Below are 144,179 nucleotides of genomic sequence, written 5' to 3'. Positions count from 1 at the left end.
ACTCAGGAATTGCAGAGGCTGTCCTCTCCCTCTGAGTATCCTTTGCCTGTGACCGCCTCAACCTCATCCTTTGTCACCGCAGAGGGAGCAGTTGGCCCACAAGAGGACAGCCAAAGCAAGCCGGGGCCCCCAAGGCCTTGGATCTCTAGAGTACCCATGCCAAAGTCATCAGATGCAACAGGGCCAACCATTTCCCAGGCTGTCTCCACCCTTGCTGGGGATGTCAGGGCAGCACCTAGAAGAAGTAGTAGGCCGAGAAGAGTTAAGAATTTCTGATCACAATGCATGTGTGAACACATTTTGTCACTTTATAATCTGAAAATATATTCACTTTCACTGAAGAATGTGTAATGGTATCTTTCAGCTTCATTTACTGGCTTTGCCAGTCCTTCCCCTGCATACCCCCCCACCCCGGGCCCCCCACCACGCCCCAGCAGTTCAGCTGCACACAGCTGGCCCACGAGTGATTCTAGGGGGAAGTGTGGTGTGTGTGTGTGCAGGGCCTCGTGGAGCCTCATGCACTCTCCCACTCACGCAGATCCTTCCTCCATCACAATCAGCTCCGATGCCCCGAACATTTTCAAGGCTGTCCGTTAGGGTTCTCTTTCAGTTTTCCATCTGATCTCTGCCCACTCACTGACTGCACTTCCATGCAGCATCTGTTCCTAGCCAACACGAGGCTCCTTTCATTTTGGATTTTACAAGACGGTACTGATGAAGTATGCCTTTAGCTCCCCCATGCTTTCCCCACCCCCTGTCACCCATGTCCCTTCCCCCATCACTGCTGATCCCCCAGGCATCATCTTCTGCCTTCCCATCGTCACTTACCAACTAGACCCCTTTCCTTTCCAGGATGTCCAGGTGAACCTGCACGTTCCCTACCTTCCTGAGAATCCCATCCCCATCCACACTGACCTCTTCGACCTCGTCCTTCCCACCCCTGCCTCTGAGTCCCCACCAACAACCCTCACTGTCCCTTCTACCACCGCACCCTCACCCTCCCACCCTACCGGCTCACTCTCGCATTTTCACCATCCCCTCCTACCATGCCTACCCTCATTTCGCTCCCCAGGAGGCAGTCATCAACTCCACAGACCCCTCCCTTGCACATTCACTTGGACATCACTGCCACCCCCCGCTGTATTCCTTCCCACCCCACCCCCCTCCCCTCCATACACCTTCCTCCCCCTGCCTTGTACCACTTCCTCACTCTGGAAGTCCTGCCCTCCTCCAAACTCCTTCCTCCCTCCATAGTGCTTCCCCCCTCCGCACTCCTGCTCTTACACCTGTTATGACCGATGCAGTTGGTAAAGAGGAGTTATTTAAAAATCCCAGAGAGAAACTTTAAGCAACTGTCATAACCTATAATTTTCAGTGTTATGTTTGAAATGCAACTCTAAACTCAAGAATCAGAGTATCAGTTCTTGAGATTTTACATTAAACTAAAGGAAACATTTTATTAATTTACACAGGTTAAAATGTATGTACACATGGATACAAGTTACTATTATCATAACTTTTAACAAATTCACAATCTAATCTCCATTAAGGCAACAGCAACCCATAGACTTAACCAAACACCAGGCAAAGCATTTTCACCTTACAAATTCAAAATGAGGCTCTTTTCACTATGAAGCCAGTTGGACCAGTTGGAGGCTTACAACTGCCTTTTAATCTCACATTGCCTCTCCTCTGCACACCTGAAAACTGCTGAAGTTATATCTACCACCACTGATTGAATTCAAATTCTCGTTGTCTCACCAGCCTCTTTCAACTTCACCTTTTAACAATAAAACCCCTTTCATAGTACCAATTTTATTAGTAATATAAACATATGGCTTGGTATCTGCCAGATAGGCATCAAGTTTTCACCACGCTTCTTGAATGCTCTATTCAAAAAATGCAAATACATTCTATCTCTCTGTTTATATCTCAAACTAGTACATATCAAAGCACCCAGACCAGCTGACTTTAATCTAGTTAAGACACACCCGCAGACTAAACCTCTATTTTAAAAGAAAAATATTTTCCAAAATATTATATTCATTAATAGCTTCTTGCCACACCTTCCTCCCCCTACAACTTCCTCCCCAATTGCCACATTCTCCCCCGCTGCACCATCCAATACACATGATCCTCCAGGATCCGTTTGCTGTTGGGCTCCAGCATCTTCTGCTCCTCGGATGTCCGCTATGTAAGCAAGGCCATGACGGTAATTCCCGACTTCTGTGCGTCACACTTGTCAAGATGTGTTTTACGCCAGGGTGTTTTCCCGCCGACAGGGGTGGTAAATTTGGCATGGAGGGATGATTCTGGTGAGCAAGGCTTATAATGAAACGCAGATGTATTAAAATGTAGTTCCCAACGTCTGGCAGCGGGAAAGGCAGCAGACAATCGCCAACTGGTTTCACGATGGTGTGAAACTGATTTTTGGCCTTCTCGCCATATTGTCCACTCACACAAGCCATGATTCCTGACACCAACAGGCACGGAAAATTCCGTCCTAGGATTGGAGTGGCAATCCAACTCAGTTACGACTCCACCAGAATTTACTGGCCAACACCTCTATTTATGAAACCCAAGATCCCATATGTTTTGCTAATTTCTCTTTCATTATGTCCTGCTACCTTCAAAGATCTGAGCATCTCTCTATCAGATCCCTCTGACCATGCACATTCTATAGAGTTGTGCAATTGAGTCTATATTACCTGTCCCTATCTCTTCTGCCAAAATACGACACCCCACACTTCTCTGTATTAAATTCACTTGTCTGCCCATTCTGTTAGCCTACATCCTGATAAAAAGAAACACTTCCTTTTATAGTGCCTTTCATGACCCTCGGACATCTCAAAGAACTTTACAGTGTTTTTTGAAGGGTATAGTCACTGTTACAATGTAGGAAATATAGCAGCCAATTTTCACCCATCAAACTCCCAAAAACAGCAATGTTACAATGACCAGTTTTTATGAGGTTGACTGAGGGATAACTATTTTCCAATGCATCAGGAATAATTCCACTGCTGTTCTTTGAAATAGTGCCATGGGATCTTTTACATCCCACCGAGCAGGCAGATATGGGGCCATGGTTTAATGTTTTATCTTGAAAAATGGCGGTGCTGACAGTGCAATGCGCCCACAGTACAAACATACGAATTAGTAGCAAGGTTAAGCCACTCGGCCCCTCGAACCTGCTCCAGCTGATCTTATTGTAACCTCAACCCCACATTCCTGCCTACGCCTGATAACATTGCACCCCCTTGTTAATCTGTCTAAAAAATATTCAAAGAGTCTGCTCCCACAGCCTTTTGAGGAAGAGAGTTCCAAAAACTCATGATCCTCTGAGAGAAAAATTTCTCCTCATCTCTGTCTTAAATGAGCAACCCCTTATTTTTAAACAGTGACCCCTAGTTCTAGATTCTCCCACAAGAGGAAATATCCTCTCCACATCCACCCTGTCAAGACCCCCCAGGACCTTTAATCAAGGAGCCTCTTATTCTTCTAAACTCCAGTACTGCACTGGAGTGTCAGCTGTGATGTTAGCACTCAGGCCCTGGAGTAGGAATTGAACCCAGAACTTTGTGATTCACAGGTGAGTGAGCTACCAACTGAGCCATTGTTGGTGCAGCTCCAAGTTTGGTATCCTGACAAATTTTTAAATTTTGCACTGTATTCCAATATCCAAGTCATTTACATCTATTAAAAAAATCTCCATATATCACCATCCCAATATCCCTTGATTCCCTTAGTAATCCAAAAAAAATCTATCAAACTCTGTTTCGAATGCACTCAATGACAGCATCTACTGCTCTCTGGGGTAGAGAGTTCCAAATAATCATAACACTTTGAGTGAAGAAATTTCTCATCTCAGTTCTAAATGACCAACTCCTCATCCTGAGATGGTGATCCTATGTTCTAGATTCCCCAGCCAGGTGAAACATTTTCTTAGCATCTATCCTGTAAATCCTCTTAAGAATTTTATATGCTTCAATTATATCAGCTCTCATTCTTCTAAAATCCAGGAAATATTGGCCTAGTCTATACAAACTCACCTCGTAAGCCAATCCCCTCATACAAGAAACCAATCTAGTGAACTTTCTTTGCACTCCTCCAAAGCCAAATATGTCCTTACCTATTTAAGAAAATCAAATCTGTACACAGTACTCCAGATGTAGGTTCCCCAAGGCCCAATATAATTGTAATACATTTTTTTACTCATAACTGGAATCCCTTTGCATCAAAAGCTAACAAACCATTTTCCTTCATAATTGCTTGCTGCATCTGCATGTTAACCTTCGACCTTCATGTACAAGAATACCTGGAGTGGAATTGTCACAGATTTGCACTAAGTGAGGTAGTGGGTGGGTAAAAAGATTCCCAACCAACCTCCCAACCTCACCCTCCCCCTGACATCTCTTCCTCTCCCAGCCGATCCTAAACCTTCCTCTCCCACCCCTTCAACCATCATCCATTGTGAGCATTAATGGTGAATTTCCAACTTCCGTGGGCTGTTTTGCAGCAGAGCCATGTCCATGAGAATCCACCCAGCATGCCATGGACATCCCTCCAGTGTATCGTTGCTGTCGGGCTGCAGCATCTTACCTTGGATCTCCACAATGTGAGCAAGGCCCTGGCAGTAAGCTCTGACTTCTGCATGTCACACTTATCAAGAAGTTCCTACACTGGTGTGTTTTCCTGCTGACATGGGCAGATGATCCAGTGGGGGGGTTGAGTCTAGCAGGCTGGCCTTATAATGATATGCTGATGTATTACAATGAGGTTCCTGACGTCCGATGGCGAGAGACACGGCCCGCCATCCACAGGCTGAGCAGACGATTGCAAAATGGTTTCACGATAGCTGTTAGATCAAACCTGTTAATTTCCATGTCATTTGATCTCTCTTGGGAAACTGATTTATTGCTTTCTCACCATATTTTGCTCACGGTGCCAAACACATCTGACGCCAGCGGCCATGGACGATTCTGCCCAGAGTTAATGTTTTGAGTCCTATGACTCTTCTTTAAGGGCTGGTAAGTATGTATTTATTTTTTCTAATTGCTGGAGGCCATCTTTTCCGATGCTCATTGGAGGTTATAGCACATTATTACCAATCCCAGGAGTCATAATTTTATACAATGACCTCTTTGGTGACACCTTATCAAATGCTTTTTGAAAATCCAAATACAAGACATCTCTGGTTCCGTCCGATCCATCTTACTAGTTATATCCTCAAACACCTCTAACAGTTTTGCAAAACACTATTTCCCTTTCATGTATTCTGCTTAATCATATTATGATTTTCTAAGTGCCCTGGTACCATGTCCCTAATAATAGATTCTAGTATTTTGCCGATAACTGGCCTATCGTTCCCCCCTTTATTTCTCTCTTCCTCTTGCTTAAATAGCAGGGTTTATTTGCTACATTCTCATCCTTGGGAACTGTTTTAGAATCTAAGGAATCATTGAAGATCAAAATCAATGCATACACTATCTCTACAGCTATCTCTTTTAAAACCCTATGGTGCTGGTCACTTGTTGCCACAAAGCCCCATTAATTTCTCCAGCATTATTTCTTTACTAATAATGAGTTCTTTAAGTTCCTCATTCTCGCTTGACTCTTGTCTTCTACCTTGAAATATTTGTTTAAGATACAAAGTATTTGTTTAATGTCTCTGTCATTTCTTTATTGTCTATTATAATTTCACATATCTCTGCTTCTAATGGGCCCACTTTTACTTTCACTAATCTCTTCCTATTTAAATAGCTATAGAAACATTTACAATCTGTTTTTATTGTCTCTTGCCAATCTATTTTCATATTCTTTTTTCTCTTTATCAATTTCTTTATCCTCCTTTGCTGAATTCTAAAATCCTCCCAATCCTTTTTGGAAACATTTTAAGCCACTTCCTTTAACCTAATACTATCTTTAAACCCTCTAATTAGCCATGGTTGGACCACTTTTTCTGTGATGTTTTTGTATCTTAAAGGAATGTATATTTGTTGGAAATTATATATTAATTCTTTAAATGATAGCCATTGCTTGTTTACCATCATATTTTTTTAATGTAGCTTCCCAAACTCCATTGGCCAATTCGCCCTATGTAGTTTGCTTTGCTTAGATTTAAGACCCTAGATTTGGACAAAATCATATTCAAACTCAGTAAAAAATGTTTAGCTTATTATGGTCACTCTTCCCTAAAGGCTCCTTTACTACAAGGGGAGGTGATGGTGTTGTGGTATTGTTGCTGGGATAATAATCCAGATACCCAGGGTAATGTTCTGGGGACCTGGGTTTGAATCCCACCATGGTAGATGGTTGAATTTGAATTCAATAAAAACATGGAATTAAAAGTCTAATAATGATCATGAAACCACTGTCAATTTTTGTAAAAACCCATCTGATTCACTAATGTACTTTAGGGAAGGAAATCTGTTGCCCTTACCTGGCCTGGCTTACATGTGACTCTAGACCCACATCACTGTGGTTAGTTCTTAAATGTCCTCTGAACAAGGGCAATTAGGGATGGGAAATAAATGCTGGCCTAGCCAGTGATGTCCACATCCCATGAATAAAAAAAAAAATCCTCTTTCTTTGCACAATACTAGATCCACAACAGCCCGTTCTCTGGTTGGTCTTCAAAATACTAATCTAGAAAATATCTTGTATACATTCCATGAACTCTTCCTCCATACTCTTACTGAAAATTTGGTTTGTCCAATCTATATGAAGTTAAAGTCCCCTATGTTTACCGAATTACATCACATGTACCTCTCATTTCCTTATTTATACTTTGCCCTGCAGTACAACTACTGTTAGAGGGCCATAAACAACTCTTATCAATGTTTTCTGTCTTATGTTGTTTTTTAGCTCCACCAAAACTGATTCTCTTTCTTGATTTTGTAAGCTGAGACCCTTTTCTTTACTATCTTTATCCATCCTTCACTATTAGGGCCACTGTTCTCCTTTGTCATTCCCCCCATCACTTCTTAAAGTTAAGTATCCTGGAGTATTTAGCTCTTAGGTCACTTTGTAACCACATTTATGTAATGGCTGTTAGATCAAACCTTTAATTTCCATGTCATTTGATCTCTCCTGCCCTCCACCTTGTATGCTGACCTGCTGATAATTTCCGACAATTTCTGTTTTGTTTTGGATATACAGCATCTGTGGTATTTTGCTTTTCTGTTAATTTCTATCTATGCTATTAATTCATTTAATTTGTTGTGAATGCTTCATGCATCCAGATATAGTGTCTTTAGCTTTTATTTTTTTCTAATTTTCCCTGACGTGACCTTAGTTACTAATCTCAATTACCTTGGCTAATTTCACTGTCTTTCCCTGAACTACTCTGCTTATTTTTACCCAAAATGCTGCTCTGCACTACCGCCTTGATATTTCCCTTGCAGCTTTTGAACTTTACCCTTTCCTGAATCCTCACCCCTCTATTTGTTTGAAGCTCTGTCTACTGCCCTAGTTATTTGATTAACTGAGACACTAGGCTCAGCCCATTTTAAGTGGTGCAAGTCACAACAGAACAGCTCACTCTGTTTTCCAATACTGGTGCCAGTGCCCATTAAGTAAAACCCCTGTCTCTCACACCACTACTTCAGCCACACATTTAACCTTCTGATCTGTTTATTCCCATGGCAATTCATGTGTGACTCAGCTAACAATGCAGAGATTATTACTTTTGAGGTTCTGCTTCTTAAATTTAGACCCTAGCTCCTCAGACATCCTCAGCATCCTTAGTGCATCAATTCTGGTTCTACCTATGTCATTGGTTCTCAAATGGACCATAACAACTGGATCTTCCCCCTCCAAGCTCATCTCCATCTGCAAGGATATGTCTTTAATCCTGGCACAGGGCAGACAACACAATATTCAGAACTCCCAGTCACAGATGCAGAAAACAGCATATATTTCCCTGATAATTCTGTCCCCCATCACTACCGAATTCCTTTGCACTTACTCACATAAATGTCCTCCTGCATCAGGATGCTATGGTCATTTTGCCCATCCACCCTGCCGTCCTGTTCTCATCCACACAGGTGGCAAGTACCTTGTACCTGTTGGTTAAAGTCAAAGGCCGAGGCTGCTTCATTACTACATCCTGGATTCATAAGCCTGCCTGACTTTCAGTCACACCCTTCTGTACCTGAACAACTCAAACCTAAGGGGTATAACAGCCTCCTGGAACAAAGTGTCTGGGAAACTCACACAGTCCCTGATGCTCTTCAATGTCTGCAGCTCAGACTAGGGTCATGAGGACTCGAAACGTCAACTCTTTTCTTCTCCGCCGATGCTGCCAGACCTGCTGAGTTTTTCCAGGTAATTCTGTTTTTGTTACAGCTCAATACCTTCTGAGCCAAAGGTGCTTGAGCCACAGATAAGGTTGCCAGGATTACATTGGTCTCCACAATCTCGCACACATTGCAGTCCTAGCATTCCACCTGCCCAGCCATTTCTATGTTATTTATTTGATCATCAATTAGTTAATTATTTTTAACTGAATTGATTATTTTAGTTTCATTAATGAATTGATTTATCTAATTTAAGTTACTAATTTAGTTAAGTAATAATAAGTTACATTCTCCTTGCTTGGAGACGAAAGAAAAACACTCATTAACTGCTGAATGTAAAACTAAAATAAAAAGCAAAATCTCCTTCCCCCTCTGCTGTGAATTCCTACTTGCACCAAATTCCCAATTTGAGCACACAGCTAACGAAGCACTCTTTCACAACCATTCTGTGCTGCACACTTTATGTGTTAACAAATGCTATTTACTTACATAGAGCTTACAGCTCACATCCAAGTTACAACTGCTAAATTCAGCATCCTGCGACAGTAATTAACATCAATTCAGGGACCCATTTTCAGCTTATTGACAACTGCCACTGACAGGCAGTTTCTATTAACTAGATATCCTAACTAGCTTGTAGTTTTTAAGTCATATCCCCCATCATCAACATCCTAGGGTCACCATTGACCAAAAACCGAACTGGCCCGCCACATAAATATTTGGTTACAAAAGCATGTCAGACCCTGGGGGGGGGGGGGGGGGTGGATTTTCCACTCTGGAGACTGATTGGCATGCTGGGCGGGAAAAGCGGCACCTTTCCCACCAGCTGGAATGGCGGGTTTCTGCACCGGTACGTCTGATTTTCAGCTCATTAAATTACATGAACATGAAGCATGTTGGATCTCAAAGCAGGGCAGCCTGGGATTCATCTGCACTGCCGTGAACTCACTGGATCATCTTTCCAGGTGCCATATTTAAACTGCACACATCCTTCACTGTCTGTAGCAAAGGACTTATTGAAAATAGTGATGGTCCCAAAGGGAAGAAGCAGAGTGTCCCAGGTTCCGCGACAACGCACTGATATAACTTCTGGACATGGGGGAGGCACACCGGGGTATCCTTTACCCCAGTGATGAGAGAAAGAGGTCCACCAACTTCACCACTCCCGTTTGGATGGGTGTGGTCAGCGCAGTCAGCGCCAACTCAGCACAGAAGAGGTCCGCCATCCAGTGCAGAGAAAGGATGAATGATCTCATCCGCACAGCCAGGGTAAGTTAATCGTCTCCTCACTCTCAATTCTCACAAGCCAATCAGGCATTCGCAGGGTTACATTCCACAGGGATCTCAGACACTACCAGCACTAGGGACGTCAACCTGACCCACACACAAACTTTGACATCTTCATCCCTTCTCACATCCTGTGCAGCTGGCGCCCTCAGCCCTTACACAGGTCCACTCAGCACACACAGAGGACAGATATCCTTATCATCTGCCTTGGCATCCGTCCTGCTCACAGTCTGGACATTTGTCTATATGCAGGAGAAGCTCGCCCACAACAAAAGGGAGAGGTCCAAGACCAGAAGGGGGGTTTGCCTGAGCTCAGGCTCCTCACGCAGTATGAAGGGCGTGTGGCAGAGCTGGCCGGCGAGGGCCAGGACCATGCCTGCGCCAAGGATGAGACCAGCATCTCCCAAGCCATTGAGGATCCATCACCAGCTCATCATTCACCCAATGAAACTGTGAATGATTTGTAATGTTGGTTACTATGTAGCAAATCACTAACTATCTCTTCTCTCTGTTACAGATATCAGTTGGAAATGGAAGAGGCCCATTAGCAGCCAGCCCCTTAGCCCCAGCCCCAGCCCACTTTAGATGAGGATCCTGAGGACCCACTAGATGTACAGCCGTCACAGCATTCACCTGCATGCTCCACCAATGCTGGTGGAAACTAGCTCTAAAGCAGGCTTGGGGTCACAATCTGATGAGCACAGCACATATTCTAGTCCACAGCAAGAGGAGGCAGGGACATCCAAGGTCACCAACACTCAGAGGACTGCTGGAGGCCAGGATTCTGCCGGGAGTCCCAGTCAGATAACAAACCTCTGGACTTGGTCCTAACACAGATGTTGCAGCTGCAATGACAGACACCGAGATATCCAGGCAAGGTTGTCAAATGCAGTCAATAGATTGCAATGGGATGATATAGATTCCTGTCCTTGTCCTTTGACTTCAATTAAAGCTCTTCCTGTGACCTTTCTCCTTTTTCTTTAGGACGTGCTCCCTGCAGTTCTCTCTCCCAGTAAACTGCAGACAACTTGGTATCTCCCTTGAGAACCAGAACTCACTAAATATTCACTCTTACCTTAACTTTAGAGCAACTCACCTAAGATTCTTAGACTTATTTTCCTAAGCAATATGCTAGTATGTCCAGCTAGAGAGAGACTTAAACTGCTCCCATCACCTTAGAGCTTAATCACCAACTGAACTCAAACTACTTTCTGGTTCTCTGTCTCTGTGGGTCCCCTGCTGCTAGGCAACAGCACAATTTTCCCTACTTTGTTTTAACTTCCCGAAACAACTTCAAGGGTCATAAAACCTCCTTAAAATATAGGTATACAAACAAAACTACAGTCTTAAAGGCAACATTCTAAAGTGAAAACTAACACGCATGACACAAAATATAAGTTAAACTTAAACTTAAAGCTACAACTTAAATTAAAGCTATAGCTCATTCCTAACACACACAAATACACAAAAAACTTACTTAAAACTATCTCTCGTTCCTAACAATATATCAGACTGTTGAGTTGAAAATGTGTAGCCCTGAAATGGGAACAGAGCAAGGTTACAATGCATCTGATGTGTTCTCTTTACTTTCAACGATTTGGGTCCTTAAGGGCTAGATAGAGTGTCAGCATTTTTGGGAGCACAAATGCCATGGCTAGGCAACATGGGAGACTGCGAGACTCCTGGGAGGCAAGCTCATGAGTGGCAGGGAGATATCAGAATATGCTGCTCGTGAAATTTTCAAGGTCTATTGAAAGATTTTTGGGCGACTGTCAAATTTTTCCATCCTGCCTGCCATGATACCCATTGCTGGTGGGACTGGAATATCCCTCCCTAGGAATTTTGCAGTAACTCATTCCTGACTTCTCAAAGCCTGTCCCAATCCACAAGGCAGAAGTCAGTAGTGTAATAAAATACTCCCCACTCGCCTGGATGACAGCAGGTCCAATAACGTTCCAGAAACTGAACACCATCCAGGAAAAGCAGCACGCTTGATCAGAATCCCATCTGACATCTTAATCATTCACTCTCTCTACCACTGACGCACAGTGGCAGCTATACGTAACACCTACAAGATGCACTGCAGCAACTCGACAAAGCTCCTCTGACAGCAATGTTTAAACCTGCAACTTTTACCGGCTAAAAAAACAAGGGCAGCAAATGTAGGAGAACACCGCCACCTGCAAGCTCTCTTCCTAGTCACATACCATCCTGAGTTGGAAATATATTGTTGTTCCTTCACTGTTGTCAGTCAGATTCCTAGAACACCCTAGCAGCACTGTGTAAGTACTCCATATGAACTGCAGCAATTCAAGTAAGTGACTCACCACTACCTTCTCAAGGGCAATTAGATTGGGAAATAGATGCTGACATTTCCAGCAATGCTCACATCCCATGAATGAATAAAAAATGTTGTTTTGTATTGACAGGAAAATATAAATTAAACTGCATTCTCCAAATTATGGAGAAACCTGCAAACCCTAGATGTTGGCGTATAAGTTGACCTTTGAAGCCGTCAAAAATCATTCAAGAAATGAGGACCGACATATATGCCAAGTATAAAATGTGAATTGCTGGTGTGGGTGGTCACCATACTGAAATGTGAAAAATAATATAACACTGATAAATTCATATGAATTAATGTGGTATGGTTAATTGGATACATTAATTGTACAAAAATACATTTAATCACATTCCTACAAGAAAGAAAAATTCCAAGCGAGGACCTACCCATCCGTGGTTAACCAAAAGAGTTAAAGATAGTACCTAACTGAAAAAAACCATATAATTGCGCAAAGATGGGTGGCAGTTTAGGAGATTGGACAGAATTTCAAAAACAGCAAAGAATGCACATAAGACTGATAATGAAAGAAAAATTAGAGTGCAAAAGTAAGCTAGCTAGAAATATAAAGACAGAAAGAATTTCTATTTAAGAAAGAAAAGAGTTAATAAAGTGAGCATAGGTCCTACAGGGAATGAGTTTGGGGAATTATTAATGGAAAATAAGGAGATTGCAGATGGATTGAATGGGTATTTTGCATTGGTCTTCACTATAGAGTGTACAAGTAACATCCCAGAATAAACTATAAATCAGTACATGGAAGGGAGGGAGGAACCGAATAAAATTACAATCATCAGGGAAGTGGTGCAGAGCAAATTGTTGGAGCTGTGGGCTGACAAGTCCCAGGTCCTGATGGACTTCATACTAGGATCTTAAAAAAGTGGCTAGTGAGATAGCTGATGCATTGGCTTTAATTTTCTAAAATTCCGTTAGATTGGAAACTAGTGAATGAAACTCTTTTATTCAAAAAGAGAGGGAGACAGAAAGCAGGAAACTATAGGCCAGTTAGCTTTACATCTGTCACAGGAAAAATGTTAGAAGCTAGTCATAAAGACGTTATAGCAGGGCACTTGGAAAAATTCAAGTTAATCAGACAGAATCAACATGGTTTTGTGAAAGGGAACTTGTGTTTGACCAATTTATTGGTGCTCTTTGAAAAAGTAACGTGCCGTGGTTCAAGGGGAACTGGTGATTTCCAGAAGGTATTTGATAAGGGCCTTCCTGAAGGTTTATTGGAAAAAATAAAGGCTCATGGTATAGGGGGTAATATATTGGCATGGATAGAAGGTTGGCTAGCTGAAAGGAAAGAGAGAGCTGGCATAAATGGGTCATTTTCTGGTTTTCAAGATGTAACAAGTGGTGTGCCGCATGGATCAGTGCTGGAGCCTCAACACTTTACAATTTATATAACTGACTTGGATGAAGGGACCAAATGTATGGTTGCTAAATTTGCTGATGCCACAAATATACATAGGAAAGTAAGTTGTGAAGAGCAGACAAGGAGGCTTCCATAGATGCATAGAAAAGTTACGACACAGAAAGAGGCCATTCAGGCCAGCCAAAAAATAAAAAATAAAAAACTAGCTGCTTAATCTAATGCCACCTTCCAACGCCTGGTCTGTGACCTTTCAAGTTTCAGCATTTCAGGTGCAGATTCAGGTACTTTTTAAATGAGTTGAGGGTTTCTGCCTCCACCACCAAACCAGGCAGTGATTCCAGACAACCACCACCGATTGAAGAAGTTTTTCTTAATGTCACATCTATTCCTTCTACGGGAAATAGGCCTTTCCTGTCTAGTCTATCTAAGCCCTTCATAATCATGTACACTCTGTTCTAAGGAAAACAACCCTAGCCTATCCAATCTTTCCTCATAGCTGCAATTTTTAAGTCCTGGCAACATTCTTATAAATCTCTGTAGGCTATCCCCTTCCCTGGATCAGCTATTTAACTCTTGTGGTTTGGAGGTCTACTCTGTATATCAATGACTCAATGGACACATTATTTGCATTACAAGCAACACTTTTATTAACCTAAGTCCCTTAGCATATAAATCAATGTAAAAATACTGTTACAAATATTTACTAATGTATACTCATTATCCAGTTACTTGGTTTCTTGAGAGACAGACAAGATTGGGTGGTCGAACCATCCTGTTCTGTAACTCACATTGATCACTGACCAAGCTATCCTCTCTTCTGACTGCAGCCCCCTGCACATCTGCTTCTTATACCCTTCTGTTGGACTTCCATAACACATTTGCAGTGATTTCATTTTCATATTGGCACTGTGCTTTCAGCTTCAAGTCACCCTCCAATGAGATGATGGGTCCTTGAGGTCATCACAACTGCCCACATCCTGATTGTAGCATTCAAACCATGCTGGGCCTGTCCTTTGTTCCAGGGTTCTGCATGTATAGGCGCTGTTTGATTCATTTTTGCCTACATGTCTGGGCAAATTCTCTCTCTTCTGGTCGATGTCTGTCCACAACCTAAGCCTCTTCCTGTTAGCTCTCAGTCCATGAAGCAACCATTTTGTGTTATACTGAAAATACATTGTTCAGCCTCTAATACTACATTTGGTGTGACTTCTACAAGGAAAACCGTACATAAATTGTTTCAAAAATGCAGATCAAAGAAACAAACTACAAAAATATCAATAATAACATATCAATATCAAAATATCAACATCTGTAATAGCAAATGCTGGGCAAATTCCATTCTGACAATCCCATCGTGATCTTGTATTTTCTCTATATTGCAACAGTCAGTGATTAAGTTACAACACACTATCTGTTGTTTAACAACAATGTAAAGGCTGCTGTTGCCAGGCTTAGTAACACTTTCATGGCCCACATGTCCTCTGTACTCTCTCCAGGACAATTATGTCCTTCCTGTGATGTGGCAACCAGAAATTTACATAAGATTTCCGCTGTGGCCTAACCAGCGTTTTATACAGTTCTGGCATTACATCGCTGCATTTGTATTCTATACCTTGTCCAATAAAGGAAAATGTTCTATCTGCTTTCTTTACCACCATATCCATCTATTCTGCCACCTTCAGGGATCTGTGGACATGCACTCCAAGGTCTCTCATTTCCTCTACGCATCTCAATATCCTCTCATTCGTTGTGTATTCCCTAGCTTTGTTTGTCCTCACTAAATGCATTACCTCACACTTCTTTGGATTGAATTCCATTTGTCACTTTTCCACCCACTCAACCAAACCATTGATATAATTCTGGAGTTGACAGCTATCCTCTTCACAATAAACTAAATAGCCAATTTTTGTGTTATTTGCAAATTTCACAATCATGCCGCCCACATTTAAGACCAAATCAAAAATATACAACAAACAGCAAGGGACCCAACACTGAGCCCTGTGGAACACCACTGGAAACCATTTTCCATTGGCAAAAACATTCTTCGACTATTACCTTTTGTTTCCTGCCACTGAGCATATTTTAGATCCAACTCGCCACATTCTCCTGCACCCCATGGGCTTTTATCTTTCTGACCAGTCTGCCATGTAGGACCTTGTCAAATGCCTTACTAAAATCCATGTAGATAACATTCACTACACTACCCTCATCAATGCTCCTTGTTAATTCCTCAAAAAATTCAACTAAATTAGTAAGACACAACGTTCCCCTAATAAAACTATGCTGCCTATCCCCGATCAATCCATTCCTTTCTAAGTGACAGTTTATCCTGTCTCTCAGAATTGATTCTAGTAATATTCTCACCACCAAAGTCAGACTGGCTAGCCTATAATTTTCTGACCTATCTCTCACACTGTTTTAAATAATGATACAATGTTTGCAGACCTCCAATCCTCTGGTACCTCACCTGTATATAATGAGAATTGGAAAATGATCTCAGAGCATCCATTATTTCTTCCCTGGCTTCCTTTAACAGCCTGGGATACAATCCATCTGGCCTTGGTGATTTATCCACCTTCAAAGATTACCATCCCTCCAGTACTTCCTCTCTCATTGTGCTTTTTATACATAACATTTCACAATCCTGCTCTTTAACTAGAATGTCTGTATCATCCCTTTCTTTGTGAAGACAGAGACAAAGAACTCATTAAGAATCCTGCCCACATCTTCGGTATTCATGCATAAGTTATCAGGTACATCTCTGATAGGCCCTACCCTTTCCTCAATTATCCTCTTGCTCTTAAAGTACTGATAAAACACCTTTGGGTTTGCCTTGATTTAATCTGCCAATGTTTGATCATATCCTCTCTTTACTTTCCTAATTTCCTTTTTTACTTCACCCCAGTACTTTCTATACTCCTCCAGGCTTTCTACAGTATTAACTTTTTTGTGACTGTCATAAGCTTTCTTTTTCTGCTCTATCTTACCCTGTATGCTTCTGGATAACCAGGGGGCTCTAGATTTGGCAATACCACCATTTTTCTTTGTGGGGACATGTCTACAGTATGCCAGTAAAATCTCACTTTTGAATACCTCCCATTGATTTGTCACTGATTTCCCTTCAAGTAACTATCCAGTCCACTTTCGCCGATTCAGCTTTCAGCTTCGTAAAATCTATTTTCACCAGTTTAGAACTTTTACTCCAGTTCTATCTTTATCCCTTTCCATAATTATGCTAAATCTAATCGTATTATGGTTGCTTTCTCCAAAATGGGCCCCCACTACTACTTCGTCCACTTGCCCAGCTTCGTTTCCTAAGACTAAATTTAGAATTGCACCCCATCTCATTGGTTTTTTATGTTCTGGCTAAAAAAGTTATCTTGAATGCAGTTCAAAAATTTTTTGCCCTCTTGTGCCTTTCACACTGTTCATAGCCCAGCTGATATTAGGGATGTTGAAGTCCCCAACTATTACTACTCAGAAATTTGCCTACATATTTGCTACTCTAGCTCCCTTTCAATATTTGGAGGCCTATTGTATACTCCTAGTAGTGTGGTTACCCCCTTTCTTATCCCTGAGCTCAACCCATATGTCCTCATTTGATGATTCATTTAATATATCATCCTTCCTCACAGGTGTAATTGATGCTTTAACCAATAATGCTACACCCCCACCCTTTTTATCCTCCTCTCTATCCTGCCTGAAAACTCTATATCCAGTGCCGTTGAGCTGCCATTTTTGCCCCTCTATAAGCCAAGTTTCCAATACAGCAATGATATCATGTTGCCATGTGTCTATCTGTGCCCTCAGCTCATTGCCTTTATTTGCAATACTCTTTGCATTTACATATATACCTTTTAGTACTGCTAAATTCCTGTGCTATACACTTTTAACATTGGTTTCTTGCGTGTTTCAGAGTCACTCATTAATTTTCCATCTCCCATTCTTTGTCCTGAATTTGTCCTATGTGAATCAGCTCTCATTTTCCCATTCCCCTGCCAATCTGGTTTAAACCATCCCCATCAGCACCAGCAAACCTCCCTGTGAGGATATTTATCCTGGTCCTGTTCAGGTGCAGGCTGTCTGGCTTGTACAGATCCCACCTTCCCCAGAACTGGTCCTAATGCCTTAGAAATCTGATGCTCTCCTTCCTACACCAGCTTTCCAGCCATGTGTTCAATTGCTCAGCTCTCCTATTTCTATGTACACTAGCACGTGGGAGTAATCCTGAAATTACTGCTTTTGGGGTCGTGCTTTTCAATCTCCTTCCTAGCTCCATAAAACCTGTTTTTGGATCTCATCCCTCTTCCTACCTAAGTCATTGGTACTAATGTGGACCATGACCTCTGGCTGTTCACCCTCCCCCAGAAGAATGTCCTGCAGCTGCTCCGTGACATCCTTGACCCTGGTACCAGGAATGCAACATACCATTCTGGAGTCATATCTAGAGCCATGGCCTGTCTGAACCCTTAACTAACGATACCCCTATCACTACTGTTCTTTGTTTCTTCTTCCTCCCCTCCTGTACAGCTGAGCTGACCGCTGTGCTAAGATATTGGCTCTGATTGCACTCCTCCAAGAAATCAATGCCCTCACCAGTATCCAAAATGGAAAACCAATTAGCAAGCAGGACCCCAGGGGACTCCTGCACTACCTGCCAGGTTCTCTTGGATGGCTTCGCAATCACCCATTCCCTTTCTGCCTCCATGCTCCTAAGTGCGGTGTGACCACCTCTCTGAACGTGCTATCCACATAGCTCTTAGCCTCGCAGATGCGCCATAGTGACTCCAGCCACCGTTCGAGCTCCAAAACACAGAGCTCAAATTTCTGCAGCTGGTGACACTTCATACACATGTGGTCTTCTAGGTCACCAGTAGCATCCACGACTTCCCAAATATTACAGGATGTGCATTCCGCATGACCAAGCTGCCTTGTCATGCCTAAACTTTACATCACTTATGTTAACTTAATTTTACTTTGGTTTACTTATATTACTTTATTTTACTTGGCCTTGACTTTACTTCCTTCTTGCCTATGTTTCTTACATAAATCTAAGTAGCTACATCTTTAAAAATAATATGATTTTCTAATTTTCAGCTATTTAAAGACATTCCCTGACAGCAATTTCACACTAACCAATGAGCTTACAGTTTTCCTGTGATGTCACTTTGATTTTTTTTTTGAAACTGAGCCAGCACTCAAGCAGATCAAGTTCGGTTCTCTCTGCTCCCCAAAGGTAAGTGAAGGCCCCGAGCCTCGCCCTCTCCTTTATCCGCTCCCAAGGAGAAGGGTCTCCTGCAAGTCCAGTTTTCTCTGCTCCCCAAAAGTGAGTCAAAGGATGAGTTTTAAGGATAAATGGGCAAAATATCCACCAAACAACCACTTATCCACTTTACGCTGATGTCACACTTTGACTTCTGTCAGAAGGCAGCTGCTCTGTCAGGACACAGACTGGACAGATCTTCTAACTGATGCTGACTGCCTCTGGGTCTTCCTTTCCACCGCTACAAAGGGATATAGATAAGTTAAGTGAGTGGGCAAAGATCTGGCAAATGGAGTATAATTTGGGAAAAAAGGAAATTGTCCATTTTGGCAGAAAGAATAGAAAAGAAGCATATTATCTAAATTGTAGGAGATTGCAGAGGGATCTGGGTGTCCTGGTGCATAAATCGCAAAAGGGTAATATGCAGGTTCAGCACTTAATTAGGAAAGCCAATAGAATATTATCATTTATTGTGAGCGGAATTGAATACAAAAGTAGGGAGGTTACGTTTCAGTTGTACAGGGCATTAGTGAGTTTACATCTGGAGTACTGTATAGAATATTGGCCTTCTTATTTAAGGAAGGGTGTAAATGTATTGAAAGCAGTTCAAATAAGGTTTACTAGACTAATACCTGGAATGAGTGGGTTGTCTTATGAGGAAAGATTGGACAAGCAAGGCTTGTAATCACTGGAGTTTGGAAGAGTAAGAGACAACTTAATTGAAGCATATAAGATCCTGAGGTGTCTTGACAGTGTGGATGCGCAAAGGATTTCTTGTGGGAAAATCTAGCACTAGGGGTCATTGTTTAAAAATAAGGTTTTGCCCATTTCAGACAGAGATGAAGAGAATTTTTTTTCTCTTAGAAGTTCCTGAATCTTTAGAACTCTCTTCCTCAAAAGGTGGTGGAAGCAAAATCTTTGAATATTTTTAAGGCTTTGGTAGTTAGATTCTTTATAATCAAGGTGGTGAAAGGTTATTGGGAGTAGGCAGGAATGTGGAGTCGAGGTTACAATCAAATTGGCCATGATCTTATTGAATGGCGAAACAGGCTTGAGGGGCCAAATGGCCTAGTCCTGCTCCTAATTCATATGCATGGTCGTATGAAAGCATTTTAACACCTGTCAAATTTCGGATATGACACAAAGAGTTCATCAAATTCATTCTGAATCACTTTGGCTATGGCATCATTGTAAGGATCCCACTCTGGATCAGATGTGGCGCTTTTGGTTTCATCCCTCCACAACAAATCATCTTCCTCGCCATCTGTTGAATTGGATATTCCACACCTTTTAAATGATCAGATAACAGTTTGTGCACTAACAGCAGCCCATGATTTGATGATGAAACCACACAAAACCTCAAGTAGGGCAGCAAGTATATTTCCACTCTTTGCAAAGGTTTTTTTCTCCGCCAACCATCCACCTATTCCATTCAGTACAAACATGATTCTTGAATGGCTTATTGAGGCACACCTCCAAAGGTTGAACTAAGACATAGACCTCCTAGTATAATTGCAATGTGGGTATTATTTATTTGCAGGCACATAGACTACTGGGACACCTATTCCACACATTATCAATCCATAATTTCACTCCAACCTCATCCACCTTGTCGTGGACATGCATAAAAACCCCTGCAGGGAACTTGATGTTCAGCTTAGTTTTATGTTTGAAAATTACCTTTGACTTTAATTTTGTTCTATTGGCCATGTAGGCTAGAACCAACGTGAATTTTATCTTCTTTTGTCCTATGATTTCCACTAGAACTACTTTCAAACCTGTCCACTTCACAGCTCGGATGTTGAAATTCATGGGTGTTTCATCCATGTTGCTGATGTGGCATAACGACTACTTGTGCTTTTGCTGCTGTCCGATAATGAATCACTGGAAACTGATCATTGTGGTGTTGAGGTCTTTTGATAGTCTCAAAATGATCTTGGTCTTTTGCCATGACACTAAATATTTTCATTACATATAGCAACTTCACCATCTAACTGCTGCCCTAAAATCTTTGCTGAACTCAGGGTTTAATTTGGCTCACTAAACTGCATATACACATTGCATTTCTGGTGACGATGAAACCATTCTGATGATTTTCGAGGACCCATTCTGATACATGCTTATCAGGTCAGTGGCTTATCCCTGTTCTCATTGCATATCTTCTTCAGGGTGGATTCCTTCTTTATCTATTCTCGCACCAGTTTTTCACTGACACCAAATTCCCTCACTGCAGCACAGGTATTTGATGTGTTAGCAAATGTTATGACTTTTAGATCGAAACCAGGTTCATATTTCATTAATTTAGCTGGATGACTCAGTTTTCTTTATCGTTCACCATGTGCAGTGTGCTCAACATGAATGTGTCTTACACTCCTGTGCGTCTTCACAACACAGCTCTTATTGCCTGCTCATTCCCTTGCATCCAGTTATAGGGTAAGTAAAACAAGCACTTGTAGGAAGAAAAATTGAGGCTGATTACTATTTCGAGTAAAGCATGAAAAGGCGGGGTTAACATATAGGCGGAGTATATGCAAAAACATTTTGGGGATGGAAAAATGGGGTTGTCTTTTATGCCGAGTTGAGTTATATGCCATGATCTATTGTAAGTATTTTCTGTTTGTGCAATATGGGGTATGCAGGCTCTGTATAGGATCACACTACACTACAGTTTTCTCTTTTACACCTTGGTGGTGTCCGACACTGCAATCCTTGACTTTAGTTTCTGCAGGAACAGACTTAACATTTAGAACCGTGATTCTTTGTATTCGACTTAAGAATCCCAATACCAAAATTGGCAAGAGGCTTAGGAATCACAAAAATGCACAGGGAATTGCCAAACATCAGCTATTCAGCAGCTTTTGGGGACGTTGGGGTCCTAGTCCAGTGCATGTATAATATAACATCAACCTATATTTACATAGCACCTTTAACAGTGAAAACCAGGACATTTCACGAGAGCATTACAAAGTATGACACTAAGCCACATATGGAAATATTAGCTCAGATGGCCAAACGCTTGGGCAAAGTTTTAAGGAGTGTCTTCAAAGAGGAAAGCAAGAGAGAGAGGTGGAGAGATGTAGGGGGCCTTCCCCGAGCTTGGGGCCTAGGCAACTGCAGGCATGGTCACCAATGACGGAGCAATTCAAATTGGAGATGCACAAGAGGCCAGAATTAGAGCAGCAGTTATCTCAGAGGGTTGTGGGATTGAAGGAGATTACAGAGGCAGGGAAGGGTGAGATCATAGGTGCTTTCCCTTCAGGATCACTCTTAACTGGTCTGGCAGGTTGTGGATAAGATTTGTCATTAGAGCAGGAATTCCAATCTGCAGTACAGAGAGGCCATTATACTTGCAGCAGCTCAGGTTGCAGTGGCTCTAAGAGTGAAGTGGGATAGGGTAAGGGGAATTAGTGCAATGGAGTAGAGGGAGAAATGCCTGGCAATGAAAGTGGAGTAGGTTAGGAAAAATAGAGAAGTGAGGAAGGGGCGATGAAAGGGGAAGAGCAGAAGATGAGAGTGGAGAGCAAAAACAAAAATACCTGGAAAAACTCAGCAGGTCTGACAGCATCTGCGGAGAGGGATACAGTTAACATTTTCAGTCCAGATGACTCTTTATCAGAACTAAGGAAAAATAGAAAAGAGGTGAAATATAAGCTGGTTTAAGGTGGGGGGTGGGATAGGTAGAGCTGGGTAGAGGGCCAGTGATAGGTAGAGATAACCAAAAGATGTCATAGACAAAAGGACAAAGAGGTGTCGACGGTGGTGATATTAGCTAAGTAATGTGCTAATGGGGACATTAAGGGTAGAAAGCAGGACGAGCAGGGGACAGATAGCCCTAGTGGGGGTGATTGAAATAGGCTAAAAGGTAGAGATAAAACAATGGATGGAAATACATTTAAAAATAATGGAAATAGGTGGGAAAAGAGAAATATATATAAATTATTGGAAAAAGGGGGATTGGAAAGGGGGTAGGGATGGAGGAGAGAGTTCATGATCTAAAGTTGTTGAACTCAATATTCAGTCGGGAAGGCTATAAAGTATCTAGTCGGAAGATGAGGTGCTGTTCCTCCAGTTTGCGTTGAGCTTGACTGGAACATTGCAGCAGGCCAAGGATGGACATGTAGGCATGAGAGCAGGGTGGAGTGTTGAAATGGAGAGCAGCTGAGAATACTGCTTTGGATTGAGAAAGAAAATTGCTATGTTAATTCAGGAGGAGAAAATAGTGGCAACTTGAATGGGAGAGTAAGAAAAAAAGCACCAATTTAACCTAGGTTGGATGCAGGGATGAGTGCCGGTCTAAATTTTGTTACATCAGAAGAGGTGATGAAGTAGTGGTATTGTCACTGGACGAGTAATCCAAAGACCAGGGAGATACTCTAGGGACCTGGATTCAAATCCCATCCACAGCAGATGGTGGAATTTGAATTCAAGCAATAAAAAAAATCTGGAATTAAAAGTCTAACAATGACCATGAATCAATTGTCCATCTGGTGCCCTTTAGGGAAGGAAATCAGAGCAATGTGATAAAGGCAAAATACTGCAGATGCTGGAAAATCTCAGCAGGTCTGGCAGCATCTGTGAAGAGAAAGACAGAGTTAATGTTTTGAGTCTGTATGACTCTTCTTTCCTCCTCTGTCAGACCTGCTGAGTTTTTCCAGCAATTTTTGTTTTTGTCCCAGAGCAATGTAGTTGACTCTTAAATGCCCTTTGAAATGGTCTAGTCATTGAGCAAGCCACTCAGTTGTATCCCCATCACTAGAAATTCTGTAAGGAATGGAACCACATTGACCTAGGCATAGGAAATTACAAAGGCAAACTCAGCCTCGCAAATCCTCCTTACTAACATCTGGGGGCTTGTGCCAAAGTTGGGAGAGCTGCCTTACAGGTTAGTCAAGCAACAGCCTGACGTAGTCATACTCATGGAATCAGACCTTACAGATCATGCCCCAGACACCACATTCACCATCCCTGGGTGTGTCCTGTCCCACTGGTAAAGCACAGTGATATACAGTTTCCCTGGGAGGGCAACATTGGTTCTGGACCCCATGAAGTCTCATGTCATCAGGTCAAACATGGGCAAGAAAAGCTCCTGCTGAGTATTATGTACCACCCTCTCTCAACTGATGAATCAATACTCCTTCTTGTTGAACACCACTTAGAGGAAGCACTTGAGGGTGGCAAAAGTGTAGAATGTACTCTGGATGGGGGACTTCAATGTCCGTTAACAAGAGTGGCTCGGTAGCACCACTACAGAGTGTGCTGGTCGAGTCCTAAAGGACGTAGCTGCTATGTCTGTGGCAGGTGGTGAGGGAAACAAGATGGAAAAACGTACTCGACCTCATCCTCTCCAATCTGTTTGTTGCAGATACATCTGTCCATGCAAGTATTGATAGGAGTAACCATGCACAGTCCTGTGAAGACAAAGTTTCGTCTTCACATTGAGGATACCCGTGCTAAATGGGATAGATTTTGAACAAATCTAACAACTCAACACTGGGCATCCATAAGGCACTGTGGACTTTCAGCAGCAGTAGAATTGTATTTGAATGCAACCTGTAACCCCATGGCCTGGCATATCCCCCGCTCTACCATTACCACGAAGCCAGGGGATCAACCCTAGTTCAATGAAGAGTGCAGGAGGGCATGCCATGAAAAGCACCAGGCATACCTAAAAATGAGTTGCTAACCTGGTGAAGCTGCATCACAGGAATAATTGCACACTAAACAATGTAAGGAGCTTGAGATAGACAGACCTAAGCGATCCCGCAACCAATGGATCAGACCTAAGTTCTGCAGTCCTGCCACATCCAGCCATGAATGGTGGTGGACAATTAAACAACTCACTGGAGGAGGAGCATCCAAAATTATCCCTCTCCTCAATGATGGAGGAGCCCAGCACATTAGTGCAAAAGACAAGGTTGAAAGGTTTACAATAATCTTCAGCCAAAAGTGCCCAGATGATCCATCTCAGCCTCCTCCGGAAGTTCCCAGCATCACAGATGTCAGTCTTCAGCCAAATTGATTCACTCCATGTGATATTAAGAAATGGCTGAAGGCACTGGATACTGAGAAAGCTATGGGCCCTGACAATATTCCAGCAATATTACTGAAGACTTGTGCTCCAGAACTTGCCACGCCCTAGCCAAGCTGTTCCAGTATAGCTACAACACTGGCTTCCACCTGGCTACGTGGAAAATTGCACAGGTATGTCCTGTACACAAAAACTCGAACAAAACCAACCCAGCCAATTCTCGTCCCATCAGTCTACTCTCCATTATCAATAAAGTGATGGAACGAGTCGTCAACAGTGTTATCAAGCGGCACTTACTTAGTAATAACTTGCTCACTGATGCTCAGTTTGGGTTCTGCCAGGGTTGCTCAGTCCCTGACCTCATTGGAGCCTTGATTCAAACATGGGCAAAAGAGCTAAACTCCAGAGGTGAGGCGAGAGTGACTGCCCTTGACATCGTGGCAATACTTGACCGAGCTTGGCATCAAGGAGTCCTCACAGAACTGGAGCCAATGGGAATCTGGGAAGACTCTCTGCTGGTTGAAGTAAAACATAGCACAAAGCAAGATGGTTGTGATTGTTGTAGGTCAATCATCTTAGTTCCAGGACATCACTGCAGGAGATCCTCAGGGTAGTGTCCTAATCCTAACCACCTTCAGCTGCTTCATTAATGACTCTCCTTCCATCAAAAAGTCAGAAGTGGAGATGTTCACTGATGATTGCATAAGATTCAGCATGATTCATGACTCCTCAGATACTGAAGCTGTCCCTGTCCAAATGCAGCAAGACCTGGACAATATCCAGGCTTGGGCTGACAAGTGACAAGCAACATTCACACCACACAAGTGTCAGGCAATGACCATCTACAACAAGTGAAATCTAACCATCACCCCTTGACATTCAATGGCATTAACATCACTGAATCCTCAACTATCAACATGCCATTGACCAGAAACAAAACTGGACTAGCCATATAAATACTGTGGCTACAAGGGCAGGCCAGAGGCTAGGAATCCTGTGCTGAGTAACTCACCTCCTGACTCCCCAGAGCCTGTCCACCATCCACAAGGCACAAGTCCGGAGTGTGATGGAATACTCCCCACTTGCCTGGATGACTGCTGTTCCAATGACACTCTAGAAGTTTGACACCATCCCAAACAAAGCAGCCCACTTGATTGGCACCCCATCCACAAACATTCACTCTCTCTACCATCGACGCACAGTGGCAGCAGTGTGTACCCTCTACAAGATGCACTGCAGGAACTCACCAACACTCCTCGGACCTCCAATTTCATGACTACTACTATCTAGAAGAACAAGGTCAGCAGATACATGGGAACACAACCACCTGGAAGTTCCCCTCCAAGCCACTCACCATCCTGACTTGGAAATATATCGCCGTTCCTTCACTGTCGCTGAGTCAAAATCCTGGAACTCCTTTCCTAACAGCACTGTGGGTGTACCTACACTCCATGGACTGCAGCAGTTCAATAAGGCAGTTCACCACCACCTTCTCAAGGGCAATTAGGGATGGCCAATAAATGGTGGCCTAGTCAGTGATATCCACATCGCAAAATGAATGAGAGGCTGCATTAAAAGGTAAGGTGTTGGATAGGATCAGAGAAGGGTAGGAAAGGGGCTTAGGAGTAAACAGTTGTGTGAACTGGTTGAGGAATAATTTAGAGAAGTGACTGTTAAAAATGTTATACCAGTTTTTCCCCTTCAACATTTACATCTGTCCCTTCAAACTCACATGTTTCTGTTTCTCCCTTTAGTACAAGTTATCGACATTTGCTTAAGATACAAAACCAGTGTAACTTATTCTTAAATATCATAAAAGCTGTTCACACATTGAGCTTTTTTGAACCTATTGGCTAAGTTGTTAATGTTGGGGGGCTCTACAGCCAGGCAAAACTACAATTTAACAGCATGGTAAACATTCCATAGATTCACTCTATCATTATTTGGAGCAGAAATCACAGACAATAATATGTCTATCCCTGCCTTGATGTAAAGTGAAGGGCCAAGGCCCACAGTGCAGCGCATACCTAAGGGTTGTAGGGTAACACTCTATATGCATAGTGGGAATAGACCAAAAACAGGAATTGATCTTTTCTATTCATCTCCATAGTTAAAAGACCAAAAAGCTCTCAAAAATGTTTTTATACTTAAAAGTAAAGCAACTGAAAAATTCTTAATGTTGAACACATTACAATAAATACATTAAGGGACTTACTCCTGGACAGAAATTTATTGCAAGCAGCAGCCTGTCCTATCCCATCCTCTCTGCTGAACAGAAATTATAAAATCATACAATGGTTACACCACAGAAGGAGGCCATTTGGCCCATCATTCTAATGATCTGCTGAGAGAAGAACTTCTCCCTCATCTCCATCTTAAATGGTAGACCCCTTAATTTTAAACTAGGTTTGCTTGTTCTACATTCCCTCACAATGGGAAATATCCTCTCAGTATCCACCCTGTTAAGCCCCCTCAGAACCTTAAGTTTCAATGAGATGACCTCTCATTCTTTTGAACTCCAATGAGCATATGCCCAACCTGCTCAGCCTTTATTCATAAGTTAACCTCTTCATCCCAAGAATCAGCCTAGTGAATCTTCCTGAACTGCTTCCAATGAACGTATATCCATCCTGAAGTAAGGAGATCCAAACTATACTCAGTACTTTAGCTGTGGTCTCACCAATGCCCTGTACAGTTGCAGCTAGACTCCCTGACTTTTGTACTCCATCTCCATTGCCAATATTCCATTTGCCTTCCTAATTACTTGCTGTACCTGCAGACTAACTTTCTGTGATTCATGTACCAGGATACCCAGATTCCTCTGTACTGCAGAATTCTGTAGTCTTTCTTCATTTAAATAATATTCTGCTTTTCTATTCTTCCCGCCAAAGTGGACAACCTCACATTTTCCCACATTATAATGCATCTGCTAAATTTTTGCCCACTCACTTAACCTATCTATATCCCTTTGCAGACTCTTTGTATCCTCCTCCCAACGTGCTTCCTGTGTATTTTTGTATTGTCGGAAATTTGGCTAAAATACAGTTGGTTCCTTCATCCAAGACATTAATATAGATTGTAAATAGTTGAGGCCCCAGATCCATGTGGCACTTCACTAGTTACAGTTGCCAACCTGAAAATAACCCATTTATCCTGACTCTCTATTTTCTGTTCATTAACCAAACTACTGGCACCCCTTTATCCACCCTGCTTGTTACAACCTCAAAGAACTCTAATAAATTTGTCAAATACGATTTCCTTTTCGCAAAACCCTGTTGACTCTGCCTGATTGTACCAGGATTTTAGAAGTGTCCCGCCACTACCTCCTTCATAATGGATACTAATATTTTCCCAATGACAGGTGTTAGACTAACTGACCCAGAGTTTCCTGTTTTGTCCTTCTTTTCTTGAACAGTTGTGCTACATCTGCAGTTTTCAATCCACTGGGACATTTCCAGGCATTAGGGGAGTTGGGAGATTACGACCAATGCATCTACTGTCTCTTCAGCCACTTCTTTTAAGACCATAGGGATGCAGGCCATCAGGTCCAGGGGCCATTAGGCCCATTAGTTTTCCTAGTACTTTTTCTCTCATGATCGCAATTGTTTTAAGTTGCTCTCTCCCTTTTGCCCCTTGCTTTTCTACTATTTTTGGGATCCTTTTTGTGTCCTCTACTGCAAAGACAGATAGAAAATACTTGTTCAAAGTCTCTCCATCTCTTGTTTCCCATTATTAATTCCTCAGTTTCACCTTCTAAGAGACGAACACTCACTTTAGCTTCTCATTTCCTTTTGTGTACTTATAGAAGCTTTTAGTCTAGTTTTATATTTCTTGCCTGTTTTCCCTACAATTTCTTGCTCTTTATTCTTTTAGTCATCCTTTGCTGATTTCTAAAGTTTCCCAATCTTGCGGGTTAGCACTAAGCTTTGCAGCATTGCGAGTCTTTTCTTTCACTTCAAAAGAATCCTTTAACCTTCTTAGTTATCCATGAATGATGCACACATCTTGTAGACTCTTTCTTTTTGAATGGAATATACCTTTGTTGAGACCTGCCACTACTTAGCTACCACCTTCCCTTTCAAGTATTTTCCCATTCCACTTTAACCAACTTTTCTTCATGTATTCACTGCTCCCGATGCAGTCTCCTCTACACTGCGGAGACTAAATGCAGACTGGGCAACCGCTTTGCGGAACACCTTTGCTCAGTCCGCAGTCATGACCTGGACCTTCCTATTGCTTGCCATTTTAACACACTGTTTTGCTCTCATGCCCACATGTCCATCCTTGGTCTGCTGCAATGTTCCAGTGAAGTCCAATGCAAACTGGAGGGACAGCACTTCATCTTCCGATTAGGCATTTTACAGCCATCCGGACTTAACATTGAGTTCAACAACTTTCAGACCATGATCTCTTTTCTCCATCTTTACCCCTTTTTTAATCCAATTTGTTTTTATTTTCAAATTTTTATTTTTATTTATGTATTCATTTTTTTATCCTACTCCCCACCCCCCTCCCTCACCACAAACCCTACATAGGGCCATCTGTCACTGGTTTCTATCTTGTGCGGTTCCAGAGTGCTGACTATTATTCTGCTATTATCACATTCTGTCCTTATCTTTATGCCACTAGCAGCACCTTATTTTGTCTTTACTACTACTGTTAACACTCCCTTTGTCTTGTCCATGACATATTTGTCAATCTCTCCTTAGCTCCCACCTATCCCTGACCCTTCTTGCTCCATTTGCTCTGCCCCCTCTTAAACAATATAAAATCCATCATATTCTACTTCTCTTTAGTTCTGAAGAAGTCATACAGACTCAAAACATTAACTCTGTTTCTCTCTCCACAGATGCTGCGAGACCTGCTGAGTTTTCCAGAATTATTTGTTCTTATTTCTGTCTTTATACCCTTGTAATTGCCTTTATTTAAGACACTAGTTTCAGACCCACATTTCTCACTCTCAAACTGAATGTGAAATTATTTCATGTTATGATCACTTTTACCTAGAGGATTCTCCACTATGAGATTGTTAGTTAATCCTTTCTCATTACACATTACTAGGTCTAAAATAGCCCATTCCCTGGTTAGTTCCAGAATATTATTCCAAAAAACGGTCTCGAATACACTCTAAGAACTCATCCTCCAGGCTACCCTTGCCAATTTGATTTGTCAAAGCTATATGAAAATTAAAATAGATTATTGGAGCACCTTTCTGACAAACACTGATTGTTTTTGGTTTGTATTCTGATTAACAGTGTAGCCACTGTTAGGGGCCAATAAACTACTCCCGCCAGTGACTTATTTCCTTTGCTATTTCTTATCCCTCTCAAACTGATACCATGTTTTGAGCTCCTGAACCAAGATCATTTCTCATTACTGTACTGATTTTATCCCTAATTAACAGAGTTACCCCACCTCCCTTTCCTTTCTTCCCCTCCTTTTGAAATGTCAAATGCCCTTGAATATTCATGTCCGAGCCATGGTCACTTTGCAACCACATTCTGTAATGGCTATAATATCATACACATTTACTTCCAGTTGTACTGTCAATTCATTTCTCTTGTTACAAATGCGGCATGCATTCAGAAAAAGACCATAAATTCTGTCTTTTTAGCATTTTCCCTCCTTTGACCTTATTCTCTGGTGCACTGTAACATTTGTATGCTCTGTCCATTCCTGTCATGCTCTGGTTATGATCACCTGTATTGTTACCCTGCACTTTCCAACTCTCCCCTCACATGAACCCTCCCCCTTCCCCACTATTTAGTTTAAAACCCTCTCTATGGCCCTAGATTTATGATTTGCCAAGACACTGGTCCCAGCACAGATCAGCGGAAGGCTGTCTCAATGGCACAGCTCCCTATTTCACCAGTACTGGTGCCAGTTCCCCATGAATCAAAGCCCATTTCTCCCAAAACAATTTCTGAACTATACATTTAACTCTCTGATCTTACTTACCTTGTGCTAGTTTTCTCATGGTTCAGGTAGTAATCCAGAGATTATTACTTTTGTGGTTCTGCTTTTTAATTTAGCCCTGGCTGCTCATACACCCTCAGCAAAACCTCTTTCTTATTCCTACCTATGTCATTGTTACCCATGTGGACAAGTGGATTGACCCCCTCCCAATCCAAGTTCCTCTCCAGCCCTGAAGAGATGTCCTTAACGGTGGCCTTCAGGACTCACACTCTTGGCTACAGAGAGCCATATCTTTTTTTAATTAATTCACGGTATGTGGGCTTCGCTGGATGGGCCAGCATTTATTGCGTATCCCTAGTTGCCATTTAAGAGTCAACCACATTACTGTGGGTCTGGAGTCACGTGTAGGCCAGACCAGGTAAGGACAGCAGATTTCCTTCCCTAAAGGACATTAGTGAACCAGATGGATTTTTACAATAATCGACAATGGTTTCATGGTCATCGTTAGACTTTTAATTCCAGATTTTTATTAAAATCAAATTCCACCCTGTGCTATGTCAGGAGTCTGAGAGAATCATGGGTAGCAGGTTTAGCGAGGTGGTCACACCACAGCTGAAGGGACTTGAGAAAGGAAGGGAATGGGTGACCACCAGGCAGTCCAAGAGAAACAGGCAGATAGTTCAGGAGTCCCCTGGGGTCCCGCTCGCAAATTGGTATTGTATTTTGGTGGCTGATGAGGGTGCTGGTTCCTCCAGGGAATGCAGAAAGAACCAAGCTTCTGGCACCACAAGCAGCCTGTCTGTACATGATGGGAGGAAGAGAGGAAGAGCAATAGTAATAGGGGATTCTAGAGTCAGGGGAACAGATAGCTGCTACTGTGGCCATCAATATGACTCCAGGATGGTCTGTTGCCAGGGTCCGGGATGTCACTGAACGGCTGCAGGGCATCTTGAAGGGGGAAGCTGATTTGGCAGAGGTCATGGTACATGTTAGTACCAATGGCATGGGGAGAAAAAGGGATGAGTTCTTCCATCAAGAATTCAGGGAGTTAGACAGTAGACTAAAAAGCAGGACCTCTCGGGTTGTAATCTCTGGATTACTCCCAATGCCACGTGCTAGCAAGCACGGAAATAGGAGAATAGCACAGCTGAATACGTGGCTTAGCAGTTGGTGCAGGAGGCAGGGTTTTAGATTCCTGGATCATTGGGACCGTTTGTGGGGAAGGTGGGACCTGTACAAGTGGGACGGTCCACATCTGAACCAGAATGGGACAAACATCCTTGCAGGCGGGTTTGCTAGTGCTGTTGGGAGGAGTATAAACTAATTCAGCAGGGGGAGGGGACACAGAATGTTAGCAGAATAGAGACAGGTCATAATACAGTGAATCAAGTCAGAGGGAGTACAGCTGCATTAAGTTTCAAGGGAGTAAGGCAAGGCTGCATGGTCCCTACTTTAATGCCAGGAGTATTACAGGTAAAACGGTTGAGTTAAGGGTGAGGATTGACACACTTATTGTGGAATTGTGATATAGTAGCCATCACAGAGATGTGGTTGAGGGAGGGGCAGAATTGGCAGTTCAACATTCCGGAATATATAATCTTCAGGTGAGACAGGGAAGGGGGTAAAAGAGGAAGCAATGCATTATTAGTTAAGGAGTCAGTTACTGCAGTAAGGAGAGATGATATCTTGGAAGGGGCATCGAATGAAGCTTTGTGGGTAGAGCTTAGGAATAAAAAAGGGGCAGCCACATTGTTAGGTGTTTATTATAGAGCCCCAGATAGTCAGCAGGAAATTGAGGAGCAAATATGTGCACAATTTGCAGAAGTGTGTAAAAACAATAACAATAGGGTAATTATATTAGGTGATTCCAACTTTCACAACATTAAGTGGGATAGACATAATTTTAAGGGCTTGGATGGAGTGGATTTATTGAAATGTGTACAGGAGAACTTTTTAGGTAAATATGTAGAGGGTCCAATAAGGGATGGTACAGTGCTGGACCTAATTCTGGGGAATGAAGCCGGACAGATGGCTGAGGTGGTGGGGGAGGGGGAGCATTTTAGCACAACATGGTACAATTTAAGCTTGTTATGGGCAAAGAATTAGACAGGTTGCAAAAAAATGTTTTGGATTGGGGGTGAGCGGATTTTAGTAAAATAAGGCAGGATCTGGCTAAGGTAGACTGGGAACAGCTACTTGTGGGGAAATCTACAGAAGTGCAGTGGGGAGCGTTCAAAAAGGAAATGCAGAGGGTACAAGCTCAACATGTTCCCTCTAGGCTGATAGGAAGGATAACAAGCCCAGAGAACCATGGATGACCAGAGATATTCAGGATACGATGAGAAGGAAAAGAGAGACTTTTAATAGGGAGCAAATCAGCGGAGGCATTAGTGGAGTACAGAAAGTGCGGGGTGGAGCTTAAGAAAGCAATTAGGACATCAAAGAGGGGATATGAGAAAGCTCTGGCTGGTAAAAGTAGGGAAAATCCCAAGATATTCTATAAGTATATCAATGGGAAGAGGATAACCAGGGAAAGAGTAGGGCCCATTAGGGACCAAGGGGGCAATCTATGGTTGGAGGCAGAGGACATCGGTAGAGTGTTGAACGAATACTTCACATCCGTCTTCACCCAAGAGAATGAGGATGAAGGTATCGAACTTGGGGAGAGAGACTGCGAGGTTCTTAAGCGCATTGATATAGGGAGTGACAAGGTATTGGTGCTGTTGGCAGGCTTAAACGTGGACAAATCTCTAGGTCCAGATGATTTGTGCCCCAGACTGCTGAGGGAGGCAAGGGAGGAGATCGCAGGGGCTCTGACCCAAATTTTTATTTCCTCTCTGGCCACAGGGAAGGTGCCAGAGGACCGGAGAACAGATAATGTGGTTCTGCTATTTAAGAAGGGTTGTAGAGATAAGCCAGGGAACTACAGACCAGTGAGTCTCTCGTTAGTGGTAGGGAGACTATTGGAGAAAATTCTGAAGGAGAGAATCTATCTCCACTTGGAGAGACAAGGTTTGATCAAGGATAGTCAGCATGACTTTGTCAGAGGGAGGTCATGCCAAGCAAATTTGATTGAATTTTTTGAGGAGGTGACCAGATGTTTAGATGAGGGTAGTGTAGTTGATGTAGTTTATATGGATTTCAGCAAAGCCTTGGACAAGGAGCCACATGGGAGAATTATAAAGAAGACAAATGCACATGGGATACAGGGTAATTTGATAAGGTGGATTCAAAATTGGCTTAGTTGTAGGAGACAGAGGATGATGACAGAAAGCTGCTTTAGTGACTGGAAACCAGTATCCAGTGGCGTACCACAGGGATCTGTGCTGGGTCCCCTATTATTCGTCATTTATAAAAACATAGATGACTATGTGGCGGGTAGGATTAGTAAGTTTGCGGATGACACAAAGATTGGCCGGGTGGTTAACAGTGAGGCTGAGTATCTTGGGCTACAGGAAGATATAAACGGGATGGTCAAATGGACAGATAAGTCGCAGATGGAATTTAAACCTGAAAAGTGTGAGGTGATACATTTTGGAAGGAGTAATTTGACAACGAAGTATTCAATGAACAGCATGACACTAGGAAATTCTGAGGAACAAAGGGACCTTGGCGTGTGTGTCCACAGATCTCTGAAGGCGGAGGGGCATGTTTGTGGGGTGGTGAAAAAGGCATATGGGACACATGCCTTTATCAATCGAGGCTTAGTTGAAAGGTCAGTCATGAGGAGACTCAAGTTCAAGGTGAGGCGCAGGAGGTTTAGGGGGATGTGAGGGAAAACTTTTTTACCCTAGGGCTGGTGACGGTCTGGAATGCGCTGCCTGGGAGAGTGGTGGAGGCGGGTTGCCGGCAATCCTTTAAAAAGTACCTGGATGAGCACTCGGCATGTCATAACATTCAAGGCTATGGGCCAAGTGCTGGTAAATGGGATTAGGTAGGTAGGTCAGGTGTTTCTCATGTGTCGGTGTAGGCTCGATGGGTCGAAGGGCATCTTCTGCACTGTGTGATTTTGTGATTCAAACCCAGGTCCCCAGAGCATTACCGAGTCTCTGGATTACTAGTCCAGTGACAATAGCTCTACGCCATCGCCTTCCCTAATGAGCTGTCCCCTACTGTAACTTCATTTCTTTTTATTCATTCCTGCTTGAATGTTTCCCTGCACTATGGTGCTGTGGTCAGTTTGGTCTTCTTCCCTGCGGTTCCTGCTCACATCCACACAAGCTGGAAGAACATCGACCCTGTTGGTCAATTGTACAGGCTGAGGCTCCTCCATTGCTACCTACTGGACCCCCATACCAGCCTCTCTTACAGTCACACCCTCTGTTCCAGATCACGAACCAAGTGTGAAGAACCTAGACTAAAGGGTATGACTGCCCCCTGGTATTCCTTAATTAACCCACATTTGCCCAAGTGACTAATCATTTTTGTCTTGATTCACTGCTTTTAAAAGCTTCTCCACCACTGGGATTAAATTGAGTGGCCTGTTGTTGCTGGCCTTAGTTTTACATCCATTTTTGAACAAGTGTGTGACAATTCTCCAGTCCTCTGACACCACCTCCATATCTAAAGAGGATGAAAAATCATGGCCAGTGCTTCTACAATTTCCATCCTCAATTCCCTCAATATCCTTGCAATACAGCAGTCTGTCCTGTCCTCTCTCCTGGACAGGGATGTATTGCAGTACAGGAGCTTGCCCTGTGCTCTCTACTGGGCAGGGGTGTATTGCAGAACAGCAGCCTGCCCTGTGCTCTCTCCCGGACAGGGGTGTACTGCAGTACAGCAGCCTGCCCTGTGCTCTCTCCTGGGCAGGGATGTATTGCAGTACAGCAGCCTGCCCTGTGCTCTCTCCTGGACAGGGGTGTATTGCAGTACAGCAGTCTGCCCTGTGCTCTCTCCTAGACACGGATGTGTTGCAGAACAGCAGCCTTCTCTTTATTCATTCACAGGATATGGGCTTCGCTGGCTGGGCCAGCATTTATTGCCCATCCCTAGTTGCCCTTGAGAAGGTGGTGGTGAGCTGCCTTCTTCAACCGTTGCAGTTCATGTGGTATAGGTACACCCACAGCACTGTTAGGAAAGGAGTCCAGGATTTTGACCCAGCGACAGTGAAGGAGTGGCAACATATTTCCAAGTCAGGATGGTGAGTGAATTGGAGAGGAACTTGGCGGTGGTGTTCCCATCTATCTGCTGCCCTTGTTCTTATAGATGGTAGTGGGTTTGGAATGTGCTGTCTAAGGATCCTAGGTGAATTCCTGCAGTGCATCTTGTAGATCGTACACACTGCTGTTACTGTGCATTGGTGGCGGAGGGAGTGAACATTTGTGGATGGGGTGCCAATCAAGTGGGCTGCTTTGTCCTGGATGGTGTCGAGCTTTCTGAATGTTGTTGGAGCCGCATTCATCTAGACAAGTGGGGAGTATTCCATCAAACTCCTGACTTGTGCCTTGTAGATGGTGGACAGACTTTGGGGAGTCAGGAGATGAGTTATCCATCGCAGGATTCCTAGCTGCTGAGCTGCTTTTATAGCCACTGTATGGCTAGTATAGTTCAGTTTCTGGTCATTGGTAACGCCTAGGATGTTGATAGTGGGGAATTCAGTGATGGCAATGCCATTGAACATCAAGGGGCAATGGTTATATGCTCACTTGTTGGAGATGGCACTTGTGTGGTGTGAATGTCACTTGCCACTTGTCAGCCCAAGCCTGGATATTGTCCAGGTCTTGCTGCATTTGGACATGGACTGCTTCAGTATCTAAAGAGTTACAAATGGTGCTGAATATTGTATAATCATCAGCGAACATCCCCACTTTTGACCTTATGATGGAAAGAATATCATTGATGAAGCAGCTGAAGAAGGTTGGGCCAAGAACACTCCCCTGAGCAACTCCTGCAGTGATGTCCTGGAGCTGGCTAACCTCCAACAGTCAAAGCCTCCTTCCTTTGTGCTAGGTATGACTCCAACCAGCGGAGAGTTTTCCCCCTGATTCCCATTGATTCCAGTTTTGCTAGGACTCCTTGATACCACACTCTGTTAATTGCAGCTTTGATGTCAAGGGCAGCCACTCTCACCTCACCTCGGGAGTTCAGCTCTTTTGTCCATGTTTGAACCAAGGCTGTAATGAGATCAGGAGCTGAGTGGCCCTGGTGGAACCCAAATTAGGCATCAGTGAGGAGGTTATTGCTAAGCAAGTGCCGCTTGATAGCACTGTCGATGACCACTTCCATTACTTTACTGATGTTTGAGGGTGGACTGATGGGACTGTAATTGGCTGGATTAGATTTGTCCTGCTTTTTGTGTACAGGACATGCCTGAGCAATTTTCCACATAACCAGATAGATGTGTTTTGGTTGTACTGGAACAGCTTGGCTAGAGGTACAGCAAGTCTTCAATATTATTGCTGGAATATTGTCAGGGGCCATAGCCTTTGCACCATCATTGAGGATGGGGACATTTGTGGAGCTTCCTCCTCCAGTGAGTTGTTTAATTGTCCACCACCATTCACAACTGGATGTGCAGAACTGCTGAGCTTAGATCTGATCCATTGGTTATAGGATCGCTTAGCTCTGTCTATCACTTGGTGCTTAGGATATGACGGGCCGTGAGGTTACAGATTGTGTTTCAGTGCAATTCTTTTGCTGCTGATGGCCCACAGCACCTCATGGATGCCCAGTCTTGTGCTGCTAGATCTGTTTGAAATCTATCCCATTTAGCAAGGCGGTAGTGCCACATACCACAGTAGAGGGTATCCTCAATGTGAAGGTGGGGTTTCATCTCCACAGCAACTGTGTAGTGGTCACTACTACCGATACTGTCATGGGCAGATGCATTTTCAGCAGGCAGGTTGAGGATGAGGTCAAGAATGTTTTTCGCTTTTGTTGGTTGCCTCACCACCTGCCGCAGATCCAGTTTAGCAGCTATGTCATTTAGCACTTAGCCAACACGGTCAGGCACGGTGATGGACATTGAATCCCCCACCCAGAGTACATTCTTCATCCTTGCCACCCTCAGTGCTTCCTCCAAGTGATGTTCAACATTGAACAGTACTGATTCATCAGCTGACGGAGGGCGGTACATAGTAATCAGCAGGAGGTTTCCTTGCCCATGTTTAACCCGATGCCATGAGACTTCATGGGGTCCAGTCTCGATGTTGAGGACTCCCAGGGCAACTCCCTCCCAACTGTACACCACTGTGCTGCCACCTCTGCTGGGTCTGTCCTGGTGGGACAGGACGTGCCCAGGGATGGTGATGGTGGCGTCTGGGACACTATCTGTAAGGTATAATTCTGTGAGGCTGACTATGTCAGGCTGTTGCTTGACTAGTCTGTGAGATAGCTCTCCCAATTTTGGCACTAGCCCCCAGATATTAGTAAGGAGGAGTTTGCAGGATCATCAGGACAGAGTTGGCGTAGTTGTTTCTGGTGCTGAGGTCGATACTTGGTGGTCCATCTGATTTAATTACTTTTTTGAACTTTGTAGCAGTTTGGTACAACTGAGTGGATCGCTAGGCCATTTCAGAGGGCGTGTAAGAGTCAACTGCATTGCTGTGTCCTGTCCTCTCTCCCAGACGGGGATGTGTTGAGATACAGCGGCCCGCCCCGTACTCTCTCCGGGACGGGGACGTGTTGAGGTGGGTAGGTGGGCGGGCGGCCCGCCCCGTGCTCCCTCCATGTGTCGAATTCTCAGGTGAAACAAACAATCGGCGCCAGTTCCGGGTTCGCTGACGTCACCGCTCGCTCGCGCCCGCCCATTAACGGTGGGAGGCCGAGGCTTTAGTCGGAGACGCGGTGGAAGGCCGGCTTCACACTGAGTTTTTGGCCGTCATTCTGTTATGTGTCGGAGGCTGTGCGGGCCTCGGCTGCTTTGGCTCTGGCTTCTGATGTGGGCTGGACATGCGGTGCTGGGTACGCGGGTGTCCATGAAGCAGCAAGAAAACAGGACCGGCACCCTCCTGGTCCAGGGTCACCAAGCCAACAGCAGTAGCAACAGCACCGGGCAGGAGGCGAGAGTGGAGACCAAGGGTGGCAAGTACCATGAGACCTCTGCAGAACAGACCATGATGATCCAGCGGGCCCTGTATGTGCTGGTCGTTGTCACCGCCCTGGTCGTCATCTACTTCGTGGTGAGAACCATCAGGTGAGGGGGAGCGGTTCCCAGGTGGAGCAGTGACCCTGTTTAATGTTAGTACTTCGATGACAGCTCAGTGTGAGAGGAGAAGCAGTAGCCTACCATAATAAGAAATCACAGAATTGTTATAGCACAAAAGGAGGTCATTCAGTCCATCCTATTTGTGCCAGCTCTCCAAATGAGCAATTCACCTAGTACCATTCTCCCACCCTGCACATTATTTCTTCCAATCTCCATTTGAATGCCTTGGTTGAACCTGCCTCCACCACAGTCTCAAGGCAGCACATTCCAGATCTTCACTTGCTGCAAGAAAATGTTTCTTCTCATGTGTCCATTGCTCCTTATGCCAATTGTCTTAATTCTGCGCCCTCTGCTTCTTGATCCTTCCACCAGTGGGAACAGTTTTTTCCTATCCCTTTGTACAGACCCCTCACACTATCAAATCTCCTATCAACCTTCTCCTCCAAGGAAAACAGTCCCAACTTCTCCAGTCTATCTACATAACTTCCGCATCCCTGCAGCCATTCTTGAGTCTCTTTTGCATTCTCACCAGTGCCTTCATATCATTCCTAAAGTAATGTGCCAAAAACTGGACACTACACTCCAGTTGAGGCCAAACCAGCATTATGTATAAGTTTAAAATAACCTCCTTTCTCTTGTACTCTATGCCGTTATTAATAAAGCCTGGGATACTGTATACTTTATTAACCATGCTCTCAACCTCTCCTGCTATCTTCAATGACTTATGACATATACATCCAGGTCCCTTTGCCCCTCCATCCCATTTAGACTTACCTTTATATTGTTTTTCTGTGTTTTTCCTACCAAAATGAATTACTTCATATTTCTCTTCATTTAATTTCATCTGCCACTTGTCCACTCCATCCATTCTACCAACTTCACTATGTCCTTTTGAAGTTCTACACTATCCTCACACTTTACGATGCTTTCAAATTTTGTACCATCTGAAATTTTTGAAATTGTGCCCTGTACATAAAATCATTAAAATATATTCGGAAGAGCAAGGGTCCCAACACTGAACCCTGGGGAACGCCACTACAAATCCTCCTGCAGAGCAAAAACATCCATTAACCACTACTTTGTTTCTTGTCATTTAGCTAATCTTGTATGTATGTTGCTACTGTCCCTTTTATTTCATGAGCTATAACTTTGCTTATAAGTCTGTTGTGCAGCACTTTATCAAATGTCTTCTGTACTATTGCCAAGTTTGCAGATGACAGAAAAATAAGTGGGAAAGCAGGTGGTGAGGGTGACACAAGGAGTCTACAGAGGGGATATAGGAAGGTTGAGTGAGTGGGCATAAACTTGGCAGGTGGAATATAATGTGGGAAAATGTGAGGTTATGCACTTTGACAGGAAGAATAGAGAAGCTGAATATTATTTAAATGGAGAAAGGCTTCAGCACAGAGGAATTTGGGAGTCATTGTTCATGAATCCCAATAAGCTAGCATACTAGTTCAACAGGTAAGGCAAATAGAATGTTGGCCTTTAATTCAAAGGAAATGGAATATAAAAATGGGGAAGTCTTGCTAAAACTATATAAGGCACTAGTTACACCATACCTAGGATACTGTGAACAGTTTTGGTCCCCTTATTTAAGGAAAGCTATACTGGCATTGGAGGCAGTCCAGAGAAGGTTCGCTAGGTTGATCTTGGGTATGGAGGGAATTTCTTATGAGGAGAGGTTGAGTAGGTTGGGCCTGTACTCATTGGAGTTTAGAAGAATGAGAGGCGACATTATTGAAACATGAGATTCTTGGGGGGCTTGACATGGTAGATGCTGAAAGATTGTTTTCCCCTTGTGGGAGAGTCTAGGACCAGTGGGCATAATCTCAGAGTAAGTGGGTGCCCATTTAAAACAGAGATGTGGAGGAATTTCTTCTGAGGGTAGTCAATCTGTGGAATTCTTTACCACAGAGGGCTGTAGAGGCTGGTCATTAAGTATATTCAAGACTGAGATAGACTGATTTTTAATCAGGAAGGGAATCAAGGGTTATGGAGTTAGGGCAGGAAAGTGAAGATGAGGATTGTCAGATCAGCCATGGTCTCATTAAATGGTGGAGCAAACTTAATGGGCTGAATGGCCTCCTTCTGCTCCTATGACTTATGGTCTTCTGGAAGTCCACGTGCACCACGTCAACAGCATCACTCTCATTAACCCTTTCTGTTATCTCTTTAAAAAAACTGCAGCAAGTTAGTTAAACACGATTTACCCTTAACAACTCCATGCTGGCTTTCCTGAATTAATCCATACTTGTCCTTGTGACTATTAATTTGTTTCCAGAAGTTCCTCACCTGCGAAGTTAAACTGACTGGCCTGTAGTTGCTGGGCTTTTCTTTACACCCTTTTTTGAACAAGGCTGTTATGTTTGCAATTCTCCAGTCCTCTGGCACCACCCCTGGGTCTAAGTAAGACTGAAAAATTGTAGCTAGTGTCTCTGCACACTGTTTCTTCCATATCCTTGGACGCATCTCATCTGGTCATGGTGACTTATCATTTAGTACCTCAGCTATTTCCCTGCCTTTTTTTTTTACTTATTCTTTCATGGGATGTGGGTGTCACTGGCAAGACCAGCATTTGTTGCCCATCCCTAATTGCCCTTGAATTGAGTAGCTTGCTGGGCCATTTCAGAGGGCAGTTAAGAATCAACCACATTGCTGTGGATCTGGGGTCACATGTAGGCCAGACCAGGTAAGGATGGCAGATTTCTTTCCCTAAAGGACATTAATGATCCATCTGGGTTTTTACGACAACTGATGATAGTTTCATGGTCACCATCACTGAGACTAGCTTTGTATTCCAGATTTATTAACTGAATTCAAATTCTACCAGCTGCTGTGGTGGGATTTGAATCCATGTCCTCAGCACGTTAGCCTGGGCTTCTGGATTATTTGTCCAGCGGCATTACCACTATGTCACTGTCTCCCTAAATTCCTCCATGTGTAAATTCCCTTCTTGACCCCTAATTGGCCCTACTCCACCTTTTAGCACCTATTTATTATTTATATGTCTATAGAATACTTTGGGTCTCTGAAATGTTGGAAGCATAGCAGGTCCACCAGTAACTTGGATGGTAACAGGCTTTATGTTGAGATTTAGGATCAGAACTTAATTGCAATGATGGATATGGGAAGAGGCAAAATGGCACAAGCAGTTTCTCCAATCACCAGTTATATACACAGTCATCCACCCTTTAAGTGGAATAATTTTATTGAGAGCTGCCAACATTAGACATTGCACGCTCGAGATCTTTCTTGAGTAAAGCTAAGAATATACAAACCACAAGAATGACCCATAAGCAATGATATCTGCTGTTGGTAATAATAAGAAAAATAGTACCAACAATAACCACTAACCCTTCCCTAACACAGACACTAACCACTAGTCTTGAAACTTGCTTTCCCTGAATTATATGGTGTCATTAGGGTGATGCAGGCTAGCTGCGGTGTCAGTAGTTGTAAATTGTCATTGTGCCCATATCAATGAGGAAGGTCAGCTGCGTTGTTGACAGCCACTTCAAAATAATATACTATTCTGATGTTACAGCTCAGGATCATTCAGGACAGCCATTGCTCAGTTGGTAGCACTAGTGGGTTCTCAAGTCCCACTCCATAACTTGAGCACAATCTAAGCTGACACTTCATTGTAGTACTGAGGGAGTGCTATCTTTCGGATGAAACATTAAACCAAGGCCCTGTCAATCCTTTCAGGTGGGTGCAGAAGATTCCAGGGCACAATTTTGAAGAAGGGCAAGGGAGTTATCTCTGGTGTCCTGGCCAATATTTATTCCTCAGTCAACATCTCAAAAACAGATAATCCGTCATTATCACCTTGCTGTTTGTGGGAGCTTCTTGTATGCAAATTGGCTGCTACATTTCCTACATTACAACAGTGACTACACTTCAAAAGTAATTCATCGGCTGTAAAGCGCTGTCCCGTTGCTGTGAACGACACTATATAAACTATATGAGTCTTTTCTCCTTTTTGTAAGGAATAGGAAAGAGTAGGCCATTCTTCCCCTTGAGCTATTCACTGAGATCATGGCTGATCTGCACCTAAACTCCATTTACCTGTTTAATCCACATCCTTTGATACCCTTGCCTAACAAAAATTTCTCTCTCTTGAAAGCACTAATTGCCTTAGTATTCACTCTCTTTTCGTGGTGAGAGTTTTGCCAATAAGTGCGAAAACTACATTGTCATTAAGATTAAGGCTATTAGTCAACTTCCTCCTTCCCCTATTTCATCAGGCCAAATTTCCCCTACGGTTGTCCCCTGTCCTATCTGAGCTCTAATTGTTTTTTTTCTATTTTCTCTTCTATCTCCCTTTTCTGAGTTCATCTCGTCCATTAGACTGACATTTTGTTCCCTTGGCACTATTTCCACCAAACTGCTGATCACAGAAATTGCCTCTTTGGCCCTCAAGTTAACTGATATTGTCAATGATTCTTTTGCCTCAGATACTGTCCGACTCACATTGAAATCTGCCATAATCACCCATCTGAAAAAACCTTACCCTTGACCCCCTGCCTTTGCATACTACTGTCCCATCGTAAAATTTCCTTTACTCTCAGTCCTTAAAATTGTTGTCACCTCTCAAATCTATGGCATCTTTCCTGGAACTCTCTTTTTTAATCCCCCCAATCAGGTTGCTGTCCCTGGCACAATACTGAAATAGCCCTTGTCAAAGTCACAAATAACATCCTTTGTGACTGTGATCATGGTAAACTATCCCTTGTCCTGTCAACCTGCTTGCATTTGCACTGCTCCGCTGTTAGTTTGCGAACCAGTGTACTTGCTCTTTGCTTTTCCGCTGCCGAATACGCCTGCCCTGCATGGGAAATATCTACTCATGCTAAGAAGATGGATGCTGTTCTGAATGCAAGCTGCCGACTTATCACAAGTTGTTTGAAACCAACAAACACCAACGGCCGATATATCTTGGCGGGTATCGCTCCCCCTGATATAAGAAGAATGATAGCCAGCAAGAAAGAGCAACTCCGTCAAACATCAGATGAGAGGCACCCTCTCCATTGTCATACACCTACACCCAGCCACCTAAAGTCAAGGAAGAGCTTCATGAACAGGGTTGTTCCGTTACAATCAATCCCATCTGAAGCCCGCATTGCCTTGTGGAAAGACCGGCTCACCAGTCTCGAACAACCCCCAGCGATGGAAATTCTACCGGATGAAAGCCTTCCCCCAGGAGCTAATTGCAACTGGGCAACCTGGAAGTGCCTTAACAGATTAGGACTGGTGTAGGTCATTCAAAGGTGTCACTAAGCAAATGGGGATATAGAACCAGCCTGACAACTTGTGAACGTGGAACTGAGCCACAGACTATGCAAAATCTCCTGCAATGCTTATTGCTAGAGGAACCCTGCACTGTTGCAGATCTTGCCGAATTCAACAACAAGGCGCAAAAATGTGTCCATTTCTGGCTGGGCCGTGTATAGACTGTCCGTGGACACGATAAGAAGAAGCTGTTTCATGAGATCTGCATCTCGTCCTTCCCTGTGATTTTTGATGAAGTTGTTGTATTTGCACACTAATTGCCCATTAAAAATGCCATAAAGTTAATTCCTATAATTAATAGCGTACCTTATTATTAGTACCCTCTTAATGACAATTATTAATGACTGATTTTCAACCTTTCTTGCTCTGAAAGTGAACAATTAAAAGTATGGGGTCTTATTGCTTCAGGTTATAATTATTTGGAGATTTTAAAAATGAAATTTACTTTTTTTAAATTTTCCTTTGTCTCTTTTTTTCATTCTGTTAATCCTATCTTTCTTTCCTTCTCTTTATTTCTCTATCTGATTTGACATTGAATTCACCCACTCAAATTCATCCTCCTCCTCGGTCCTTGCCCTGTTTATTTCTAATCTTATAATTTCATTGGTTATGGAGATCCACGGGTTTATCCTTTGTTCACCAAGGTCCCAGATGCACCAACTTAAACCAACTTATATTTCACCTCTTTTCTATTTTTACTTAGTTCTGTTGGAGGGTCATTCGGAAACGAAACGTTAACTGTGTTCCTCTCCACAGATGCTGCCAGACCTGCTGAGTTTTTCCAGGTATTTTTGTTTTTGTCCCAGATGCACTGTTGCCCTCACTGCAAAGTTACAAGCTTGCACTTCCAGCAACTTCTGTGAGTAAAAAATTTTAGGGGAGGTGGCATAGTGGTGTTGTCACTGGACCAGTAATCCAGAGACCCAGGGGTAATGCTCTGGGGGACCTGGGTTTGAATCCCACTATGGCAGATGGTGGAATTTGAATTAAATAAATATCTGGAATTAGTCTAAAGATGACCATGAAACCATTGTTGATTGTCATGAAAACCCATCAGTTTCCTTGAATCTGCTGGTAGTTTAAAGGTTAAAACGCCACATTTGATTTGCTGAAGCAACTGTTAATTTTATTAAAGAATGGGGGAATAGGAGAAATTAAAGGCAGTAATCTTGTCAAGTATGAAATGATGTATAAACATGACAAAGCTTAAACAGTTAAAGTTCAACCTGTCCCTTTCATACATGGGTGACGTAGCTCTTAATTTTGAATCACAATTACGGTAATTTATTGTCGGGGGTGGGGGGGAAAGGATGTGGAACAGAATGTTTGGCATACATCCCAAAACCTAATATAATTGTATTCAGGGCTAAAATTTGGCATGTTTGACATAGTGAGTGGCTGTATTTTTTTTTAGAAAAATTAAACTGTTTCCTTGTGCAGCACTTTTAATTTGCATATTTACATTTTTTTGTGTGTATACTTTTTATATCTTGGTAGGTTGAATTTCCAGTAAAGATATAATATATCTCATGACCTAAATGTGGGTTGTTCCATGAGTCAGCTGTCTACTCTGCCTCACTTTTGCTCATCTCAGGGATTCCCATCGAATATCATAGTTACTGCTTTACTTCTGTGATACTCATACAACAGTTGGATTATCTAATGTGATCATATCAGGAAATTCCAAACCAGGATGTCAGGTATCTAAGATTGGGAGGGATTTTTCCACCTGGACAAATTCTTTACTGGAAGAATGGAGGAAGTTCCGAGCTTGGGGGATAAGTGAAGGGGGTTTTGTAGATTACATCGGGGGAGGTTTTGCTAAGGTGACATGTAAAAAGAGGTAGTGTGAGGAGGTGGGTAGGCTTTAGACGTGCAAGAATTTTGAAGATGTAGCTAGGATGCAAGAAAACTTGAAGCTAATAAGAGTGCAAATGCTATTTGATTTATAAGACAGTGCCCTGGGCCAACTGCCTCATACTCTCATTCTTGCTTTCGTTTGCCTCCTCAGACCCACTGCTTCATGTGGTTTGTGAGAAAATGGTGGGTTGTCCTATCAGTCGATGACTGGATATGTAATGTGAGATTTGCGCTACTATGTTATGTTTCTATTAGCCTGGCTTAAGCCGCATTACTGTGTCGGAACTAGGCAGATTTCTACTGACAACATCAGATCTTGCCATTAAGATTGTTAAATCCAAGAGTTTGTTATAAGCCATGTTTAAATTGTGAATCTATACCATACTGTGTCCACTTCCAGTTGTGTGGAGCTCAGCAATTCAATCTTGAGTGCTTGAGTCCCACAAATTTTCTCCTAGGCGTTTTTCTGTACATTAGAACGCATGGTTGGTCCAGCAAATACATTAATCTTATGTCCTGCTAACTTAAAAATAAAAAGCATCATATTCAGTTTTTCATTTCTATGCTTAGCAGTAAATTAAGAGAAAATTGTGAGGGAAAAGCAACTGAAGCCCCCCACCCCCCCGCCCCACCATCACCACCAAAAGCCTAAATTGAGAGAAATCTGTAAATGTCAGTTTTTATTTTGAATATTACTAAAGCTCAGGAAAGTAAGCAAGGGACTAAGACAGACAATTAAGGTAAATGGCAGCCCTGAATTACTTATACGGTTCCTGGATAACGCTCTTCTAGACTTCAGTGGCAGTTCCACTTGTCAGAACCTTTGTATGTTTGCAGAAGTTGCATTATATATACTTATTGAAAATCAGACAATCAATCTTGTGAGGTCTTTCTGGAAAAATGTTATTTACATAGAGATATTACATTACTACAATGTTTAGTGCAATTTTACTAACAAAGGAGCAAAATACCAGACATTTAGATTGAGCCTAAACTGAGCTGAGTTGCATGTCTGAATTGCTCCCAAAGTACATTGTGTCATTTGTTGCCTGGCTCTTGGTGATGCCATAGCAGCACAGGGAGCTTGCTGTCAAATATCCAAATGCTCTGCAGAATTGAAAGAGCTATCACTGATGAATGTCCTGTATTATGACATCTATTTGACGCTAACAATATAGCCAAAATTAACTGCTGCTATTTTGTGATCTATATGAGATGTTTACAATAATTTCTCATTTTAATTTAGGATGAGAAGGATTAACAGAAAAAACCGCAAGTATGGTATACTGAACACAAATCTAGAAAACATGGAAATGAGGCCTTTAGATCAAGACGATGATGATGAGGATGATACATTATTTGATGTACATCATTCAAGAAGGTGAGCGATTAATCAAATATATGCTCTATTTAATGAAAAAAAAAACAATCTATGAAGTTAGTAAATTAGTTGGCTCTCTTAGTTTAGTGTCCAAAATCATATTGTAACCATATGCAAGACTCCGATTAATGGAAAAAGAAAAACTGATCACTTATCATTGTTTTTGATAAAAGCGTTATCCAAGAACCGTATAAGTAATTCAGGGCTGCCATTTACCTTAATTGTCTGTCTTAGTCCCTTGCTTACTTTCTTGAGCTTTAGTGATATTCAAAATAAAAACTGACATTTACAGATTTCTCTCAATTTAGGCTTTTGGTGGTGATGGCGGGGCGGGGTGGGTGGGGGCTTCAGTTGCCGTTCCCTCACAATTTTCTCTTAATTTACTGCTAAGCATAGAAATGAAAAACTGAATATGATGCTTTTTATTTTTAAGTTAGCAGGATATAAGATTAACGTATTTTCCCACATAAGAGGTTAGTGTGCAAAATTAAAGCACGTGGGATTGGGCTTAATATATTGACTTGGATTGAGAATTGGTTAGCAGGCTGGAAACAGAGTAGGAAGAAATGGGTATTTTTTGGAATGCCAGGCCGTGACTAGTGGGGCACCACAAGGATTGGCGCTTGGGCCCCAGCTATTCACATATATCAATGATTTGGATGAGAGAACCAAATTCAATATTTCCAAGCTTGCTGATGACACAAAACATGGTGCGAATGTGAATGGTGAGGAGGTTAAGAGCCTTCAAGGTGATTTAGACAAGTTGAGTGAATGGGAAAATACATGGCAGATGCAGTACAATGTGGATAAGTGTGAAGTTATCCACCTTGGTAGGAAAAACAATAGCTGAGTATTTATTTAAATGGTGATAGATTGCGAAATGTTGATGTACAAAGGGACCCGGGTGTCCTTTAACACCAATCACTGAAAGCAAGCATGCAGATGCAGCAAGCAGTTAAGAAGGCAAATAGTATCTTGGCCTTCATTGCCAGAGGACTTGAGTACAGGAGCAAGGATGTCTTATTGTAGCTGTACAGGGCCTTGGTGAGACCACACCTGGAGTATTGTGTACAGTTTTGGTCTCCTTACCTAAGAAAGGATATACTTCCTATAGAGGGAGTGCAGCGACTGTTCACCGGACTGATTCCTGGGATGACAGGATTATCATATGAGGAGAAATTGGGCTGACTAGTCCTGTAATCACTGGATTTTAGAAGAATAAGAGGGCGCCTCATTGAAACATATAAAATTCTGACAGGGCTGGACAGACTAGATGCAGGGATGATGTTTCCTCTGGCTGGGAGATCTAGAACTAGGGGTCATAGTCTCAGGATGCAGGATAGACCATTTAGAACTGAGATGAGAATGAACTTCTTCATTCAGAGCATGGTGAATCTGGAATTCTCTACCACAAAGGCTGTGGAAGCCAAGTCACTGAATATGTTTCAGGAGGAAATAGATTGCTGGACTCTAAAGGCATCGAGAGTAATGGGGAGAGAGCGGGAGTATGGTGTTGTTAGAGGATCAACCATGATCATATTTAATGGCGGAGCAGGCTCAAAGGGCTGAATGATCTACTCCTGCTCCTATTTTCTGTTTCTATGTTTTGCTTAATCAAACAGATGTACATAAAATTGTACTTCAAATTGTATAAATTAAAAAATGCTTCAGCACATACATGAAAGACATGGAGCAATCAAGTGCCAATACTTCAATAGATCTGTTCAGTTGAAAACTCCATTCTGGCACTCTAGCATTATGAAATTGTTTGTGAAGTGCACCAGTGAAATTGTGCAGTAATTTACTAATAGTGTGAAACACTAAGTAGTCAAGTGGAATAGCTCACTTAACTTGATTGAATAACTAAGTGAGTGCTCCAGTTGACTGACCAGAAATTGAAATTCCCAAGCTATTTCCTATGAACACTTACTCCATCCTTTTCCAGGAAATGGAAGAGAATTTCAAAGAAGTTCCTTTTTATGTCTTGATATTTAAAAAAAAAAGCTTATGGGAAATCCACTTCTAGAACTCTGTCTGAAACCCCAGATGAATGTAGAATTTCAAGAAAGGTAATTCTGACATGGAGCAACAGTCTGGAGCTGAACTAAATTGTTCACAACCTTGGTGCAGTGTTTGACCCCGAGATGGGCCACATATCCATTCCATTACTAAAACTGCCCATTCCCACCTCCAAAGCGTTGCCTCTGTTTATCTGCTGCTAAAACCCTCTTCCATGTATTTGTTACCTGTAGACTTAACTATCCCAACATACTCCTACCCTCAAACTTAAGGCCATCCAAAATTCTGCTGCCCATGTCCTAACTCACATCAAGTCCCATTCGCTTTGTGCTTACAGACCTGCATTCACTCCCAGTTAAACACCCCTATTTGTAAAATTTTCCACCTCATTTTGAAATCTCTCCATGCCTTTCCCCTTCTTACCTCCTTCTGCCCTTCAACCCAGATATTGTGCTTCTCCAATTCTGGCCTCTTGCATATCCCCGATTTTAATTGCTCCACCATTGGCAGCTGTTCTTTCAGCTATCAAGGCCTTAAGCTCTGATCTTCCCTCACTAAACCTCTCCACCTCCACATCTTGTTTTCCTCTTTTAAAGACGTTCCTTAAAACCTATCTCCTTGACCAGGCTTTTTGTTATCTTCATTTGTATCTTTTTACATGGCTCAGTGTTGAATTTTGTTTGATGATGCTCCTGTGAAACGTTGGGATGCCATATACATGTACACAAGCTGCTCTTAGTCTGTTGGCATCAACTCTCTGGCACAGTTGGAAAGTGAGGAATGCATTTGTTTCATTCTCCCAAAACGTAGAATCATAGAATGTAATAGGATTTAAATGAGCTATTTGACCTATTACATTGGTGACAGTATTTTTCTCCACATGTGCTTCATCATCTATCCTGTTCTCCTCCTACTTGTCCCCTAATAGCATTCTTTAATAGTTCAGGATTAGCAGGTGGTACCATTTGAATTAAGTTTTGATAATGCGCTGCAAATTGTAGAACACAATGTGACACGTTGTATACTTTCACTTAAAGTCCTCTTCCTGTTTCATGATTCAGCGGGATTAATAATTTTCCCTCTATCATGCTGGGCGTAAAACCTGTTTTTTTAAACCAACCTTGAATCAAAATATAAAAGCAAGGTTATTTGTTCAATCAGGGTTGTCTGTTTATGGTAATTCATAACCACTATTACATGCTGCTTATCAGAAAATTGGGTAGAATTCAGATTTTCTACCAATTCATCGTTGAAAGTACTTTCACGTTTTTGTCTATGAGCAACACAATAGGTGATCAACAATTTTTCCCGTGAAACTTAATGTATTTGAATATATAAGTTGGATATCCAGCAATAAACTGAGAATAATGCATTTATTACATCAGGGTATGGGCTGTGTCCCAAACTGAGTAAAATACTCCAAATGAGATCTGATTGGTAGTCTGTGTAACTGAATTTATACTCTTGATTTTAGCTGAGAACTAGCTTTTACTGACTTGGGTACCTAAATCCCCCTATTCATCCACACCCTAGTGCTTTGCCATCTGCTTTTCTTTATATCCAAAGTAGATTACCTTACATTACATGACTGCATCTGGTGTTATTCCACGCACTCAATCTATCTGCCCTTTTCACTTTTGTTTTCTTCACTGTACTTTTCTGGCATCTGTAGCCTTGGATATATTCCCTTCTGCTTTCAAACCAGGTCACTTATTTATGAGAACAATGCTGAGGCCATGGAATATTGAAACTGAGTGTGAATAATAACCCTGTATCTGAACCAGGCAGGCCACAGATCTCCACAACATAGGTAATTGAGCATTCTACCTGCCTCACTAGAGGGGCTTGAAGAGATAGACCTACTGTAGACTGATATTCCTTCCACTCCGATTCAGGTAAGTCAGCACACCGTTATCTTAATATGGGTGGGTTTGACTTGACAAATGTTTGAATGCTGGCTACTAATTTGTATCAGTAAACTCTTGTGGTTTTAGCTGGTTAAAGCTGCTGCAGTTCTATTGCACACACTTAAATCTTGCCGCTTGCTAACTTACACCTGAGCTCTCTGGACCTAGCTAAGTGGGGTTTCTCTCTATAGGATGAAAATGTATATTTCATATTGGGCAAAAAAAATTTCTGTAGCTTGGTTCCCAGTAGTTTGGTTTGTAGATTTTAAAATACGATGAATTTCCAATCAATTGTGATCCTTCACTTTCATAATCTACAACTACATCCCACATACCTCATCTGACTTTATACAGTTTCAACACATCATGAAGATTATGTCGATTGTCTTTAAAGTAGTCTAAACAAATCCATAGGAACATAGAAAATAGGAGCAGGAGTAGGCCATTCGGCCCTTGGAGCCTGCTCCGCCATTCATTTATGATTATGGTTGATCATCCAACTCAATAGCCTGTTCCTGTTTTCTCCCCATATCCTTTGATCACTTTCGCCCCAAGAGCTATATCTAACTCCTTCTTGAAAACAAACAATGTTTTGGCCTCAACTACTTTCTGTGGTAGCAAATTCCATAGGCTCATCACTCTCTGGGTAGAGAAATTTCTCATCTCAGTCCTAAATCGTCTACCCCGTATCCTTAGAATCTGACCCCTGGTTCTGGACTCCCCCGCCACCGGGAACATCCTTCCTGCATCTACCCTGTCTAGTCCTGTTAGAATTTTATAGGTTTCTATGAGATCCCCCCACCCTCATTCTTCTGAACTCTAGTGAATATAATCCTAACCAACTCAATCTCTTCTCATATGTCAGTCCCGCCATCCCAGGAATCAGTCTGGTAAACCTTCACTGCACTTCCTCTATAGCAAGAACATCTGTCCTCAGATAAGAAGACAAAAACTGCACACATTACTCCAGGTGTGGCATTACAAAGGCCCTGTACAATTGCAGCAATATATCCCTGCTCCTGTACTCGAATCCTCTCACTACTAAAGCCAACATACCATTTGCCTTCATTACCGCCTGCTGCACTTGCAAGCTTACCTTCAGCGACTGGTGTACGAGGATACCCAGGTTTTGCACATTCCCCTCTCTCAATTTATAGCCTTCCTGTTTTTGCTACCAAATTGTATAACCTCACATTTATCCACTTTATACTGCATCTGCCATGCATTTTCGCACTCACTCAACTTGTCCAAATCACACTGAAGCATCTCTGCATCTTCCTCACAGCTCACCCTCCCACCCAGCTTTGTGTCATCTGCAAATTTGGAGATATTATATTTAGTTCCCTCATCTAAATCATTAATATATATTGTGAATAGCTGGGGTCCCCAGCACCGATCCCTGTGGTACCCCACTAGTCACTGCCTGCCATCGGAAAAAGACCCGTTTATTCCTTCTCTGTTTCTTGTCTGCCGACCAATTTTCTATCCCTCTCAATACACTACTCCCAATCCCATGCGCTTTAATTTTACATGCTAATCTCTTATGTGGGACTTTGTCGAAAGTCTTCTGAAAGTCCAAATAAACCACACCCACTGGGTCTCCCTCATCAACTCTACCAGTTACATCCTCAAAAATTTCCAGTAGATTTGTCAAGCGTGATTTCCCTTTTGTAAATCCATGCTGACTTTATCTGATTCTGCCACTATTTTCCAAGTGTTCAGCTATTAAATCTTTTATAATGGACTCTAGAATTTCCCCCACTACTGACACCAGGCTGACTGATCTATAATTCCCAATTTTCTCTCTACCTACCTTTTTAAATAGTGGGGTTACATTAGCTACCCTCCAATCTATAGGAATGTTACAGAGTCTAAAGAATCTCAGAAGATGACTGCCAATGTATCCACTCTTTCTAGGGCCACTTCCTTAAGGACTCCGCGGTGTAGATTATCAGGCCCTGGGGATTTATCGGCCTTCAATCCCATCAATTTCCCTAACACCATTTCCCTACTAATACTGATTTCTTTTCAGTTCCTCCCTTTCACTAAACCCTGTGTGCCCCAACGTATGGTATGTTATTAGTGTCCTCCTTTTGTGAAGACAGAACCAAAGTATATATTTAGTTGGTCAGCCATTTCTTGGTTCCCCATTATAAATTCCCCTGTTTCTGACTGTAAGGGACCTACATTTGTCTTCACCAATCTTTTTCTCTTCACATACCTATAGAAACTTTTACAATCAGTTTTTAGTTCCTTGGAAGCTTACTCTCGTACTCTATTTTCCCCTTCTTTATCAATCCCTTGGTCCTCATTTGCTGAATTCTAAACTGCTCCCAATCCTCAGGTCTGTTGTTTTTTCTGGTCAATTTGTATGTCTCTTCCTTGGATCTAATACTATCTCTAATTTCCCTTGTAAGCCATGATTTGGCCACCTTTCCTGTTTTACTTGTGCGCTAGACAGGAATAAACAATTGTTGCAGTTCACCCATGCACTCTTTGAATGTTTGCCATTGCCTATCCACCATCATCCCTTTAAGTAACGTTTCCCAATCCATCATAGCCAACTCATGCCTCATACCATCTTAGTTTCCTTTATTAAGATTCAGGACCCTAGCCTCAGAATCAACCACATCACTCTCCATCTTGATGAAGGATCCTATCATATTATGGTCACTCCTCCCCAAGGGGTCTCGCACAACTAGATTGCCAATTAGTCCTTTCTCATTACACAATACCCAATCTAGGATAGCCTGTTCTCTAGTTGGCCCCTCCACGTATTGGTCCAGAAAACCATCCGGAATACACTCCAGGAATTCTTCCTCTACGGTATTGTTACTAATTTGATTTTCCCAATCTATATGCAGATTAAAGCCACCCAGAATTACAGATGTTCCTTTATTGCATGTATCTCTAATTTCCTGTTTAATGCCATTCCCAACATCACCACTACAGTTTGGGAGTCTATATACAACCCCCAATAACATTTTTTGTCCCTTAGTATTTCTCAGCTCTACCCATACAGATTCCACATCGTCGAAGCTAATATCTTTCCTCTCTATTGCATTAATTTCCTCTTTAACCAGCAGTGCAACTCCACCACCTTTTCCTTTTTGTCTGCCCTTCCTAAATACTGAATACCCCCGGATGTTCAGTTCCCACCCCTGGTCACCCTGCAGCCATGTCTCGGTAATCCCGACTATATCATACATGTTTATGTCTATTTGCACAGTTAATTCATCAATTTATTGCGATTGTTCCTCGCGTTAAGGCACAAAGCCTTAAGGCTTGTCTTTTTAACATAACTTGTCCCGTTCCCACTAATTTTCACTGAGGCCCTGTTTGATTCTTGCCCTTGATTTCTCTGCCTATCACTTTTCTTATTCCTTTTTCTGTCTTTTGTTCTTGTCCTTGATTCCCCTTCCTCTGACTCCTTGCATAGGTTCCCATCCCCCTGCCATTTTAGTTTATACCTCTCCAACCACTCTAGCAAATATTCCCCCTGGAACATCAGTCCCAGTCCTGCCCAGGGGTAACACGTCCAGTTTGTACTGGTCCCACCTCCCCCAGAACCGTCCCAATGTCCCAGGAATCTGAAAAGCCTCCCCCTCACACCGTCTCTTCAGTCACGTATTTATCCGATATATCTTGCTATTTCTACTCTGACTAGCACATGGCACTGGTTGGAAACCTGAGATCACTACCTTTTGAGGTCCTACTTTTCATCTTGCTTCCTAACTCCCTATATTCTATTTTTAGGACCTCATCCCTTTTTTTACCTGCGTCGTTTGTACCAATGTGTACCACGAACACTGGCTGTTCACCCTCCCCCTTCAGAATGTCCTGTAGCCGCTCTGAGACATGCTTGACCCTCGCACCAGGAAGGCAACATACCATCCTGGAGCCTCGTTTCCGGCCACAGAAATGCCTATCTATTCACCTTACAATTGAATCCCTTATAACTATTGCATTCCCACTCTTTTTACTCCTCCCCTGTGCAGCAGAGCCAACTGTGGTGCAACAAATTTGGCTGTTGCTGCTTTCCCCTGAGAAGCCATTCTGCTCAACAGTATCCAAAGTGATATATCTGTTTTGCAGGGGAATAGCCATGGGAGATTCCTGCACTGCCTGCCTAGTCCTCTTGCTCTGCCTGGTGGTCACCCATTCCCTTCCTGCCTGTGGAGTCAGCCTGCGGTGTGACCACCTCTCTATACGTGCTATCCACGATACTCTCCACCTCGCAGATGCTCCACAGTGTCCCCAGCCGCCGCTTCAGTTCTGAAACCCGGGCTTCCAGGAGCTGCAGCTGGAGACACTTCCCGCACACATACTGGCCCCGGGACCTGGAAATGTTCCCAGCTTCCCACATAGAGCAGGAAGAGCACACCACGGCTTTGAGCTCTCCTGCCATGACTTAGCCCTTTAAATTAAATTAAACCTTTTGGAAAATACTTAACATCAAATAATTTCAATTACTCTAGGGCCTTTCTTCCCTGCTCCTCATTGTTACAGAATATAGCCCTTACAAATGATGAACCACAAAATAAGACCTTAAAAACTATAAGTGATAAAATTAGTAAATACGTACCCAACCGTACTCACGGTACACAAAGGATCACCTTGTTCCCTCCTCATGGACTCCTTCAGTCACCAAACTCCAACTTAAGCACTCTACTGCAGCCCAAAGTGGCACACCAGTGCAGACAAGGTCAGAACTGTATGATGGCCTGTTTTTATAATCTCTGAACCTAGCCTCTGAAAACCTGTTTAAGCTAGTTATCTAATTAACTAGTTGTAGCTGCAGGAAGAGCCTGTATAAATCCTGTTTTAAAGCCGGAGTAAAACCCACCTTCTTCCACCCCAAACAGCAACTTAAAGTTAATTGCTAAATTAAAGAAAAACTAGACTTTAGATAGAAATTAACCCTTAAATTCCCTCAGTCACCAAACTCCAACTTAAGCACTCTACTGCAGCCCAAAGCAGCACTCCAGTGCATAATTGGAATGTTCACAGGGATAGTCCTTGTACCTCTGCTAAACAACTTTTTCTACAGAGCTAGTTTTTAAATTCTACCTCGGATTTCCTGGCATGTTTAATATTACAATAGGAAGACAATATTTAGTTTTCAGTTTCTATTGGTCTTTTATGTTGTAGGTTTCGTAACTGTTCTTCTTGACCTGTTACAAGTAATTTTGGATTTCAGTTTAATCCTATTTTAAAGCATTGCTTTCAGCTAGGCAAAGCCCAAATGCATAAACTGGGGGCAGGATCTTCCAGTCGGCGAGCGGGGGCATGCCCGCTTGCCGACGTGTAAAATGACATGTGATGACGTTAGATGGAACTCCTGGCATCACCCCGCATTATTTCAATTTTCTGGTCGGTGGGGACGCAACTGAGTCAGCTGCGCAGCCGCCTACCTGTCAACGGCCTATTGAAGCCATTTAAAAACGAATTAAGATCGTTAATGGACCTGCCCGTCCAAGCTTAAGTTGACGGGCAGGCTGGGAGCCCTGGCGGGCTTCGGATAAAGTATGAAACCTCATCCACAGGTGGGCTGAGGTTTCATGAGGGTATTTAAATCTTTATGAAAGGTTTCAATAAAACTTGTTGACATGTCCCAACTCATGTGACAGTGTCACATGAGGGGACGTGGCAAGGAAAAGTTTTTAAATGTGTTTTGTAGAAGTTTTAAATCAGAGCTGATCTCCCTGAGGCAGCACTTAGCCTCAGGGAGATCAGTGCACTCTTTTGTGCACATGCGTGAAAGAGTGCTCTCCTGGCTGAGGGAATCCCCCTGCCCGCACAGGGAGCACATAGCGCTCCCTGGCAGATGTCACACTGAGCGGGCCTTAATTGGCCCGCCCATGTAAAATGGCGGTGCGCCCCTGATCAGGGGCCCCGATCGGAGGTGCGCCTGCTCCCGCATTTCTTCCCTCTCCCCCCCCCCCCCCCTCCCCCAATGAGGGGAAAATTCTTCCCTTAATGTAGAATCAACCAAATTGATATGTAATGTGTCAAAACGATGAAGAGGTTACCAAATGTATGTGTTCTTTCAGTATTCCCAGCTTCTGGATGGGTAAACTCAGGGCTCAAGGGATTTCTAGTTGAATTAAATAATTTTCAAACATTAGGTTTTTTTTTCTCTTGCCCAGGGTGAGAAATCAAAGAGTTAAACCCAAATCTTCTAATGTATGCAAGGACTCTCAAAATTTATCCTGTTAAATAATAGCAATATTTTCAGGCATACTGCACTCATGAATTCTTTTTGAAAACTCCTTAAAGTTTTCAGACCACACCAACCCCCAACCCCCACCCACTGCTCCTTCCTTCAAATTACTCAATGGATAAAAGCACTGTTTGGTGTAAAACTGTGTTGAACAGGCCTGGAAAGTCAGTAGTTAGATCATTAATCTGCTGATTTTAGCTAATCTCAGCCATGTTGTGGTAGGGGTGATACAGTTGGTTTTGGATCACTGATCAAGGGAGTTTTTAAAAAAATCAATTTTAAAAATGGCACCTCCAGACAGTATATGATTGTCTCATTCTGCCATGAATTGTTAATCTCAACTGTGTGCTCAAGCATCGTGAGTTGAGTTTGAAACCAGGATCTTCTGACTAACTGGTCTTAGCTGTAGACCTTTGTATTAGACCTGGAATGCACTGCCTGAGAGTGTGGTTAGAGGTGGATTCAAAGGAGGTATTCAAGAGGGGATTGGATTATTATCCAAAAAGGAAGAATATACAGGGCTACAGGTAGAAGATGGGGAAGTGGTACTAGGTGAATTGCTCCTTCAGAGAGCCAGCACCCACACGATGGGCCAAATGGCCACCTTCTCTGCTGTAACCATTCTATGATTCTACGATCATGATTGGAAGGAGCAACAAGATCTGGTTAGAGTTAAGCACCGGCAAGATTGGAGCCATGATCAGGAGTGGGGAGGTAAGACCCATTGGGATACCTGTTGATATTCTAGTAACTGAAGTAAAGAGAGGAACTCCCTGGTGATTGGGGAGTTTTAAATGAACAGTCTCCACAGGCTGTAAGACTAACTTGAAAGCAACAATATATTTTAATGATAGATTTTAAAATTATTTCTTCAATCTATCTGCACAAGTTGGTACTTGTATTTAAAGTAATTTATGCCCCTACCCCACAATTTCCATGTTTCCTCCCCTATTTAGCAATCAATCTGCTGAATATACTTAACGTGAGTACCAAAACATCTTTAGAATTTTTTTTTTCTCACGATTAAGACTATTCTACAGCTTGTACAATCCATTCACATATGTAAGTAAACTACTCCTTGTATTTTACTCTACAAACTCTACTACAGCCCCTGAAGCATACTACAATCCTTGTTTTACCTTCTTAGTAGTTTCCATGAAATGTTATTTCTTTCCACTTCAAATGCGTGTGGTCCCTCTTGCAACCAATATACATTTAACCTATAAATGCAGCACAACTTCTGCAAGCAATGACTGTGTTTTTTAAACCGTACCAATCTCTTCAAACCTGATACTGATCTATAAGCTACACAGTAAGTCAAACTAAATCTAGTTCATTTAGTGCTCTGACCAAAATACTTCCCAAGATATCTCTTGAAAACTATTTAAAATAAAACAGGTTTGCAATATAATTTAGGTACCTATTTTAAGTGTAAATAAAGACAAAGTACTGATCAGACCATAGAATTTTTTGAGCCTGCCTGTTCTACCTGCTGCTAGCAAATATGTTGCTAGGCAACCAGTTTTCAAGTATCAGGATTGATGGTAGAATATTGCTTATATGACCACAATGTGTAATGTTACCAGCACCTTTTCAGATAATGCCATATGTCATATTTTCTGTGTTGTATCTATCCTGATGTTGTAAGGTTCCTGGCACCTGAGGTCACAGTCAGTGTGGCATAGAAGGATGTCATTCAGCCCATTGAATCCATGCCAACTCTCTTGCTGAATCAAGTCAGTCCTATTTCCTGCTTTATCCTCATAGCCCTACAAGTATATTTCCCTCAAGTGCCTATCCAATTTCCTGTTCAAATCATTGATTAGTTTAGATACACTAGAGTGCTACTTTGGGCTACATTAGAGTGCTTAAGTTAGAGTTTGGTGAAAGAGGGAGTTCAGTGAAGAGGGAAGGAAGCAATCATTTTCTGCCTTAGAAAGAAGAGCAGTGGCCTTGGTAAGTAGAACCTGGTGAGTATTTCCTATGTCATTAATATTCTCTAAATTAGAGGAAGTAAAAGTAAAGGGAGTAACTTAAAGGTAAGTCATGACAGGGCAGCTCGGCCAAGTTGAATGCTCCCCCTGCGTAATGTGGGAAGCCAGGGACACTTCCAGTGTCCAGGATGACCACATGTGCAGGAAGTGTCTTTAGCTGCAGCTATTCAAAATCCGCGTTTTGGAGCTGGAGCTGTGGCTGGGTTCACTGTGGAGCATCTGCAAGGATGAGATCTTCGTGGATAGCACATATAGTGAGGTGGTCACACAGCAGGTAAAGGTGCACAGACAGAAAAGGAATGGGTGTCCGCTAGACAGAGTGGGAGGGCAATAGTATTAGAGCACAAGTATAAATAGTATTAGAGGACTCTATCTATGGCCGCAGGTGTGACACCAGGATGGTATGCTGCCTCCCTGGTGCCACGGTCAAAGATTGCATTGGGTGACTGCAGGACATTCTGAAGGGGGAGGGTGAACAGCTAGAGGTTTTGGTCCATATTGGTATCAATAACATGGGTAAAAAGAGGGATGAGGTCCTGAAAGCAGAATGTAAGGAACTAGAAAATAAATTAAAAAGCAGGACCTCAAAGATAGTAATCTCAGGTTTACTCCCAGTGCCAAGTGCTAGCGAGATCAGGAATAGAATACACCAGATCAATGCGTGGCTGAAAAAATGGTCTAGGAGGGAGAGATTTAGATTCTTGAGGCATTGAAATCGATTCTAGGGAAGATGAGACCTATACAAGCTGGATGGGTTGCACCCCAATATCTTCGCCGGGCTATTCACTAGCACTGTGGGGGAGGGTTTAAACTAGATTGGCAGGGGGATGGTAACCTGAGTGGGGAGACAAAAGAGAGTGAAACAAAGACGGGAATGAGAGACAGAAAAGTAGAAAGCAAAAGTGGAAGGCAGAGGAAATGAGGGCTGGTAGCAAATAGGGCCGTAGTACAAAAAAAATATGTAAAAATGTTAAAAAGACAAGCCTAAAGGCACTGTATCCGAATGCACGGAGCATTCACAGTAAGGCAGGTGAATTAACAGTGCAAATAGATGTAAACAGGTATGATATGATTGCGATTACAGAGACATGGCTGCAGAGTGACCAGGTCTGGGAACTGAATGTCCAAGGCTACTTGATATTTAGGAAGGACAGGCGAAAAGGAGGTTGGGTGGTGTTATTAGTTGAGGATGAAATCAGTGCAATAGTGATAGAGGATACTGACTCAGAAGATCTAGATGTAAAATCAGTCTGAATGGAACTAAGCCGCAACGGTCTGGGTGGAGCTAAGAAGCAACAAAGGTGGAAAACGTCAGGGGGAGTTGTCTACAGGCCTCCAAACAGTAGTGCTAAGGTAGGGGATGGCATTAAACAGAAAATTAGAGAAGCATGTAACAAAGGTGCTACAGTAATCATGGGTGAATTTAATCTACGTATAGACTGGGCAAATTAATAGCAATGGGTGAATTCCTGGAGATCGTTTTTTTTTTAGATCAGAACCGTAAGGAACAGGCTATCCTAGAATTGGTATTGTGTAATGAGAAGGGATTAGTTAATAATCTTGTTGTGCGGGTCCTTTAGGCAACAGTGACTAACATGATAGACTTCTTCATTAGGATAGAAAGTGAAGTAGTCTGATCCAAAACTAGGGTCCTAAATCTAAACAAAGCAAAATACAAAGATATGAGGCCTGAGTTAGCTAAGGTAGATCGGGAAACTTCATTTAAAGGCATGGCATGATGGTGGACAGGCAATAGCTAATATTTAAGCAACAATTGTGTTCATTGCAACAGTTATACATTCCTTTCTGGCACAAAAACACAACAGGGAAAGTGACCCAGCAATGGCTAACAAAAGAAATCAAGGATAGCGTGGATCCAAAGAGGAGTCATATAAAGTTACTAGAAAAAGTAGCAAGCCTGAGGGTTGGGAGCAATTCAGAATTCAGCAAAGGAGGACCAAGACGTTGATTAAAGAGGGGAAAACTAAAGTATGAGTGTTAACTTGCAAGGAACATAAAAGCAGAGTGTAAAAGCTTCTATAAACATGTAAAAAGAAAAAGATAAGTGAAAACAAATGTAGGTCCCTTACAGTCTGAAACAGGAGAATTTATAATAGAGAACAAGGAAATGGCAGAGCAATTAAACAACTACTTTAGTTCTGTCTTCACAGAAGAAAATGCAAATAATTTCCCAGAAACACTAGGGAACAAAGGGTCTAGGGAGAAGGAGGAAATTAGTATTGCTAGAAAAATAGTGCTGGAGAAATTAATGGGACTGAAAGCCGATAAATCCCCAGAGCCTGATAATCTACATCCCAGGGTATTAAAGGAGGTGGCTATGGAAATAGTGGATGCGTTGGTTGTCATCTTCCAAAATTCTGTAGGTTTTGGAACAGTCCCCGGAAGATTGGAGGGTGGCAAATATAACCCCACTATTTAAAAAAGGAGGGAGGGAGGAAACTGAATTGCAGACTGTTTAGTAGGGAAAATGTTAGTCTATTATAAAGGATGTGATAATAGGACACTTAGAAAATATCAACAGGATTAGACAAAGTCAACATGGTTTTTTAAGGGGAAATCATGTTTAACAAACCTACTGGAGTTTTTGAGGGCGTAACCAGCAAAATAGACAAGGGAGAACCATTGGATGTGGTGCATTTGGATTGTCAGAAAGCTTTTGATGAAGTCCCACATACGAGGTTAGTGTGCAAACTTAAAGCACATGGGAATGGGGGTAATATATTGGCATGAATTGAGAATTGGTTAGCCGAAAGGAAATAGTAGGAATAAATGGGTCTTTTTCAGAGTGGCAGGCCGTGACTAGTGGGGTAGCACAGGGATCAGTGCTTGGGTCCCAGCTATTCACCATATATATCAATGATTTGGAAGAGGGAACCAAATGTAAGATTTCCAAGTTTGCTGACGACACAAAACATGGTGGGAATGTGAGTGATGAGGAGGATGTTAAGAGGCTTTGAGGCAATTTCGATAAGTTGAGTGAGAGGGCAAATACATGGCAGATGCAGTAAAATGTGGATAAATGTGAAGCTAAGCATGCAGGTGCAGCAAGCAGTTAAGAAGGCAAATGGTATGTTGGCCTTCATTGCGAGAGGACTTGAGTACAGAAGCAAGGATATCTTACTGCAACTGTACAGGGTCCTGGTGAGACCACACCTCGAGCATTGTGTGTAGTTTTGGTCATCTTACCTAAGAGAGGACATACTTGCCACAGAGAGAGTGCAGCGATGGTTCACCAGACTGACTCCTAGGATGGCAGGATTGTTGTATGAGGAGAGATTGGGTCAACTAGGCCTGTATACACTGGAATTGAGAAGCATGAGAGGGGATCTCATTGAAACATATAAAATTCTGACAGGGCTAGGCAGACTAGATGCAGGGATGATGTTCCTTCTGGCTGGGGGTCTAGAACAAGAGGTCACAATCTCAGGATATGGGGTAGATCATTTAAGACTGAGACGAGGAGAAACTTCGTCGCTCAGAGGGTGGTGAACCTGTGGAATTCTCTACCACAGAAGGCTGTAGAGGCCAAGTCACTGAATATATTTAAGGAGGAAATAGATTTTTAGACTCTAAAGACATCAAGGGGTATGGGGAGATAGTAATATTATGGCATTGAGATAGAGCATCAGCCATGATCATGTTGAATGGCAGAGCAGGCTCGAAGGACCGAATGACCTACTCATGTTCCTATTTTCTATGTTTCCATTATTCCACTTTCACCACAGTCATAGACAGTGAGTTCCAAGTCATTACAGTTTTCGTCTCCTTATTCAAGGAAGGATGTAAAAGTGTTGGAGGTGGTTCATAAGAGGTTTATTAGATTGACACCTGGAATGAGTGTTTTGTCTTATGAGGAAGGGTTAGACAGACTGGGCTTGCTTCCACTGAAATTTAGAAGAGTGGGGGGGTGACTTGTGATTCTGTGATTCTGACTTGATTGAAACATATAAGATCCTGAACAGTGTGAACACGGTGGACGTGGAAAGGATGTTTCATCTTGTGGGTGTGTCCAGAACTAGAGGTCACTTTTAAAATTCGGAGTTGCTCTTTTAGGAAGAGATGAGGAGAATTTTTTTTGAGGGTCGTGCAACTTTAGAACTGTCTGCCTCAAGGTGGTGGAGGCGGAGTCATTGACTATTTTTAAGGCGGAAGCAGATAGATTCTTGTTAGGCAAGGGAATTAAAGGTTTCGGGGTAGATGGGAATATGGAATTCAAAACACAAACAGGTCAGCCATGATCTTAATGAATAGTGGAGCAGGCTCAAGGGGCGGAATGACCTACTTCTGCTCCTATTTTGTATGTTTGTATTACCTCTGCGTAAAAAAAAAATAATAAATAAAATGCTGTATTTTAGAATGAGCTATGGCTCAGGTTGGTAGTGCACTCACCCCTGAGTCAGAAGGTTATGGGTTGAAGTCCCATCCCAGGACCTGAGTACCCAAATTTAAGCTGATACCCCAGTGTGGTACTGATTTGAACATTGCATTGTACAGTTCCTGTAGAGACTGACAACCTTTAAAAAGTGATGAATTTTCCAAAAAACCAAAGATTAAGAGTTCACGTTTTAAGACTTTTACTACAACAAACTAGAATCAAAGAAACTCAAACATTACTTACATCAAACTAAAGGAAAAGTATTTTTGCATTAACTAACTAAAGCAATCAAGATATGTTTTGCCACCCCTTTCGCTGTACACTGCAGTTCTGGCAGATGTGTAGCATTACAAGAACAAGTCCAGTGTTACTCTTGAGTCTCCTGCAGGCTCAGTTCTCTCTGTTGTGCTAGTTTGCAACTTGCAATGGCTTTCAAAAGTTGTTCCATTTAGCCTGAGTATTCCATATCCAGATTCCACCAGCAAGACCCACCTCTGACTCGTGGTTCCTTAAGTCTCAAGTTCCGTCCGTTCTATTCCTTTCTGTTCGAACAAAAAACAAATTCCTACAGGCATCCTGCTTCTCCGTGGCAGTATCTGCCTTGTCTCTCTCTGCCTGTGTCTCTCAAACAGCTGTTATTTTCTGAGAGTTACCGGATTACTATCGGCAGTAGACAGATTAATTGATAACTATCACATTGCTGTCTGTGGGAGCTTGCTGTGTGCAAATTGGCTGCTGTGATTCTTACATTACAACAGTGATTACACTTAAAGTATTTAATTGGCTTTAAAGTGCTTATTTTAAAGTTTTAGTCCAATAGTCATGAAAGATGGTGTATAAATTTGTGAGGGTGTTTTTTATAAATAATATTGCTTTGCTGTGTCAGCCAAGTTATAATAGTACTAGATTGCTTTGCGTTACATGCCCGTTGTAATATAAATACCTGTGCATGTTGAATGGTGGTGATTGTTTGAAGATGCTGGAGCACCTAGTGTGTAAGGTTAGTATTTTTTTTGTTGGTGTGCAAGCACCACCGACGAGGCCAACATTTACTCCCATCCCTGTTTGTCCTTGAGAAGGTGATGGTGGACTGCCTTTTTGAACCTCTGCAACCATAGGAATTTCAGGATTTTGACCCAGTGATTATGAAAGAATGGATATGTATACCCAGGCCATGATGGTTTGTAACTTGGAGGGCAGCTTGGGAGATGACTGTGTGCTGTTATCCTTCCCTCCATCATCAGGTCACAGATGGGGATGTTTACTGATGACTGCATGATTTTTCGGCACCATTTGCGACTCCTTAGATACTGAAGCAGTCTGTGTCCATATGCTGTAAGACCTGGACATTCAGGCTTGGACTGATAAAGGGAAAGGAACACTCATGCCACACAAATGTCAGGCAATGACCATCTCTAACAAGAGAGATGGCAGTGTGTACCATCTACAAGATGAACTGCAGCAACTCTCAAAGGCTCCTTCCAAATCTGCGACCTCTACCACATAGCAGGACAAGGACAGCAGATGCATGGAATCAATACCACCTGCAAGTTCCCCTCCAAGCCACACACCATCCTGACTTGGAACTATATCGCTGATTCTTCACTGTCGCTGGGTCAAAGTCCTAGAACTCCCTGACAGCATTTTGGGAGCACCTAAACTGCATTTGGTTAAATGCTGCTTTGATTGCAAGGGCAGTCATTCTCACCTCCCCTCTGGAATTCAGCTCTTTTATCCACGTTTGGACAAAGGCTGTCATGATGCCTTGAACAGAGTAGTCCTGGCAAAACCCAAACTGAGGATCAGTGATCTGGTTATTGATAAGTAAATGACACTTGATTACATTGCTGATGACCCCTTCCATCACTTTGATGATTTAGAGTAGATTGATCAGATTTGTCCTGCTTTTTGTGGACAGGGCATACCTAGTTTTCTGCTTTCAGGTAGATGCCAGTGCTATACTGGAATATCTTGGTTAGGTTCATGCCTAGCTCTGGAGCACCGTCTTTAGCACTACCGCGAGGATGTATCCAGTGCCCTCAGTCATGCTGTGATTTCACATGGAGTGAATTTAATTGGCTTAAATCTGACATCAGTGAAGCTGAGATGGATCATGCTTTCAGTACCTCTGGCGAAAGATGGGTGCAAGCCCCTAACCCTGTCTCTTGCATTCACATGATGGCCTTTGCCACCATTGAAGATACAGATATTCATGCAGTCTCCTTTTCCCGTTAGTTGTTTAATTGTCTTCAAGTTTTGATATGACACATTGGTAATGGGATTGTTTAACTGTCAATTCTGCTGTTTAGCATGCACCTAGTCTTCTGTTTTAACTTCAAGTTGGAACCTAATTTTTAGCTATGTCTGATGTTGCCACTGGCATGTTATCCTACTCTCCTCATTATTGGTCCACTGGCTTGAATGTAATGTAAGGATGTGACGAGTGGAGCCCCACGTGTCTGTGCTGGGGCCTCAACTTTTTATAATTTATATCAATGACTTACATGAGGGGAGAGAAGGCATGGAAGCTAAATTTGCAGGTGACAAGATGGGGTAGGAAAGTATGATATGAAGAGGACATAAGGAGGTTGCAAACGGATATAGATTGAGTGGGCAAAAATATGGCAGGTAGTGTTAAGTGGGCAAATGTGTAGTTGTTAGCAAGAAGAATAAAAAAGCAGAATATTACTTAAACGGAGAACGACTGCAGAATTCCAAGGTGCAGAGAGATCTAGGTTTTCTAGTGCATGAGTCACGAAAAGTTAGTATGCTGGTACAGCAAGTAATTAAGAAGGCTATTGGATGTTCTCCTTTATTGCAAGAGGAATTGCACACATAAGTAAGGATGTTATGCTTCAGTTATACAGGGCATTGGTGAGACCACATCTCGAATATTGTGTAGTTTTGGTCTCCTTGTTTAAAGAAGGATGTAAATGCATTGGAGGTAAATCAGAGGAGGTTTACTAGATCAGCCATGATCTTATTGAATGGTGGATCCGGCTCTTGAAGCCAAATGGCCTACTCCTTCTATTTCATACGCTAGTATGTAATGATAGAGTAAGGGACCTGCCAGACCATGAAATTAAAGGTTATGATGAATGCAATTCTGCTGCTGATGGTCCACAGTGCCCAATGCTTACATAGTTTTGAGCTACTAGATCAGTTCTGAATCAGTTTCACTTAGCATGCTGATTATGCCGCACAACACAACAGAGTTTCCTCAATGTGAGGACTAGATTTTTTCCCCATAAAGACTATGCAGTGGTCACTCCTGTGAATACTGTCGTGGACAAATACATTTGTGACAGATTAGTGAGCACTAGGTTAAATAGGTCTTTCCCTCTTGTTGGTTCCCTTACCACCTGCTGCAGGGCCGGTTTAACAAATATGACCTTCATGACTTGGCCTGCTTGGTCAATAGTGGTGCCACTGAGCCACCCTTGGTGATGGACATTGAAGTCCTCTGCCCAGAGTGCATTCTGAGTCCTCAGTGTTTCCACCAAGTGGTGTTCACATAGAGAACAATCCTTATTGCAAAAACTCTAAAGAAATTCCTCCTAGCCCCTTTCTTTGCTCTCACCTTCAATTTAGGTAGGCCCCAAATTCAAATACAGTGCTGAGGCAGAAATCTCTGCATCTTTCCAGGGGTAGGTACACAAATATTTGAAGCAGAGAAAGGTACAGAGCTTTGGGAAGTAAATGGAGCCTTGAAATTGGTTTTTGGATTAAGATCATAAGAAATAGCAGCAGGAGTAGACCATTTGGCCCCTCAAGCCTGTACTGCCATTCAACAAGATCATGGCTGATCTGATTGTGACCTTATCTGTGCTTTTCTGCCTGCTCCCCAGATACCTTGGTGATCAAAAAACTGTAACTCAGTGCATTCGATGACCCAGCTTCCACTGGTGTCTGGGGAAAAAAATCCCAAAGTCTAACAAACCTCTGACAGAAGAAATTCCTCCTCATCTCTATCTTAAGGGAGAGACCCCTTATTTTAAAACTCTGTCTCCTAGTTCTAGATTCCTCCACGAGTGGAACATCATCCCATCCATGCTGTCAAGTCCCCTATGTTTCAATAAGATCACCTCTCATGTTTCCAACCTCCAATGTATATAAGCCTAACCTGCTCCACCTTCCCCCATAAAACAACCCCTTCATCCTAGGAATTAGCCAAGTGAATCATCTCTAAACTGCTTCCAATGCAAATATATACATCCTTAAGTAAGGAGACCAAAACTGTGCATACAACTCCAGACGCAGTCTTGCTTAGGCCCGTACAGCTGTAGGGACACTTCACAACTTTTATACTCCATTCCCCTTGCAATAAAGGCCATCATTCCATTTGCCTTCCCAATCACTTGCTGTAACTGCATCCAGGCTTTTTGTGATCCATGTGCTAGGATGCAAAGATCCCCCTGTACCACAGATTTCTTCAGTGCCTCCCCATTTAAATAATACTGTTTTTATATTTTTCATGCCAAAGTGGCCACTGCATAGTCTTTATGGGAAAAAAGTCTAGTCTTCACATTGAGGAAACTTTGTTGTGTTGTGTGGCATAATCAGCATGTTAAGTGAAACTGATTCAGAACTGATCTAGTAGCTCAAAACTAGGTAAGCATTGGGCACTATGGACCATTTTTCCACATTATATTCCATCTGCCAAATGTTTGCTCACTCACTTAACCACCTATATCCCTTTGCAGGCTCTTTGTGCCCTCTTCACAACTTGCTTTCCCACCAATCTTTATCATCTGCAAATTTAGCTACCATATACTTGGTCTCTTTATCCAAGTCATTGATGTGGATTGCAAATAGTTGAGGCTCCCAGCACAGATCCCCATGATATTCCACTAGTTATAGTTTGCCAACCCAAAAACTACCCATTTATCCCTATTCTGACTCTCTGCTTCCATTAGCTAACTAATACTCTACCCAGGGTAATATATCACCCCCAACACCATGAACTCTTACCTTGTACAGTAAGGTGGCACCTTATCAAATGCCTTTCAAAATCCAAATACACCACACCTACTGGTTTCCTATTATCCACCCTACTATTTATTTCCTCCAAGAACTCTAATAAATTAACCAAACACTATTTCCCTTTCACAAAACCATGTTGACTTTGTTTGTGTTATGATTTTCTAAATGTCCTACGATAACAGAGTTGACAGAGGCACGATGGGCCAAATGACATCCTTCTGTCTTGTAAATTTCTATAAGCTGCATGGTTTGGTCCTATTAACTTACTGAGCCACCAAGGGAGCAAATTATTTTTTTAACAATTACTGTACTTGAGGAAGAGGAGCAAGGTACATAAACAGGAAAAGGACAACATTTTTTAAAAAATTGAGGAGGAAAAATCTCTAAAACTAGGGGTCACTGTTTAAAAATAAGGGGCCACTCATTTAAGAAAGATGAGAATTTTTTTCCTCTGAGGGTTGAGTGTCTTTGGAACTCTTCCTCAAAAGACAGTGGAAGCAGAGTCTTTGAATATTATTAAGGCAGAGCTAGATAGATTCTCGATTAACAAGGGGGGATGAGGTTACATTCAGATCAGCCCTGATCCAATTGAATGGCAGAGCAGGCATGAGGGGCCAAGTGGCCTACTCCTAATTCATGTGTTTCCCTCTTTTTGATAGGGGTAATACGCCCTTTACACTCAAGCTAATTATAGTAAATAGTAAATATTTTTAATAGAACATCTTTTGAGCAAATTTTTAATAAGGATATGCTGACTTTTTCAAGCTGAGTTGCTGAAGTCTGGCAAATCTGAAATGAACTCTATAATGTCTTCTATAGATTTATGGAGTCATAGATAAATTTCAAAGGGTCCCTCTGATCCAAGAATCTGAGTTTGACACAGCTAATTATTCAAGAAAAAATACTTGAGTTTGATTCAATGAAAAATTACAAATTGTACCTGAGGCTAGTAAATAGTTTTGTTATGCTGAAAGGATCTTAAAATTGCAGATCATTTAATTGTTTTACAAATTTTAATTGAAGATAGAGCAGTACTTTGCAGTCTAGCATTAAGCAAGAAGATATAGGATGTAAAAGATATGTGATATAGAAGGTCTTCAGATTTTCTCAATGAAGAAGTTTGTGTGCTGTTAATGTCTTTAATCTGGTGAAAAGTTGGGTTCAAAGTTCCTTTACGGAAATTTTTACTGATTGGTTAAAAAGAGGCACAAGTCAGATTTTAACAGGATATTAAAATTTTCATAAAATAGCAAAGGCATCACTAGCTCTAAGTACTGAGATAACTTTTTGTTTTTTAATTACAAGATTAGCTTTGCAATGGAGTTCATGCTAGAGCTTTGTACTCTGGACTTTGAGGATATGTGTGACTCCATTAACTACATATTGTATCTACAGATTATCACTGTCAATATTTTTTGTGCTTAAAAGCCAAATTATCAAAAACATTTTAATTAAGTAATTGAAATAATGAAGCACAGTAAAACTTTGCTAATAATTTTTAATTAATTGGCCATTTGTATTAAATGACTTTGAATTAGCAGGATTAGACTCAAGTTATCCAGTGCAGCTCAGCTGAGAAAACCAGTCCAAATATTCAGCTGTGATATATATGTGATAAATATATAAAAAGCTGAGTAGAAACTTAGCTTTTTCCGCGCGGGGTTGGGGGGGGGATCTTCGCCAGAAGCAATGCATCTGTCTGCAGAAAATGCAGGTAATCTAATTCATTCACATTCTACTGTTGTGTATGTCAGACAAATTATGTAGTTGATAGCTATCCAGTTTATCTTTATGTCCCAGAAGTATTACTATTGTAGAAAACTTTTGTTAAAATTGTGATACAGGCCCCACATTTCCAAGATTTTTACATTAGGAAGTGAATCACAAACCTAAATCACAATTGTATTTTGTTTCTTCAAATATACAGGACTTTTGTCTAGTTGTTGTTGGAACATCTGGAATAGCAGGTTACCAACCTTCTGGTCACATTATGGATGTATACAGTGTTTTTCTTTTAAAATGTGCAGAATAATCATTGAAAGAGTTAAACTTGCACATTGTGTCTAGAGCACAGAAACATGAAATTCATCCCAGCTGGTCTATACCCATGTTTATACCCTTTTGATGCATCAGCATATCCTTCTGTTCCTTGCTCTCTAAGGTGCTTATCTATATTCCCCTTAAATGGATTAATCCCTTTTGCCTCAATTACTCCTTGTGATTGTGTGTTCCATATTTACCACTCTGGATAACGATGTCTTTCCTGAATGTTTTATCAAATTTATTCGTGATTTTCTTAGACATATGACCTCTCGTTTGGAATCCCCACAAGTGGAAACATTCTAGCTCACTGGAAGACAAACTATCATGTGCTATTGGGCTATAATTAGGTAGTCTCAAAGGTGAGCAAATAATGCAATGCTGATTTATTTGATTCCACCCCCTCCCATATAACTGAGTCTTAACATATCTACTTCTGTATTCACACTCAAGTATTTTAATTCATATTTTTATTTCCTTTTAATGACTTTATTTTGCAGGAATTAGGATTGTGGAAAACTGCTCCAAGTCCTATGATATACATGACTGTCCAAGTCCTATGATATACATGACTGTCCAAGTCCTATGATATACATGACTGTCCAAGTCCTATGATATACATGACTGTCCAAGTCCTATGATATACATGACTGTCCAGGTAATTAATCACAGAGCAGTTGATGAGTTCAGTAGGATGTTGAGGTTAGCTGAAATGCTGGCTTTTTGATTGATAATCATCAAGAATTACACATTGTAGCAAAGATCAGTTAATTACAACTGGAAAATGACAAAACGGCAGAACATTTTAAAAGGTTGCTAGTTTACTTGCTTGTGTGTAGCTGCATCCTGCAATTTCAGTTGGTAGAATAAGTGCTTTTTCAAAAATAATCCGCCGCTTGGGGAACCATACCTCATGCCACTCCCTTCGCACCATCCCCTCCCCCCAATGCTGTTTTACCCCTTCCATTCCGCCTCTTGAGTGCTTTATGTTTGATGAGGTTGTTCTGCAGAACTCTGTTGTTCCACATCTGTGTGGTCAATTAGATTTTTAATAAATGTTGGTAACATTCGGGTACTGAGTTTACCGAGGCACACTGACCTATGACCTCTGGAATGTGCATTTGAGCCAGGACAGGCTGGCAGGATGAGCCTTAAGTTTTCAGGCTGTATTAGCCTATTGTAAATAGATTTTGGTCAGTCTCAATCCAATGATTGGTTTCGTGGGCCCAAAGCATGCAACTGCTCATAACATGCTTTCTCTGAGGAGCCATGTCGATTGAGGTACAGGCAAAAGAAATGTCACATTGGTACAATAAGGAGATCTGACAATGCACATCTCAATTGGAAAGATGTGCCAGCATTAGCATTCTTTAGCTTGCTGAAGATTAATAAAAATATGTTAATATAAGTTATTTCCAGCTTTTATTGGGAAAGAAACAAGTTGAATGTTCAAAGCAGACAGTGATGAGCATCCCCCTTGTACAATTGTACAAATGCATAAAGTGCACAATTAAAATTTTAAGCAGGTTCAAATTGAGCTGAATTTAACAATTTTTAAATGAATATCTCATCAATGTTGTGATGTGTTTATTTTATTTTGCGAAATGTATTATGTTGTATAGCAACAAGGTGAGCTAGCCACAAATTTAATGAAGACTGATGATTCATGGTTGTGATTGGGAATGCAAAGACTTCAGGAAATTAAGTTATAAACAGACAAGTGACAGATGTCCCATAAGTTATTACCTCTGCCAAGCAGCCTGAAATATACTTTTGATTCAGCATATCAGTTCATCAGCATTTGAATTTCTCTACACAAGGAACCCTTTACATGCTGTTTGGACATAATTCCAAACAGGAGGGGCAGCGTACGAAGATTTGCGGCATCCATTTTTGTCTACACTTCAGATGTTTTTCCCCTATTTAAAGTTGCTATGTAAATGAACATTGTGTAGTTTGTATTCTGTCAAAAATCGGGCTTCAGGGAATCAATTAACCCTTTTTCCCAAACTCTGAAATGATATAAGGTGATAACCTTTATTAGTGACGTTGGTTATGTTTTATTCAGTGTAAATAAGATCTTTCACATGCTAATGTCTGAGCAGTAGTGTCAAAGCGCAACAGCCGTTCCACACTGGGTAGAAGCACAGTCTCCACATAAATGTTGCATGATCTGCCTCCGATGCTGTGGCACCAGTCAATGTAATATGTAAACCTCTGCAAATCTCCGATCTTATGTCTTTTTTACACATCAAAATCTGTGGATACTGATTTAACCCAGTCATTGCCTACCTAGCTACCATTTGAATGAGCCAATTACAAAAGACAATTGAACCATCTGTGCCCGCCCAAGCCATGTCAAACACTCAAAACAATTGGCTTCCCCAGCATTCCCATGCCAAGCAGTGAAAACATGATAGCCTTGGAACCCAGTTGTCTTATCTAGGATTCAAAGCATTGTTGTTCCTCTCTTATTGCTGGGAGCTGTTTATCTCCCTGTTTACACAAAGCAAGTCTGCTCTCAGCTGTGCAAGATTTCTGCTGAAGTCTGCCTTTTGACCATTTCCCAAAAAGTCACCTCTCAACTGTTTTAATCTAGGGTGTATTACGCAACTTTTTTAGGTGTGTTAAGAGGCTGAGAGAAATAAAAGGTTGCATAGGCCTGTTAAAGGATTCCTTAGGAAAAATTCAGATCGACTTCCAGGTCATGGCCTATACTTTAAATCTTCAATCCTGTACACTGTGTTCAGTTGCTGTTATTGTGTAGTTAACAGTATCCTATATATTCAGAGATAAGTTCTGTCGAAGGGTCATGAGGACTCGAAACGTCAACTCTTTTCTTCTCCGCCAATGCTGCCAGACCTGCTGAGTTTTTCCAGGTAACTCTGTTTTTGTTTTAGATAGGGAGAAACTGTTCCTGCTTGTAAATGGATCTAGAATCAGAGGGCACAGTTTTAAAGTGTTTTGCAAAAGAAGCAAATGTGAGGCGAGAAAAAACTTTTTCACACAGCATGTAGTAGGGTTTGGAATGCACTGCCTGGAAATGTGGTGGAGGCAGGTTTGATTGAGGCATTCAAGAAAGCATTGGATGATTGTTTCTATTTAAATTATGTGCAGGGTTACGGGGGAAAAGATTGACACTATTAAAATGCTCAGAGACCTGGTGCAGGCACGATGGGCCAAATGGCCTCCTGCATTGTAACAATTCTGTGAAGCTAGGAACCCTGTTACTGGTATGAATGGTACCTAACAAATAAATTAACATATACAGTAATACCAATATGAAAAATTTTGTTCAGTTAATACAGTAATAATACATTAGATGTTGCTACAAAGATAACTTAAGTTCTACAAAATAAAAGCTTGCAAATTGAGTGCAAATGCACCATGATGGTGATAATACACTTACCACAACATTAATTAGCATATAGATTTGTGGTTTGCATTTTCCTCAACCTCTTACAAAAGAATGTAAAAAGCTCACTGCTGCTGCTGGGAGCAATCAATGCTGAGGTGCATGATAAGACTTAATAGCCTTCACATTTATTAGATTAATTGGAATTTCCCTGGTCAGTGGAAGTACCAAATTGCAAATTTAATGATTTTTAAAACTGCGCCCCCCCCCACCCCTTCCAAAGTGGAAACATTGTCTCTACGTATACCCTTTCAAACCCCATAATAATTTTAAAGGCCTCTTTCAAATCACCACTTGGTTCTCTCTTTTCAAGGAAAAAAAGAACCCTAGCCTTTCAGTAGTTCCTGACAGTTGTATCTTCTTGGTTGTGGGATCATTCTTATAAATCTCTTTTGCACTTTCTCCAGTGCTTCTTTATCCTTTTTTGTAATATGGGAACCAGAACTGTGAACAGTATTCTGTCTACTCTAATGATGATTCCATATCAGTTAATGTAACGTTGAGGTCCTTTCCTCTACAAGTGAAGGCTAGTGTTTTGTATATACTATTCATAGCTCTGTTAGCCTGTGGTGAATCTGTGCCTCTAGCTCATTGTAAAATGTTTACATCTATGTGAAATTGGGTCTTTACTCAGAATTTTAACATCCTCAGCAAATTAAAATGAGTATCTTTTGAAAAAAATTAGTTGTTTCATAAAACCATGGAAGATGCCATGCAACCCTAACACTGTAAAGATAACCTCTGGCTTCTTTTTCCTACTGTAAACCATTTTCTGAAACCCCTCTCCCTGTCTCCTTCGCTCTCACCTCCAACAATAAACATGAGGAGCTCATGCACCACTTCTTCATTATTGAGACCATCTGATCAACTGCTTTTCCCTTCCCCTAGCTCATTTGGCCGAAGTTCCACTCTGCCCTAACCCGGAAATCATATAGCTCTCTAGTTCCTCTCCTATTTCTCCTTGTGCCCTCAGAATTCATCTTGTTCATGAGACTTCCCTTGTCCTGTTCCTACCAAATTGCTGACCACACAGCGTCCCTCCCTAGTCCCCATATTAGCTGTTATAGTTTAACAGTCCTCTCTCTTCAGGTACTATCCCTTTCTCCTTCAAAATGGCAGTCATCACTTCTCTGCTCAAAGAAACCAACCCTTGACCCCACCGCCCTTGCAAACTACCTCATCTCCAACCTCCTTTTCCTTTCCAAAGTCCTTGACAGTATTGTCACCTCCCAGACCTATCGTTCCTGGAAGTCCATGTTGAATTCCTCTAATCGGGTCTTTGCTCATCATAGTACAGAAATTGCAATTATCAAATTCACAAATGTGATTGTGTCAAAGGCAGTCGATTCCCCCTTGTCCTTTTCAATCTGTCTGCAGCAAACATGGGTGAACATACAATCCTACTGCAACATCACTCAGCTGCATAAAGGGGAGAGGTTCTGCACTGGCCTGATTCCATTCGTATCTATCTAACCGGAGTCAGTGTCACCTGCAGTGGATTCACTTCCTGCTCCTGTACCATTATTGCAGTATCCCCCAAGGATCTACGCTTATCCACCCCACCCGTTTATTTTGCATATACCTTAAGTCCTTCTCGAGCATTAGTTTTCACTGTAGGTTGACGATATCCAGATCTGCCTCCTTACCACTACTGTTGCTGCTTGTCCGATATTCAGTAGTCGCTGAGCAGAAAGTTCTATCAGTTAAAAATTGGGAAGACCGAAACCATTGCCTTCATTCAGTGCTACAAACTCCATTCCCTGGCAACTACTTCCATCCCCCTCTCCCTGGCAACTGTCTCGAGGCTGAACCAGAATAAAACAATCTTGGTTTCAAATTTGTACCCAAAGTGAGCTTCCAACCACATATCCACACCATCACTAAGACAATCCATTTCCACATTATAACATCACCTGACTCTGCCCCTGCCTCAACTACTCTGCTAAAACCTTTGCCCATGCCTTTTGTTGCCTCTAGATCTGACTATCCCAATGCCTTCCACATTCTATCCATCATAAACTTCAGATCATCCAAGATCATGTTGCCAGTGTGCCTACTTGCACCATTCCCCAGTCACCTAATACCCCAATGCTTGATGACCAGCACGAGCTCTCACTTAAGCAGTGGTTTGATTTTAAAATTCTCACCCTTATTTTTAAATCCATCCATGGCTTCGCCCCTCCCTATCTCTGCAATCTACAGCCCCTCAACTCTCTGAGATAACTGAGTTTATATAATTCCAGCCTCTCGAGCATCCACCTCACTACCTCTTTTCTCCTTCAGGATGCTCCTTAAAACCTATCTCTTTGGTCAAGCTTTTGACCATCTGTCAGAATTTGCTTTATAATACATTTTAGGTTGTTTAATTTAATTCAAGGAACTATATAAGTTGTTGATCTATTATGTGTGCCCTACCATTTTGGATTAGCACTTTGACCTGAGTGAAGTCGAGAGCCAGCTGGCCACAGTTTTCTGTGATGATGCTCCAAATGTCACTGAATAATCTAGCAAGGGGTGGAGTCCCAAAATCATGTGCCTCAGCTGCTTAAAAAAAAATTTTTTTTTTTTTCTAAAGATATATTTTTTTAAATATAAAAGGGAAGAGTACTCCCTGAGGAAAAGTATTGTCTTAAGAATTACTTTCCTTCAACTGTGCTACATATTGAGCAACTTCAGCTATGAAGAAGAAAATACAAGCACAGATTACTTTATGGAGCTTGTCACCCAGACAAAACTTATGCAGCCACTTTTCTAAATGTGGAAATTAAAATAAATATGCTATAAAATATTTAAATTATGTAGTTGTAATAAATATCCATTACATGTCAGTAATAGAAAATGTTTATTTTGGTTTCAAATCGATATTTTCAAGTCACTCGGATTGTAGTAAGTAAGACGCATTTAATGGGGATAAATTCATCTACCTTGATTGAAAAGACACTCTTCAATTTTATCATTATGACTTACAGAAGCTATTGATCAATTCATAAAACTTGTCATTTGTAAGTGCATCTTATTAAATCAAATAAGTTTTCAAATAAAATTAAGATAACTGAACCAGAACCATATGTTCTGGAGGATTTAAGGATAAATATCACTGTTTCCAGTAATTATAATAGTGAAGAGGATGTAGCATCCTACTATATGTGATAAATAGTGTGGGGACTATGATAGACAGAGCTAAGCAATCCCAAAACTAAGGAATCAGATCTAAGCTCTGCTGTCCTGCCACATCCAGTCGTGAATGGTGGTGAACAGTTAAACAACTCACTGGAAGCAGAGGGTCCGCAAATTTCCCCATCCTCAATGATGGGGAGCCCAGTACATCAGTGCAAAAATAAGGCTGAAGCATTTGCTAAAATCTTCAGCCAGACGTGCTGAGCGGTTGATCCATCTCGGCCTACACTGGAGGTCCCCAGCATCCCTGATGTGATATCACGAAATGCCTGAAGGCACTGGATAGTGCATAGTCTATGGGGCCTGACAATATTCTGGCAGTAACACTGAAGACGTGCTCCAGAACTTGCTGCGCCGCTAGCCAAGCTCTTCCAGTACAGCTAAAACACTGGCATCTACCTGGCTTTGTGATAAATTGCCCAGGTATGTCCTGTACACAAAAAGCAGGACAAATCCAACCCGGTCAATTATAACCCCATCAGTCTACTCTTGATCATCAGTAAAATAATGGAAGGGGTCATCAACAGTGCTATCAAGCGGCACTTGCTTAGCAATAACCTGCTCACTGATGCCCAGTTTGGGTTCCACCAGGGCCACTCAGCTCCTGACCTCATTACAGCCTTGGTTCAAATATGGACAAAAGAACTGAACTCCCAAGGTGAGGTGAGAGTGATTGCTCTTGACATCAAGGCCATATTTGACTGAGTGTGGTATCAAGGAGCCACAGCAAAACTGGAATCGACAGGAATTGGGGGTGAAAACTCTCCACTGGTTAGAGTCATTCCTAGGACAAAGGAAGGTGGTTGTGGTTGTTGGAGGTCATTCATCTCAGCTGCAGGAGATCACTGCAGGAGTTCCTCAGGGTAGTATCCTCATCTTCAGCTGCTTCATCAATGACTTTCCTTCCATCATAAGGTCAGAAGTGGGGATGTTCGCTGATGATTGCGCAATGTTCAGCACCATTTACGATTCTTCAGATACTGAAGCAGTCCATGTCCAAATGCAGCAAGACCTGGACAATATCCAGACTTGGGCTGACAAGTGGCAAGTAACATCCGTGCCATACAAGTGTCAGGCAATGACCATTTCCAAAAAGAGAACCCAACCAATGCCCTTTGATGTTCAATGGCGTTACCATCACTGAATCCCACACTATCAATATCCTTGGGGTTATTATTGACCAGAAACTGAACTGGACTAGCCATTTAAATATTGTGGCTACAAGAGCAGGTCAGAGACTAGGAATCATGTGACAAGTAACTCACCTCCTGATTCCCCAAAGCCTGTCCACCAAGTACAAGGCACAAGTCAGGAGTGTGATGGAATACTCCCCACTTGCCTGGATAAGTGCAGCTCTCACAACACTCAGAAGCTTGACACCATCCAGGACAAAGCAACCTGCTTGATTGGTTTCACATCCACAAACATTCACTCCCTCCACCTCAGATGTACAGTAGCAGCAGTATGTACCATCTACAAGATGCACTGCAGGAATTCACCAAGGTTCCTTAGACCTTCCAAACCCTCAGCCACTACCATCTAGAAGGACAAGGGCGGCAGATGGGAACACCACCACCTGGAAGTTCCCCTCCAAGTCACTCACCATCCTGACTTGGAATATACTGCCATTCCTTCACTGTCGCTGGGTCAAAATTCTGGAATCCCCTTCCTGCACCACATGAACTGCAGCAGTTCAAGAAGGCAGTTCACCACCAAGTTCTCAAGGGCAGCTAGGGATGGGCAATCAAAGCCCACATCCAGTGATTTTTTTTTAAAACTTGCATGTAATAAATTTCAGGAAATACTCTTTTATGCACTATTATTGGGTTTATTGGCATATTTTGTTAAATATCACTCTAACATTCTGAAAATAATTTAGTACATTTATCAGTTTAACAATCAAACTGAAAGGCTTGTGTGAAAGTCGATCTTTGTGTTTTGATTAGAAATTGATTTGATGAGTGTTTCTCATGTCACTAGACCAGGACCAGAGATGTGTAATTCTGTATAAGTGATGATGATTTGACTAATACAATCATTTTTTCCTGTAGTCGTCATAAATGTGACAGCAAGAAAGCAAGATCCTAACATTTGGCATTTCTGAATAGCATATAATGTTGTTGCATGTCAGAGTTATCTTTTTTCTCCACTCCTTTTTGTACATTGTTTCTATCTCAAAGAATGATCTATGTAGAAAGTATTGGGTTCCTGTAGTTATCACAACTGAGAATGTTGAGTGAGATGTCCTTGTGACAACTAACTTTGTCAAAGGTGGAAAAGATTGATGAGGAGCTGGGAGCTTTGCTACTGGCACTTGCATTTGTGCTTCAACTATTTTGTGTAAATTCCTAACCCGTGTACTGCCTCTTAAAAGTAGAGAAATTTATTGATTTCAAAATGTGAATATGATGACTTTAGAAGGTTGTTAGATGTTGAAATTATTAGTCTATAAAATGGTAATCTCAAAATTTGAAAATATGAAATAACTTTTTTTAACATGTGTGCTCCTTTTTTAAAGTCGAACAGGGACAAAGTAAATTGTAGGCCCAAATGCTGAGTGCCCTTGTTAAAACACTGATGGCTAGCATCTCTGCCCTTGTGGAACTGTACCTCAACTTAATTTATTGACTTTCTTTACACTTTAGGATACAAAATATGTTTTAAAAATTGATACAAATATAATAAAAAATGCCGCAAATGTAATTTCATGTTTTTAAAATTTGTGTGGTTGCCATTTTATAGACCAATGATTGCTACACCTAATAACTTTCTGAACTCATCATATTAATTGGCCACTTGAGGGTCTCAACCCACCGCCATCAGTATTTTACTTGTGATGGGCTGGGGGGCCCATGCCATATGGGAAGCCCAGCAATTTTAGTTGTGCTAGCTGGTGTCAGGGAAGAGGGGGGTATCACCTTTGCCGGAACAGGCCTCGGTGAGAACCCCACCTCCCACACCCCCAAAAAATCCCGGGTTTATCTGGCTCTGTGGCTGTAGTCCCAGCAGTGGCCCACCATTCCCAGTGGTACTACTGGAACTACAGAGCTTCCAGAAATCCAATTAGCCAACAGTGCTCTAAGGCGGGACTGGCTACCAAGCTCAGAACTGAAGTCTCTTCCTAAAGCAATTAAAACTGCTCCCAGCGTCAAATTGTTCCGGGACAGCTGTTGGGATCGCGGGCGGACTTCCCCTGACATTTTAGCTGTGGAGGCCAGAACCATGGCACACTGTAAAATCCAGCCCATGGTTTCTATATTCAACAGTCTCAAAGAATGTTAAAACAGAGAAACAGACTATTTAACCCATCTCATCTACATTGGTTTTCACCATGAACTTGCTGGCCTTATATTACTCCATGTGTACTCCTTATACCCTTAAAGCTGATCTGTTTTATGTAATTGACAATTAATGTTTTATGTAATTAAAGATCAGTTACTACTGCATTTAAGGGAGATGGTGGTGTAGCAGTAAATTTTTAAAAAAATCATTCATGGAATGTGGGCGTCACTGGCTGGGCCCATCCCTATTTACCCTTGAGAAGGAGGTGGTGAGCTGCCTTCTTGAAACACTGCAGTCCATGTGGTGTAGGTACACCCACAGTGTTGTTAAGTAGAGTTTTCCAGGACTTTGACCCAGCGACAGTGAAGGAAGGGTGATATATTTCCAAGGCAGGATGGTGAGTGACTTGGAGGGGAACTTCCAGGTGGTGATGTTCCCATGTGTCTGTTGCCCTTGTCCTTCCATTTGGTAGAGGTCGTGGGTTTGGAAGGTGCTGTCTAAGGACCTTGGTGAATTCCTGCAGTGCATCTTGTAGATGGTACGTGCTGCTAGTATTGTGCATTGGTGGTGGAGGGAGTGAATGTTTGTGGATGTGGTGCCAATCAAGCAGGTTGCTTTGTCCTGTATGGTGTCAAGCTTCTTGACTGCAGCTTCAACAACACTCCAGGCAAGTGGAGAGTATTCCTTCGCACCCCTGACTTGAGCCTTGTAGATGGCGGACAGGCTTTGGGGAGTTAGGAGGTGAGTTACCCGTCATAGAATTCCTAGCCTCTGACCTACTATTGTGGCCACACTATTTATATGGCTAGTCCAGTTCAGTTTCTGGTCAATGGTAACCCCCAGAATGTTGATAGTGGGGAATTCAGTGGTAATGCCATTGAATGTCAAGAGGTAATGGTTAAATTCTCTCTTATTGGAGTTGGCCATTGCCTGGCACTTGTATGGTGCAAATGTTACTTGTCACATGTCAACCCAAGCCTGGATGTTGTCCAGGTCTTGCTGCATTTGGATGTGGACTGCTTCAGTATCTGAGGAGTCACAAATGGTGCTGAACATTGTGCAATCATCCGCTAATGTCCCCACTTCTGATCTTATGATGGAAGAAAGGTCATTAATGAAGCAGCTAAAGATGGTTGTGTCCAAGACGCTACCCTAAGGAACTCCTACAGTGATGTCCTGAAGCTGAAATGACTGACCTCCAACAACCACAGCTATCTTCCCTTATGCTAGGTATGACTCCAACCAGTGGAGAGTTTTCCCCCTGATTATCATTGACTCCAGTTTTGCTGGGACTCCCTGATGCCACACTTGGTCAAATGCAGCCTTGATGTCAAGGGCAGCCACACTCACCTCACCTCTGGAGTTCAGCTCTTTTGTCCATATTTGAACCAAAGCTGTAATGAGGTCAGAAGCTGAGTGACCCTGGTGGAAACTGAACTGGGCTTCAGTGAGTAGGTTGTTACTGAGCAAGTGCTGCTTGATAGCACTGTTGATGACACCTTCCATCATTTTGATGGATAGTAGACTGATGTGGTGGTAATTGGCCGGGTTGGATTTGCCCTACTTTTGTGTACAGGACATACCTGGGCAATTTTCCACATTGTCAGATACATGCTAGTGTTGTTGCTGTACTAGAACAGCTTGGCTAGCGGCATGGCAAGTTCTGGAGCACAAACCTTCAGACAATGGCAGCGGGACTAGTAATCCAAAGGCCTAGACTAATGCTTTGAGAACCTGGGTTCAAATCTCATCATGGCAACTGGTGGAAATTGAATTCAGTTAATAAATCTGGAATATACAGCTAATATCAGTAATGATGATCATGAAACTGTTATCGATTGTTGTAAAAATCCATCTGGTTCACTGTCTTTTTAGAGAAGGAAATCTGCCATCCTTACCTTGTCTGGCCCACGTGTCTCCAGACCCCACAGCAATGTAGTTGACTCCTAACTGCCCTCTGAAATGGCCTAGCAAGCCACTCAGTTCAAGGACAATTAGGGATGGGCAACAAATGCTGGCCTTGCCAGTGACCCCCTAATCTCTTGAAAGAATATTAAAAATTTGAATTTCACGGAAGTCCTTTCAAAGGCTTCAGCCAGTTTGTCACAATTTCCTTTTTAGCTTTCCCTTTAATTAATTTGCACCCTATTAATATCTTGCCTACAAATTTAAGTAGTCTATCAACTTCTTAAAACCTTTCATAATCTTATCCTCTTTCAAATTACCCTTCAACTCTAATGAAGAGAAATCCTAATTTAGGTATCACATCATTACCGTAACCCCTCATCCCTGGTATAAGTAAGAGTGAATCTGCATTGCCTGTAGGAGGTGGTGGTGTATTGGTATTATCACTGGACTAGCATTTCAAAGACCCAGGGTAATGCTGTGGGGACCTGGGTTCATCATGGCAGATGGTGAAACTTGAATTCAATAAAAGTATGATATTAAAAGTCTGATGATGACCATGAAACCATTGCCTATTGTTGTAAAAGCCCATCTGGTTCGCTAATGTCCTTTAGGGAAGGAGATCTGTCGTCCTTACCTGGTGTGGCCCATATGTGACTCCAGACCCACAGCAATGTGGTTGACTCTTTAAAATGCCCTTCAAACAAGGGATTAGGGTTGGACACACATGCTGGCCTAGCCAGTGATGCCAACATCTTTGATGTTGAACGATTTTAAAAACTCCTTCCTAAAGCAGGATACCCAAACTTGCAGAGTTTTCCGGTTATGGCCTAAGCAATATGTTTTGTATTCTTTGGTTCTAGATGTAACACAAAGATTCATTTTCCTACTTGGTGGCTTTATTTACTTTGATTTAATACCTTTTTAATGATCCATGTATCTGTGGCACCAATACCCCTTTGTATGTCTACCCTTAAGTTGTATGTTTCTTTTTCCTATTTTTAAAATGTGTTCGTTCATATTTTACTAAGCATCTGTTGCCTGCCTATGCCCGTGTTGGGAAATAGAAATGTTTGCTGATAATCTATTATTCCCTAACACATATTTGGGTTCAAAGTCATTTATTGACTTCCGTAGGAAATATGTGTACCCCGATGACAAATATTACCAACTACACATACAATAATAACCATTACTAATACTTACAGTATTGTGTATCAAATAATTTGCTGCATCATAGATTTTGAGTTCCAGGGCTGGCTGGCCCAAAACTATTTGAGTTTAAGTGTCTGTTCTGGTGCCCACTTTTTATACCTTTCTTTCACTCAAAATATTACCTCGTATAATTGATGGGCTTGTTTTTAGAAGATTAACTCCCCATAAATTGACTCAGCCCTAATATTTACAGATCCATGACAGGTGTCTTTACAAGGCAAAAGCGAACAGACAGTTCTGTTGTCTCACCTTATCAATGCTGAACTCTAAATCCTTTTTACTAACTGAACTTTCTTAACAAGAACTCATTTAAAAGCTGGAGTTAATATAAAAAATGTAATTTCCTTCTAGTATTTCAATAAAATAAACACAAGTAGTATTGATGATCTTCAGATTTTTTTTGTCAGTTTTCCAAATGGGTTTTCTATTTGGATAATACCTGCCAGTTAGTTACTTTATTAGAAAAAGGTGCACAATAATGATACCGATGTGGCACCAAAGTCTTCAACTGACAAATATAGTATGCATTTTGTGACTGTCTTAAATTTGCTTTTCGAATTTCTGCTTTCATCGAGGTGAAGGTTAGCCAGAGAATGGAGCACTTTTCAACTTATGGTACCTAGTATAAGAATCAGTATTAACAACCAGTCTTAGCCTATACAAACACATCACATTATTTAGATAAGTGTTCTTTACATTTGCACTTGGAAGGCAAAAAAAATTGTTTTCTGTTTCCTTTACAGGTAAATGGAGTCAATCCTAAGAGTGCACCCTGCAAGAAAACCAAAACTACAGAGCAATATCAAGAAACTGCCTGCATCTTGTTTTACCATAATGAGCTCTAAATCTATGTATTATGTCAGCTGTATTGTAAGTTACTGTACAGTAGTTTTGTAGCTCCACTATCTTATTGAAAAATTCACTATTTTAATAAGGTAAATATTTGTTTCTATAATTATAAATGAAAATGGAGAATGTATTTTTTTAATTCTGTCAAAAGTGACAATTATATAGTCTTTTTAGGGTTGAAAAATCAAGATGAATTTTTCCCAGTTCTTTTGTACATATGACCATTAATCTGAGTTTGGACTGAAACAATATGGGGTTAGAATTTCTCTTCTAAAAAGAAACCTGAGATCTGTATTTTCCAAGTTCAACTTTGACCCCTGTTTTAAAATTAGAATCAGATCCTGGAATAAAAATATCGAGTCACAAAGATTTAAAAAATAGCTGGTGACTAATGTAGAACCCAGGGGTAGTAAGACTTCAGCATCTGCAGAACAATATAAATTATTACTGTAGTTTGTAGCACTAATGTTAGATATTGGTATTTTACAGTAATCTGTTAAAATATTTTACTGCAGTGTTGATATTATAGAGATGTTGCATATCAGTGCATTATATAGAGATTCAAAATTCTGTCATTTTGTACAGAATATACACTGATGTGCACAAACTAGGAAAGTGTTTACAGACTACCTACCTGAAGAAATTCCTGTGAAGATTTGTTTGATTTTTTTTGTCCCTTTTGTGCAATGTAGGTTAGGAATGAGAACTTGAAAGAATGTTTGCTTAATGTTGATCAATGCTTTTCAATTAAATTTCTGTAATTTACTTTTATGGAGTTTTTTTGGGCAAATGATGGTGACCTTTATAAGTTAACTTACAAGGATTTTTAAGTAGTAACACACTTTGAAACTTACTTTGGATTAAACATCAGTTGCTACTGCTATTAATAGAATGCTAACAAATATGGTTTCAACTCTTTTGTAAATAAAAACCATACCCTTCATTTTGTATCTTCTACATTCCATTGGCATCTTAAGTACAGGTTAAGTTGTGTTTGAGTCTATTTGATTTTTTTTAAAATTCTCCCACTTTCTCTTAAGTAAGCAGTTTTCTTGCTCTGAGACCAGTTCCAATCCTACTTCTTCTGGAAGTGTGATACAGCCATATGTGAAGTCTGTTTCAACCATGCACAAAGAACTTGGAAAGGCTGGTTGTTAAAAATAAAAGCTACTCTAACCATTTGGTATAAGTTCAGAGAAACACCCAACTCAGTGATTCAGTGCATTTTCTTAAGCATCCTCGATCTACTAGTGCTGAGAGACTTTCAAATCAATAGTTTAGATCTAGCTCTAGAGCTTTTAACAGCTTGCTACCTGTACAAATGGCAGATCCATTAAAGCACCTCCAGGTACAGATTATTCTTCTGCTTCACCTCTAACCTCAGCCTTGCCAGTTGAGGTTCCAGGTCAAAGTCACCAATTGCTATTTTTCTTGATCATCGGATTGTGGCAATACTTAATTGTCGGGGCATTTAAACCATATCTCAAGAAGACCATCTAAACCTCCAGAATTCAGAGGAGTTCTTCCACTTAAACACAGTCCTGAGCTCAGGTTAGTGCTGTTGAATGAAGCCATGATCACTTATTATAGAACCAACCCCTACGGATGGGGAGAAACCAGGTTTCCACTTCTAGCACTTTAACTAGCAACTCTCTGCCTCATACCTGATCTGCACTTTAAGAAGAAATTCAGAAGAATTCCTTGTTGTTTAATGAACATTGTGCTCAGCCAACTGAATTACCTGCATAATCACACTCCGGTGTTCTGTGTCATTATCAGCTCATCCCTAATATAAGGACTTCTTATTACCTATTCACGTAGCTAATGTGTCACATTATATAAAAATTATCAGCTTTCATGTCCAAAATCAAAATTAGCAATTACTGCTACTTACCTTTGGACTCATGTGGCTGCCAGGATATTTGCCAATTGCTCTTCCATCATCACAGCTTCATTAAACATCTGACTCTCTATTTGTACTTGGGTTAGACAGTTTTTCAAAAGTTAGCTCTCTGGAATTTGAACTTCCTAATTAAATGAGAACGTGCAAAAGGAACCCTTTGCAGGATGTGATACTAATTAGAAATGCATCCCAAAATACTATGCTGTAAGCTCAAGCTGAGAACATTTCTTAACCCTTTAAGAATACTTATACTATTTAACCTAGGAATCAGATACAAAAATCAATTCTGTTTTGATGGCTTAAGCCAGTCATGATGCAAAACTTCTCATGAAGCTAGTCATCCTTTTTGATTGAGCAATGCACTGTTCTCTGCATTGCCAGAACAGCTTCTCTCCATCCACCCCATTCAGACTCCTATGATCTTGAACACCTCCAACATATTTCCTTTCAACTGTCTCCTCTCCAAGGAAAACAGTCTCACCCTCGCCAATCCATGCATGCAACCGAAGTCCCCCATTCCTGGAAACGTTCTTGTAAATTCCCTTTGCACCCTCTCCAATGCCCCTCCTTTCCCCAAAAGTGTGGTACCCAGAATTGCACACAATTCGCCATTTGAAGCAAAACCAGTGTTTTATAAAGGTTCACCATAACTTCCTTGATTTTGCACTCCATGCCATCATTTATAAAGTTCAGGATCCTGTATATCTTATTAACCACTTTCACAACCAGCACTGACACCTTCAAAGGTTTATGTACACATATCTCCAAGTCCCACTTGGCCTAAATAGCCAAGTGGTTATGGTACTGGGCTTGTAACCCCAAGATCAAGAGTTCAAATCTCACAATGGCAAACTATGAAACAATGTAACTTCATCGGAATAGGAACAGATGGAAACGTGTTTGTACTCGAAAGAGTTACCTCCAAGTCCCTCTACTCCTGCAACCCCTTGAGAATTCAGCACCAGACTTTAACTGACTGAGTAGCCTTGATTGATTTTCTTTTTGTGAGAGCCAAGAACATATGAATTGGGAGCAGAAGGCCACACGGTCCTTCGAGTCTGCTCCACCTCAACCCCACATTCCTGCCTGCCCCCATTAACATTTCATCCCCTTGTTAATCAAGAATATACCTAGCTCTACCTAAAAAAAAATTCAATGATTCTGCTTCCACTGCCTTTTGAGGAAGAGAGTTCCAAAGACAAAACCCTCAAGAGAAAACAATTTTCATATCTATCCTAAATGAGCGACCCCTTATTTTTAAACAGTGACCTCTAGTTCTCGATTCTTCCACAAGATTAAATATCCCCTCCACATCCACCCTGTCAAGACCCCTCAGGATCTTAAAGGTTTCAATCAAGTCGCTTCTTACTCTTCTAAATTCTAGTGGATACAAGCCTAACCTGTCCAACCTCTCCTCAAAAGACAATCCGCCCATTCCTGGTATTAGTCTAGTAAACCTTCTTTGAACTGCTAACGCATTTACATTTTTCTTTAAATAAGGAGACCAGTACTGTACTCCAGATGTGGTCTTACCAATGCCCTGTACAAATGAAGCATAACCTTCCTACTTTTGTAATCAATTCCCCTCTCAATAAATGATAACATTCTATTAGCTTTCCTAATTACCTGCTGTACCTGCATACTAGCCTTTTGTGATTCAAGCACTAGGACACCCAGACCCCTCTGAATCTCAGAGCTCTGCAATCTCTCACCATTTAGATACCCTTTTTATTCTTCCTGTCAAAATGAATGATTTCACATTTGCCCATATTATACTCCATTTGCCAGATCTTTGCCACTCATTTAACCTATCTATGTCACTTTGTAGCCTCCTTACGGCCTCTTCACAATTTACTTTCCTACATATCTTTATGTCATCAGCAAATTTAGCAACCGTGCCTTTGGTCCCTTCATCCAAATCAGTTATATAAATTGTAAAAAGTTGAGGCCACAGCACTGATCCCTGTGGCACATCACTTGTCAAATCCGGCCAACCAGAAAAAGACCCATTTATTCCAACTCTCTGCTTCCTGTTAGCTAGCCAATCTTCTATCCATGCCAATAAGTTACCCCCTACACCATGAGCTTTTATTTTCTGCAATAAACTTTGAGGTAATACTTTATCAAATGCCTTCTGGAAATTTAAGTACAGTACACCCACTGGTTCCTCTTTATCCACAGCACATGACTCCTTCAAAGGACTCCAATAAATTCATTAAACATGATTTCCTTTTTACAAAGCAAGTTAATTCTGCCTGATTGTGTTGAATTTTTCTAAATGCCTTGCTATAATATATTTAATAAAAGCTTCTAACATTTTCCCTATGACATATTACGCTAGCTGGCCTATAGTTTCCTGCTCTGTCTCCCTCCCTTTTTGAATAAAGGAGTTACATTTATTATTTTCCAATCTAATGGAACCTTCCCCGAATCGAGGGAATTTTGGAAAAGTAAAAGCAATGCATCAATTATCTCACCACTTCTTTCAAGACCTTAGGGTGAAGTCCATCTGGACCTGGGGATTTGTCAGCCCGCAGCCCCAACAATTTGCTCAATACCACTTCCCTGGTGATTGTAATTTTCCTTACTTCCTCCCTCCCTTTCATTTGCTGATTTACAGCTATTTCTGAATGTTACTTGTGTTCTCTATTGTGAAAACTGAAGCAAAATACCTGTTTAGTTCATTTGCCACCTCCCTACTTTCTGTTATCAATTCCCCAGACGCATTCTCTAAAGGATCAATGCTTACTTTATTAACTTATTTAAATATCTATAGAAACTCTTACTATCTGTCTTTATATTACTAGCTAGCTTTCTCTCATACTCATATTTTTTCTCTCATTAATCTTTTTATTATTCTTTGCTGTTCTTCATACTTTTTCCAATCTTCTGACCTGCCACCTATTTTTGCGTATATACATTGAGATGAAAAAGACCATGGTCTGACTCCAGTGCTGCACCAAAATGACTCTGAGCTAAGTGGGAGGACTGACTTGGGATGACTTGTCATCTGGCTTTTCCCACCTATCCACAGTGACATAGAGGGGTTACACTTCTATCACCCCATTCTACTGCACCACTAATGGAATAATCTTTACTCTTTCTTGGCCTGTTTAGGAGACCTTTTTGATCTTGGATATCAGCCAAGCTCATGCATTTGATATCACAAGAAGGAATACTGATGTGTTGTTCAGATTTCACTTACTTAGCATGCCTTCCTTCTAGATACTCTATTAATATGGATATTAGATTTGCCTGAAAGCCACATTCCTATTTAAGAAGCTCAGTGGTAGGAAATAGATTCTATCCCATTGAAAAATAAAATCTATCTACCCAAGGCTGGTAATTTACCTTCATTTATGTGGAAGACCTCTTCAGTGTGTCATGAAGATACCCAACTAACTGAAGTCCCAAATATTTGATGTCCTAGCCAATATTTATTCCTCAACCAGCTTCTCTAAAAATATGTGGAGCATGCTGTTTGAAAAGTGATTGCTGCATTTCCCACATAATGACAATAACTGCACTTCACAAAGTACTTATTTGGTTGCAAAGCCCTGAGGTCATGAAAGATGCTCTATAAATGCAAGTCAGTGCATCTCTCCCTCCTAACACTGTCTTGGCTGCTGTACTTTCGGGGAAATATACCAAGAAAGGGTCTGCACTTCAAGGCACAAAATGAGCATCATAATGTGGTTTCACTGATCTGCATATATATTCTTCCAGCTCATAACCTGAGATTATCCTAGTTGAACATAAAGGTAGGAGTTGAAAAAAATTACAACATATCTGTTGGATTCACAATTTTTTGTACCAGCTGATTATTACAAATAGGCTTTGTACTTTGTCTCAGCCTCATTCAAATCAGTTTTTTTTCCAATTAAAATGTTTGTAGCACAACTACCTGAACATATTTTTATAGCTATATTAATTGAGATTATAAAATTAACTAATGAAAATGTTAGCAGTAGGTTAACTTCAAATTGTTTTACTAACCTGATGAATAACATTTACATGAATATTAACATTGTCAATGGATTGTTGTACCATTTGTCTTGGTAAAGAATTACTCTTACAGCATTAAAAGGGTCTTTAAATTTTGTTTTGAGCTAGCTACAGAACATTGTTTCTGTAAATTTTTAATGCTGTATATAGCATTTGCAGAAATGTACTAAACTGAATACTTGGTTAATAAATCTTTTGTGGATTTTGTGTACAAATGCTATGCTAAATATCCTTTCCTATCTTTATCAAATATCAAGTGTGCCCTGATTTTGCGGATGCTGTATCAACTGTTGAAAATACATTGAGGCATGAACGATTGTGACACAATTACTGCTAGTTTATAAAATGATGAGCTATAGTTGGCTACTGGAAAATTACTGTCAATGAAATAATTAAATTGCAGTGATTATGGGTAACCATTCATTCTGCTGTAAAAACAGAAAATGCCAATGTGTAGCAAGAAAAAGATAGGTTATTGTTTTCAGTTGGACTGTACCATGCTTTTGCCTTTGCTTCACAATACAAGGTTCTAAAGTTTTATTTCTTAAGATTTTTTGGTGTGTAAATGTATATTGACAATTTAAAAAAAAGATTATTTAAAGTCAAGCACTAATTACTATAACATACTGGGGTAGAGTTTTTGCTTTCATGTGTGGTTGAAATTGCGCTGGTTAGGGTACAGTTCAAATTTCTGCTAAAATGAATTTACATAATCTCAAACGGAGAAACTTCCATGAACCAGTACAAGCAGATAGGGTAATAGAATGTAAAAATATTCGTACCATTTAATAAGTACTCTTGATATAGTTAAGGGTGGTAACCTGGTGCAGTTTTATTAATTCAAGTGAAGATGGGGATTAGCTAAAATAGAGATTTTTAGTAAGGGTGCCAATCCTCTACCTGTGAGTAAGCTGATTTAAAATGAAAGCTATGACCATTAAATAGCTTCATTGTATGCCATTCAGTTTCTAAATAAAATTAATATTTTTGATATGAAAATCTTGCCTGCTATATTGCCTGTGTCCCTAAGAAAATGAGTGCAAATTGAAGAGCCTTCCCAAACCTGTGAGATCAGTGGAATCTCGTAATTTTGGCTGTGGACACTTTTCTGGGGCAGTGGGGGGAGCCATTCTGGGCAAATTGAATCTTGAACCTATGTAAAAGATTGTGGAAAATACGAGTGTAAATGGTTTTGAACATAACTCACCCATATTTTAAATTCCTGGATCCTGTACACTGATTGAGCTGATTCTGTCCAACCTGCTTTGATATTACAAATGGGATTTCAACCTAATTTAGTTTAGCCACCTTACAACTGTTGGTATGCAGTGTTTCCAGAAATGATTCTCATTGATTCGAAACTGGTCCAACGTGACTAGATTTTTAATCCAAAAGGATCATAACCATTTTATGTAGGAAGAATAAATATTTCAAGCCAGTATGATTTAAAAATTAAGTAAACCATTTCCTTCAAGAATGGAATTTATTGTTCATGCTAGTCGAAGTCTAAAGTGTCTAGGTTTTCAACTGCACAGCATCAATCATCATTCAAGCTTTCATTTGTCAGTAAACCTATTCATGCAATAAAGGTTAAAGATAAACTAAATTATAATTGTGATGGAATTTAGCACTTAACATTTAAGTATAACATGGATGAAAAAATGAATTAAGCTTAGTGAAACATGAATTTAATGTTTGCATGATTGTGTTGATGAGCAGTAATTATACTGATTATTATAATTGGAAAATAATTATAGTAACTGTAGTTTAAAGCCAAAACTCCCACAAGTACAGAAAAAAACAACTACAGATTTTAGTTTTTGAGCTTTTACAAAAACAGTAAATACTGGAGATGTTTGCACCTTGAACATTGTGTTGCCCTTTATTATGAAATTATGAATTAAATAATTTTACTAGACCAATTATAATTTGTTTTTTTCACTAATGAAAGCAAAATTCTACCTAGTTCAAGAAACAGTGTTATGATACCTTGAAGGAGATCTATATTTTTTTAAAAGAAAAATGGCTTCAGATATCCCCTGTATATTGAACTCTTAACTTTGAGTCAGACTGAATTTAAACATGGGTGTAATGCCCAGTAAAGGCATGTCATATTCATAACTTTACACATGGATTTTATTTGTTTAAGATGGACACTGATGAACTGATGGCTGCCAAGGGGTCAGGTGACCTTTGCTCATTCAACGCGGACTATCAAGCTTCCAGAAAGTTCTGAATGAATAACCACAGATGGGGGCCTCTCCCTGGAATGGATATATGATGAATGTTATCTGTGGAATTCACACCTGCCATTGTTTGAAGATTACTTAAAACAGAGTCAGCGGACTCCTAGACTCTGTCTCCAAGTTTGCAATTTAACAAAAGAAAGCTGAGAAGACCAGTTATCCACAAATTAAATGTGAAAGACCACCAGCTAACTCCTATTATGTAGTGATAGCTTTGGATGACTGTCAGTATTGGTCATGTTGATTGAAATTGGCTTGAGGTAACGAGGTTTATATAAAGACTCAGAAAGACCAGGATAGTCTGCAGAGAAACACCAAAGAGGCAGCAACTACAGAAAAGGCAGTGTCATCTATGCCTTATAAGAACCATCAGTTGTCAGCCAGTCTAAGACCCAGATTCTGAAACCAGCTGCAAGTCATCAAGCAGCCCAAGTACTTAACCTGTTCCTGTTTCAAAGTTCACCTGAGAACCAACCTGCTAGATATTCAACTACTAGAAATGTCACAACCTGCTGTGAACCCTTCACTTCACAAGACCCTCACTTCAGCTTTAAATCATTAAATTCATTCAAGACACCACAGGCCTGCCACATTGGAAACTGGAGATCATAAACCAGAGACTAGATTAACTGTAACCTATTAAAGTGTACTATCTTTATCCAGTGCAATTGTTTGTATGTACATGAGACCAAATGTGTGATATTGTGTTAATTCAGGGCAAATATTTGAGAATAAATAACCTTCTTTATTTTAAAACTCATGAAAATTTGCTGCTAAATTATTTAATTGGAATACACACTCTAAGGGTAAGAAAAGGTACACATCTTTCCGTACCAAAATGTACTAATCACCGACAATAAGAGAGCAAATACATTCTGTCTGTGGCAACGAGTCACCACCATTTGTGGGTACTGCTGACATTCATAATCTTCATTCACTAGATGAAGCACTTTCAAGGTAAAGAATTTCATTGTGGGAGGAAGACAGCAGCAAGTTCCATCACCCATCGAAGGCAAATTTGTAAAACCATGAAGGAACAGTCTTTCTTTATTCATTCATGGGATGTGGGCACCGCTGGCTGGACCAGCATTTATTGTCCATCCCAACATTTAAAAGTCAACCACATTGCTGTGGGTCTGGAGTTACATGTAGGCCAGACCATTTAAGGATGGCAAATTTCCTTCCCTAAAGGACATTAGTGAACCGGATGGGTTTTTAAGACAATCGTTTCATGGCCATCATCAGACTTTTAATTCTAGATTTTTTAAAAATTGATCTCAAATTCCACCATCTGCCATGGTGGGATTAGAACCTGGGTCCTCAGGATCACCAGTCCAGTGACTATGCCACTGCCTCTCCTGTCAAGAATTCTACTGCTCAGACTGAAGGAGAATAGAATGGTACAGTGAGGATATAAAAACAAAAAAACTGCGGATGCTGGAAATCCAAAACAAAAACAGAATTACCTGGAAAAACTCAGCAGGTCTGGCAGCATCGGCGGAGAAGAAAAGAGTTGACGTTTCGAGTCCTCATGACCCTTCGACAGAACTGAACTGTCGAAGGGTCATGAGGACTCGAAACGTCAACTCTTTTCTTCTCCGCCGATGCTGCCAGACCTGCTGAGTTTTTCCAGTGAGGATATAAGTAGGAGATTCACAGTAAAAACATTGATTAAAAGATTTTGTTAAAATTGTATCTGAAACAGTGCATTTTCATGAATGTTAGTGCCAAACTTAAAAGTCTGCCAGTTGGACAACTGTTGCTTATCAATTGCAAATGTCATCCCTAAAGAAAAATAAAACTGATAGCAAAAACACATTCATTACACAGCTTACTTTGCATTTCCCGGGAATTAAATAATCTTAAATTGTCTCATTTATTATTCAACCAAAACATTGTATCCCACTTTTATAATACTGAGTAATGTTCACCATAATCGTCAACAGAAAAAACTCAAAACTAAGTAAAACTGATCCTCACATCTCCAATTTATCCTAAGAGCAAAACAAATCGAAATTTCCTTGAAATTTGAATAACTGGAAAAATATCAACTGAACACTTGTGAGATTATTATTTGCCCAATAATTTCTCCGAATAAAGTAACATGTTGCTGTTTAGGCATTTTTTTTCTTAATGCTAAATACTAAAAATTGATGCACATGTTCGTGGAGACACTTGGTCTTCCTGCTTTCTACTGTTAATGTCACCATTAGCACCTCCTTTAGCCAGTATCACCACCATCAACACCCCTTCGACCTTTTGTTTATGACATCTTTTGCAATCTCTCCTTTGCCTCCACCTATCACTGGCCTTCTATCCAGCTTCATCTGTCCCACCCCCATTAAACAGTATATATTTCACCACATTTCTACTTCTCTTTAGTTCTGAAGAAGAGTCATCCGGACTCGAAACGTCTGTCTTTCTCTCCACAGATGCTTTCAGATCTGGTGAGTTTTTCCAGCAACTTTGGTTTTTGTTTCATGGAGACACTCAAGCTTGGATTTTCCCTATCATTGAGATTCCTGCTGAAAGAGGGAGGTAGTGGGACTTCCAGCCACTGCTTCAACCCCAAAATGGCCCCTTTGGTTTCACTGGAATTAAAACTAATCATGCATTCAGGGCAGCCTCCTGATGCTCATAGTGCTTTTCATTGAGAGTGGTAGGAAAGACAAGTGCTTCTGTAATGTTTCATTCACTACAGCAGCTGAAATGGGCAAGCCAACATCCAGGGAAAATTAAGTAGTCTCTTGGGCGCTTCGGAAAATCATGAGGAGCAGAGCCTAGAAGTAGAAGATCCCAGCCAAAAAGAACACCTCATATGCCTTTAGCTTTCATAATGATACAAAATAGGAGTAGGCCATTCAGTCCATCGAGCCTGCTCTGTCATTCAATAAGATCATGGCTAATCTGATTATGGCTTTAACTCTAATTTCCTGCCGGCTCCCCATTACTCTTGACTCCCATCTAGATCAAAAATCTGTCTCGCTCAGCCTTGAATATAGCCTCCACTGCTCTCTGTGAAAGAGAATTCCAAAGATTAATGACCCTCTGAGAAGAAACTCTTCCTCATCCCCATCTTAAGTGGGAGACCCCTCATCTCCATCTTAAGTGGGAGACCCCTTATTTTCCGGTTTCCCTGAAGTCTCATCCCCACATCACTGTACTCCACAATTCCTCACTGGTTAATTCACTTGATATCATTTCAGTATCCTCTTGGCCAAAAGCCATCACCAAAAAAAAATCCATAACTAATTTATCCACCAACAAATCCAATAATACAAAACTGAACTATTCACCCTTCTGGTTGCAGGACGGCTTGTTGAATGCTTTCAGTCGGGGAAACAGCTGATGGCTTTGCAGGATTCTTTTAAACAGCTCTAGGCCTTAAGGGTCCAGCTTTGGACTGCACAATCTTGGCATTGGTGGCAGCAGGCTGAAAGGCAACACTAAGGGCTCTGGCGGAGTGACAGTGGTGGAAGCACGAATGCTGTCATTCTGAGAGGGGGACAGTAACTAAGGAATCCTAGTAATCTGATGGATGACAGATTGTTGAATCGTTGAGAGAGCCTGCATGCTCATTTGAGTACTGCCATCCATGACGGCAGCAGTCTGATCCTGCAAGGCACCAAGCTGGGCTTGCATAGCAGCAAGACCTCTGTCTAAGCTTCCACTGCAGCATTGAGAGGTTGGGTGACTTCTGCCTGTGCTACAATGGAAGCTGAGACATTGGCCTCCAGATGCTGATCACTGCTGGATCCACATGTGATATCACTATAGCTGGCCACTATTCTACACTGGAAATGATGTGCTCCAAGCTCTGCACTTGAATGTTAATAAGTGTGTTGCAGTTTGTCAGTGAATTCCCTGCATAGCTGAATAACTAGAGGTATGTGGAAGTTGCAAAAGGTGCATGTTAGACTGGCAGCATTGCTAAGTGTGGGAGGGTGAGGCGGAGCACCTGAATGTTAGGCATGAGTCCTAATGGGCGAGTGATAGCGCTGTGGTGCATTGAACAGCATGAGAAGTTGATAGCCTCGACATCAGAACATAAGAGATAAAAGCAGGAGCAGGTTATGTGGCCTGTCGAGCCTGCTCCATCATTCAGTACGACTGTGGCTGATCTCTTGATGGGCATAGATATCATTTGATGCACTCAGTGACCTTGATCACCTGTATACTTTTAACAGCATTACAGCCAGGTCCTCAAGGCAAGGCACCGGGAATTGATCTCCCTGGCCACCTGCTCCCATTCCCCTTTGCAGGATGTGCCTTGAGACAATCCTGGCCCCCTTCTTTTCGACCTCCATTATTTAAGCCTCCAGTGCTGCATCCAAGAATTTGGGAGTCCTCTCTGTGTTTTCCATTATCAGCCTTCTTCCTTCTGTCAAAGCCTTCCAGAGACTGTTCCACAAGCTGTTGTAGCCTGTATATAGCTTATCTTTAAGAGAGGAAGTTTGCCTTTAGGAAGTGCAGGGTAGTTTTATAAAAACAAAATACTGCAGATGCTGGAAATCTGAAACAAAAACAAATAGAGCTGGAAGAACTCAGCAGGTCTGACAGCATCTGTGGAGAGGAACACAGTTAACGTTTTGAGTCTGTATGACTCTTAATCAGAACTAAGGAAATATAGAAATGAGGTGAAATATAAGCTGGTTGAGGGGGGTGGGGCAGGTGGAGCTGGATAGGGGGGCCAGTGATAGGTGGAGGCAAAGAAGAGATTGCCAAAGATGTCATAGAAAAAAGGACAAAGGGGTGTTGACGGTGGTGATATTAGCTAAGGAATGTGCTAATGGTGGCATCAAGGGTAGAAAGCAGGACGAGCAAGTTACAGAAAGCCCTAGTGGGGCTGGAGTAGGGGGAAGGGTTTGAAATAGGCTAAAAGGTGGAGATAAAACAATAGATGGAAATATTTTTTTAAATTATAAATTATAGGGAAAAGGGGGATCAGAAAGGGGGTGGGGATAGAGGAGAGATTTCATGATCTGAAGTAGTTGAACACAATGTTAAGTCCGGAAAGCTGTAAAGTGCCTCGTCGGAAGATGAGGTGCTGTTCCTCCAATTTGCATTGAGCTTCACTGGAACATTGCAGCAGGCCTAGGATGGACATGTGGACATGAGAGCAGGGTGGAGTGTTGAAATGAAATGTCATTTCACCCTCTGTCATCACCCTCTGTCTCCTACAACTAAGCCAATTTTGAATCCACCTTATCAAATTACCCTGCATCCCATGTGCATTAGCCTTCTTTATAAGTCTCCCATGTGGGACCTTGTCAAAGGCTTTGTTGAAATCCATATAAACTGCATCTACTGCACTACCCTCAACTACACACCTGGCCACCTCCTTAAAAAATTCAATCAAATTTGTTAGGCATGACCTCCCTCTGACAAAGCCATGCTGACTCTCCTTGATCAAACCTTGCCTCTCCTTCAGAATTTTCTCCAATAGTTTCCCTACCACTGACATGAGACAGTAGTTCCCTGGCTTATCTCTACAACCCTTCTTAAATAGCAGAACCACATTAGCTGTTCTCCAGTCCTCTGGCACCTTCCCCGTGGCCAGAGAGGAATTAAAAATTTGGGTAACAGCCCCTGCAATCTTCTCCCATGCATCCCTTAGCAGTCTGGGACACAAATCATCCAGACCTGGAGATTTGTCTACTTTTAAGCCTGCCAACACCTCCAATACCTTGTCACTCCTTATATCAATTTACTTAAGAACCTCACAGTCTCTCTCCCCCTGAGTTTGATACTTTCATCCTCATTCTCTTGGGTGAAAACAGATGTGAAGTATTCATTCAACGCTCTAGTGATGTCATCTGGCTCCACCCATAGATTGCCCCTTTGGTCCCTTTTGGGCCCTACTCTTTCCCTGGTTATCCTCTTCCCATTGATATACTTATAGAATATCTTGGGATTTTCCGTACTTTTACCAGCCAGAGCTATTTCATATCCCCTCTTTGCTCTCCTAATTGCTTTTAGCTCCACCCTGCACTTTCTGTACTCCACTAATGCCTCCGCTGATTTTCCCTACTTTTACCAAGGCTTTCAAATATTGACAAGCCTCACTGAGATGAGAATTTTCAGGCTGAAAGTGAACACACACATACTGACCTCCAGGCAAGGCAGGGAGAGAGACAGAGAGAGAGAGAGCTAAACAACTTTCCTTCTTGGTTTGCTCCCAAAACATGATCTGAGTTCAAAACACAAGTCCCAAAACAGAAACCCCTCTCATAGATAGGTGGTTTCCAGTAAATCAAGAGTTTTCCAGCATCTCAAAACAGTGATTTTTTTTTCCTCCAGGAATTTCAGTTTAAATAAACACATAGCTCTTATCTCCTCAGGTGTCTTGCTGGTTGCTTAGCTGAAACCATGTGATTCCTTGGAAAAAGCAGCCTGCTCACAGTCCACAGTGAATTTATAACCCTTTAAAAAAAACCCAGATCAGCTCCCAAGAAAGTGTCCTGATATTCCAATGCTCTTCCAATTTTTAAAAACACATATAGTTCCTGGACATATGGATTCCTCAAACCACACGCACACAAACACTCCCACTCTCAGAAATAAGAGGAGTTAGATTCCAATAAAAAAAGTAAAAGAATATATGGTTAAGTGCCCTTGAGGCGCAGATTTTTAAATGTTGCAGCCTATTTAGAGTAGCTGGTTTCTTGGATGTGGTCAAGTGTAGAGGATGTTCTCAATTCGCTGGTAGATTTTTGGTAGAGTTGGCTTCTCGATCTGGATAACAACGTGTATTCCAAAAAGAGAGAGAGGGAGAAAGCAAGCAGCCCTCAGCTTGTTTCCTCTGCTGAAGGCTTTCTGGACATCGCCTGTGTCACTTGCAATCTCTCTCCAGTGGATGGCAGCCATGTCTTGAAATACTTCACCCATTGTGTAGGTTTTTAGTGGGTCTGTCTGTGGCAGCCATCGTTTCAATACCCTGCATTTTGCATTTTTAATACCTCTTCATTAGACAGTTACGAGGTTCGATGGGTGCCTGAATGATAGGAAATTCCTCTCTTCACAATTCCCTGAAGGTGATTTGTCAGTTTCTCACCTTCCTTGGAATGTGACCTTGCATTTTTGCTCTGTCTCAGTTCAAATTGCAAAAGTTCCAGTCAGTTGAAAGTTGAAAAGATAGAGTGACATAGCTTCGTAACAAGATACTATATTGGGAAATGCTAACTCACTCTCTAGGTCAGTCCTACTCATGACACTAAGTGAAACAAACTGAAATTTCCTGCCTAGATGAAGTAGGCTAACCATAGCTGTCTATACTTTGGTGCAACCTGTATGATTCAGACCCAAGGATATTCACAGAAAAGGTCAGTAAAGTTCACAGATAAATGTACTAATGTATAGGCTATGGAATCCATGGACAAACCTCCAGAGGTTCTCTTTATATTCAGGGGCTAGATATTGCAGCAGTAACATTTGAGTGTGGGGGTGGTGGAGGGAAAAGGCGAGTTATTACAAATTCAGCAATATAAAATTAAATAACATCATAACATGAACATAAAAAGAGGCTATTCAGCCCACTGTGCCTGTGGCCGCTCTTTGAAAGAGCTATCCAACTGATCCCAATCCCTGCATTTTTCCAGTTTAAGTGTTTATCCAATTTTTGGAAAGTTATTTCTAAATCTGCTTTCATCACTTTTTCAGGCAGTACATAATATTGCACATAATTGATCATAATAACTCGGTGCATAATATTATTTTTCCTTATTTTGCCTCTGGCTCGTTTGCCAATTACCTTAAATCAGTGTCTTCTGGTTATCAAACCTTATGCCACAGGAAATAGTTGCTCCTATATACTCTCACAAAGGCCTTTATGATTTTAAACTCTTCTACTATCAGAAATCTGCTTAACCTTCTCTGCTCTGAGGAGCACAACCTCAGCTTCTTTAATCTACCTCTCCATGTAACTGAAGTATTTTGTCTCCGGCACCTTTCTAGTGAATTACCTCTGCTACCTTTTGAAGGCCTTGACATCCCTCCTGAAGTGCGGTGCCCAGAATTAGCCATAATAGTTCAGCTGAGACCTAACCAAGGTTTTACAAAGGTTTAATTAGCATAAGTTCCTTACTTTTGTGCTCTATTCCTGTATTATAAAGCCAAGAGTCTTGTATGCCTTGATGTATGATCAGTTCATTCTATTTAGAAATCCTGTGCGTTTAAGTGTTAGCATTAGATTAAGTAAGACAAGACAGAACCCATTTTCTGCTTGAGTGAGTTAAGAATTGAGCACCCTTTAATCACGGACGGTACAGAAAAACTGAACATGTTCAACAAATTAATATCACATCCATCATAATGCTACCATTTATCAATGTGCCTGTATGCATGATTGGGATTGCAGTATTGCTGAAGAATGAAAAGAATAGGAAATATTATGGACCATCCCAACGTCTATAGCACCAATGAAACAGTTTCATTAAATTGCTGAAAGAAAGAAAAGTAGTCACAAATATCATAACCAGAAAGACAAAGGAGAGAGAAAAAAAGGAACAGAAAGCAAAGAGTGTATGATTGCCACTATTATATTGAACCGAACGTAGCATCCACTCAATTTTTACTATCATGCAGCAGAGAGCCATATTTTAGATATATTCATTGTTATAAATTGAGTAAGGGAGATCTCTGTCTATTAGTATTAAAATGGAGACAGAATGCTGCGCCTAGCCTGCTATTGCCTGTGTGTTCTTCCCATAGTTACCATGAGAAGCTGGTCACTCTAAGAATAACTGAAATAAAGTGATGACTTAGACACAGCCAGACAAAACAATGAAATCAGTTCAAAGCCATCAAAGCCATTCTGTGATCTGCATGATAGATGCAGTTACTTTCAGTTACATTTACATTTTTACTGCTTGGTGACATTTTTGGTATGGAGCTGACTAATGGCAAGGAATCTCACATATGAATTCTGCCCAATGTTGACAACTCTGGTCATAAGGCTACAAGCCGTTGTTAAATCACAAAAAAATTATATTGGATGAATAGTTAGACTACAGTCCATGTGGTCATATTTAATCTATTAATAGAACAAATGTGGTCACATTTGACATTCCACTATCTTAATTAATGAGTCTGATTACACTGTGCATTTTCACCTTCTATTGCCAACACAAAGCCTGGGGCTAGGTCTGTGTGTGTATTGGTAGGATGGACTGAACAGCAATGATGTGGTCAATACTTTCCTTGCCTCTAAGGCTGAAATGTCGAACAAACTATTTTTAACCCTGGTGGCTGCTCATCCATTAAATAGCATCCAGTTAAGGAGAGAAGGAAAGCTGTTATGCAAATGCTAAATAACTTTAATGTGATATCTGCAGACTCTTCCATGCAATCAATGGCAGCTGCAAACATATGTTATGGTGCAGTGCATTGTGAGGTCAGAGAGCCCTTAAGGAAACTAAGTATGGGTCAAAAGATTGTGAACATCTACAAGGATGCATAATAACATGAAAATAATTTAAAATCATTTTTCTGTAGGCCAACATCTGTTTATCATTATCAAAATAGTTCATCTGAGCTAGTAGCAAAGACTGCCAAGTCAGGTGCTCTCCATCAGAGGAGCCTCAGTCTGGAGAGAGCATTATACCAAATTAGTGCCTGTTCCAACAGGCTGTTAGAAGCATCCATCCGCATGAAGGGTTGGAAAGCTGGTGGAGTATGCTGAGCAAATACAATGTCTTAATGAACCAGTTAGATGAAAATGCATAGTAATTACTAGGTAATGGTAGGATGGTAGGCACGAGCAGTATTCATGCTGAATGCCGAAAAATAGCTCTAAGAGAGTTGGGAGAGAATGACAACCATCTTGGAAAACAGTACCAAGAATCACTAAGTCACTTGGAGTTGCCCTTCTGAGGGGAGTAGATAGGATTCTATTGAAGCCAGATACAGCCTATAGATGAGAAGATGGTCCTAGTTTACGTGGAAACTGTTCAGGAATCTTACAGCTCTCAGTGGCACTGACGTGGTCCTTCAGGCGGCTGTCATTTTTTAAAAATTCATTCATAGGATGTGGGCTTTGCTGGGTGGGCCAGCATTTATTGCCCATTCCTAGTTGCCCTTGAGAAGGTGAGCTGCCTTCTTGAACCGCTGCAGTCCATGTGGTGTAGGTATACCCACAGCGCTGTTAGGGAGTGAGTTCCAGGATTTTGACCCAGCAACAGTGAAGGAACGGTGATATATTTCCAAGTCAGGATGGTGAGTGACTTGGAGAGGAACTTCCAGGTGATGGTGTTCCCATCTATCTGCTGCCCTTGTACTACTAGATGGTAGTGGTCACGGGTTTGGAAGGTGCTGTCGAAGGACCCTTGGTGAATTTCTGCAGTGCATCTTGTAGATGATACACACTGCTGCTACAGTGTCAGTAGTAGAGGAAGTGAATGTTTGTGGATGTGATGCTAATCAAGCGGGCTGCTTTGTCCTGAATGGTGAAAAGCTTCCTGAATGTTGTGGGAGCTGAACTCATCTAGGCAAGTGGGGAGTATTTCATCATACTCCTGACTTATGCCTTGTAGACGGTGGACCAGGCTTTGGGGAGTCAGGAGGTGAGTTACTCATTGCATAATTCCTAACCTCTGACCTGCTCTTTAACCACGGTATTTATATGGCTAGCCCAGTTCAGTTCCTGGTCAATGGTAAGCCAGAGGATGTTGATAGTCAGGGATTTAGTGACGGTAATTCCACTGAACATCAGAAGCGATGATTGGGTTCTCTCTTGTTGGAGATGGTCATTGCCTGGCACTTGAGTGGCGCGAATGTTACTTGCCACTTGTCAGCCCAAGCCTGAATATTGTCCAGGTCTTGCTGCACTTGGACATAGATTGCTTCAGTATCTGAGGAGTCGCAAATGATGCTGAGCATTGTGCAGTCATCAGCGAACATCCCCACTTCTGACCTTTTGATGGAAGGAAGGTAATTAATGAAGCAGCTGAAAATGGGTGGGCCCAAGGACACTACCCTGAGGAACTCCTGCGATGATATCCTGGAGCTGAGATGACTGACCTTCAGCAACCACAGCCGCCTTCCATTGTGCTCAGTATGGCTCCAACTAGTGGAGAATTTTTCTCCCTTTCCAATTGACTCCAGTTTTACTAGGGCTCCTTGCTGCCACACTCAGTCAAATGCAGCCTTGTTGTGAAGGGCAGTCATTCTCACTTCACCTCACTTGTGCCTTGTAGATGGTGGATTTTTTTAGGAAACCTCATTGACAGGGGGGATGAGGTTTCCAACAGCAATTAAAAATTAAATAAAAATTTTAAAATTTCATTCATAACATGTCCCTGCTCATGTGACATGTGTTTTTAAATCTTCAGCTCCCTGAGACAGTTCTGTGCCACAGGGAGTTTTCATTGTGGGCACTCGCGCGCACACGTGAACTTCCATGCTCACCCATTCCAGTAGCGCTGCAATGTGCGTTTCACACTGGCTGGCTGTTAATTGGCCAGCCAGCATGAAATCGATGTCGGAGCCAAATTGCAGGTGGTGGCCGGCTTCTTGACTACTCCCGGGCCCATCTGCCGCGCCCGCCCAACAAGGTTAAAAATCCTGGCCAGTGTGTTTGCTTTTCCCAAAGGTTACTGGTAAAATTGGTGCTATGGTATATTTTATTATTAGAGAGATATAGTCCAAAGACATAGCGAAACAATGAGAATTTGCATTCAAAGGGGAAAATATGTGTAAAGGAATGAAGGTTGTGTGTAAGGGCAGGCATTCAAAGATCTAACACAAGTGTGAAAAACCTCCAGCATCTAAATCTCAAGCTACTGCCTACAAAGAACTGAAGCTGAGAAAATCTCACTTTGAATTCGACTGTTCAGGATATTGTGTGTCAATTTGCCTGGGTCTTTTAAAATCAATGGGCAGTATCTTCAGTTGGCATGTGGGGGGGGTGAGGCCCGACACGTTGACATGTAAAATGACGTGTGATGATGTCGCATGTGTGTCCCGACATTATCACGTGCCATCGTGATATTTTGGTCATTGGGCATGAGCCGGAGTTGGCCGTGCGCCCACTGAAATGTCAACAGTCTATTAAGATCATTAAGAAAGTAATTAAAGTTGTTAAGAATGCTGCCTGTCCAATCTTAAGTTTGGCGGCAGGCGAAAAGCCCAAGTGGTCTTTGTGTTTTTCAGGAAACCTCATCCACGGATGGGATGAGGTTTCCTGAAGTTTTTATAAAATCAATAAATTAATTTTCCCACTTTTACAAACATGTCCCAACTCATGTGACATTGTCACATGAGGGGACATGTTTAAATAAATTTTTAAATAATTTATTGAACTGTTTTATTATTCATTCAATCTCCCTGAAGCAGCTCTGTGCCTCAGGGAGATTGCTGCACTGCGCACACGCGAAAGAGCCCAGGCCCCGACTCTCCCTCCTACCCCCGCCCTCACTGGTAGTGTCGTAAACTACCGGCCACGTGTTACGCTGGGCAGGCCTTAATTGGCCCACCTGTGTAAAATGGCGGTGCGCAGCTGATCGCAGGTGGCGATTGGCTCCACGCCCGTCCCTGCCCGGTCCCGCCCAGCCCAACCACCATAGGAAAAATGTGATAAAAACAAAAAAACTGCGGATGCTGGAAATCCAAAACAAAAACAGAAGTTCTGTCAAAGGGTCATGAGGACTCGAAACGTCAACTCTTTTCTTGTCTGCCGATGCTGCCAGACCTGCTGAGTTTTTCCAGGTAATTCTGTTTTTGTATAGGAAAAATGTGCCTCACTGTTGCCCTAATGGATGTGTAACTGGCGTTTAGGTTAATTAGGGGATTTAGAAGTTATCATAGTAGTAACTTGTAGATCTATATATGTGCTCAAAATCATTTCTTCTATTAATGAAGGTTTAATTTAGTTTTGAAAGAAACCTATAAGACTTGGTGGCCTTCTTTTACTGAATTCAAAGCCCGCATCTTGAAATAAGTACAAATTACAAATAGTTGTGGCAGCTGCTTCTGGTTTCCCTTTGGGATTTGGACAGCTTGGCATTTACCATTGTCTGCCATAACAGAAAGTAGAGTTGAGGCCACAATCGGATCAGCCATGGTCTTATTGAATGGTGGAGCAGGCTCGAAGGGCTGAATGGCTTACTCCTGCTCCTAATTTCTATGTTTGTATGTACGTTTAGAAAATCATAATACAAGCAGAGTCAACATAGTTTTATGACAGGAAAATCGTGTTTGATAAATTTATTGGTGTTCTTTCAGGATGTAACAAGCAGATTGTAGAAAACCAGTAGATGTCGTGCATTTAGATTTCCAAAAGGCATTTGATGAAGTGCCACATAAAACTACACAAAATAAGAGCTCATGGTGTTGGGAGTGATATGTTAGCATGGATAGAGAATTGGCTAACTAACAGAAGGCTGGATTTTACGCCCCCCCCCCATCTCCCCCACTGGGTGTGTTTTTGGTGGGGGGGGGCATGTAAAATATGAGGTTTGGCAAGCCCACCATGTTGTCGCCCACCCCCAAGATGTCACCCATAATAGGTAGGCGGGTCCTGAAATCGGTAGCCCGTCTGACATTTCTAAATAAATAATTGAGGGTTAATTGAGCTTGATACCAAATCAGTTGACCCGAATTATGTGCTGCCCACACCACAACATGGTTGATGTGGGCAGCTGGTGGCTGTGGGCAGGCTTTTTTTTTAAAGCAAACTGCTTAAAAAGCGGTTGGGGGATGTCCTGCATGCATCGGAGGCACCCAAAATGATACCCACTCTTTGCTACTTCCTGTCTGGCCTCCAAAACCCACCTCCCACGCCCCTCAATCCCTTCCATAGATTCCCCAAACTTTCCTCAACCAAAACCCCAGATTTACCTCTCGCTAGTGGCCATGTCGTCTTCATCCGTAGGTCTGCTTGCAACCTTGGCATTGCCCACTACTGAGATCTGGTGCTGCTGGGTTGCTAGAGCTGCCAGCCAATCTGATTGGAGGGCAGGGCTTCCTGCCACTGAGGGGCAGACAGCCCCCTCTCACCTCGTGTTTTTGCTGCAGGGCAGACTTGTTTAACATGGGTTGACTGGCATCCGACATTTCTTCCAGCAGAGAGGCGACAAGCATTATTTCAACTCTTTCTTGGACTCGAACTCAAGTTCTGTCGAAGGGTCATGAGGACTCGAAATGTCAACTCTTTTCTTCTCCGCCGATGCTGCCAGACCTGCTGAGTTTTTCGAGGTAATTCTGTTTTTGTTTTGGATTTCCAGCATCCGCAGTTTTTTTGTTTTTATGACAAGCAATATGTGTCCACCCACCACCATCCCCCACCCCCACAACCCCTCCTGGAAGTTTCAGGCTGGAGAGTCAGGACAAATGGGTCCTTTTATGGTTGGCAAACTTGTGGGGTGACACAGTAATCAGTGGTAGGACCCTCAATTATTTACAATGTATAATAATGACTTGGATGAAGGGGCCAAGCATACTGTAGCCAAATTTGCTGAACATACAAAACTAGGTAGGAAAGCAAGTTGTGGGGAGGACACAAAGAGTCTGCAAAGGGATATAGATAGGTTAAGTAATTGCGCAAAAATTTGGCAGATGGAGAAAAATTGTGAGTTTGACCATTTTGATGGGAAGAATAGCGAAGCAGAATTTTATTTAAATGCTGAGAAATTACGGAGTACTGTGGGACAATGGGATCTGGGTGTCCTTGTACATGAATCACAAAACGTTAGCTTGCACTTACAGTAAGTCATTTGAAAGGCAAATGGAACAGTGGCCTTTATTTCAAAGGGAATGGAGTATAAAAGTAGGGAAGGCTTGCTCCAAATGTACAGGGAATTAATGAGATTACAGCTAGAGTACTGCGTACAGCTTTGGTCTCCTTATTTAAGAATTGATATACTCATATTGGGATGTGTTCAGGTAAGGTTCACTAGGTTGTTTCCTGGGATGAAGGTGTTGTCTTATGGGGAAAGATTGAGCAGGTTGGGCCTATACTCTTTGGAGTTTAGAAGAATGAGAGGTAATCCTACTGAAACATATAAGATTGTGAGGGGACTTGAGAGGGTAAGTGCTGAGAGGATGTTTCCCTTCATTGAGGAATCTAGAACTAGGGGGCACAGTTTCAAAATATGGGGCCTCTCATTATGACTGAGATGAGGAAGAAATTCTTCTCACAGGGGCTATTAATCTTTTGAATTCACTAATCAAGAGAAATGAATGCTTGGTCATTGAATATATTCAAGGGTGAGTTAAGACAGATTTTTGAATTATAATCGAGGCAAGGGCAGGAAAGTGAACTTCAGGCCACTATCAGATCCTTATTGAATGGTGAAGCAACTTGAAGGGCCAAATGGTCTGCTCCTGCTCCTATTTCTTATGTTCTCATGATTCTTCACATCACCAACTGGTGGCATCACAACATCACAATTCATTGGGCCTTAACTTCTGAGCTCCCCAGCGTTGGATTTGGGGATTACCCCAAGGATATGCTGGGGAATCCCCTTCGGAAGTTCCCAGGGAATGGTTTGCACAGCAATTGTCCAGAAGCACAAATATTCCCTGGGCAATTGTCCTGCATAGGGAACCAAATGAGAATGCAATTTAAATTGCAAACTTCGGATGGTTCCCACTGGGTTGCATCAATAATTTCCCAGCAAAAGAAGGACAGTCCCCAACCGACCCCCCCATGGCACTCCCCACAAGCCCTGACCTCCCAGGGGACTCCTCCCACCCCCGACAACCCCACACATGGGACTCCCACCACAACTCCGCCCCTCCCTCCTAAAGGACTCCCCCCACCCCACAACTACCCATGCCCCAAGGGATTCCCACACACCCCCAACCTGTCAGGGATGCCCCCCACATCCCGATTACACCGCCACAGGACACCAGCCTCCCCCCCCACCCCGACTCTATCCCCAATGGGCCTGCTCCCACCCGCATGAGACTCCTCTCCCCCAGCAGGCCCGACACTCACCCCCACCCAGCACCTCCACCCTCAGGCCCGATCGGATCTGACCCAAGGCCCAACCCCCTACCACCCCCAAGCCTGACACCCTTCCCCACATCCCCCCAGGCCCATCTGGATCTGATCCAAGACCTCATCATTCCCACTGAGGCCTGACACTGTCCTCCCTCGAGACTTGACACTCTCCCCCTCAACCATCCCTGAGGGCAAATCCCACCCTGCCCTGAGGCCCGACCCGACCCAAGGCCTACCCCCCACTCCCACTAAGACCCGATTTGACCCAACACGAGGCCTGATACTCTCCACACAACCACCCCTGGGCCCAGCCTGACCTGACCCAGCCCAAGGCCTGAACAACCCCACCAACACTTCTGACCTCCTGTCTCCAATCCCCTTCCCTGATTTTTCCCTGACCTCTGACCCCCTGACCTCCAGTCCCTGGCCTCTGACCACTCCCCAACCTCTGATGCCCCCAAGCTCCAATTCCCCAGACCTCTGATCCCCCTCCTGACCTCCAATCTCCCCTAACCCTCAAATTCTATCCACTTATCTTAGACATACACTTTCTCCCTGGCCTGTCAAAACCTTTAAACTTACCTGATTTATGACAGCTAGTGCTGTAAAAAAGGGACATGGCCTCCTTCGCTCAGCCCTGCTGGACTTCGCCACTGGGCTCTGGATACATGTTGAACTCCCTGGGTCTCACCTAGCCTGAGTCAGAAGGTTGGGCGAGACAGGATCAGAAAAAATTAAGGTAAGAAATTGGGCACGGAGTGGCAATGCAACGCTGAGTGCCGCTCTGAGGAAGTTCAGGACTGTTGTGTTTCTTCATTCTGTGATCAGGAGGATGGTGACATTGGCAGCACATATTTTTGATGAGTTGTGTTACTTGCTATCTCACTGATGGGGAGCTCCCTAGTACTGTATCTGATGTGGTGCTAATTACATGATCCAAAAACACAAAGTCAGATTCCACATGTATCCTGACAACATCCAGATCTACCTCACCACCATCTCTCCCAACACCTCCCATACTTTTGAATTGTCATGCTCTTTGTCCGACATCTGCAGAAATTTCTTCCAACAAAATATTAGGAAAGCCATTATCAAGACCATTGTCTTGAAGTTACACCACAAATTCTGTTCCATAGCCATTGACTCCACCCCTCTTCCTGGCCACTATCTAAGGTTGAGCAGCCTGTTCAAAACCTTCCCACCCTGTTTTGACACTGAGCTGAGCTTCTGACCCCATACCCTTTCAATCGCCATGACTACCTACTTCCCCCGCTGTAAGATCAACTGTCTCTGCCCTACCTCAGCTCACCCGCTGTTGAACCCTCATCTATGCCTTTATTACCTCTAGGTTCGACTACTCCAAAGCTCTGCTGGCTGGCCTCACATCTTCCACACTTCATAAACTTTAACTCCTCCAAAACTCTGCTAACCTGAATCCTAACTCACTTGAAGTAAGTCCTATTTAGCCATTAGTTCTGCGCTCACTGGCTGACATTGGCTCCCAGTCCAGCTATGCCTTGATTTCAAAATTCTGATTCTACTTTTCAAATCACTCCATAGTCTCACTCCTGCCTGTCTGTGTGACTTCCTCTAGTGTTAAAAAACTCTTAAGGTCATTTACCCCCTTCAATTCTGGCCTCTTGCTCATCCCTGATTTTAATCACCCAACATTAGCAGCTTTGCCTCCAGATGCCAGGACCCTAACTTAGCAATTCTCTCCTTAAATATCACCTTTCTACCTCTCTCTCCTCCTTTAATATGCTTCTTTCAATCTATCTTTTGGTCATCTATCTGAATATCTCCTACATGTCCTGGCATGAAGAACTTGGGGCATTTTATATGTTAAAGGGACAATATAAATGCAAGGTTTTTCTTATTTTTTAACTATTATTTGTTTTCACGATATACTTGTGACACTGTCAAACTGGAATTTTCTTATTGTCCCAAATCTAATGTTGACAGGTCAGTGGTGCAAGCAGTGCCCATGTGCACCCAGGACACAAACTGCTTGAATTTTGAGGACTATACTCCTTCACTTCTCTAATAAGGAAAGAAACCTGGTGGTAGAAATCCAAATGCTGCAGGCATTAAATTGATGTGCATGTTTAGGAGGCCTGGCACCATGTTTAGGAGCCTGGTATCATGTTTAGGAGCCTGGCACCATGTTTAGGAGGCCTAGTACCATATTTAGGAGGCCTAGCACCATGTTTAGGAGCCTGACACCAAGTTAGGAACCTGGCACCATATTTATGAGGCCTAGTACCATGTTTAGGAGCCTGGAATCATATTTAGGAGGCCTAGCACCATGTATAGGAATCTGGCACCATGTTTAGAAGACCTGGCTCTGTAGAAATATTTTTATATTAAATTTGATGCTCTTTAGTTAATTTTGAGTAACTGAGCATCACAAAAGATTTGTGCTTTAAAAAAAAAGATATTTGGATTTTCAATAGGCCAAGTAGAATATCTTACTTAATAATCATTGTCCCATATCCAAGCCTCCACAACTCTACAAGTTCACAAAGACATGGTACCATCTCTAAACCCAGTACATAAATATGCCTGATCCAACTCTCCACCCTTTCAGAGAGATACACACTCTTCTCCTTCTCCCTTGATAGATGAATCTGCCATACTTACCCCCTCCAACCTAATTAAATAGTACTTTTATTCCACTCTCATTTGAGATAGTATTCTTCACTACCTTCTCTGGCACTCTTTATCCACCACCCAGTTCATGTTGGCACTTCACTTCTCCAATCTCTCAGTTTCTGCTGGCACTCTCCCCTTAATTACCCTCCATTCCTTCCCTCTATTATTATCCTTTAACCTCTCTCTTCATTGACATCTACTTCCCTTTACCCTTTCCATCCAATTCCCCTGTTTATAATCCAGTTCCCTCCCCATCTATCTAAGTCTATCAAACGTCAAGCAGCTTTATTTTTTACAAACTGGTGGGGAGACAATCTCTACTGGTAAACCAGGGGACTTCTCCAGCAAGAAAGAGTTGAAATATAAGCTGGTTTAAGGTGTGTGGGGGGGTGGATAGAGACAGAGAGAGAGAGAGAGAAGTGGAGGGGGTTGGTGGTAGTTCTTGGACTTGAACTCAAGTTCTGTTGAAGGGTCATGAGGACGCGAAACGTCAACTCTTTTCTTCTCCACTGATGCTGCCAGACCTGCTGAATTTTTCCAGGTAATTCTGTTTTTGTTTTGAATTTCCAGCGTCTGCAGTTTTTTTGTTTTTACAACAGAACTGATACTATTCACAACAATGAAACAGGATAACCACCATCATGTAATCTAATTAAGAAATAGAGGAAGCCATTGTCAGAACCAAACGGCCCCAGACAACATCCATTCACCCCTGTCACGGAAGGAGGGAAATCCTTCACATAAAGATCAGCCTTGGAGCCAGGGGTAGCTCACCTTGGTAGGCTCCATTGTTTTCAGTTGTGGAAATAACATTAGCACTGGTGTTTGTCCAGGACAGACTTACAGGATCAAAGTGGGTGCTAAGCACCAATCATCCAGCAGGATGTCCTCAGGAGATGTGTTTGTGATAAAAGCAAAACACTGCGGATGCTGGAAATCTGAAATAAAAACAAAAATTGCTGGAAAAACTCAGCAGGTCTGACAGCATCTGTGGAGAGAAAGACAGAGTTAACATTTCGAATCCGTAAGACTCTTCTTCAGAACTAAACAGAAGTAAAAATGTGGTGAAATATATGCTATTTAAGGGGGTGGGACAGATGAAGCTGGATAGAAGGCCAGTGATAGGTGGAGGCAAAGGAGAGATTGCAAAAGATGTCATAAACAAAAGGTCAAAGGGGTGTTGATGGTGGTGATACTGGCTAAAGGCTGTGCTAATGGTGACACTAACAGTACAAAGCAGAATGAGCAAGTGACAGATGACCTTAGTGGGGGGGGGGGGGGGGGGGGGGGGGGGGTGCGGAAATGGTGTGGGAGAAAAGATCAAAATAGGCTAAAAGCTGGGGATAAAACAATGAATGGAAATAAATTTTTTAAAAATAATAATGATAGAAATATATCTAAAAAAATTAAAAAATAAATATTTGACAAAAGGGGATCAAAAAGGGGTGAGGATGGAAGAGACAGTTCATGATCTGAAGTTGTTGAACACAATGTTAAGTCTGGAAGACTGTAAAGTGCCTAGTCGGAAGATGAGGTGCTGTTCCTTCTGTTTGCGTTGAGCTTCACTGGAACGTTGCAGCAGGCCAAGGATGGACATGGGGCATGACAGCAGGATGGTGTGTTGAAATGGCAAGCAACAGAGAGGTCTGGGTCATGCTTGTGGACAGGCCGAAGGTGTTCCGCAAAGCGGTCACCCAGTCTGCGTTTGGTCTCTCCAATGTAGAGGAGACCACATTGGGAGCAGCGAATGCAATAGACTAAATTGAGGGAAGTGCTGCTTCACTTGAAAGGAGTGTTTGAGCCCTTGGATGGTGAGGAGGGGAGAAATAAAGGGGCAGGTGTTGCACCTTCTGTGGTTGCAAGGGAAGGTGCCGTGGGAGGGGCTTGAGATGTTGGGGATGATGGATGAGTGGACCAGGTTGTCCCAGGGGGAACAGTCCCTACGGAAAGCCGACAGGACGGGTGAAGGGCAGATGTGTTTGGTGGTGGCATCATACTGGAGTTGGTGGAAATGGAGGAGGATGGTCCTTTGAATGCGGAGGCTGGTGGTGTGAAAAGTAAGGACAAGGGGGACCCTTTCATGATTCTGGGAGGGAGAGGCATGGGAGATAGATCGGACACGCTTGAGGCCCCTGTCAACCACCGTGGGTTGGCAAACCTCGGTTAATGAAGAAGGAAGACATGTCAGAGGAATTGTTTTGGAAAGTGGCATCATCAGAACAGATGTGACGGAGGCAGAGGAACTGAAAGAATGGGATGGAGTCCTTACAGGAAGCGGGTGTGAGGAGCTGTAGTCGAGGTAGCTGTGGAAGTCGGTGGGCTTGTAATGAATGTTGGTGGACAGTCTATCACCAGAAATTGAGACAGAGAGGTCAAGGAAGGGAAGAGAAGTGTCAGTGATGGATCTTGTGAAAGTGATGAAGGGGTGGAAATTGGAAACAAAATTAATAAATTTTTCTAGGTCCAGACGAGAGCATGAAGCAGCACCGGAACAGTCATCGATGTGTTTCTGATATTGTTTACTGAAACAAACCATGTGGCTCACACATCGGCAATAAAGTTGCTTTGTTGCTTTTGCACTTAATAAGCTTAATGTTCGAGAATCATTTTAACCCCATAATTGCTGTATGGCTCGAAAGCCTCACTTCAGATGCGAGAGTGAGAGAAAAGAAAAGGTCACACGGGGGAAGGGCAGCACTGGAGAAGATTATAGAGAATAAGACCATGAAGAGATTTAAACACATGGATGAGAATTTTAAAGTTGAAGCTTTAGGGAACCTGTAGCCAAGGTAGACCAGTGAAGACATTGGTGCTGGGCAAGCAGGACTTGGTGCAAGATAGAGAGAGAGAGGGCAAAATTTTGGAAACTGAAACAGGTGGAGGGTGGAGGATGAAAGATCAGACAGATAAGCATTGAAATAGTCAATGTTGATGGTGTGAAAGGCTTAAATCAATGATTCAGCAGCAGATAGGCAGAATAGGGGAGGAGGGCAATGCTTTAGGTTTTGTGATGGAGAGAATATGGGGTTGAGCACTGAATTTGGAGTCAGTTAGAACTTAAAGGCTATGAACAACCTGATTTAGATTGAGACAATGGTCAGGGAGGGGAATGGGATCAGTGGCAATGGTACAGTAGTTGTGGCTGGTGCTAAGAACAATAAATTCAGTCTTCCCAATGTTTAGTTGGAGAAATGTTCAGCTCATCCATGGCTAGATGTTGTTGGACAACCAGTCTAATATCACAGGTGCCATGGAGGGATCTAAATAATTGATGGAGATGTAGAGTTTATTTGGTGTATTTGTTAAGCCTGATTCCTTGTCTGTGAATGCATTGTGAATGGTTGCATATAGATGAGGCAGATCCTTGGGCGTCTCCTAATGAAATGAAGAGGTGTAAAGAGAAGCCATTGATAGAAATGCTCTGGCTATGATCAGAAACCAGTAGAAATAAGCTAAATAATCCCTTCCACTCTCTTCCATTCCCTCCCCCTTGTCCCATGCCAAGCACCACCTTTTCACCAGCACCTTGACCATATGCTTTGGCCTCATTTAATATGCATCCTTCCCCTTTCTCTTCCACTTCATTACATTCTCTCGTTTTCCGTCCCATCTTCTTGGCATCCATTTCCTATTCCAGTCCTGTATTTACCCAGGCCCATTGACTGATGCATCTGACAGCAACCCCGTGCCTCTTCCTTGCACTGTTCCCTGCACCAGTCCTCTATATACAGGAGATGAGAAGCTCCATTTGCCTATAAGTTTTGGTCTACACAACACACAGATAGCAATCTGAGCTGTTGTGCTAAAAATGCATGGAGTGCAGCAGCATCTGCCTTGTGAAATAGCCACTAGGCTCAGGAGGAGCAGGGCATAGTGGGCCCAGTTACTCTAGTTTGTGGCAGCAAATGTTGACACACTATGCCAAGCTGCCAAAATGCAGATTACTGTTTGAACTGTGTTAACAGCTGTCATTTATGAAAAGAACAGAACTGAGCAAAGTCTGTCAGATACTGTTACAGTGACTTCAAGCAAAACAAATACCAGGAAATTAAGAAAGATAATACATACTATTCAAAAAGATGGGGTAGAATTTTCCACTTGGTGTGCAGGCATGCGCCCGACACACTCGAGCGTGAAATACTGCATGATAACATCGGGCAAACGTCCCGATGTCATTGCGCACTCGCGCGATATTTCGGTCCGTGGGTGCACATGAGTCAGCAGCACATCCGCCAACAATTAAGAGGCTTTTTAAGGCCATTAAAATAGCAATTGATGGTGATTTTTAACTGCCAGTCTAACGTTATGCTTGGTGGGTGGATGAATCTGCCAGGCGGACTTAGCCTTTTTGATGAAACCTCATCAAAGGGCGGGATGAGGTTTCTGCTATTAATTTTTAAAAATAAAAATGTTTGGACAGAATTTTCATCATCTATATTTTCATGTAAGTGAATCTGATGTGTGGACATATTTTTCTGCAGTTTCAAATCCTTATTGATTGGTTTTAAATTCTTCAGCTCCGTGATGCAGCTCTCTGCTTTCAGGTAGTTTTCATTGCATGCTCCCCCGCACAATGCTGACTTCAGTGCTCAGCCTCCTCACGCCCCCATCCTGGCAGCGCTGAGCCTTTCAGCATGCCTTTCACGCTGGCTGGCTGTTAATTGCAGTGCTCATGCTCTGCAGGAACTCCTGCGTAACAGAGAGAATGACATGCATTCCCTCTTGGATCTCCACCAGGTCCTCCCACACAAACCGCTGGATGTCCAGCATCTGCTGCTTAATGGACAACTCAAGAGGCTCAACATCTGCCTTCGACTGAGCATCATCCTGATCCCCAGCAGTCCTCTGACTGCTGGCGCCCTGAGCACTCGCTGCCTCCGCTTGCACCTCAGGTGAGTGTGAAGTGCCCTCGCCAATGTGCACCAATGTACTATCTGACAAACAAATGCCCACCAAGGTGCTGGTATCTGCACTGGTGCCTGCTGCAGAGAGCGGGCATGATGTAAGTGCTTGGGGAGTATGATGGTCCTCCAGTGTCAGGGGTGGCCCTTCAGAGTCCAGAGAGCGAATGCCTGCTGGTGAACCTAAAAGGGTGAAGAAGGACATCTCATTAGTTAAAGTCATCACACTGTCACTGTGCATGCCAGGCACCCTGGTGAGACAATGGAGATCTGCATCATGGTGCCCTTGTCTTTAAATGATCAACGGGGACTCCAGGTTTGAGGCTCAGATGAATGAATAGACTGCAATAATATGGTTGCACAAGCTGAAATTCTCACCTCAGTGCACTGCACTCTTACCTTCGCCTGATAGCCTCATGGCGGCCACTTGACCAAGGTGCATGGTGCCTCTTGAGCTCTAAGGCCTCCTGCTCATAGCGGGAGAGGATGAGGAGGTGTGGGGGCACCCCGCCTAGTCCACGACCTCTCAATATTGTTATGGGATAACTTCTGAAAGGACAGAGGAGCATTTATCAGTCCACTCTCCACCTGCAGTGCCATTGCAGCCTGGCCAACCCCAGCTGAGAAGCAGCTTGCAGGGCAGATCCGAATAGTGGCCCACGAGGCACAAGGCACTCAGCCCAAGCAGCCAGGACTCCACTCCTTGGCCAGCTCCGGCATACTTGACAGTTTGCACTCAGACTCTAACACCCCTGAGCTCCGCCGTTGGGGTGGAGGGGGGTGGTGGATGGCCAGCCCAAAATATTTCAACACACTGAACCATGCCAACATGGTACTCACCCTTCCTGAGTGCAGCAGGTCAATGAAGCTTTTCTGGTACTGCACCTTGGTGCACCGCACCATGTCGTGGCTGCTCGCCTGGGCTGCCACCTCCTCTCATGCCCTCTTGGTGAGGTGCAGTGGCCTCCTCCTCCCATCTCTGGGGACAAGGTTGTCCCTTCTGGCAGCCACCTCCTCCAGGAGGGCAGCGGGGCACTTGTCGGAAAAACAGGGGGTCAAGTGCCCCTCCCCAACCCTGCCCTCCCGCCTGTTATTTGCTGACACTCTGGACTCCATCCTTGCAGCAGCAGACAGATGTCCTTCCCTGGCAGCCTTTCTGGGGCTACCTGGGCCGTTTTTAAACAGGCCTCGGGCCGCCATTGAACCCGGCGGCCGACATGCCCCCGCCCCCGCTTGGCCCTTCGTGGCCAGTGATGAGTTTCACACTCACCAACGTGAAATTGCAGTCGGGCCTGGATCGCGGGTGGCCGCTGGATCCCCGACCCCTCCTGCCGCCCCCCCCACCCCGCCAAGCCCGTCCAACGAGGGCAAAATTTTGCTCAAGATTAATATCAGATCAGCCATGATCTTATTAAATAGCAGAGCAGGCTCGAGGGGCCTACTTCTGAGTCTTCTTTGTATGTTCATAAAAATTATGTCAATTATTGTTTATATAAGGGACTGGATGTTTGGTAAATGAATGTTGCTGCCTTTTCCGGAGGCCAGCCAAATAGGATGAAATGTTTGTGCATGTCAGCAAGCATGATCCTCAGTGAAATAAATCCAGGAATTTGGCATAAATTATGAAACATACAGAGAGTGGTCATAAAATGTCTGCTATTGGTCTGTGGGGGTCATCTAAGACTCAGATTAAAGGTTCAGAAACATTACTCTTTAATTGACTTTGCTATGTCCGATCTGGGAGTGCTTAACATGCTGGTGGCCCACAGCTTAATGAAAACCAAAAGAAGTACATGACCACTGTGGATAATCTAAAAATCTTAAACCATTCATTGATAACGTGTGTATAAACCACTTTCTTCATACCGAGATATTGCACGAGATTTAAGAAAAGAAGCAACTCACCAAATTGTAAACATCCTTATTTTCAAAGGTTTCTTTCACTTTGCTTATCGTTTGTATCTCTTTGCATGTTGTTTGGCATTAAAGGTGAAGAGCGACCTATTTATTTAAAATGGTATTGGACTCAAGTGCAAGGTGGGAGAGGGTGTCAGAGAATTGTCGGACAGGTGTTGGGGTAAGAGTAGGGGGTAAATGCGTTAGACTAAGATACATTACATTTGATCCCCCCATCTAAGTCACTGAAATAAGTTGTAAATAACTGAAGCTCAAATATTGATCTTTGCAGCACTCCCTTAGTTACAGCATACCATCCCAAAAATTATCCGTTTATTCTGGATCTTTGGGCAGGATCTTCTTGTTGGCGAGCAGGGGGGCTGAGGCCCACTCGCAAACGTGTAAAATGACGCGGGATGATGTCAGGTGGAACTCCCGACATCACCCTGTGTCATTTCCATTTTCAAGTCAGCGGGGGCGCAGCCGAGTCAGCTGCACATGCGCTGACCTGTCAACGGCCTATTGAGGCCAGTGGAAAACTAATTAAGATAATTAATGGATCTGCACATCCAACCTTTAGGTTGGCGGGCAGGCTGGGAGGCCTGGCTGGCTTCAGAAAAAGCATGAAACCTCATCCACAGGAGGGATGAGCTTTCTTGGGGGTATTTAAATTTTTATCCAATCTTTCAATAAAAGTTATGGACATGTCCCAACTCATGTGACAGTGCCACATGAGGGAACATGTCAGGAACATTTTTTTATCATTTGTATTAAAAATTTTAATTCCGAGCCGATCTCCCTGAGGCTGCACTTAGCCTCAGGGAGAACTGTGCGCTCTTTCGCACACATGTGTAAAAGTGCGCGCTCCTGGCTGAGGGAATTCCCCCCCCACCCACACAGGGAGCGCACAGTGCTTTTGAGTGGACGTCACGCTAGGCAGGCCTTTATTGGCTCACCCACGTAAAATGGCGGCGCGCCCCCGACTGGGGGCGCTGATCGGAGGTGCGCCCAACTATGCCTGCTTCTGCTCCTGAACTTCCTCCCTCAATGGGGAGAAAATTTTTCCCTCTGCTTTCTGCCTGTTAACCAGTGCTCAATTCATGCTTTCTATATTGCTCCCAATCCCATTATCTACCCTGTTAGTTACACTCTCAAAAATTGTAATAGATTTATCAAACATTATTTCCCTTTCATAAAACCTTGGGCTGGATTTTCAGCTCAGCGTGCGGGCACATGCTCAACATGCACAGGTCTGAAATAGCGCGTGATGATGTCAGGCAAGCTCCCTGACATCATTGCGCACTTCCCGTTGCGTGGCCACTCCCAGGCCTACCTGACGAGGGAAAAATCCTTCCCCATGTTACCTGCTTAATAACATGATTTTCTATGTGCTCTGTTATCAGTTCCCTAATAATAGAGTATAGTGTTTTCCTACCACTGATGTCACGTTAATTGTTTTCTCTCTCCCTCCTTTCTTGAGTAGTGATTACATTTGCTACCTTCCAATCTACAGGGACCATTCAAGAATCTAGAGAATTTGGAAAGGTCAAAACCAGTGCATCCACTGTATCTGCAGCGACCTTTTTTAAAACTCGAGTGTATAGACCATCAGGTCAATGAGAATTTTTCAGGTTTTAGTCCCTTCTATTGCACCTTTTGCTTCATTGGATGGGCTACAATTTATAATGTATTCCAACATTTGTCCATCTAAGATGTCAAAAGTTATGTGTTACATACTGTTAGAAAATGAACTATATTTGAATCCAGTTGTTGGTGTTTCTGGGTGCAAAGACACACCAAGGAGAGTGACAAATTTGTAAGCAGTTGCATATTGCACCTTCCAGGCCATGGGTTTGTCGTGATTTGGCCTTCAGGCTATACAGAGAGAAAACTGCTGCCAGATAAGTATAGGCTATGGGAGACAATTGGACTGTTTGAATATAGAGATAACAAAGTCATGAATGAGGTTTCAGCAGCAGATGAGCTGAGATGGGGCGAAGCTGGGTGATGTTATGGAAGCCAGAATAAAATCACTCCATGATCACTTCATCTCTTGGGTTTGATTTCAAGATTGAGAGGATAGAAATTTCCTTTATATAAAAGCAAAAAATTGCCGATGCTGGAAATCCAAAACAAAAATAAAAATATCTGAAAAAACTCAGCAGGTTTGGCAGCATCTCCGGAGAGGAATACAGTTAACATTTCAAGTCCATATGACTCTTCAACAGAACTAAGTAAAAATAGAAAAGAGGTGAAATATAAGCTGGTTTAAGAGGGGTTGGGAGCGGGGGGGTGGGGTGCTGGTAGAGCTGGATAGAGGGCCAGTGATATGTGGAGATAGCCAAAATATGTCACAGACAAAAGGACAAAGAGGTGTTGAAGGTGGTGATATTATCTAAGGAATGTGCTAATTAAGGGTAGAAAGCAGGGCAAGCAAGGTACAGATAGCCCTAGTGGGGGTGGGGTGGAGTGAAGGGAAGGGATTGAAATAGACTAAAAGGTTGAGATAATACAATGGATGGAAATACATTTAAAAATAATGGAAATAGGTGGGAAAAGAAAAATCTATATAAATTATTGGAGGAAAAAAGGGGGGGATCAGAAACGGGGAGGGGATGGAGGAGAGAGTTCATGATCTAAAATTGTTGAACTCAATATTCAGTCCGGAAGGCTATAAAGTGCCTAGTCGGAAAATGAGGTGCTGTTCCTCCAGTTTGCATTGAGCTTCACTGGAACAATGCAGCAAGCCAAGGACAGACATGTGGGCAAGAGAGCAGGGTGGAGTGTTGAAATGGCAAGCGACAGGGAGGTCTGGGTCATGCTTGCGAACAGACCGAAGGCGTTCCACAAAGCGGCCACCCAGTCTGCATTTGGTCTCTCCAATGTAGAGGAAATCGCATTGGGAGCAACAAATGCAGTAGACTAAGTTGAGGGAAGTACAAGTGAAATGCTGCTTCACTTGAAAGGAGTGTTTGGGCTCTTGGACGGTGAAGAGAGGGGAAGTAAAGGGGCAGGTGTTGCACCTTCTGCGGTTGCATGGGAAGGTGCTGTGGGAGGGGGTTGAGGTGTAGGGGGGATGGAGGAGTAGACCAGGGTGTCCTGGAGGGAATGATCCCTGTGGAATACCGCCAGTGGGGATGAAGGGAAGATGTGTTTGGTGGTGGCATCATGCTGGAGTTGGTGAAAATGGCGGTGGATGATCCTTTGAATGCGGAGGTTGGTGGGGTAATAGGTGAGGACGGGGGAGACTCTATCATGGTTCTGGGAGGGAGAGGAAGGTGTGAGGGCAGATGCACGGGAGATGGGCCTTTGGTGGCTATAATAGTCTTACATGAAATGACTGGAATGTCAACCCAGTGCTGCAAGTGCAATCTCACAAACAGAGCAATTTGAGTAATAATAATAATTAATAATAAAATATATAATAAAACATATAATAATAACCTGGGCTCCTGGCTAAGTGATACTTAAGTAGGAATTAGTGAAAACCACCAAACAATTAACAAGAATATGAGATTACCTTGGTTGTGTTAACGTATATCTCTTTAGGAAAATATTGATGCAAAGAATTTCTATCCCTTTAATAGGACAGAGTTGACCAAATTTTATCTTGCTATTTCTAAGCTGGAGGTGCCTGCTTGTAACACTGGTTACAAGAAGTCAAAGCATTTTCATTTCACAGCACAGAATTCCTTACTTTGAGGAGCACTAATATTCACCAATCTAGATAGAACATTCATTTTACCTTGTTTAGAGAAGAAAAGGTAAAACCATTGAACAAGATATAAAACGATCAGGGTAAATCAACAGCTAAAACAATTAGTTCTTAGTTTTAAAGTCAGAGTTTTCTGAAACGTCCTCTAAATAGGTAAACTTAAAGTTTTTTATCAGTATCAGCTACACAAGCGCAAACACAGCAGGCCTCAATAAACTAGGCTAGAGAACGATTTGACAGTAGTCAGAAGGATAATAAACTACTATGGCCATGAATATCCGTGAAATGAAACAAAAACAAAAATACCTGGAAAAACTCAGCAGGTCTGACAGCATCTGCGGAGAGGAATACAGTTGACGTTTCGAGTCCGTATGACTCTTCATCAGAACTAAGGAAATAGAGAAATGAGGAAATGAGGTGAAATATAAGCTGGTGTGGGGTGGGGGAAACAGGTAGAACTGGATAGAGGGCCAGTGACAGGTGGAGGCAAAGAAGAGATTGGCAAAGATATCATAAACAAAAGGACAAAAGGCCGCCAACACCCCTTTGTTCTTTTGTCTATGACATGTTTGGCAATCTCTTCTTTTCCTCCACCTATCACTGGCCCCCTATCCAGTTCTACCTGTCCCACCCCCCCTCTAGCAGCTTATATTTTGCCTAATTTCTCTATTTCCTTAGTTCTGATGAAGAATCATACGGACTCGAAACATCAACTGTATTCCTCTCCGCAGATGCTGTCTGACCTGCTGAGTTTTTCCAGGTATTTTTGTTTTTCTTTCAGATTTCCAGCATCTGCAGTATTTTGCTTTTATCTATGAAATGAAATCCTGACATCTATGTTGGGAAGATCCCTGCCATTGACTTCTAATACTGACCTCACTAGAATTTGTGGAGTCAGTGGGAGAGTACCTATTCTGCAAGGGGCCTGTAATCTCCACAGCATTAGAAGAGTCAGCTGCATAGCCATGTTTGGGCAGGTAGGGATAATCTCAATCTTATATGTTTATACATTTTATCTTGGTCCAGGCCGTTGCCCTATCTGGAGGCTGGTGTCTGGCATCCCAGCCTCCCATCCACTGTTTGGTTCGGCCTAAGCTCTGGAATTCCCTCCCTGAATCTTTTTCCATTTTTCCTCCTCTCTCTTCCTTTAAGGTGGTCTTTAAAACCTACCTCTTTGACTAAACTTTTGATCACCTGTCTTGATGTTTCCTTCTGTGCTTTGGTGTCAAAAATGTTGTTGCTGATATCGCTCTTGTTAAGCACCTTTCTATGTTAAAGTGCAAGCTGATGTTGCTTTTGCTGTGTCTCACCAAAGGCAGGGAAGTGGGAACACCTAGGATAAGCAGTCTCTGTCCCGAGCTCCACGCAAGGGGTTGCCCTCTTCGTGTTCTTTGCCTTGTAGGGAGTATGGAAAGCCCGTCCACAGCTGCCCAGAAACTCTCAGATTTGGTGGAGATGCTGAGCAACAGGTCCATGCAACTTTCCAGGGGATTATTCGAGGCTTCTTCACAACACCCTGGATTTTTACAGCCTAAATTCCAACCTGAAGAAGCCTAAAGTGTAAACTTATCAGTTCTTTGCATTGATATTGATTGAGCTGCTGTGAATTTCCAAAGCTATCTGTTTCTGATTTTGAACGTCTGGGGCAGAATTTTTCATTCCGTGGGCAGACACCCGCCCAACCCTAACAGGAGTAAAATAGTGGGTGATGATGTCGGGTGAGTGTCCCGACATCGTCGCGCATTTGCGCGATATTTCGTTCGGTGAGCACGTTGGAGGGTGCCCGCCATTAATTAAGCAGCCGCTTCAGGCTCTTAACTGTCCAATTGACTGTGATTTTTCCTTACCCGTGCAATTTTCTGCTCGTCGCACGGGCAAAACGGGCAGGCGGCCAGCCGACATTTTCAAAACCTCATCCAAGGGCGGGATAAAAAGAATCAGCAGCATTGCCAGGGTGAGTAGTGAGGAGTTTTGATGCTAGTTTGCAGCTGGTTACCTATTGGTACTTGGCAGCTTCATCTCTGTTCGGGGCTTCACTCTTAGTATTTCTAGGCTTCATTTCAGGACTCATTACTGTCTGCCAGGCCCCCTTCCAGGTATCAGACAGTCTTCCCTTATCCTGGTAATGGGGGTTGTTGTTCTCTGCTGGAGGTACCTTCTCTGAGGAGGAAGAGATGGGCAGAAGGGAGAGGAGGCCAGATGTCCCAATGCAGCTTCCCGGGGAGGGACCTGTGGGAGGAGAGGTGCAGGCACAAGGGCCGCTGCTTGTAGTCCAAGGTGGAAGGGGCCGCAGAAGACATCACTATCCTGCTGCCAGGGTTTAGAGGCAGCGATGCAGCTACCTCAATATGTTTGAGGTGCAAAGCCAAATGGGGCTCCACCTCTCAAGGGAGAGTATGACCTACCATTTGCCAGATGATCAGCCCTGAGATCAGTTTCGACTGTGTGGGTGGACACCCCATGCCAGTGGCTCTGATGGTCACAGTGGCCCTCAACTTCTACGCCTCCAGCTCTTTCCAGGGGTCAGTGGGAGATCTGTGTGGAATCTCCCAATCAGCCACATAGCTGTGTCAAGCTGTGACAGAAGATCTGCTCAGGTGGGCACTGACCTTTATTTTTTACCATATGGAAGAAGCCAGCCAGGCTGAGTGAGCAGGAGAGTTGGCAGCGATTGTTGGGCTCCCCTGTGTCCAGGGTGCAATCGACTGCACACATGTGGCCATCAAGGTGCCAGCGGGTCAGCCAGGTGTCTTCATCAACAGGAAGGGCTTCCGCTCCATGAACGTACAGATAGTGTGTGACTAGAGGATGCACATTCTGCAAGTCTGTGCAAGGTACCCTGGCAGCTCCCATGACAAGTACATCCTGAGACACTCCCAGGTGCCAGGGCTCTTCAATGCTTCAGCCGGACTGGATGGATGGCTGCTGGGTGACAAGGGCTATCTGTTGAAGAGGTAGCTCATGATGCCTCTCCATCACCCAAGAACAGAGGCAGAGAAGCAGCTCAATAGGAGTCATGCCTCCACAAGGGCAGTGGTACAGAGAATGATAGGAATTCTCAAGATGCGCTTCCGATGCCTGGACCATTCAGCGGATGCACTACAATACCCCCCAGAGCGGGTGTCACTGATAGCGGTTACACGCTGCGCTCTCCACAATCTGGCTCTGGCAAGGGGGGACCCACTAGAGGGAGAGGATCTTGATGCAGCTGCACAGGCCACAGATGATGAGCCCACTCCAAAGATGAGCACGGTGAGGAGAATGATGAGGGCCTGGAGCCAGACCTCGGTAATCTGCACGGAGGCAGGGACACTAGGGATGCCTTAATCCGACACTTCTTCAGCTAGGCTACCAAAGATCAGTTTCAAACACATGCCAGGGCTGCCGCCTCCATCCCAGATGTCTGAAAGGGCCCTTTCATTTGAACACAAAGAACACTCAGTGCCTGCGCAATAAAGTTCAGAGCCACCCACATCCAGCAGCACCTACTGGCGTTCCCCACATCTATGAAATAAAAAAGTGAAGCATACTCAGGCATTGACGACAAAAACACAATTTATGTCATTCTGACAATTCAATAATCTTAACAGAAATATTTCTGGTATTCAACATCGGGCCAGTATACTTAAATTAAACAAACATTAACATAAAATCACCCATGATCTGTCACTCTTGTGCTTATAGTGCCTTTAACTTATGTTTGCAAGTGCTACATCTTGGTGCTCCCCCCTCACTGGCATCAGCATTGCAGGCAGCCTGCTGACTCTGCTACCTTGTTGGCCTTGATGACCTTGGCGGTCGTCCTCTGGCCAGTGGAGCCTGTGCTGGCCCCGACTGGAAAAGAAGTGGCTAGTGCCACAGCTGGCATCTCCTCAGTCGCTGCAGCCTCATCAGATGCCATGGTCACTGGTGGGGTGGGCGGAGGAGCCGCTGCCATAATCCAGAGCGCCCTGAGAAGAACCTGCAGAGATGACAGTCAGCTCGTGTGCCAATGTGAGATATCTGTGGACCTTCCTGCACACCGTTGATCAACGGGCACCTAGCTGGGTTACTGGGTGCCTCATCCATCTCTCACACTGATACTGATCACCTGTGGTCAGTGCCTGTGTGAGGGCTTGCAGGTCCAAGCGCAACCCCAGGAAGCCCTCATTCTGTCCCTAGAGCTGCCTCTCCATGAGAGTTGTCACTCTCTCAATGGAGGAAGCAGTGCGCTTGGCCATGAGGGTCAACGCAGTGCTTATGCTCCACATGGACTCCTCCACAACAGAGACCATGTCATGCAGACCCTGATGGGTCTCTGCCAGATCCTCTCGCACATCTCCCTGGACATCCAGCATCTGCCACCCAATGGATGATTCCAGAGGCTCATCATCAGCCTTCGACTGAACATCGTCCTGATCCCCAGCCGTCCCCCAACTGCCGGCACCCTGGGCACTCCCTGCCTCCGCCTGCGCCTCAAGTCATTGCGAAGTGCCCTCACAATGTGCAAGGAGGTACTAGGCGCTGCTCTAATGTCCACCGAGGTGCTGGTATCTGCGCTGGTGCCTGCTTCAGAGAGTGGGTGTGATGCAGGCGCAAATGTCGCCCGATGGTCTTGCGGTGTCGGGGTGGTCCTTTGGGGTCTGGAGATCAGGCACCTGCTGGCGAATCTAAAAGGGAGAACAAGGACATGTCATTAGTTAAAGTCATCACGCTGTCACTGCACCTGCCAGGCACCCTGGTGAGACAGTGGAGATCTGCATCATCGATAAAAGCAAAATACTGCGGATGCTGGAAATCTAGAACTAAAATAAAAATACCTGGAAAAACTCAGCAGGTCTGGCAGCATCTGCGGAAAGGAACAGTTAACATTTTGAGTCCGTATGACTCTTCAACAGAACTAAGGAAAATTAGAAAAGAGGTGAAACTTAAGCTGGATTAAGTGGAGGTGGGACAAGTAGAGCTGGACAGAGGGCCAGTGATAGGTGGAGATAACCAAAAGATCTCATAGACAAAAAGACAAAGAGGTGTTAAAGGTGGTGTTATTATCTAAGAAATGTGCTAATGGTGACATTAAGGGAAGAAAGCAGGACGAGCAAGGGACAGATAGCCTAGTGAGGGTGGGGTGGGGGGGCGATCGAAATAGGCTAAAAGGTAGAGATAAAACAATGGATGGAAATACATTTAAAAATAATGGAAATAGGTGGGAAAAGAAAAATCTATATAAATTATTGTAAAAAGGGGGATCGGAAAGGGGGTGGGGATGGAGTAGAGAGTACATGATCTGAAGTTGTTGAACTCAATATTCAGTCAGGAAGGCTGTAAAGTGCCTAGTTGGAAGATGAGGTGCTGTTCCTCCAGTTTGTGTTGAGCTTCACTGGAACATTGCAGCAGGCCAAGGATGGACATGTGGGCATGAGAGCAGGGTGGAATGTTGAAATGATAAGCGACAGGGAAGTCTGCGACATGCTTGTGGACAGACTGAAGGTGTTCTGCAAAACAGTCACCCAGTCTGCGTTTGGTTTCTCCAATGTAGAGGAAACTGCATTGAGAGCAGCGAATGCAATAGACTCATTTAAAGGAAGCGCAAGTGAAATGCTGCTTCACTTGAAAGGAATGTTTAGGCCCTTGGACGTTGAGGAGAGGGGAAGTAAAGGGGCAGGTGTTACACCTTCTGTGGTTGCATGGGAAGGTGCCTTGGGAGAGGGTTGAGGTGTTGGGAGGTGATGGAGTAGTAGACCAGGGTGTCCCAGAGGGAACGATCCCTGTGGAATGCCGCTGGTAGGATGAAGGGAAGATGTGTTAGGTGGTGGCATCATGCTGGAGTTGGCGGAAATGGTGGAGGATGATCCTTTGAATGCGGAGGCTGGTGGGGTGAGATGTGAGGACAAAGGGGACCCTATCATGGCTCTGGGAGGGAGAGGAATGTGTGAGGGTGGATGCGCGGGAGCTGGGCCGGACACGGTTGAGAGCCCTGTCAACCACTGTGGGTGGAAAACCTCGGTTAAGGAAGAAGGAAGACATGTCAGAGGAACTGTTTTTGAAAGTAGCATCATCAGAACAGATGGGACGAAGGCGAAGAAACTGAGAGAATGGGATGGAGTCCTTACGGGAAGCGGGGTGTGAGGAGCTGTAGTCGAGATAGCTGTGGGAGTCGGTAGGCTTGTAATGAATATTGGTGGACCGTCTATCACCAAAAATTGAGACAGAGAGGTCAAAGAAGGGAAGGGAAGTGTCAGTGATGGACCACGTGAAAATGATGGAGGGATGGAAATTAGAAGCAAAATTAATAAATTTTTCCAGATCCAGACGAGGGCATGAAGCGGCACCGAAGCAGTCATCGATGTACCAGAGATGCGGGAGGGGGCCTGAGTAGGACTGGAACAAGGAATGTTCCAAATATGCCAAAAAGAGACAGGCAAAACTGGGGCCCATGCGGGTACCCGTAGCCACACCTTTTATTTGGAGGAAGTGAGAGGAGTTTAAGTAGAAATTGTTCAGTGTGAGAACAAGTTCAGCCAGTTGGAGGAGAGTAGTGGTGGATGGGGATTGTTCAGGCCTCTGTTCGAGGAAGAAGTGGAGAGCTATCAGACCATCCTGGTGGGGGATGGAGGTGTAGAGGGATTGGACATCCATGGTGAAGAATCATGGTGCCCTCATCTTTTAATGATCAATAGGGGCTCCAGGTTTGAGGCTCACATCAATGAAGAGACTACACTAGAATGGTTGCATAAGCTGAAATTCTCATCTATGTGCACTGCACTCTTACCTTTGTCTGGCACCTTCGCCTGTCCACGCCCAGTTGCACGTGGCTCCAGGGAGTCTTATTCATACCTTGAGATGATTAGGAGGCTAGTGGGGCCTCCGCTGGTTCGTGACCTTTCTGTATTGTTGTGGGCTGCGTTCTCCAGAAACAACAGAGTAGCATTGATTAGTCTACTTGTTTATGCAGCGCCATTGCAGCCTGGCCAACCACACCTGAGAAGCACCTTGCAGGGCACATCTGAGTCATGGCTCTCGAGCCGCAAGGCACTCAGTCCAAGCAGCCAGGGCTCATGCCCTTGGCCAGCTCCAGCATGATTGGCAGTTGCCACTGAGACTCTAGCACCCCTGAAGTCCAGGGGGGTACGGCCTGACCTTAACACACCTGCACACTGATCCAAGCCAACATGGTAGTCACCCTTCCTGAGTTCAGCAAGTCATTGAATTGCTTCTGGCAATGGACCCAGGAACACCGCACCACGTCACAGCTACTGACCAGCAACGTCACTTACTCCAATGCCCTCTTGGTGAGGCATGGGGCCTCCTCCTCCCATTCCTGGGGATAAAGGTGTCCCTCCTGGCAGCACCTCCTCCAGAAGGATGGCGAGATACTGTTCACAGAGGCGGGGTACCGAGTGCCCACCCAATCTGCCATCCTATCCTGCCTGTCGTGTCCCGCTGCACTCGGGTCCATCATGCTGGCAGAGGGAATGTTCTCTGTGGCAGCCTTCCAGGGGCTGTCTGGTCTGTTTTTAAACCAGCCTCCAGGCTGCCAGTGGACCTGGCGGCCAGAAGGTCCCCACCCGCTTGGCCCTTCCATCCAGTGCGGAGCTGTGTTTCACTCTGGGTAGACCTTAGTTGGTCCGAGTGTGAAATCGTGGCCGGGGCCTGATCGCAGGCAGTGGTCAGTTTCACGGCCACTCCCGGGCCAGCCTGCCGTGCCTGCCTAACGAAGGGAAAATCTTGCTCCTGCTGTGCTTTGCTTTATCTAGCTTCTAGTTGCAAGCGACTAGTACAACAAGTATGGGCTCCTAAAGCAATATTGTTTACAGTTACAAAGTGTATTTAAGCATAAGACCATAAGATGTAGGAGCAGAAGTAGGCCATTTGGCCTATCAAGTCTGCTCTGCCATTCAGTGAGATCACGGCTGATCTGATATCCTCAACTTCACTTTTCTGCCTTTTCCCCATAACCCTTGATTCTCTTATTGATTAAAAATCTGTCTATCTCAGCCTTGAATATACTTAACGACCCAGCCTCTACAGTCGTCTGTGGTAAAGAGTTCACAGATTCACTACCCTCTGAGAGAAGAAATTCCTCCTCATCTCTTAAATGGACCATCTCATACTCTGAGATTATGCCCTCTGGTCCTAGACTCTCCCACAAGGGGAAACAACCTCTCAGCATCTACCCTGTCAATCCCCCTAAGAATCATATGTGTTTCAATAAGGTCGCCTTTCATTCTTCAAAACTCCAATGAGTACCGGCCCAGTCTACTGAATCTCTCCCCATAAGAAAATCCCTCCATAACCAGAATCAACCCAGTGAACCTTCCCTGGACTGGACTGCCTCCAATGCCAGTATATCTTTCCTTAGATAAGGGAACCAAAACTGTTAATAGTATTCTAGGTGTGGTCTAATTAGTGCCTTGTATAGTTTTCGCAAGACTTCCCTATTTTTATACTCCATTCCCATTGATATAAAGGCTAACATTCCACTTGCCTTCCCTATTGCCTGTTGAACTTGTATATTAGCTTTTTCAGATTCATGCACAAGGACTCCCAAATCCCTCTGTGCTGCAGCCTTCTGCAATCTTTTGCCATTTAAATAATATTCAGCTCCACTATTCTTCCTGCCAAAATGCATAGCCTCACATTTTCCCTCATTATATTCCATCTGCCGATTTTTTGCCCACTCAATTAACCTGTCCACTCACTTAACCGGGGTGGGGTCCACTCGCTGACGTGTAAAATGACACGCGATGATGTTGGGGGAACTCCTGATGTCACCGCGCCCGATTTAAATTTTCAGGAAGGTGGGAGTGCAGTGAAATCAGCTGTGCGTCCACCGACCTGTCAATGGCCAATTGAGGCCATTGGCAGGGTCCATTAAGTAATTAAAGGACCTGCCCGTCCAACCTTAACAAGCAGGCCAGGAGCCCCGACAGAAACTAGAAAAAAACATGAAACCCATGTAGGCTTTAAAAAATTTTAATAAAGGTTTTGTAAAAATTATGGACATGTTCTAGCTCATGTGACATTGTCACATCAGGAGACATGTGAGGGAATTTTTTTTTTTTATTCTTATCTTTTTTACACATAGAGCTGATCTTCCTTAGGCAGCACTTAGCCTCAGGGAGATGAATGCACTCTTTCGTGCGCATGTGCGAAAGAGCGCACTCTCGATTTTGGAATTCCCCCCACCCATGCTCGCATAGGGAGTGGATAGCGCTTCTGTGCGGATGTCACGCTGGGCGGGCCTTAATTGGCCCGCCCACGTAAAATGGCGGCGCACCTCCAATCGGGGGCACCGATTGGAAGCGCGCCGGTCCATCAATTTCCCCTCCAATGGGGGGAAAATTCAGCCCGTTGTGTCATCCTCACCATTTGTCTTCCCACCTATTTTTGTAACACCCACAAATTTGGTGATAGCACATTCACTTCCCTCATCTAAGTAATTAATATATACTGTAAATAATTCCAGCACTAATCCCTTTGGTACTCCACTAGTTATAGAGTACCATCCTGAAAATGCCCCCCTTATCCCAGCTCTCTGCCTTCTATTCAATAGCCAATCCTCTATCCATGCTAATATATGCCCAACACCATGGGCTGTTATCTTATTAAGTACACTTATGTGCGGTACCTTTTCCAATGCCTTTTGGAAATTCAAATATATTACATATGCTGGTTCTCCTTACCTATCCTGCTAGTTACCTCCTCAAAGAATTCTAATAAATTAGTCAGGCATGATTTCCCCTTCATGAAGCCATGCTTGATTAGACTTTGTATTTTAAATGATCTGCTATTACATCCTTTATAATAGGCTCTAACATTTTCCCAATGCCAGATGTAATGCTAACTGGTCTATAGTTACCTGTTTTTTTATCTGCCTCCCTTTTTGAATAAGGGTGTTATATTAGGCAGTTTTCCAATCCTCTGGGACTTATCCAGAATCTAAGGATTCTTTGACGATTACAACCAGCCTATCCACTATCTCTGTATCAACTTCCTCTAATATCCTAGGATGCAACCCATCAGGTCCAGGGGACTTATCGGCCTTTAGGCCCATTAGTTTCCCTAGTACCTTTTCTCTAGTGATGGTTATTGTATTTATTTCCTCCCCATCTTTTGCCCCTTGATTATTTAATATTGGAATGCTATTAGTGTCTTCTACCGTGAAGACTGCTGCAAAGTATTTATTCAACTCCTCTGCCATTTCTTGGTTCCCCATTATTATTTTCCCAGGGGCCTATGTTCACTTTGGTCTCTCTCTTCCTTCATATATATTTAAAGAAGCTCTTACTGTCTGTTTTATATTACTTGCTAATTTACCCTCAAAGTTTATTTTCTCCCTCTATTAGTTTTTGGGCATCTTTTGTTGATTTTTAAAACTTCCCCAATCTTCTGGCTTACGATTAATCTTTGTCACATTATATGTCTTTTCTTTTAATTTGATACTATCCTTAACTTCCTTGCTTAACCATGGTTGGTTTATCCCCTTCCTTGAATCCTTCTTCCTCACTGGAATATATCTTTGTTGCGAGTCATGAACTATTTTCTTAAATGTCTGCCATTGTTCATCAACCATCTTTTCCGTTAAACTCCTTTCCCAGTCCACTCCAGCCAACTCTGCCCTCATTCCTTTGTAATTACCCTTATTTAAGTTTAGCATAGTTGTTTCCGACCCAACTTCCTCACTCTGAAACCGAATGCTAAATTCTACCATATTATGGTTACTATTTCCTAGGGGATCTTTTACTATGAGATAATGTACTAAACCTGCCTTATTACACATTACCAGATCCAAAGTAACCTGATCCCTGGTTGGATCCACAACATATTGTTTTAGGAAACTGTCCCAAATACACTTTATGAACTCTTGCTCGTGGCTATCTCTGCCAATTTGATTTCCCCTATCTACATGAAGATTAAAGTCACCCATGATTAATGTACTGCCTTTTTTACACCCCCTTATCTCTTAATTTATTCTCTGTCTCACAGCATATCTACTGTTAAGGAGCCTATCGATTACTCCCACCAGCATCTTCTTCCCCTTGTTATTTCTTACCTCCACCCATATGGATTCTACATGTTCCGATCCAAGATCCTTTCTTGCTACCATACTTGTTCCATTTACAACTAACAAAGCTACCCCATCACCCTTTCCTTCCTGCCTGTCCTTTCGAAAAGTCACATACCCCTGAATATTTAGTTCCCAGCTTTGATCTCCTTGTAACCACATCTCCGTAATGGCTGTAAGATCATTCCCATTAACCTCTATTTGTGCCCTTAATTAATTTATTTTGTGCTGAATACTACATGCATTTAGTAAAGAGCCATTAATTTTGCCTTTTTACCATTTTCCCCCCTTTGACCCTATTTGCCATTTTTTTAAATGTTTGTACACTCTGTCCCTTCCTGTCACAATCTGGGTATCATTACCTAAATAGCTGTCCTGGAAGGCTGCCATATCCTTTTGCTTTGTAAGCCTATGTATCCCCTTTCCAGGACCCTCCCTCACTCCACCCTCCTCACCTCCTCCACCTCCCCGCCCTCCATTTAGTTTACAGCCCTCTCTACAGCCCTAGTTATTCAGTTCGCCAGGACGCTGGTCCCAGCATGGTTCAAGTGAAGCCCGTCCCACTGGAACAGCTCCCTTCTACCTTAGTACTGATGCCAGTGCCCCATGAATTGAAACCCATTCCTCCCACACCAATCTCTGAGACATGCATTTAACTCTTTGATTTTATTTACCCTATGCCAGTTTGCCCATGGCTCAGACAGTAATCTGAGATTAGCACGTTGGAGGTTCTGCTTTTTAGTTGAGCTCCTAACTGTTCAAATTCTTTCAACAGAAACTCCTTTCTAGTCCTATTGATGTTGTTGGTTCCAATGTGGACACGACATTTGCATCCCTTCCCTTCCACTCCAGCCCTGAGGAGTTATCCTTAACCCTGGCATCGGACAGGCAACACAGCCTTCGGGACTCACGCTCACGGCTACACAGAACAGTATCTATCCCCCTAATTATACTGTCCCCTACCACTACATCCCCATTTCCTCTACCCACTTGAATGTCTCCGTGTATCACAGTGCCATGGTCAGTTTTCTCACCCTCCCTGCAGTCCCCACTCTCATCCACACAACTTGCGAGAACCTTGTAACTGTTGGACAGTTGCAGGGGCCAAGACTCCTCGAATGCTGCCCCTGGGTCCCCATACCTGCCTCACCTGCATTCACACCCTCCTGTCCCTGATCACAGTCCCAGTTTGAATGACCTAATCCGAGGGGTGTGACCGCCTCCTGGAACAAAGTGTCCAGGTAGCTTTCCCCCCGCCCTAATGTGGCGCAAGGTCTGCAGCTCGCACTCCAGCTCCTTAACTCGGATTCGAAGTTCCTTGATCTGCAAACGCCTGGTACAGACCAACATCAATGAGCAAGTCTGAATGATTAACAATATTAAATAAGAGCGACTGTACAATCAGTATTTGCAATGATAGTTTATTTTGTGTAAAAATTCTCTGCATTCATATCAAGAAAATAGTTTAAAGATGTGCAGCAGTTGTTAATTGTGAAATTTACTAGTCATGGTAGAAAACATGCCTCCAGCACCATTTAATTGTTTAATTAAAACTCCCATTATTTGCTTGCATTAAAAGAGCCTATACCTCTATATGAAATCCATTCGGGCTTCTCTGCTAACAAGACTTCCGAAGAAATATCATACAGACTCAAAACGTTAACTCTGTTTCTCTCTCCACAGATGCTCAGACCTGCTGAGTTTTTCCAGCATTTTCTGTTTTTATTTAATTACAAGACTTCAACTGGAGCCCAAACGAAGATATTAATTGTATGAATGCATAAATGAAAATCCCAGCATTAGACTAAATAAATCTAACCTCATAACATTGTCATACTTGCTGTGCGATGTTACCTCATTTCCACAATATGGTACATTGAAGGAGCAGTCACCCACGCATGTCCTTTACTCAACTACTCAAAAATAAATGTACCCAGGAGAGATGAATTCACCATGACTTTTTCGAAGTCTCAAAATGATTGATTTTTTTAAATTAATATTTATATGTGAGAATAGAAGATTTATTTTACCTTTTGAAAAGCAAATAGGGAGCTCTGCCTAACATTAATACACAAAATCCAACATTTTCTGTACCAATCTTTTTTGCCTTTGCAAACATCAGCATTCATTTTACTTTTCGTCCTTAAAGCTCACCTTACTTCAAATTTGTGATAAGTTAATTTACACAACACATGCATACTGGCATACTCAAAAATGAAGTGCTTGCTGTTATAATTAGTTAACTGAATCAGTGGTCTTTCTTTGAGACTTCCTTAAAGACCATCAGACACCTGGCTGTTTGGTGTACTGGAATGCTTCTTTCATCTGCTGTTACAATATCATTTTGCATAGGTTTTTCTCAGAGGACCATCATTCAAGATGTTGCTAACTTTCTGGTTCTTCAGTGCAAATATTGACTGTGGATTGTCTTTAAATTTCCAATCTTAAATCTTTGATTTATGGTTTAGTAGTAATTGACATTTATATCTTTAGCCTTTTAAGCTTGAAAAATGTACAACAATCCAGAGTGAACATTTTCAGAGGAAAGCAAAGCACCCTTTTGAATTTATAAATGTGAACATTTTCTGTTGCATTATTAATCTCTTCTGTCACTTTAATATTTTAATTAATGATTCTCTATTTTTAATGTACATTATTAGAAACATTGAGTTTTAATTCTCATCTAGCCATCTGATTTTTTTGTTCACTCACTTATAGTGATCCGGCTGGTTCATGTTCCGTGACCAAACCCTCTATTTTGCATCTAGTGATTTGGTTGGTCTGCAAATTAAGTTTTTTTTTAAATAGAACTATAATTTAAAAATTGACTTTGGGTATCCTTATCCTTAAAAATGTTCTTTTGAGCTTAAAGCAAAAACTTAGCTATTGCACGAAACTCTTCAAAGGCTGAAATTTTCCACTCCTGTTGGCGGTGGGCGTGATTGGCGGCGTGATTGGACAATATGACAAGAAGGTCAAAAATCAGATTTATGCTGTCGTGAAACCAGTTTGCGATTGTCCACTCTGCCCGTCAATGGCAGTCCGTGTTTCTTCCTGCTGCATGTCGGGAACCTAATTTCAATACTTTAGCATCTCATTATGAGCCCTGCTCGTCAGAATCATCCCCCCACACTGGATCATTCGGGTACATTGGCATGATTGCATGGTGAGCTGCATTTCGCTCAGGACTTTGAGGTTTGTTTGTCTACTTTGCTTTGGGCAGCACTTGCAGTCATCAGCACCAGGCAGCACATCACTTTTATGTGGTCTCTACCCACCAGACCAGCTGTAAGGCGGGGGTGGCTTTTCAATAGCTGCAGGACTAGGGTTTGCTAGCGGAAGGGGGAGAAGTGACCTTAGGCAAGTGAAGAGGCTGCAGGATGAAAGCTGTACTGGGCAAGGGGGGTATCCCAGGGTGTGTGGGGGCACATGTTGATCTATGCAAGTGGCTCAAGATGGTGAAGTCTGAGGAGGCAGCCTCCAGAGGAGATGAAGCAAAATGGAGGTGTGAGAGAGTGAGCAGTGATGCCCCTTGAGCTGGCAGTGAGTGAGATGCCAGTGAATGTATGATGCCTTGTGAATGTGTGAGTTCAGAGTGATGAGATGGTCACGTTACCATGCATGGATAAGATCATTCATCCTCTTTCTGCATTGGATGACCAACCTCTTCTGTGCAGCGTTGGCACTGATCATCACTGCCACCGTCTCCCAAGCTGGAGTGGTGAGATTGCTGGACTCCCTGTGGCCAGAGCGAGGGTGGAGGACATCACAGTGGGCCTCCAAAATACATTCCAGTTGATGGGTCACTGAGCTCTTCTTGGTTTTCAGGGCCATATCTTCACTGGAGCAGTCCTGGGCTGCAAGCATTGAGAACTGTGTGTGTGGCTGCAGTTTAGATATGGTACCCAGCATAAGGAAACAGTGAGGTAACAGTATGTTGGGCAATTCAGAGGCCATCCACCAGTGAGACAGAGTGTTTCCTGTGGCAGGAAGTAATGAAGTGGGAAGCGGACGATACGGCATGAAAACCTGCCATTGTGGCTGGTGGGTAAGATGTCGTTTTTCACACCCATATATTTAGTACAATTCTGGAATGATTCACCCTGAAGCATTCAACTTTGAAAGCATGGATCCGTCATAGATATTTCATATATATTTTATTTTATACATATTTTACATATATTTCTCCATTCAGCAATTAATTGTGCTACAATTACCATTCATCCTAAGTTCACTTTTTGAATTCTGCCTTCAAATCCATTTTATATTCTGCTCCGCACATCTCAACTCTGTACAATGGACAGGGATAGCTAACTGCAGAGTTCTCACTGATATATAAATATCACACCAGGAAATCTATAAATACCATGCCCTCCAAGCAGAGTTTTGGATGAGCATGCAACAAAAATTCAACTTGTAATAAATTACCTTTCAATGAAACTACTGAAACCACATGTTTTCATGAGAAGATTAACCATATGCTCAGCATTAAAGAGGACAAAAGACACTAGATAGATTGCAACAATATGCAATTTCTATGGTTATCCCATGTAAATTCTGACCCAGCAATGCAGGCTGATACTTACTGTGGTTTACTGTACAGAAACGTTAAAGAACCTCTTGCCCCGACTACAAAGTTATTCAACATACATTATACACAGCATATTTCTCCAATATCAGTTTTTTGGGGAAAGGCCAATAGAAAAACAAATGTAAAGAGAAAAGAAGAAAATTTTGGAGCTAAGAAGACTTCTAGAGAGAATTGAGGATCAGGCAGAAGCAAGTAGGAGAAGATTAATTGAGAAATTGGTTTGAAATTAATCATACTATTGTGGAATAATTTTCAGTGATGAAGTTAGTGGTGTTACAAATTTTTGTGCAGTTTCTCAAAGTAACTATTGTTATTGTATGTGTCCAACCTTCCTTGCTATCTTGAATGCACAAAGCATTCATAATAAGACACATAAACTAGTGGCAGAAATAGAGATAATTGGTTGAGATCTAATCACCATTACAGAGATATGGGGTGAGAATTGAGGTGGGTGTCTGAGTAATTTCACATCACTGGCCAGCCTGCTGGTTTGTCAGCATTATTCCACCCTCAAGCATTTTTCTTTCTTGTTCATGGGATGTGGATGTCACTGGCTGGGGCAGCATTTATTGTCCATCCCTAATTGCCCTTGAGAAGGTGGTGGTGAGCTGCCTTCTTGAACCACTGCAGTCCATGTGGTGTAGGTACATCCACAGTGCTGTTAGGGAGGGAATTCCAGGATTTTGACTCAGTGACAGTGAAGGAACGGTGATATACTTCCAAGGCAAGATGGCATGTGGCTTGGAGGGGAACTTCCAGGCAGTGATGTTCGCATGCATCTGCTGCCCTTGTCTTTCTAGATGGTAGAGTTTGTGGGTTTGGAAGGTGCTGTCAAAGGAGCCTTGGTGAGTTCCTGCAGTACATCTTGTAGACGGTACACACTGCTACTACTGTGTGTCGTTGGTGGAGGGAGTGAATGTTTAAGCTAGTGCATAGGGTGCCAATTAAGTGGGCTGCTTTGCCCTGGATAGTGTTGAGCTTCCTGAGTGCTGCGGGAGCTGCACTCATCCAGGCAAGTGGAGAATATGCCGTCACACTCCTGATATGTGCCTTGCAGATGGTAAGTAGTCTTTTGGGAGTTACTTCTTTCTCTTTTTATATTACCAATTGTAATTGTCCTATTATTATTATTATTATTGTAATGATCATTAACATATTACTTGGCATTATCACTCATTCCTGTTGCGTCCAGAGTATGGCTCCGAAACTAAGTGAGATTCCGGAGAGACTCTCAAGCCCCCTTACAATGGAGCAAAGGTTTTTGATGAAGCAGCTATGGGGTCGAGGAATTCCTGCAGTGATGTACCAGGACTGAGATGATTGCCCTCCAACAACCACAACCACTTTCATTTGTACAAGGTGTGACTCCAACCAGCGGAGAGTTTTACCCCTGATTCCCACTGACTCCAGTTTTGCTAGGGCTCCTTGATACCACACTCGGTCAAATGCTGCCCTAATGTCAAGGGCAGTCACTCTCACCCCACCTCTTGAATTCAGCTCTTTTGTCCATGTTTGAAACAAGGCTGAAAAGGGGCCAGGAGCTGGGTGCCTCTGGCAAAACCCAAACTGAGCATCAGTGACCAGATTATTGCTGAGTTAGTGTCACTTAATAGCAGTATCAATGACGCCTTCCATCACTTTGCTTATGAATGATGGTAAACTGATAGGGCAGTAATCGGTCAGGTTGGATTTGTCCTGTTTTTAGACCGTAAGACCATAAGATATAGGAGCAGAAATTAGGCCATTTGGCCCATCGAGTCTGCTCCTCCATTCAATCATGACTGATAAGTTTCTCAACCCCATTTTCCTGCGTCTCCCTGTAACATTTGATCCCCTTACCAGTCAAGAACCTATCTATCTCAGTCTTAAATACACTCAATGACCTGGCCTCCATAGCTTTCAGTGGCAATGAATTCCATAGATTCACCACTCTCTGGCTAAAGAAGTTTCTCCTCATCTCTGTTCTAAAAGGTCTTCCCTTTACTCTGAGGCTGTGCCCTCGGGTCCTAGTCTCTCCTACTAATGGAAACATCTTCCCCACATCCACTCTATCCAGGCCTTTCAGTATTCTGTAAGTTTCAATCAGATTCCCCCTCATCCTTCTAAACTCCATTGAGTATAGACCCAGAGTCCTCAAACGTTCCTTGTTTGTTAAGCCTTTCATTCCTGGGATCATTCTCGTGAACCTCCTCTGGATCCTCTCCAGGGCCAGCACATCCTTCCTGAGATACGGGGCCCAAAATTGCTCACAATATTCTAAATGTGGTCTGACCAGAGCCTTATAAAGCCTCAGCAGCACATCCCTGCTTTTATATTCTAGTCCTCTCGAAATAAATGCCAACATTGCATTTGCCTTCCTAACTACCGACTCAACCTGCAAGTTAACCTTAAGAGAATCCTGGACTGGGACACCCAAGTCCCTTTGCACTCCAGATTTCTGAATTCTCTCCCCATTTAGAAAATAGTCTATGTCTCTATTCTTCCTACCAAAGTGCATGACCTCACACTTCCCCACGTTGTATTCCATCTGCCACTTCTTTGCCCATTCTCCTAACCTGTCCAAATCCTTCTGCAGCCTCCCTGCCTCCTCAATACTACCTGTCCCTCCATCTATCTTTATATCATCTATAAACTTAGCCAGGATGCCCTCAGTTCCTTCATCTAGATCATTAATGTATAAAGTGAAAAGTTGTGGTCCCAACACTAACCCCTGTGGAACTCCACTAGTCACCGGCTGCCATCCTGAGAAGGAACCCCTTATCGCCACTCTTTGCCTCCTGCCAGACAGCCAATCTTCTATCCATGCTATTACCTTGCCTCTAACACCATGAGCTCTTATCTTACTGAGCAGCCTCCTGTGTGGCACCCTGTTATAGGCCTTCTGGAAGTCCAAGTAGATAACATCCATTGGCTCTCCTTTGTCTAACCTACTCTTTACCTCCTCAAAGAATTCTTTTGTGGGCATGACATATCTGGACAATTTTCCACATTGCCAGGTAGATGCCAGTGTTGTAGCTGTACTGGAACAGCTTGCTAGGGGGAGCGCCAAGCTCTGGAGCACAAGTCTTCTGCCAGAATGTTGCCAGGGTCCAGGGCATTACACAGTGCCTTCAGCTGTTTCTTAATATCATGTGGAGTGTATCAAGCTAGCTGAAGACTGGCATCTGTAATGCTGGGGACCTCAGGAAGAGGCCAAGATGGATCATCCGCTCGGTATTTCTGGCTGAAGATGGTTGCAAATGCCTCAGCCTTACCTTTTGCATTGATGTGCTAGGCTCCACTGTTGGGGGAGCCTCCCCCTCCTGTTAGTTTTTAATTGTCCATCACCATTCATGACTAGATGTGGCAGGCCTGCAAGACCTTAGCGCTGATCTGTTGGTTGAGGAATCATTTAGCTCCGTCTATCAATTGCTGCTTACGCTGTTTGGCACACAAGTAGCCCTGTGTTATAGCTTCACTGGTTGCCACCTCACTTTTAGGTATGCCTGGTGCTGCTCTTGTCATGCTCTCCTGCACTCATCATTGAACCAGGATTAATCTCCTGGCTTGATATAATGGTGGAGTGGGGGGATGCACCGGGCTATGAGGCTACAGATTGTGGTTGAATCCAATTCTCCTGCTGCTGATGCCTACAGCACCTCATTGGTGCCCAGTTTTGAGTTGCTAGGTCTGTTCAAAATCTATCCCATTTAGAGCAGTGGTGGTGTCACACAACACAATGGAGGGTATCCTCAATGTAAAGGTGGAATTTTGTTTCCACGACGACTGTACAGTTGTCACTCCTGCCAATTCTGCCATGGACAGATATATCAGCAATGAGTAGATTGGTGAGGCCCGAGGTAGGAACGAAGGCAGAAACCTCACCCACCCACAAGTGGTGGGTGTCAATTAAGACAGGTTGAAGGCCAATTAAGGCCAATTATTAGAGGCTGACTGGAATTTTCCAATCAGTTTGTGGTTCCTCCTGGCGTTGGGGTAGACCTGGAAGGCCAATGCTCCTGATAGGCTTTGAAGCATTCCGAGTCTTCCTGGCTACAGTTAGTTCCCCCTCCACAATGGTGGCCCATCAGGTATGGCCATTTTTTAATTCAGAAGTTAAAAGTTGCTGAAGGGGTGCCTGAGGATTGAAGCAGTCGTGCTCTCCCTTATTTGCAATGTCAGACTGCAGCTCCATCTGTGCTGCATGGCCTCCTATTGGCCCCCCCCCCCAGATTCATGAGCCCACCCACTGTCCTTAAGTGGGCCCTCTGGCCATTAATTGGTCAACTCAGGGGAAATTATTGCCAGGTCACTGATCCCACCACAGTGCAGGGTCAAGACCCCCATTTGACCTTAAGGTCAGGCTCTTAACGGAAAAACAAAACCCCTGTCCATGGTTACAAGGTGACCAAGGTTGAAAAATAAATATTCCAGGGTACACAACAATTTGAAAAGACAGGCAGAATGGAAAAGGAGGTGGAGCAGCCATGTTAGTAAAGGATGGCCTAAGGCAGATCTGGAAGTAGAATCAGTATGTGCCAAAATTAGGAATAACAAGAGTCATAAAATGTTATTGGGAGTAGATTATAGGACCCCTAAGAGTAATTATATGGTGGACAGAACATTAATCAAGGAATAATTGGAGCTTGTAAGAAAAGCAATGTAACAATTGCTCGGGGACTTTAATCTTCATAAAGACTGGCCAAATCAAAATGTCAAAATTAGTCTAGAACATATATTTGTAGAATGCTTTTGTGTCAATTTCTTGGAACAATATATTGTAGAACCAGCTAGGGATAAAAATATTTTAGATTTAGCATTGTGTAATAACTAATCTAGTAAAAAATCCTCTTGGGAAAAGCGATCATAATTCCTTACTAAACTTGAGATCAATATACTCCAATCCCAAAAAGAATCTTAAAGTTATGTTACGATCTCAGTAGAGACCAAAAACTTTTTAAAAGAAAGGAATCCCAATTGCACCAATGGAAAGAAAACCGATGGACAAGATTACACTTTTTAAAACCGAACCAACTAAAATCAACACATTTCAAACAGTAATTGACAAGTGAATGATATTTCAAGTAAAAGGATAAATTTCACAAATTTTACTTTAAATAGTTGATCTCTCAGGGCTGGTTAGCTCATGTGGCTAGACGGCTAGCATGTGGTTCAGAATAATGCCAGCAGGGAGGGGTGCGATTCCCATTCTGGCTGAGGTAGAGTGACAACCTGCCTCCACATCCTGCCCCTGACAGTGGAAGGCAATGGCAAACCACCACTGACAGAAACTGCCAAGAAAATGACTCAGGATGAAGTTTCAGGAGACAATAAGCCAAGGACCTGCCTTTGGGCAGAGAACAAATGAGTTGATGTAGCAAAGATATACCTCATAGCTACAAGTGCCTGCATCACTTCCTACACAAATGTGGCACCTTGTGCAATCTCACAGTCTTTCCAACTCGGCCTCCAGTAAGTAGGATCTCTCACTTCTGATTCAATGGATTTGGCCCTTGTGTCGCTTTCACCAACACTGTATTCCATTTGAAGTTCCTGGATACAGTTGACACCCAAACAGCACATCGTTGCAGAATCTCCCCAGGTAGGCTCACAACAGTTTTAATGGTACAGAATACCCAGAGACTCCCTTCTCCATCACTTTAAATCATCTGGTTGACTCTGGCACAACTGAAACAGCAGCAGTGATGGTCTTGTCTACACAATCCCTGCTCTCCCTGTCTTCAGCTTTCTGCCATAAAATCATAAAAACATCGGGGCAAGCATAGGCCATTCAGCCCATCAAGCCTGTTCCGCCATTCAATAAGATTGTGGCTGATCATCCACTTCAATGCTTTTCACACACTATCCCCATATCCCTTTATGTAATTGATATTTAGAATTCTGTCAATCTCTGCTTTAAAGATACTCAATGACTGAGCTTCTAGGAGAGAGAATTCCAAAGATTCACAACACTGTGTGTAAAAAAATTTCTCCTCATCTCAGTCCTAAGTGGTTTCCCTCTTATTCTGAAATTGCGTTCCCTGGTTCTAGACTCCCCAACCTAGGGAAACATTTTACTTGCATCTACCCTGTCTTTAAGTATTTTGTAGCTTTCAATGCGATTACCTCTCATTCTTCAAAACGCTAGAGAATATAAGCCCAGTTTTCCAAATCTCTCTTTATAAGACAATCCTGCCATCCCTGAAACAAGTCTAGTGAATCTTTGTTGCACTCCCTCTATGGAATTAATATCCTTCCTAACATGAAGGGGCCAAAACGGCACACACTACTCCAGGTGTGACCTAAGCAGGGTTCTGTACAATTGAAGCAAGAGTTTGCTACTCCTGTGCTCAAATCCCCTTGCGATAAAGTCTAATACACCTAATTGCTAAAGCATGTTAAGCTTTCAGTGACTTATTGAGAAGGGTAACCAGGTCCCTTTGTACATCAACACTTTCTAATCTCTTACCATTTAAGAAATACTCTGCACATCCATTCCTCCTACAAAAGTGGGTAACCTCACATTTTTCCACATTATATTCCAGCTGCAATGTACTTGCCCACTCACTGAGAGGAATCATCCCAGATTTTCACTAAATGTGATAGTGGGTGGGAAAAAGAATGTTTACCTGCTGGCTGCAATGGTGGCTTTTCTGTATTCTGTATTGTGCAAACCTGTCTCATTAATCATGCATTCCCGGGAAACAGGC

General features: G+C 42.7%; 1 protein-coding gene across 5 annotated transcripts; it reads left to right on the top strand.

The window, feature by feature from the left end:
* Positions 1 to 37,918: 37,918 nt before the first annotated feature.
* Positions 37,919 to 93,488, top strand: LOC121277345 (membrane protein FAM174A-like). 5 transcript variants are annotated; one of them, XR_005942860.1, is made up of 5 exons: positions 37,919 to 38,644; positions 47,058 to 47,192; positions 71,015 to 71,116; positions 84,492 to 84,618; positions 92,655 to 93,488. XR_005942860.1 is itself a non-coding variant. In XM_041186704.1 (3 exons), the coding sequence occupies exons 1-3, from the start codon at positions 38,340 to 38,342 to the stop codon at positions 92,671 to 92,673; spliced, it is 459 nt and encodes a 152-aa protein (XP_041042638.1). In that variant the 5' UTR covers positions 37,920 to 38,339; the 3' UTR covers positions 92,674 to 93,487. The 5 variants fall into 5 exon arrangements, 3 of the variants coding, with proteins under 3 accessions (XP_041042638.1, XP_041042639.1, XP_041042641.1); XR_005942859.1 differs by lacking the exon at positions 92,655 to 93,488 and having other exon boundaries at positions 84,492 to 85,540; XM_041186704.1 differs by lacking the exons at positions 71,015 to 71,116; positions 84,492 to 84,618 and having other exon boundaries at positions 37,920 to 38,644; positions 92,655 to 93,487.
* Positions 93,489 to 144,179: the final 50,691 nt, after the last annotated feature.

The sequence above is a fragment of the Carcharodon carcharias genome, chromosome 4 (assembly GCF_017639515.1).
Source record: "Carcharodon carcharias isolate sCarCar2 chromosome 4, sCarCar2.pri, whole genome shotgun sequence".
Classification (NCBI taxonomy): domain Eukaryota; kingdom Metazoa; phylum Chordata; class Chondrichthyes; order Lamniformes; family Lamnidae; genus Carcharodon; species Carcharodon carcharias.
Note: the sequence above shows the minus strand (reverse complement) of the source record. Positions and strands in the feature narration are given on the sequence as shown.

What these genes read in the sequence shown, in the direction of transcription:
- LOC121277345 (XM_041186704.1), top strand. Translation starts at nt 38,340, where the DNA reads ATGTGTCGGAGGCTGTGCGGGCCTCGGCTGCTTTGGCTCTGGCTTCTG. An exon ending in TTCGTGGTGAGAACCATCAG is followed by an intron (nt 38,645 to 47,057) that starts GTGAGGGGGAGC and finishes ATTTTAATTTAG; the next exon opens with GATGAGAAGGATTAACAGAA.